This window comes from Thermobia domestica, chromosome 5 (assembly GCF_964235325.1).
Source record: "Thermobia domestica chromosome 5, izTheDome1.hap1.1, whole genome shotgun sequence".
Classification (NCBI taxonomy): Eukaryota; Metazoa; Arthropoda; class Insecta; order Zygentoma; family Lepismatidae; genus Thermobia; species Thermobia domestica.
In genome coordinates, this window is record NC_137458.1 from 322,501,728 (window position 1) to 322,645,906 (window position 144,179).

Consider the following 144,179-nt stretch of genomic DNA (forward strand, 5'->3'; position numbering starts at 1 on the left):
TCATTTAGCCTCAGCTTTATTTTGTCATCATTTTTCTTTAAAATGGTATAAACTCTTAGCGTAAAAGCTAATAATGAGATTTAACTTTTTAAAAAAATTACCTTGTATATACAAACTACAGTTCATATTAAAATGCAAGAATATACTTTTATTTCGGAACGCTATGTATATTTTTGTTACGTAGTCCAAAGATACCTCCAAGTAGAAATCTATGCAAAATAATAGAATATTCCTATTCCATAATAGGACTTTTAGTAGGTACGAAACAAAATATATTTTTTTAAAATTCAAAATCGTGTCCGGAAAGATGTCGTATGCGCATTACACACACACACACACACACAAAAAAAAAAAAACAATTACAAAGCAAGAGTTAAAAATCACGTGCAAGTCTGTTGAGAGAAAAAGGATATCACTGCTGAGTCAATGTTAAGGAACAGTGGCAGATCTAGGACGTAGAAACTGGGGGGGAGGCAGCCAGAACCCAGGCTGTGATTGGCATGTCATTACGTTACTGTAAACTTTCAAAAATATATAAATAATACATGGTTTGTCTGGTAGGACTGATATTTAAAATAAAGTTATTCACAATTTTGACACATCGACTTAACAGCTTTAAATATGGCTCTTCTGCATCAAAACAACCAGTGACTCTGCCAATCACTGAAGGCTTCCTGTAACGCAGAAACTGGAATGCTCCCTCCTTGCGGCCTCTTGAATTGACTTATACTGTCCTTTCACGATCCTTTTCAGTCGGAGAAAAAGAAAGAAGTATGCAGGAGCGACATCTGGGCTGTAGGGTGGCTGGAAAAGCTGGGTGTACCATGTTTGTTCAGGAAGTCCATGACAGCAAAGGAGGTTTGGCTCAGCGCATTGTCGCGATGAAGCTTCGATGATAGAGCGATTACTGGACAGATGCAGGCTACTCGTTTTCTGAGTCTTTTCAGTACTTCCATGTAGAATGCAGCACTCACAGTCTGACCAGACGGTACAAACTCTCTATAAACCACTTCTTTGCAGTAAAAGATGATTAACATCAATTTCATGTTCGACTTGCTCATGCGGGCTTTCTTCGGGATCACTCCCATAAGCAGTCTTGATCATATCAAGGGTCTCACTCTCAATTTTACCCAGTTCGACTTAAAAAACTCACCGCGTAATACTGCTCTAACAAACGAATTCAGTGTGTAGACGAAAAGCCATCTTAAAAGAGGTTTACCTTAAACTCGATATACACTCTCTAAAGATTCGGAGACGACTGGCAACTAGTGTGCTGATACCTAAAATTCCCAGCCACCCAACCAGTCCAGTAACATCCTCCTCCTTTGTCACGTTTTGGCGGGAAAAAATCAGTCCTACTACTTCCCAGACAAACCTTCTAGGTTAAATTATTTTTGTAATCCGAAAACTTAGGGGCCTAAGTCCCTGGCCCTGGGCTAGATCCGTCACTGTTAAAGAAGCATGTTTGTGCATGTAGACAAGTTTTTGTATTGTGTCCAGGCCCTGCAACAGAATCGAATCGACGAGGCAACCAACAACAAGGATGTTTGAGACACATGTCCTGGTACACACACGCTCGATCATATATGGTGTTTGTTTAATAGCTTCCATTGCATCCATTACACGTATGTAAGCAGATATGCTTTTGATTTAATGAAGGATCTCTTCAATTAGAGTCTTCATGTGGACTTACAGAAAAACTTCGACTGTACTTACATCAGGCAAGTTTGCAGGCCATACTGGTCCATTAGTCTGCTCCGAAATGTTGATAGAAAGATCACAGACAGCTCGTCTAAAGGAAGAAGTGCATGAACATGTTGAAACCACATTTGCTGGCGAAGTTTCACATTGACTTACAAGATGCTAACAGCAAGAATACATAGTGAGCAGCAGCGGCCAGTACGAATACAAGACATGCATATTAGATTATTCGATTACTTCAGTACTCAACCCATTGCAACACGGACTGCACAAGATACACCGATACACAGGATATACACTTGCTTATTTTTCACACTTTCTTAGTTTTTGTTTTCCAGAGCGATAGCAACAGCGGACCAAAAATATACTCCACTCTGCCTAGGCCGAACGAAAATTACAAACAACGTTTGACGTTAAAGAAGCAATAGAGGGTAAAAAAAGAACTACATACATGATTCAGGGAACAAATCAACCAAGAACACGTACACAGAAAGGCATATCCCAGTGGTTAGAAGTGTGACTTACGAGGGGGTGCTGATAAAGATTGAGCCTTACCAAGAAAAATTGAGCTAGGAAGCTGAAACTCCCACACTATTCCACATATTACATTAGTAGGTCAATGCATTTTAAGTCCTTATAACTAGAAGTCTTTTGTCTGCTGCTGTAACCACTCATCTGTAGCATCAGCTGCCGTTTGAACACTCAGAAGACGGTGACCTTTAAGATTATTATTATTATTATTATTATTATTATTATTATTATTATTATTATTATTATTATTATTATTATTATTATTATTATTATTATTATTATTATTATTATTATTTTTAGATTTTGGAACAGATGATAATCGTATGGAGCTAGGTCAGGCTAATAAGGGGGATGAGACAACACTTGAAAGTCTTGGGCGGCCAATGTGTCCTGCATTTCAGATGCCGTGCTTGAGGAAGCATTGTTCCTTCCTCAGAAGTTTGGGGATCAACTTTGCTCCAACCTTCCTCATATCCAGATCATTACGAATAATGGTACGAACTCTTTCACGTGATATGCCCAGACATGTAGCAAGCATTTTGACTGATACTCGATCATCTTCTAGTATCATGTTCTGGATGGCTTGCACATTTTCGGGAAGAGATACAGAAACAGAACTGCCACTGGGTTTCGCACTTTCAATATCAAAATAGCCAGTTCTAAAGTTTGCCACCCAGCGTTTGATAGTCGCATATGACGGCCCGCGGTCCACCAAAGTTTGTTCCATTTCATCGTAGATCTGCGTCGCACCTTTTCCTTGAAAGAATAGAAACTTCATGACGGTCCTATGCTCCTCTGGACTGAATCTTGTTGGAGGTGCAGCCATGTTCACTTCTGAAATGAGAAAGAGAAGGATGTTAATATTATAGAACATTCCATTTTGCAGCATAGTCTATACAGATACTGCCCTATATGCCCTGCTAATTTCAGCTTCCTAGCTCATTTTTTTCTTGGTAAGGCTCAATCTATCAGCACCCTCCCCCCCGTATATCCAAAGATAAAATTATTCATAAAATTATTCGTTAGGGTAATAAGTACGAAATGCTACAAAAAACATTCTGAAAACCAGAAGAATACAAGATGACAAACACAGCAGATGTCTATTATATCTAAGAACAATACAACATTTCACAAATGGATAAACAATGATGTCACAAACTTAATACAGAACTCTCTCATGTCCGTATGGCTTGCGTCGTACGAGTCTTCTGTGCCGGAGATTTTAGTTCGTTTTCCACCAGGTGTACAGTCATTTACCACGCTAAACTTTTGTCCGTGATTGTACTTCTAGTTTATTACTCTTCAAAATGACTTGCAAAGCAAGGTGAAAGGAAAATTTGAGTACTTCAAAACTCATTTATGATTAACTTAAGAATTCTTTATCTGTAAAAACTGCTTTTTAATTCTGACTTCGAATTGATCCCAATAACTCATAGCATAATCTCAGTACATGTGGTTCGGATTCCACGCTAAGTTGTAGATTCACGTCTCATATAGAATCACTGCTGGCACAGGACAATAAACCTCAACTCGATTAACCAAAGAACTGAATACAAGGAAAAACACAACCGGGTAATAAAAGATAGTACAACAAGGAACGGAAATGAAACAACCAGAAAAATTACTAAATTACAAATATCAAACAGAAAGTATACTAGAACAAACTTTACTGAAACAGAACAAAAACCAACAAAGAAGTACATCCTAACAGACCGCACATTAGCAAACAACACGAAGAGAAAGACGCAATCGACATGACAATACCAATTAGACCTACAATAAACCTGGAGAAAGCATGTGGAGAAAACACACCCAAAAAGGGAAGAAAATGATAGGAAAAGAAATTTATTATGATTAATATACAAATACATATATCTCGTTTGATTTACTTGTGCGTGTGGCCAAGTTACGAACTAATTTCCTTGTTTACAAGTGACGTCAGTTGCATGGCAGGGTTGCCAGACGTACTGGTTTTACTTGAAATTTCTTTCATAAGTAGTTTTTCAGGAAAAGGAAAAGAATACCCTGAACCTAACCAAATCGAATTTAATGCAATCAATTATGTACTTAATTTAAGTAGCTGTTCGCTGAATACGTAAAACCATTTAACATGGGATGAAACACAAAAGCATATAGAACGCTACAAACTTAAATTTCCTATATCAAAATAGAACTTCAAGCATACAATAGTAAAATAAGAACATCAAAAAGCTTTAATTTAATACGTCTACAGCAATGGCGAAGGCAGAAAAACATCATGAGCCTAGTAAACTGCCATTCAAAGAAATTTAGACAAGCATGTATGGAACGGTCCCACGGGAGTAACTAACGGCCGCAAAGATCTTGCCGTGCGGAAGGGCCGACAGGCTCCGGGGAAGCCATAAAAGTAAGAGAAAGATAGAAAGAGGGGGCCCAAGAATTAGGAAAACCTTTTTCTAGGGGGCCCAAATATAAGTACCGTATTAATGATTGCCCCCCAGAAAGTTACGGCGCTGAACGATACCTATGTCGGACGATTGGAAGGAACGTCCTGAATATCTATACGATTTACTTATCCTCCATGACAACGCTACAGCTTATATGCCAGCATGTATGGAGAACCTTCTTGCGTAAGGAAGATGAGAAGAACTTGAGCATCTACCAAATTTGCAGACTTATCAATTTGCTATTCCTACCTCTTACCGAAACTGACGGAGCCATTGCGTGGGACATGCTTTTGAAAATGTGAAGACATTGTTACAGCAGTGAGGCTTGATATAAGAAGATTCGTTCATAGCGAGACTACGGGTAATCGGTGATTTCCACAATGTTGGTCATCTATGGCTTTGAAAAACTATTTAGATGTTTTGTTGGTACGTGTTTCTGGTCATTACATGTAATTGTATTTGTACTTCAAATACTTTGTAATGTTGTAATTCAAGATAAAACACGTATGGTGCTCATTTTTACTCGTGCTATATCCTAAGTGGGGATATATATGTTCATCCAACTTCCTACATCAGGGACGTACGCAGTGGGTGGGTCTTGGGGGTCCGGACCCCCACAAATCCGGACTTTTTGTAAATGTAGTCTAATTTTAGGAGCAATTTTACAATTTTTAATATAATTTAGCCTGAAATTGTGTTTGGACCCCCTTAAAAAGTTTTGTACCCCTCCCGAAATAAATTCCTGCGTACGTCCCTGTCCTACATGTAATTTTTACGTGTGTACTATATCATACTTCAAAATGTCTTACTACGTTTTCATTTTCGTGAAAAAAAAAAAAAGAATTGACATCACTTTTGTTGTGACTCTCGTAGATGGAAATGAGTGTTTTACAAGAAAAATAGCCAAGTGTAATGATGTTTACCAGGGGTGACCAACATGATCAGGTGGGACTTACGAAATCCAATCTTATTGTGTGGTTGAGATTGTTAGTTGCTGGATCGATAGTTATTCGGTGGGGTTTCTGCCTCGTACATAAATCCGAACAGTAGTTACCGTCTGATCACGGGCGTACGCACAGGGGGAGTCCACTGGATCCGGACAACCCGCAAAAAACTTCCTAACTCAGTATACATTTGTACACGTTATGAATAAAACTGTCTTTTTTTAACAGGGAAATAATTGATGTAGCACCAATATTTGATCTTACACTTCATTTGTGCTCTTTCTCTTATAAAAACAATCTAGTTCTATCAATTGTTTCTGAAAATATAGGTAGAAATATTTTACAATTATTTAAGTCTCTTCATCCCGGCGAAATTAAAATACCGCTAATTTTACAGTAATTATGTGATATCTTCAAATAGATAAAAGATAATTGAAAGGTGGAACAAGACCGCCCTACACAATATTATTTTGCGTGAGGTACCGTTATCACAAGTCACCTAGTGGCTTTCCGTTTTCAGCTGTTTAGAAACGCGAAAATAAATGCCGATTTTCAAAATAGCTCGAAATCGAAAGCAGATAAGTGAGTCGTGATAACGGTTTCTCATGTAAAATAATATTGTCTAGGGCGCTCTTGTTCCACATTTCGATTATCTTTTATCTATTTGAAGATATCACATAATTACTGTAAAATTAGCGGTATTTTAATTTCGCCGGGATGAAGACTCTTAACGGGTACAGAATAATACCCGTTCAATACTACATAGACGTAGTGGTTTGTAGTATTGGAGGCCTTTTTCCCCCAAACCTTGGATCCTTCCCAAAAAAAAAAATTCTGACTGAGCGTATCAGAATCCTCATATACCTCAATCCTGGAAAAGAACATAAAAACAACGAGTAATTGTCCAGACCATACTTTGTAAACCAGTAGATCCCGCCCATTCTTCATGGCGTCGAAGTTGGAATGAGACCTTAAAAAAACTAAGTAGTTGTTCGGATTAAACTTCTTAAAAAGTAGAGGTCATCTTACGTGGCCACGGCCCTGAAAAGGGACATTAAAATCAAATTAATCTACATAAAGTTAAGCAGATCTTTTAAAACGGATAGGGGAGAAGTGGATACTTCTATCCAACATCCTTCGTAAGAAGGCCAATTGGATTGGACACATCTTGCGAAGAAATTGACTGCTTCACACCGCCATAGAAGGAAAGATGAAAGAAAAGCGAGGTATAGAAAGAAGATCGATTATTTGAAAGATAGGAGAAAATATTAGGAGTTAAAAGAGAAAGCTGAAGATCGAGATACGTGGAAGAAACATTTCCAGGCGAAAATCTAAAACTGAAAACAAAAATCCTCATTAGTCCCAGAACCTGCCAAAAGGCAGAATACTTATAAATAATAATAATAATAATAATAATAATAATAATAATAATAATAATAATAATAATAATAATAATAATAATAATAATAATAATAATAATAATAATAAAGTAATCAATCAATGTTCATGTGCATGAAAACATCTCCCAGCATAAAACACACGTTTAAATAAATTGCAATTTTCTAGATGGCAGTGTGTATTCTAATGGGCTTTTAATGAACCAAAATTTGCCGCCTAATTTTGATATTATTGTAGATATGCCGATCTATTTATGTTTAAACGTCTTAATTAAGTGTAATATAAATGATTTTAAATGTTGGAAACATTAAGTTACCAAACTTCATTCTCAGCCTCGAAATTACTTACATGGTTACATATACCATTAATAATAATAACTTGAAAATTACTCTTAGGCAATTAAACATGTCATGTCCGCTTTATACCACTTTCCAGCTCCATTTTTTAAAATTTAGTTCCTGGCCTTAACTCAGAATCTGGATGAAAACAGAAGAAAGACAGTAACTTTTGAAGAACTTCTCCACTACCATTTCATTGTCCAGGTTGGCCTTTGTGGCTATGTACGCCCGCATAACAAAGAGAAAGTGCGGGTTGCGTAGAGTTAAGGCGTTCTTAGAAATAACTTTTCAAGAAACATAAATACTGTTTCACCTCCTCTGAGTCTAAAATCAACAAAACGGCTTCGTACCCGGTTAGATCTGGATAAGATCTGTCTATTACAAAATTTTATAGGGGTAGGGTTTCTTTTAATGCGAAAAGCTGATAACACACACAAACATTATTTTATTATGATTATTACTAAAGTAGTGGTACAATAAATCATTTCAAAATTGGATCATTCTTATTAAAACAATGGATCGCGAAATCTCAATAGTTTAAATTTTCCAACAATAACGCAAATTTGAGGGGAGAGGTTTGTGTCAGGGAAATTTGTAATCCGAGAGGTTTTATACTCAAACTGGCCAACACGCTCATGTATCACAGTTACCTTGACCAACGTATTTCCAGCTTTAATTTTGCAATTACCAATTTGCCAACAATGCCGACTTTTAGGATACATGGAACCTACCAAGCGCGCTGCTACGGAATTAACTCCGAATCCATTAAATACTTTGCTTTTCCTAAAACTGCATTTAGAGGAGCCATTTGAGAAGGACCAGGAGGCAATCGTCCCCGTGATCTTGGGGAGTTTGGGGGAAGATCAACACATGCTATTTAAAAAATAATATACTAAAACATAATATGAAGTTCTTATAGTGGTGGACATTCTTGTCCTCCCCCCCCCCCCCAGGGCAGGATTAACCAATCTGGAGGCCTGGGGCTAGAAAAAATATGTGACCCCTGCTGACTTCGCCTAGTACATTTCTGTGAAAGTACCGTAGGAAAGTTAAGTGAACATGTTTCATATATTTTGTCATATTTTATTTTGTGATGATGATTGTATCTTCACGATTCTTTTTAAATAGCCAGTTGAGATTTTGATCAGATTGAAGGCCCGGAGCTATAGCCCCCTAAGCCTCCTCTTAATCCAGCACTGGTCGCCCCCCTCCTAGGAAGATTTGAAATGAGGCTACTGATGTTGCTACTACATAAATACTATAGAATTAATTGTTCTTCGGAGAGGATATTAACTTTTAATGATAAGATTGGTTCAAATACTTCCATACCATTCATTCCACAAAGCATCATTTACGTTACTTAGAAAAGGGGAGAAAGAAAAAGGAACCCACCCACCACGTGCTTTCTGGTTCTCCTCTGCCTCTTCCAATTTGTCTTCTCTTTTATTTCTTTTTAATTCTTGCCAGATCATTTCTTTCCGCTTATCTACCTGGCTAATTCTTTATCTTCTTCCTGTATCGCTTTTCATCCACGCTGTCAGTCGCCTAACCTTGTCATTAGCTGTCCTTTTAGCTCCCCGGTGCACCGGCCACTGCATTTCACCTGCTGCAGGGTAGGAAATTTTTATGTTTTTAAAAATTACATACTTTAGTGTTTGTTTTCTTCCCCCTTTTTTGTCTAGCAAATAGGTAATATTATACAACAAATACTCATAACATAGACAAGTCCATGGATAAGGGACTATCCATGGGATGTCCAATCTTTTCGAACAGATGGTGCCTGGACATTTTCAAGATTTGTGAGTGAGTCAGTGTGGCTCATGGGTCAACAGAACGTGACTCACTGCGACCCACCATGACGCACTCTGTCCCACTCCGTGTCTGGTCCCATTTCTTGCCATAAACTGTCGTCTGGACATCCATGTGATGTCCAGGGATCGTATGTTATACGTACAGAAGGAGGAAGGGGGTATCGAATTTTTGACAAATTGAGTATCTCGCGAGTAGGGGTCACGGTGGGTCGTGGGTGGACAGTCCGTGGGTTGTAGGCAAGGTTTTCATTGACCCACGCAATCTCTGAACGGGATTTCCTGTTGCATGTTTCTAGGCTATTTGGGAAATCCAAGAACGAGTTTTTGATATGGAGAGCTCAGAGCACAATGGAATCAAGTCAATCAAAGTTGTGTGGAAAAGAGCCATAAAGTTTGAAGGGTCACTTGTGCACGGAAAAGTTAACATTGTTTACTACATTAGGAGAGGGTACGTTGTGATATAACAACATTTAAACCGTATTTATAATTGAAGTATAATATGTAATGACTTTCGTGTCTCTATGCGTTGATAAATGCTCTTCATTGTGTTTCTACAACCATTTTTATCAATTTATAGTTTCTATACCATCAATCATTTAACACTAAAATAGTGTTTTAAGAGTTGGCTGAATTAGTGCTAACGACACTTGTCAAATTTCTTGTCTCATCTCAAGTTTAAAGAGGTGCCTGCCTCTCTTCTCCTGTTTAACATTATTCCTGTGGATATTTTCATGATGCCGCTATCTTTCAAATTTCTACTGCCTGAACATTGTACCCAGAATAGGTATCAAAGTTTTGGATATCCAAGGTAGTTTTGTGATCATGTTGAGCTGTTCGGGATAGAATCTATTGTTAACATCTCAATACAACTTCTCCTCATCTTTAATCGAATGACTAAAGCTCGTGCTTTTGGCGAATGAGGTCCCGAGTTCGATTCCTCTAGTGGGAGACATTCAACGCACAACAGAGGCTCAGATCCCACTTTAAACAGTATATTTTTGCTCTATTATAGCCTCAGTACTGGTAAAGAACATAAATATAAAAAAAACTCACTTCATATTACATTAAATTAAATCACATCAAATCAAATTAATAGAACTTAAGTCAAATGAAATCAATTAAATTAAATCACATTAAATTCAATGAATTCACATTAAATCAAATTAAATTGAATTAAGTCAAATCATATAAATTCAATAAAACCACATTAAATCAAATTAAATAAACCTAAGAAAGAAACCGATTCAAGTGTGACACGAAATTTTGGATGAGTTTATACGCAATCGAAGTCTTTCTGTGAACAATGAATTCCGTTAGAGGGAAAAACGCTGGATCTTACCTGTTTCGGAGATATAGAGGGGTAAGAGGAAAGCTGGTGCTCTGATATTTTGTGGACTTTCGGCTATATTACGAGTGAATATGTTTGAAAATTGTATTTAAACGTTAAGAAAGATGCACCAGAGCGAATGATAGTGGTGTTGAATGTTGAGATGAGTGGCATAGCTTTTACTCAGGGTTGGAAAAAGAAGGGGCTATGAGGAATAACGGACGCCATTGACACGAAGAACAAAATTGTATGGTATTACTTGCTAATATATCATGTCTTTAGTTCGCAGAAAATTAAAAAAAAAAAAAAAAAAAAAAGGTGATACGAAAATGTATTATATTGCCATAGAAGAGAGACGCTCGTGAACAAAAATACAAGATCGTATTCTGTGCAAAAGCGCTATAGAAGAACAAATCAAATCATATGAAACATAAACGCATATTGTTGCAAACGTAAGTACGATAGTGTGTAGTTGCGTGACATATTAAAACACAAAGTATGACTTAATAAATAAAAATAGTATATTCTACTTAAAAAACGAAAACCTGTACGCCTGATAAACTGTATATCACATAAAGTTGATGCATGTAAACAACCAGGCCGGTAGCCAGCCCAAAAGTTTAGTGGGGCCCGGCTGAAGTTAGAGGGAGCCGATTCAACAATATTATAGTTCATCACCATATTATAGTTCATTTGCAAGCCTACCATGAAAATTTTAGGGGGGCAAGCAACAATTTAGGGGGGCCCGGCTCTCTCTAGACCCCACTGGATACAGGCCTGTAAACAACACAGACGTCACGAAGTAAAGTAGTTCCTCATACTATCGTACGTAAGAACATACATTGTGAAATGATGCGAAGTTGTAAACGCTAAATCAATAGAAGCACTCTCTGTTCAAGAGACTGCTGACACACAATGCTTTACGCCAATAAGAACATAAGAGACGTTCACCAACACAGTCTCCCTCTGGCAGTTACGGACTTCAGTAAAGCACACTTCAGTGACGTTAAGAAAATCACTGATTGTGCTAATATTGTAGCCTGACTTTTGTCATGCGTACAGAATCATAATGCGGAAAACAGGAACTTGCAATTGATTATGCACTAAAGAATGTAAATTAATTATGAAATAGCGATCCGACACTATTCCTATATCATCAAGGGCGATCCGATCGTACAATTTTCGCACACAAGAAACTTATACATAGACACTTTACAAGCCTATTTCAGGCAAAAATAGAACTCCGTTATATTCGACTTCCCCTACAAAATGCTCTTCCCCTAGAATTTTTATGGGCTCTTCGCTTTTGTAACCCTCATGTCTAAGGTAACGTGTAACTAAAGTTTCGTGAATGAAGGAAATTTGAAAAGTCACTTTTACTTGTGCTATCGCTTATTATTCAAAAATTCGTAAAATATCGGAGCACCAGCCTTTTATTAATCCTCCTACATATCACCGGAACGGTTGAGATCTAGTTTTTTCCCCTCTAGTGGGTTTAATTGTATAAAAAAACACTTTGTTTGCACATAAACTCGTCCACAATTTTTTGTCACACTTAAATCGGTTTCCTCGTAAGACAAAACAAATAGCAAATTAAATTAAATCCCACTAAATTCAATGAATTCACATTAAATTAAATTAAATCACATTAAATTCAATGAATTCGCATTAAATTAAATTAAATGGAATTAGACTAAATCAAATGAAGTAATTTAAATTAAACCACGCTAAATGCGATTAAATTACATTAAATCAAATAAAATGAAATTAAGTCAAATCAAATAAATTAAATTCAACAAAATAACATTAAATCAAATTAAATGAAATTAAGTCAAATCAAATAAATTTAATTAAATCATACTAAATTCAATAAAATCAGATTAAATGGAAATAAGTCAAATCAAATAGATTAAATTAAATCAAATTCAATTAAATTAAGTAAAATTAAATCAATTAAATTAAATCATGTTAAATTCAACAGAATTACATTGAATCAAAACAAATGAAATTAAGTCAAATCAAATAAATTTAATTTCAATAAAATCAGATTAAATGGATAAAGTCAAATCAAATAAATTAAATTAAATCACATTAAATTCAATAAAATCACATCAAATCAAATTAAATTAAATCACACTAAATTCAATAAAATCACGTTAAATCAAATTAAATGAATCATAAAATCTCATAACACTTGAAATTACAATAAATTAAATTAAGCAAACGAATATTGATTTCACAGAAAGAGAAATGGTTCATGTCACTATAACTTTAAAGCATGTATTACCAATTCTTTTTTTTTTTTTTTTTTTTTTTTGAATAATAATATTTATTGACATTTCGTAGCCCATTTTGGCTCAACCAGAGGAGAAACTTTGGTACTGTCTTGTCCGAAATGTGATAAATAAAAGTTTTCAATGGCGTGCTTTTGCCTCTGCTGCGATGAGTTTTTGGATTTCTTAAATCGAGTTTATATTTTGTTGACACAATGATATTTATACAATTATTTCCAATCCTGTTTTTTCAGTCGCAGACAATTCTGAACGTCTTGTCGGCCAACAGGTGTCTCTGCCTTCCCTCTCCCATAGTGAAGTCTCCTCTAAAGAAAAGCACTTTCCACCGTTTAATATGCGGAACAGTTGCACTTTCTTTCCCCCTTTTCCTTTTTTTATCATGTTGACTTCCCTGTGGCTTCATGCAGCAGTTATACACTTTCCGATGCTATCACACTCAGAGGATAGATATCTGCGAACAGATCATGACGGACAACAAGAGTTGCTAACTATCTTGTACGGACTTCAGCTGAAGAAAAGCCCTTATTTCATGGACGATATTTCAAATTTTATGATATCTCCTTATGATCAAATTGTGAACTATTTATATGTAAGATATTTTTTAAAAATCTCAATTACATTATTTGGAGCGGTACAACTTACAGTAAAAATGCAGCAAATCATAGAAAAGTATTTTATTGTAAAATACAATGATTCCCTGACAAATCTACTGTCGGGTACGGTTTATATGCAAATAATAATAATAATAATAATAATAATAATAATAATAATAATAATAATAATAATAATAATAATAATAATAATAATAATAATAATAATAACAGATATGTTGCCACTCTTTGCAGTTCACTTACTGCAACTGAAGAAATCTTGTTTTTCAGCTAACGTCTTCGTCTTTATGTAAGAATGTTCTGATTCAATTAAATTCTCCATCACCCTTTCCTCTTTTTCTTTCCACCGTGTCATCTTGCGCACCCCTAATAACACAGTTTACTCTCAGACAATGTCCCAACTACTTACTCTTCTTCTTTCAAATTATATCGATTTTTTTTCTTTTCTTCCCTTCTATTTTTAACACGTCATACGTTTCCCGTCTGACCCAGCTAATTTTTCTTCGTTCTTCTCCACACCCATATTTTGAAAAATTGCAGTGTTTTTTATTGTAACGTTTACTTAATATCCAGGTTTCTGCTTCTTACAGTACAATATTCTGCGTCTTTTATGAGTCTTTTTTCCTAACTGAATTGTTTTCCTCCTAAATGCTTCTTTCATCACTCCTATCTTTGCTTTTTCTTCATGCTCGCACTTCATGTCAGCACTAATAATTCTACCCTCTCTTCAGGTATTGAAAACTAGTCAGCTCCTATATCTTCTACCCTCTTACTTTCATATCTGACACCGACCGCTACGTTCCAATCAAAATAATCTTAATCCTTTTAAAGTTCACAGCCCTTTTACAGTTTTCTAACATCTTATTAATTTTCTTTTCAGATACTATAACAATTTTTATTTCATCTGATATAGTGGTGTATTTAAGGGGGGGGTTCCGGGCTTAAGCCTCCCTCCGCCGAAATCTTACTAAGTATAGTAATGTATATGAAATATCTTGCAGAATTTTCACATTTTCAGGCAAAGCCCACCCCCGAAAGTTAGCAAAGCCACCCCGAAACAAAATCGTAAATACGCCACTGATCTGATATATTAATAAATTCCAGATTATTTTTTTCTACCTTCATATTAAGAGTTATTTCTGATGGTACTTCTTAGCTGATATTTAACAATGATATTATGCCTAGCAGTATATTTTGAAAATGATAATAAAAACAATAACATTCTCATTTTCGTTTCGTTAATTGATTACAGCTAAACCTTTCCCAAATAATAATAAAACATTGGTCAGTAGTCAACATAATATCAATTCAAAAATATGTGTGTCAATTTCTAAATTTTTAAGAGCTCGCTAATGGCGAAGTGGTTAGCATACGCGAATTTGGCTCGGAGACCCAGATTCGATTTCCGACCGGAGATCATGTGGTTCGGATTCCATGTTAAGCTGTAGGTTCACGTCTCATATAGCTTCGCTGCTAAAAGGAACGCTAAACTAAAAATCAAATCAAATCAAATCAAATCAAATTAAACCAAATGAAATCAAATGAAATGAAATGAAATGAAATCAAATCAAATCAAATCAAATCAAATTAAATTAAATTAAATTAAATCCTAATTTTTGATGTAGTAGTGAATATTTTTCTATAATTATCCTCCTGTTTTTAAATGAAATTTAAAAATGAAATGAAAGCAAATGAAATCAAATCAAATCAAATTTAAAAATTAAATTAAATTAAATTAAATTAAATTTAAAAAATTAAATTAAATTAAATTACATTAAATTAAATTAAATTAAATTAAATTAAATTAAATTAAATTAAATTAAATTAAATTAAATTAAATTAACTCCTAATTTTTGATATAGTAGAAAATATTCTTCTGTAATTGTCCTCCTGTTTTATTTCTGTATAGGAGTTCTATGTCATAAGGGATTATAATGGGAAATTTTTTTTTTTTTGAGATAATAAGGTGTTAATATGGATATCTTTGGTATTTAATGTTTGAACTTGCACCCAATAAGGAGACACACTGTACGTTAATTCGTGTCCGAAAATAACACGAAAGTAAGCGCTTGTTCCACTGTAACATGAATCTGGATGTTTAAAATAAAAGGGAGAACAAATTTGAATGATCCCTGTGTATGTGTACATTTGCAGTCATGTTATATATACATTTTTTGAAACTAAATAAAGAGACGTGAGGTCATGACAGGAAACACAGCACAAAATAAACGGAACAATATTGTAAGAATAAAGACGCAAAGTAATCCAAACTGGATGCGTCTGAATTGTATGGAATTATTGATTAGGGAAAGAAAAGGTCAAAAAATGAGTGTAAAAAAATAGTTTAGAAACCATTAGTCTAGCGTGTTATTTGGTTATATGTATAATTCTATCATTAGCCTCTGCATCTGATAATTTCTAAAGTAAAAAAGAAAAATGCATTTTAACTGTGAATCTATGTTAGGCATCTAATGTTCTTACCGAAAATGATATACTTATGAATTCTGGTTTCAACAAGCGGATAAGAAGGCAGGTAGAATTTTCTAAAGCTCAAATAATCAAGCTCTCATTCTATCTTGCAGCTTCTACATCACAGAATCTAATATCAAAACCGTAAGTGACAGATTTCCACAACTTCCGATTTCAATAGGATTAACTTGAAATTAACTGTACCTATCCTTCTGATACTAAATTCATACCAAACAAAACCGTTTTTCGCTATCTGTTACCGTTTAGCTCCATATCCATCAATATTGACACCAGAAGTCGTATTAAATTGCTATTTCCGGTCTTAATAAAGGCATTCGAGTAAAAATTGGACCCATTCTTGCGAAAGTAAATTCATATTTAAAAAAAAACGTTTCCTAGTTGCTTACTACCGTTTTTGATCTATTAGGATTAATATCAAAACCGGAAGTTGTGGTAAATTTCACCCACTTCCGGTTTTCGTAGAGTGATGAAGCCAGAGAAGGGATTAATTCTTGAGATACTGAAGCCATCTCTTAACATTTTTGCTCTATTGCTATTAACATTGAAACCGGAAATTGTATTTTTTTTACTTCCGGTTGTTATAGAGGTGTAGGAATGGAAATGGAATCTATTTCCTAGTACGTTGAATTTATATTACGAAATAATTTCTCGCTATTTCATACACTTCTAGGTCTGTGTTGTCTGTCCACAGGCAGATAGACAGACAGACAGACGAACAATGAGACAGTTGTGTGTAAAATTTCTTTCACTTACGCACTGCAGAGTTTGAAAGTTTAAAAAAGAAAAAAATAACCAGTCATATTAGCATATCTGCAGAGCCAGATTTAGGTTTAATGACGCCCTAAGCTATTCAAGATAATGATGCCCTTTGTCAATGACAAATAGTCGCTGGAGCTCATTTGTGGCTAAGCGGTTAGTAGGGATGCACACGAGTCGAGTCGAGACAGAAGTTTCCTGACAAAATTCGAGTCGAGACACGGCTCTTCCAATAGAAAAATATACATTTTTCGAGTCGAGACATCACTTTTACAGCACATTTTTGAGACAAGACAGTCACAAATCTTGTCTCGTGCGTATCCCTAGCGGTTAGCGTACGCGCCTTTGGTGTGCGAGACCCGGGGGAGCTCATGTGGTTCGGATTTCACGTTAATCAGAGAGCCCGTCTCATATAGCCTCGCTACTGAAAGCAGAGTTGGCAAAAACCATGATTTTTATTGAAAAAACAAAAAACACCCGGTTTTTTATGGTTTAAACCAGGTTCTTTTCAGTTTAAATAATTTGTTGTATATATTTATATCACATATGGACAGAAATAAGTTTGTTTCGCCTTGGTGTTATTATGCAATAGCCGGGTTATACTGGAAGGGATCACATAAGCTTAAAACGGAATCCAAGCCGATTCTCGGCTTACATCCGAGAGAAATTGTCCTCCATTTGAACTCGAAATCGGGACTAATTGGCCACAAATGCGATATGTCTGCTGACTCACTCACGAAGTACTCCTGATTAAAAAAAAAAAAAAAAAAAAATACGTTGTACTGATCTGTACATACCTGTTCATAGTCATTTCAGAAGGACAAAATGATAAACAGTTGCACAAGTGAAACCATTATACAGAATTACATATGGACAATTTCAAAATACTATAGAGTAGAGCAGAACTAATTTAGTCCAAGTTTGTTCACTACGACTTTTATTAGTCCAGGTTAAAGAAATGTAACGACTTGATTTGCATATCAGTAAGAAAAGTGAATAAAGATACGAATTATTTGAATCCACTTTGGCTCCGACACATTTATACATAAGTAGATACCAAAGATACTTCTGATTTCAATAAATGCCTCTCTTGGGGTTTGTATGACCCCCCGCGAAAAAAATTACGGCATTTCAATGTATTTTATAAATAGTAAACATTATTAAAACGAAACAATATTTATAATTTTTCTGTGATTGCAATTGCATAACAATTACAACAAACTATAAAAAGATAAAGAAACATAAACTTATAAAAAAAAAGTTGCTTTTGTAGTACAATCTCTTTGAGAAATGAATCGGGAATCTAAGTCTGAATATAATGCGAATAATATACGGGTAACCCACAAATTTGTGTTCATCAAGACTTTACGAACACTTTTCACTTTTACGAACATTTTTCGTTTTTTGGGTTAAACCAGTTTTTTTTTTTTTCAGTTGGTTTAAATCAGCCAACCCTGACTGAAAGAGACATTAAACTCAAAATCAACATCTCATTTTTTTTTCTTCGTGTGTATGTGAGTTGAATATAGCTATGATCCACGTTGCAATGGAACCAATAAATACAGAACATAGCAAGGATGTTATAAAATAGAGGATCTGCCCATACAACAAAATCCTGAAGCCATACGTCACAGTTCCGCCACATCTACTCTGCCCGCCTCTCGCCACTAAGATCGCAATGTTTCGAGCCAACAAACTTGGCGGAAACGAGAGTAGGCAATCAGACGTACCAGCTCAGACGATACTCAGTTGTTTTTCGGCTTCACTGAGTTCATAGGATGAAGATGCGTATGGGCAGATCCTCTATTTCATAACATCCTTGGATCATAGACGCCCTCTATATACATAAATGAGCAAATTGTGATATTTTAGGAAGCACGCTAGAAGGTTGAGTTGAGTTGATTTTGAGATTATCGTGCCTTTCAGCAGCGAGGCTATATGAGACGTGGACCTACTGATTAACGTGGAATCCGAACCACATGAGCTCCCACCGGGAATCGAACCCGGGGTTCCCACGCCAAAGGTGCGTACGCTAACCGATTAGCCACGAGCACGCTAGAAGGATAGTCCCCATCACTTACATCATAGAAGCCTACACAACACGAAACTCTGTAGCTGTATGTAGATTTTGTTTCATTTGTTTTTTATTTTGTATTTTAAAAATGCATTTCCAGTTTATTTTTCTTCATATTTTCTTGGGACTCCGTAGGAAATTAGGGCCCTAAGCTATAGCTTCTTTAGCTTATACGTAAATTCAACACTGCGTATCTGCAATGGGAATTAGATTCTAAGTTTCATAATTCTTTTAAGTTCTTATTCCACAGATGTCTCATTTAAGTGTCACAGGACCTACTATCCGATCGCTTGTTAAAAAGAAATATCAAAGGACACAAGAGACAACGTAGATTCCAGGACAGTTTTTTAAATCAAAATACAAGAAAGAGTTTTGATAAAGTGGGGTGTCATTCTTTTAGAGTTGTGATGAACAGTGAATGGTAGACAGCTAGAAGACCACTTCTAGTAATATTATTGGATGCACAAACTTCGAGCAACAATACGAACAAAAAGAAACCAAAAATACACGCAACCTTTTCAAGAGTGCCTCAAGGATCCGTCCTCGGTCCCCTTCAAGTACTCTTAATGTCTGCTTGTCGCGACCGTGAACAGAACGCTGTAACAATCTTCTAGCAATTCTGTCTTGTTTGGTTGTGTCCCGTAAGAACAAGTCTGTGTATTACTAACACTCATAACACAAACGGACATTCAAACAGGACATGAAGAAAGCTATCTGTTCAGAAAATGACCACAAAAGTTCCCGTGTAAAGCCTATTCATCTTGGTTTTATTTTTTTCCTTTCTTTTTTTTTTTCAAAATGAGAGGACGCACAAACATAATTCTTTTTTTAATGCTTAATCCCGATTATAAACACACCTTTGTACTATCTCACTTCTTTTTTTCTTTTTAACTATTTTTCTCTATTCACGTTTCTTTTCTATATCGTCCCCTCTCTTTCCAGCATCTTCCATTCTTCGCCATTCACTTATTGAGCATCAGCCCCTGTCAACCACAGTGTGATTAATGATCTTGCCAACAATAACCAACAATAGGACAATGGTGCAACAAAGAATTGCCATGCTGTAGCCAAATCGCTGCTTTTCTTCCGTCTATTGGTTGGTTGCAGACCGGGAAATTGGTCGCTTGATGCTCACTATGGGGGCCACGAGAGGGGGGGGGGGAGAGGGAGAATTTTACTGCTTTTCTGGCCTCCGTACTACACTGTACACATAACACAGAGGCAGATATTAGCTTTGCTCTATAAGCGCGAGCTATTATATGAAGCACACCCCGTGCTTTTTTTGAGGGTGGTAAAAGGGGGTAAATCACCACCCTTCCTCAGATTCACCCTCTTTTATCCCCTTCCATTTTTGCTGTCAGTGCAACTTGTTCTGAGTGTGTCCCGGTTTCTGAACCGTATCAGTAACTCGACCGACGTACCCCTCATCGCTCCATCAATTGAAAGCCGACAGCTTTAGCCACTGATAGGACCGTATAGAAAAACACGTCTGTCCAAAACGACCCCTATCTACCTATCTTCGCCCTTCGTCGTACTTTATATAATATGCCATACTAGAAATCCTCTGCATACATACACAACTATCTCCCCCTCAAAACCTCCTCCCCCACATCTCTCTGGTATTGTTTGCGGAAGCTACACATCCACGCATGCGCTGGTTTGTTTAAGGACGGTCAAATAAATGTGTCGAAGGGTAACCGTTTTCCAGCATCCCTCTTCCCGACGTTCATTTTCATTGTAGCGGAGGCACCTTGATCATGCACGCTGTACTGCAATCCACTCTCAATGATCAAACTCAATGAATAGAAGTGTGTCCATCACGTGTTCTGCTTATAGATTCTCCACCCCTTCACAGTAGCTTAAAAAAAAGAATATGAAGAGAATTAAAAAAAAAAAAAAAAGAATCTCTGTCGCTTTTATTATTAATTCAGACGATAGTCATCTAATGCACTGCTCTTTCCATAGCCGTTGTGGGATTATCTTCCATTCCAAACTTCTATTTGATTTTATGGCACTCTTTTAATTTCTTTCTTTTGACTTGCTTCATTTTTTAATTAAGCTTCTGTTTAATTGTGCCTCTTCATAGACTTTTAATAGCATATCGTATGCATAGATCACTGGCGTCTAGAAGTTCCCCTTCACCGTGGATGTTACTAAGTAATTTGGTAATAAACCATGTAAATATATATAGTTCATTGAGAACCTAAAATTCTTGGTGCTTGGATAACAGTGTTTTAGAGTGGTAACAGAGAGAGAAAAAAAAATGGAAAATTTAGGAATTAAATTAATTAATAGTCCCCAACGCAGTGGTTCTCAACCTTTTTTGACTGATGGCACATTCTACTGAAAGCCCATGACATTGCGACACATTTGTTTGATTTTTTATTAATAATATTATAAACTGTAATTAATTTATTATTAATAAGATAAGTGTAGGACTATAAGTTTCTTTTTTATATAAAGTAGTCCCTCTAGCATTGTTGCAGCCGCTACACTGTTTTCAGAATTCATTTTAACTTGTTATTAAATACTTCATGATTCTTAAATACTACAATTTCGTGACACACTTTATAGGACACGTGACAGACCGGTGTGTCGCGACACACTGGCTGAGAACCACTGAAGAGTGCATATTGAGAATATCTAGGTAAGAAAATTATAAATATATATTCTCAAAAAATACTTAAGAAGAAATGTAAACTTGTGAGAAATAGTATTACCCACGAAACGAAAATTAAGGTTTCCTTGTCTCTTCTTGAATTTTTTCTCAGCTCGTTTTATAAATTTATGTACACTCATGTCCAAAATTATTGTCGCATGTCTATAAATATGTTGTTGTAGGAATATAATTTTATAACGAATTCGCTCGGTATTTCTTATAATGTTAGTATATGTATAATCAGCAAAGACATGTATGTGGTCAATTTTATGTCAAAAGAGCAGTAAATAAGAACAATAAAACGAAATTAAAACTTTCTTGTCCATTTAGCAACATTTTATTTTACTCATTCTAATTTTCGTATTTATAATTCTTTTCCTATGAAATTTACCACAAATATACACATAGTATCAGTATTAAAAGTACCCTGCAATATCATTATCAAATTATATTCTTACAAGAAGACAGTTATAGAAATGCGACAATAATTTTGGACATGAGTGTACACTATACATGCCCTGATTTCTTCCTTAATTTCTTCTAAAAGTTGTCAGGATGAACCTGTTAAAAATGTTCTAAAAGCATTGCCAGAACGAACTTAAAATAATTATTTTTTCTTATGAACTTCTACAGGCCTTATATTAATTGTTCTATGTACTTTATTATTATACTCATTAAACAATTCTTGTAATATATATATATCCACTTATAATTTCCTTGAGGACTTAATTTTTTCCACATCTTTTGTTTAAGAGTTCTGTTAAAACGTTCTACTATATGTATGATGATTTACGAAAACACATACTTAAAATGGAGGGCTCAAAATTGAAAAATTCGCAAAATATTATCTCTCTATATCTTACGGTTCCCGAGATATGACTCATTAAATCTCCCTAAACTCGAACTTTTTTGGCCAATATCTGGGGTAGGGATGGTACCGAGACCGAGACTAGTCTCGGTCTCGTCTCGGTATCGTCTCGAATTATCGAGACGAGACCGAGACCGAGACGGCCTTTTATATACCGAGACGAGACCGAGACCGAGACGGTCTTTTATCTACCGAGACGAGACCGAGACCGAGACGGACCTCTATAAATCGAGACGAGACCGAGACGAGACTTAGGTCAGTCTCGAAAGTCTCGGTCTCGTCTCGAATATTGATATAGACAACTATTAAGATTGACCTTTACTCAAAATTTCTTTCGTTGCTGTATTAGGTAATATGGTAACGGTTGACTAATTTTTAGTGGCGTATTTAGGGGATGGCTATCGGACTAAAGCCCCTCTCGAAATAGATTTGTGATCATTTTTTCGCATTGCACGTACAACTCAAATATTTCTTACTCGTTCTCAAGCCTCTCCCGAAACAAAATCCACTGCTGATGTGTATAGTCATCTCTGTTTCTCTCTCCCTCTCTCAACACACACACACACACACATTATATATATATATATATATATATATATATATATATATATATATATATATATATATATATATATATATATATAATACTAGCGGATCCAGGATACGATCGAGGGAGGGGCTAAACCATAGTTTGACATTTTATCCAGTGTAAAGAAAGAAGTAGGATTGAAGCCCATTTTATACAGTGTACAGCTGAGCGTCAAGGGGAAGTATAACCCCTTTAACACTCCCCTTGGATCCTCGCCTGTATATCATATCTAATATAAGTAAAAGGAAGAGTTTGTTTGTCTGTATGTCTGCGTGTCTGTCTTTCTGATTGCCTGTGTGCGGCCTGGGGACCAGACGAGAGTCCAAGAGTTACGCAATTTGGGTGACAAGTATCATGTCCCAGGCCTCAGACCAAGAAGCGTTTTTTTTTTTTTTTTTTTTTAATCAGGAGGGTAGAAAGTGACCGATATTAATGTCGAATACATAGTTTTTGCAGGCGCTGAGATCAATGATGATACTTCCATTAGCGACGACTTTCAAATTCAGCTACCAGCGCATGCGGGAAGGGGTTCACCTGCTGGGGAGGGGGTACCCAGACATGTAAAAATAATACAAAATGACCGATATTAGTGTCAAATACACACAGTAGTTTTCGCGGTTGCTGAGATAGTGATACTCCCACAGGCCTTGACTTGCAAATACTGGTCCCATGCGAAAAATGGTTATTTCATCTAGTTATATATATTAAAAATGCTGAATTTTTTTAACATGTTGTGTGAAATATGGAAGGGGAAATTCTTCCAGATACTCTGCAATACCACTAGATAAACAAGCAATGTTGCCAACGCAACATAAAGTTGTAATTTCTCAAATTGCACTACGTTTGATATTACATATTTCTGTTCAGTTAATTTAGTTTAGTGCGTGAGTTTTTTCGGGGTTCTCCCGTTTCCTCCCACTTTCTTCATTCCACCATTTCATTCATCTCTCGTCATCACAGTCTCCTTTAGCCTAACCGGAATAATCGTGGGACGTAAAACTCAAAAATTTTATTTCATTTTTTAATTGAGTTTAACGCCTCTTTCAGCAGCGAGGTTGTATGAGACTGAACCTATTGATTAATGTTGAATCTAAACCACATGAGCTCCCGCCGGGAATCTAACCCTGGTCTCTCACGCTATAGGCTAACTGCTTAGCCACGAAAGAGCTCTACATATTTCTAATTTAGATATTAAATTAAACCACAAAAGCACATATCTTATTCAGTGTAACAAAGGACAATACATATCACTAACATCAACATTTTGGAGATCTCTAATAACTCAAATGGCAAGAACATTATAACATTAATGTTCAGTAGTTTTAATTACAACAAGTCGCAGTTACATTATTTTAAGCAGTGTTGCGAACTTAAATAAATTGCTAAATATTATTATAAATATAGTGCAAATAACGTAGCTAAAGTGCAAAATATTTTAAAATTACTCGTAATTTGTTTTATGGTGCAAAAATGTTTTCAAAACACGATGTTTTTCATAGTCTTTGGGCTACTTATAATGTTAATGTCAAAGTTTTCGTTCCAGCAATACATGTAAAAGCAAATTGTAACTGAAACTAAGCGTAACTGACAACTTTTCAGTAGCACTAGTTGTTCTCCCTAAGCCTTAGGCCTGGTGTATTTTTTAGATTAAAACACTGCTTTATTAAAATTTTAATTACACCCTAACTGCATTTCATTTGTTATAGTTTGACCACCGACCACCTCAAACTCGATGCATATCATACAGTTATATGCAATTATTCAAAGACTTACAGTTAGTAATACACATTGTGTTGATTTTTGGTTTGTTTTGTTTTAGTTTAACATCTCACGATTATGCTAGAGCGGCTAAAGGAGACGTGGAGTTATTGATCATAGTGGAATCCGAAAAACTTCGGTCGTTGAACATTAACGCCACCGGGAATCGAACTCGGGACCATGCGAACCAAAATCAAGCGTACTAGCCATTACAGCAAATGGGGATTCTTACATTGTGTTGATTTAAATAATTGAGTCAGTGTTGCCAGATCCGAAGATCAAAAAGTAGCGTGTCTGTGCTCCCAAAAGTAGAGGATATGAACTATTTGTAGCCCAAATATATAGAAATGAATTATTTGGCAACTAGGGGGGGATTTAGGATTTAAATTTCTGGGCTTTCGGCATCTAAGGCCATTTAGCCCGTCACGATTTGAGGGATGACGTCCCTCGGCGAGCACACAATCCGGGGAAAGGGAAGGAAGAAAGGATTAGGGAGGGAAGGAGGCGGCCTGGGACCTATAAGTTAGGTACCACCCCGGCATTTGCCTCGTGTGAATAAGGAAAACCCAGGAAAACCTCATTCAGGGTGGCTGGCCTGAAAAAGCGTGTTACACTTTTTCGACCGAGTGACCCCACCGGGAATCGAACCCGGGACCGCTCTATTTGACAACTAATGACTGGTACTAATGAAATAATGTTTAAAATAGATCGGAAAATGTTATGGACATATTGCAATACGAAATTATGATCGATAGACGAAAACAATTTTAGATTGTATACCACGTGACAAAAACAGCCTAGGAAATGTCCGCATACAAGAAATTGTGACAAAATCAGGAACCACTGGGGAGTAACATGGAAAAAAATTACCCAAGATAGATAGTTGTAGAGAAAACTTGGGAAGACTTCATCCAGCAGGGGATAGAATTCTTGACCACCCAACTGTCCCTGCATGAGTGTTATTGAAGGTTTTCTAGGATTTTCAGAGACCAGTTTATTGCTTGCAGACAAAAAATTCAAGTTCAGCTTGAAGCTGCTCTGTTTGATGGTTCACCATGTCTAGACTCATGATATATACACTTGTGGGGAAAAAATTCCTGTCTACTGTAATATATAGCAGAACCTAGAATAATTCCTGTCCGTTATGAAGAGGTTATTGGAATGTTTGGGGGAGAAAAGGACTGTCCGCGTCCGTATCTAAGAGTGTCCGTAAAGGGGAAGGTTTTATTCCGTAAGAGAACATATATTTTTCCTGGGACAAGAAAATCTGTCCGTATTATAGAGGTGTCCGTTAAGGGAGGTTTCACTGTATATATATATAGGGCCTATATATATATATATATATATATATACTGTATAAATTTACTAGGTAAGGTGGGATAAAATTGGATCCAAAAGTAAACGAAAATCATACAGCGAAAAAATATATTTTTGACTATTTAATACTTCATGTTGCTGCAAAACTACGAAAATGAATACAAAAGAAAACTAGAAAGTTAAAATCACTTGTTTTGGCGAGAGAGAGAAAATAGATACAGCTAGCTCGAATTACCTATATACTTATATAATAAGTATGTTCATGTTTCGCAAGTAATTTTCAATCAATATAAAATTTCAACGTAATGAACGCACAATTGGTTTTCTCGAATAAAGATCACATGCACCGCTAAGAGCTCAGGAATAAGCTTAATCTATGTTACGGCAGTGGATATACGTATGCGTATGTAATGCATTACAACTTTAGGAACTTGTATAAGAAACAGAATGTACTTAAATTTAGACGCGAACTATGCGAAACATCTGACTTTGAATCTAACTTGTTTCGTGATGCAACCGTAGGCTACACATAGCAAAGATGAGTGCCGTAGCTCCCATCACAAAGTTCAGGAATTTCGTGTTATAAGGTGTCAATTAAACACGTAGATGTGATACGGTAATAAAGCATTTGATCAATTTTAAACAAAATATATTGTAGTAATAATTTACCCTATTTGTTCAGATAATGAACGTTATATTATGCTTTTAAAATGACAGTCAAAACAGAATGTATTGGATAATAAATGAGAAATTGTAAAATTTCAATTTCGGTACGATTAAATACATTCATGGTGCTATGTGTTGCGTTATAAGTTAGAATGTATTGAACAATTCTTATTCTAAGGAAGGAAATAAACTACTGTATAGTACTGAAATAGAGTTTAATTGTATAGGCCATATGAGAAAGTCTTTTGCTGAAAGTGAAATATGGGTTACTATTAGAATTTTATCCCAGATATGATATACCCACTGATGATTGAAACTGGAACACACGCATGGAAGGCATCAGCGCTAGCAAATTAGCTCTGAAGAAGTACACCATACTATAATTCTAAGTCAAGAATAAGGCCAAAAATAAGAAGCAGAAACGACAGACTTTACAATAATAATACTTTTACAATTTTAATTTCACCTATTTATTTCGAGACTTTCGAGACGAGACCGAGACGAGACCAAGATTTGGCCCTCGAGACCGAGACCGAGATCGAGACAAGCATTTGTTGACCGAGACGAGACCGAGACCGAGACGGCGATTTTTGACTCGAGACGAGACCGAGACCGAGACAGCTATTTTTAAACCGAGACGAGACCGAGACTGTACAAAGTCTCGTCTCGTCTCGTCTCGATACCATCCCTAATCTGGGGAACGGTGGCCAGTTGGACAGTGTCCACTGGTTACTATTTAGTATCAAAAATGTTCACCATCCTCTTAGGTATTGATCAATACTAATATAATAGTGTATTTCTATTACTTAAAGTTCCCGAGATATGGTTCCTTAAATCTCCCGAAATCTGAACTTTTTGGGGCAATATTTCGGGAACGGTAAGAGTGACGTGAAAATATCCATCACTTCTTTGAGGTAGTTTTTGATGCTCTATCGAATGGAATGCTCAAAATTGAGAAATTCGCAAATAACACACACAGACATGGAGAATTCAGTGACTAACTTTTTAAGTTCAGTGAAAAGTATTAAGTATATCAGAAACCCTTTAAGTTAGAAAACCCACACTACTTATATATTCTGCAGATTGCATATTATTCAGTCAGTATACTAGCAGAACAGCCACTTCTGATAGTAGTAGCAATACAATACTTAATATACCGAACTCCGAGAGCAAACATTGGGAAAAGGAAATTTTTAGGTGGAATTTTCTCTTGCTTTCCCACCATAGTACCGTATTTTTGCTTTTCGTTTTCCGTTTTTTAAAAAATAATATTTAAATAACAAACGATATGCAATCATCTTAACAATTTTGAACATTATTCATTCTACGAAAATGAAATAAAATTAAATATTTCAACTTAACGTCCCACGTTTGCCCTTTAAGGCTAAGGGAGACGTATCATTAAGACAAGCGAATGATGATGGAAATATTGGTGGAATGAGAAAGTGGGGGAAAACAGGAGTACCCCGAGAAAACCCACTGACACGATGTTGTCCATCACAAACCTACTTGATCGGTGGTCGAACCATGGACCCCACGCAATAGAGATAAACGCTCTATCACTGAGCCACCATATCAACTTATTCATTCTATGATACGCTTTATACTTTTAAAATTAAGTAGGATGACACCAAACAAATAACAAAATCATTGGAGCGAGCTTCTAGGATTCAATTCTAACGGAACATGTGTCTCTTCTCTTTGGCTATTCCACGATAATTTTCGTGAAAACGAAAGTACTTGATTTAACCCTTTAACGTTTTGTGGTCGATTAAGTAACCACTCATTATAAAATCTATTTACATTAATAATTCAACCATACTACATAGCGGTGTTTTTTGATATGTCCTTTGGTTAAGAAAATAACCACTACACGTCTATACTGTTTTGCCAACCAATGGTACTGCCTGTTTGCAAAGTAACTGTTCTAGTGGTTACAAATGTAACCAGAATGCGTTTGAGAGTATGAGGATGTAAAGATTAACAGCCTCACACCCTCAAACGCATTCTGGTTACATTTGTAATCCCCAGAACGGTTACTTCGAAAGCAGGCAGTACCATCTGTTGGCAAAACAATGTAGACGTGTAGTGGTTATTTTCTTAACCAAAGAACATATCGAAAAACACCGCTATGCAGTATGGTTGAATTATTAATGTAAATAGATTTTATAATGAGCTTTAAAGGCAGTGGTTACTTAATCGACCACAAAACGTTAAAGCATAATGCAGAAAGTAACCGTGTACATTATGTAATCCATACCTTTCTGCGCACTAGACCCACAAATTTTGAATAAAAATGTTTTGAGCGTTAAGGGTTTAAAAAAAACTTTGCGGGTACTTGTCCTCCAGATTTCGGAAATAGGTATTGTATTTAAGGTTAAAATTCATCATGAAGAAGGGATTTTTAAAAAACTCCATGTTGAAAATTTCCACACATAGAGCAACTGAGATCATTAGGGATTAGGGTAGGATATCTACTTTTGTTTTGTGATCATCCCCAATATTTCGTACGAAAACACCACATAACATCATAGCATGCAAACTTTCTACTAGAGCAGTGAAAATACTGCACTAAGAAAAAACCGATTGTAGAGGTAGCAGAAACTTAGAGACGTCTTCATATTTATTTAAAGTGAATATACTTTATGTGCAGTTTTAGTCTTGCAAGGGCTTGTGTTAAGCTTCAAAGCAATGGCATAAGTATTTGCTTGCTTGCCGAAACTTCCTTTATACACGATAATAAACAACTATCTATATCACGTTTTGCCCCAACTGAAAGAACTTGGTCAGAATATTGCAAGTGACTGAATAGTATGCAACCATCACTACGGTCACGTACAGTTAGGTTGTATAACAACAAGGGGCAATCCGTCTATGATGATGATAATAATACCCTGCAGGAATACATGAAGGACCATATCTTGGGATCAATTGGAAGAATCATCTCCATCAAGAGAGTCGATTCCTAACTTTACACTCTCTACATCCTGACTAAAATCGATGGTGATCGATCAAATTGTTTTTGAGATTTTTGTGTCTCCTGGACGGTCACATAACAAGCAATAAGTAAATAAGTAAATGAGTTTTTAAAACCAAAATTTCTTTTCAAAAAACCTTTTACTCTTTTCTTCTGTGCAGAACACCATAGCGATTTCTCAGTTACCTGAGCTGATATTTGTCTCCTCTTTGAGAGTTTCATTTCTCCATAATTGTGGACGGCGGAGTTGTAGAAGTGCTAAGGCATTCGGCTGGTATTCGCAAGACCTGTCTGTTGCAGGTTGAGATTCAGGGCATCAGCGTTCTATATTATCATTTATTCCTTAAGTATCCTTTAACCTGAAGGGAACACTGTAAAACTTACAACTAAATAATATTGTGTTTTATCTGGTACCAATATCATTAATGGGGGAGGTCGCAGACGCTCAGTGGTAGTGCGTTCACCTCTGGTGCATGGGGTCCTTAGTAGAGATGCAAAAAGGCCGGCTTTCTTGAATCGATGGTTTTTTCACATAAAAGGCCGGCTTTTTTGAAAAAAAAAACGAGAATTTTGGAAATTTTGGCTTTTTTCATTTTCATGATTTTTCTATCTAAATAGCTTTCTTATAGTATATTCTATAGTTAGATAAGAATTCCATGACCTAAATGCGATTTTTCGCCCTGAAATTCACCATCAAGATGGATGGAGCACGTGTTTTACGAATTAAAGCTAACATGAACAATGTAGTATTTGAGGGCACTTTTAGAGGCTACCTTTATTTTAACTTTTGAGTTATCGACATCTTTTTTCTTCTCTAGATCATTTTAGTTTGTTATCCGTGTTTCATTTCTAAGAGCTTAGTACTCTAGCTTCTAGTGCAAAAGTTAAATTTGCCCGTTTTTCTATTGATCCGTCAAAGCGTACGTTTTTCAATATATCCGTCAAACCGTACTTCCACATTTCTGTTATACTGTAGCTGTGAAGTGATATTTAGCAATAATTTTCCGGACACAACCTTGAATACCAATTTATACAAATAATCAGTAGCGGATTTAGAAAAGTACTTGAGGAGGTTTTTTTCTGATTGTTTCGTTTTCTAAAAAGTCCTAATTTTATTTGGGAGGTGCTTGAAGTTTATGAGCAGGGGTTCCCACAAAGGGGGGTTATGACGCAAACTGCGTCATTGAAATATTTGGGGGCGTTAAAAATCTATATAAATATGTTTGAGGGGGTGTAAAAATTAATCGAAAAGAAGATTTTTTCATGGAAGAACACCTACGGATAGACAATTGGGGGGTGCGTCATGGACATAAGGGGGGAGGGGCACCAGCACAGGCATAACTAATATTTCGTTTCGTTTATATATTTAGCAATAGTCTTCCGGATACAACCTTAAAGACCATTTTATACTGAGAATCAGTGGCGGATTTAGAAAAGTATTTTGGGAAGGGGTTTTCTTACTAATGTTTAGTTTCTCTAAACATTCGTAATTTTTATTTGACGGGAGCTTAAAGTTTATGAGTAAAGGCATAACTAATAGATATTTCGTTTGTTGCATACATTCCGTAACTTTGGGGAACAGGCTTCAGTCCGAAAGACCGCCCCCCTAACCTTCGTAAAACCGTCACTGCTGGTAATTAGTAATAATAACGATTTAAAAACAATAAGAAAGGAAGTCGGCCAACTCACAGTACACGCACAATTTCTACATTCACAGATTTAATGAAGAAAAGCTTTGTCAGAATGGTCGAATGCTGGTTGAATCCCGAACTTCCCGACAGAAGCACAAAAGTTAATCACTCAGTCAAGTTTGTTGTGCAGTTGTATTTAGCTTAACTTAAATATATTCCGTAGTATTTTTTTGGGGGGGAGGGGGAGTTCCGTAATGATATGTTGAATCCCTCTTGTTAAAAATTCAGAAAACTTGAGGATTGGGTAAACTGTGATGGTGGTTATATAAAATGTAGAATTTCGAGAATATACAGAACCAAAAGCTCTAGATGTGCAGCCTTTAAGTGTATCATATAAATCTAAGTATTTCTCTTATGTTTTATTTTAATTTTATTTTGTTTCAAAAAGAGGGTATGGAATATTTTGAAGTAAAAATACTACATACAATTTTGCTAGTTATTTGTGTATTTTTTTAAAAGAAGTGTTTACTTTTAGGGTTGGCTAGTTTACACCAACTTTTTTCTTTAATAACTTGTTTAAACCAAAAAAATAAAAAGAAAGAAAAGTGCGAATTGTGTGAACTTCATGGTGACGTTTCCAGATATCAAACCACCTGCAATAGTTTTATTTCCCTTTCACCTTTTAATCAAGGTGTCCCATGTTCAATTCTCGGTCGAACCACAACCCTTCTTTCATGCGTAAACCAAGTAGCGATTCGGATGTCAGTTTAAGCGAAAGTCTTGTCCTTGATAACCTCGGTATTTCGTAAGGATGTTAAGCCTAAACATACGAAACGAAACCAAATTGTATATTTCTGCATGCCTAAATGCCTGTTGTTTTATAAAGAAGCCAAGATTGCTTAAATATATTGATCGGAATTGGCAAAATTTATCGATCGCCTACGTAGCTTCCAACATTAGCTTGGATTGGACTTTCAATGATATCTACGTACTAAATTTGTAATTTAATACCTCAGTTTTAGCGTACTGATTATGATACGTTGACCTTTAAATTTTACATGCAAAGCAATAACAGAATTTTCCCGTTATTGTCTTACATTTCAAGTAATGACGGGATTTTCCCGATGGCTAGGGCGGGAGCTTCTCAATTTAAGAAATTTACTGACCGGACTTCTTTAAGCTTATGGGAGTTCTTCCGGCATAACTCCGCTGTTGCATAATAACACCAAGGCGAAACAAACTTATTTCTGTGAATATGTAATATAAATACATAAAGCAAAAAATCTAAATCAAAAAAACCTGGTTTAAACCAAAAAAAGCCTGGTTTAAACACCCCCCCCAAACGGGTTTTTGGCATTTTCAAAAACAACCATGGTTCTTGCCAACTCTGCTTACTTTTGTATATAGGAGGTTTAAAAATTCTTATTATATACATTGGTTAATCATGTGGAATTCATCATGTAAATATGTTGAAGAAAAATTGTTTGAAATATCTTTTCGAAATTCATTGTTTATTTTCGAGGTTTTATATTATTATCAGCATCAACCGCTAATTAAATGACTTTTTGTGTTATAGTGAAGCGAAACAAAGTCTGCTTTATCAATTTAAAGCAGAATTTTGAAAAAAAAGTCCAAAATTTCCCAAGCAAAAAAGCGAATCATAAAAAACCGAGTTTTTTTTTCAAAAAAGCCGTTTTTTTCCGAGCCCTTGCATCTCTAGTCCTTAGTTCGATCCCAGTTCTCGCCAAATGAGCTTTATGGTGGACGAACACCTTGTGCGTGTTTTTTCGGGGGTTTCCCATTTCCTCCCACTTTCTTCATTCCACCATTTCACTCATTTCTCATCATCATCGTCTCCTTTAGCCTAGCTGATATACCCATGGGATCGTAAAACTTAAAGAGATTTCACTTCATTTCATTTCATTAATGGAAAGTTCGATGTAGCGGAAAAATTCTTAAGTTCTTGTAGCTAATAACTTCTTCGTCTTTAAAACTTCTAACGTAATATTTCTAAAAGAATCATAATTCAAAAGAATGAATAGTCATTTTATGAGGGCGAGGTCTCATTATTCTTTGTAACTAATATCTTCTTCGTTGACTGGTTGAGCTCGAAGTGAAAGTGCGAGCTCCTTCGTGGCTAAGCGGTTAGCGTACGCGCCTTTGGCATGGGAGATCCCTTTTCGATTCCCGGCGGTAGCTCATGTGGTTCTTATTTCAAGTTAATTAATAGGTTCCGTCTCATATAGCCTCGCTGCTGAAAGGGACGTTAAACTCAAATTATCTCAGCTCGGAGTGAAAGTGGTTTTACGTCCTAGAGTACGCTCTTTAGGCTAAAAGAAACGGACAGAATAGTGAGTAATTGTGAAACAATTCTTGAAATGGAAATGTTGGAGGAAACGGAATAACTTTTAGAGAAAACTCCCGAACACGATGATATTCACCAAAAACTCACAATACTTTGGATCGAACTAGGAACTCTCGCAACAGAGGTGGGAGCTCTATCACTGAGCCACCATGCCCCTATGATTCAATTGAAATTTAAACCCCTTACAGCATCAAAATTTTATGAGACGTGGTATCCGAATCACATAAACTGTTACAATATAGCCGTGAAGAGGTCTGCCTGTTCACCTTGTTTACGTTTCTATTCTAACGGTATGTGACATTCTATTATTGTGGATGTGACATTCTATTATTGTCGTGCGATTGTTCCTTTAGATTTCAACAAAGAAACCCAACGCCTGATCCGTCTCCTATTGTAGAGCGTATGTGAAAAAAGAGAGAGAGAGAGACTTGGTAAGAAGCAAAGGTTAGGTGAACTCCTACCAGCTGTCACCCCAAGTTATGAACTCCATCTCCGCCTCTGAAAGGAAAGAAAAGTTAGAAATAGTAACAGATTAATATCTCGGCTGACTGTGATGGGGGGGGGGGGAAGTGGAACGACCCCTATCTCCCCTCAGATGACAAATGGTGATGTCCAATAGGGGTGAATAGAAAGCAGTATTGTGGTAAAATATGGATCTGAGCGTACAAAGTGCAATCTGATATCCTTGATAAATTATGAAATAATATATTTTTTCTTTTGTAACTCTTATTGCAGTTTTTCCTTACGTGTTCCAGTAAAAAGAAGTATATTGTCTTCCTTCTAACCAAGCGATGTAAACAAGGGGTTCACCTTGGTGGAATACCATACTTTCAAAGCTTTTTCTTAATTATTAAAATAGTATACAATACTCAGTGTAAATAGGTTACGTTTATTTTGATCCCTATATATACAGGGCTATTCAAAATGATCTTCCAGATTGCAAACTTAAGTAACTCATATTTATTAACATGCACATGCATGAAAGGAATATCAAATGAAAGAAAAACTCAAAAAGTTTTAGTATCTGGCCAAGCTGATGTATTATTTGCCCAGCTCGCCGCTAGGACGACAGTTAACACAAGATGGCAGGAAATAAAGACAGAAAAGTTTTTGTGTTAAACTTCCATAATAACCAGTCTCAAGGCTTCCAACAATGTCAACCAGTGTGAATAAAATTTCAGTCGCTTACAGATAATCCTCCACACAATAGACTGCGGTATCTCCAACTCTCTGCATGCTTTCACCATGAATTTCTGTGGACTCCTCGTGAATCTGGCCCGAATACACTCCACTGTTTTCGCACTTGCCGATGGGCGACCGGTCGATTTCTTCTTGCAGATGCATTCTCTTGCTTTAAAATCGAAGTACCATTTACCAGTGTTGGGTAAGTTACTTGTAAAAATGTAACGCGTTACAAGTTACTTTACTTTCCCTTAAAATGTAACGCGTTACTTGTCCTAGAAAAGTAACTGTTACCCTACTTCGAAAGTAACGCAAGTAACGCGTTACTTTTAGGTCCGAAACTTTGAATATGTAATGAATATATATTTCAATTTTCCCTACTACTACATGTTCTATGTAGATATTTTCGAGATCATGATCAATGCTGGAACTTGTAACGTTTTTGTATAGTAACGAAAGAAATTACCGTAAGTGTAAAATAAAAAAAAAAAATAATAAAAATGTGCAAAACGAAGAAAATCAATATTCAGTTCCAGAAAACTGATTTCCTGCAGGTTAATTCCTGTGTATATGTACAGTGTCCATTGGTGCGAAAATGTGACAAGGTTGATGCAGTGTTGCCATATAAAAAGCTATTTAATGGAAGTCCGTAAAATGGATGTTTTGTTTGACAGAAACGCGTCCCCTGGCAACACTGTTGTCGTAAAGCTACTGCAACAGGTGTGTTTTTGGTTAATTAATGATAAGCAATGAGAATTTGCACGTAATTGATAAAATGAATTTTTATTCAAAAATTAGCGATAAATTTGCGATATCCCAAATTTTTTGAATAAAAATTCATTTTATCAATTATGTGCAAATTCTCATCACTTTTGATTATTTCCTTTACATGTATGTATGTGTGTGCAACAGGAGAACTGCGAAGTGTGTACAAAACGTGTGACAAATGTGCACGACTTGCACCCTTGGAAGTTTCCGCAGATTTCTCAACATTTTATACACACTTTGCATATATACATGCAAAAGAAGTGATCAAAAGCCGTTGCAGTTTATGCATAGCAAAAGTGTAGATTTTTTTTTACAGTGTGTATGTTGTACTATTTGTAGTTGCTGTAGCATAATGTAAATAATAGGTTTGTTGGGAAACAAAAAATATTTTGAAAAGTAAAAAAAAAAAAAAAAAAAAACATTAACCATGATTCTTAATTATTGAATTATAAAGATAATCATATCCTGTAAAACAGTTTACAATTTTTTTTTACATCGAAGTTTTGATGTTTCTACATTTCTTTATTTAATCTCTTGAGAAAATGAAATCTTTTTTCTTACTTTGTTGCACTTGAAACATTTTTTTTTTTTCGAAGAAATGCAACTTCTAAATTCTCCATAAGTATAAACATAATAGCAGTACTTAAGAATGAAGTCGTCTTGAAGAACGCATTAATATACAGTAATATTAGTAAGAGCAGGCGTAAACAAGTTATTAACGTTTGGGTAATAGCTTGATCCCAAATGTTTGTGTGTGTGCTGTGTCGGTCAACCTTATAAATTTAACTATTAAAAAAAAAAAAAGCCCTAGATACTTCCTCAAATTTGTGGACAAACTCTTGGCTGATGATAAATATTTCCCACTGGGAAACTTCAGACACTTTACTCTTAAATTCTGCCCACCATCATCCTTAGCTTTAAGCAAAAGTGTGTTTTCAAATGTTCGAACTGTAAAATATTTTCGTGCTCCATCTTTATAAAAAAAAAACACTAATCAAAGTAAACTAAATTACTACTGCACTCGCAGTTCACCTACTGAATGTATTGATTTGGAGCTGTCAAAATCTATGACAAAATCTTCCAAATGCTTGGAATGAGTACACGTGATTTTCCTGAGACTGTACTCATCTTCAAAAAACAGCAAGTGTCACTAAGATCTTACCTGTTTCTGTGTTTGTTGATGACTGACTGTCGGTCACTGACATAGTTCATGCTCCGTTCCTCTATTCTGAAAAATTTACTTACAGAAAAGGAACATTTGCTTCCGAAAAAAATCATAAATATATTATAGTTACTCATCCAGTAAAGTAAAAAGTAACGTAAACTAGGTACGTTACTTAAAATTTTTAACGCGTTACTTTGGCGAAAATGTAATGCGTTACTATGAATCGTTACTTAAAAAGTAACGCGTTACTTTCGTTACGTTACTTCCCAAGACTATCATTTACGAATACTGTCCTCACTAGGAGATTCTTCTCCAATCTTAGTTCTAAAACTTCTTTGGACACTAATAACAGATTGGTCATAATTAGAATCAACGTATGAGCAAAGGGCCGTAATTAGCTAGTTCTAAAGTACTATATAGCGCAATAAAAAGATCAGTGGAAATGCCCATTAATGCTGAAGCAGGTAGCTCTTAACATAATTCAACTGGAAGTAAATTTATGGTAACTTAATTCATACTAAAATAAGCTAATATTAATGTAATTCATAATGAAATAAGCTAACATTAATGTAATTCATGCTGCAATAAGTTAACATTAAGCGAACATTAATGTAATCCATGCTGAAATAGGTTAACATTAATGTAATTCATGTTGAAATAAGTTAACATTGATGTAATTCATGCTTAAATAAGCTCACATTGATGTAATTCATACTGAAATAAGCTAACAGTAATGTAATTTAGATTGAAACAAGTTAAAATTGCTGTAATTCATGCTAAAATAAGCTAACTTAATGTAATTCATACGGAAATAAGCTAATATTATGTAATTCATGTTGAAGTAAGTTATCATTAATATAATTCATACAGAAATAAGCTAACATTAATGTAACTCATGCTGAAATAAGTAAACATTAATATAATTAATGCTGAAATAGACTACTGATAACATATTCCATCCTAAAATAGGTTAATGTTAACAATTTGTTAAGCTAATATTATCATAATTCATATGGCGGAAGATGGTAAATTGAACTTAATTAACACTCTAAAACGGTAAAGTTATTCAATTGAAATCTGAATACGTTAAAGATTTTTTTCATAACAAATTCAGCCCATATTTTGAAATATTAAATTACTATTAGCAGGAATGCTCCCTATGGGTAGACCTTCTCTGAAGTTTCAGGCTTTCACCTCCCTCCTCCTCGCTCAAAAGATCATCAGCCGCTCCGATTCAAAAACATACAAAACACAAAAGGACGTGGAAACTCATCTATCACACTCCGTACATCGGCACATTTCAACCATTTTGTAGCAACAGACGAGACCCCTGACGTGTATTGACAGTTGATAAATGGAGTCGATGACGCTATGCAACCTTTCAATAGCGTTCCCAATGCTATTGAAGGAAAGGAGCCGAGTGGACACTGGCCATTCTCACTAATGACTCTGCCAGACCGTAAAAAGAGGGAGGGGAGAAGAAGGAGATTTCGCGTAACAGACAGAAATAACGGCTGGATAGTTGAAGTGTTTTGGGTTAAATTTTGTGACCACTCTTAGCATCGGATTGTTCACTTAGCTTTGATTTGTTCCATGGGTGTCCCAACTGTTTCGCCAACATATTTCACGCTCAGCTGAAAACAAGGGAAAACAGGCCATTCTTTTGTAAGCGTTGAGGTCACCGTAGTGCCAAATGATCTACTACCATTTCGAGTGATTGAATTGGGCAGTTGGATTGCTATGTGTTCCCGTATTGGCCATTAAACACAGCAGCAGGTTGTCTTCTCCGTTCGTAACAACAGAAGACGCAATAAACTCAGCCTTTTATGTCGACCACATTTAGCTAAGAGGTCGTAAATTGGAACATCCTTAAAGGCTTTACACATACCATTTACACTACGAATATTGGCTAAACACTCTGTTCTTCACAAAAGAATTTGATAAATGTTGTCCACGAGCTAGGCTATAATGTTACACCCTGAAGTGTTGTATTGTTCTAAACTAACGTGTTCTGTTAATCTCATCAACAACTCCATGTGAAGGATATTCTTAAGAATATATAGTAAAAGTAATGTGGAATTAGTCTACCAACTGACACTAATACAAATTTAATCTAACAACTGCAGGAATATTGTGCGTATCGTGTTTTTTCTTTTATTATTACACATATTTACGATTCAGAAATAGGTTAACAAATTCAATTTTTTAAAAAAATAATTACAAAAAAGGGGGAAAATGAAATCTTTAAGTTTAACGTCCCCACTATTATGCCTGTTAGGCATGGGCGCCCATCAGGGGGGGCAAGGTGGGGTGCTCGCCCCCCTAGAGGAAATTGTACTTCAGAATATCGAAAACCCAATAGAATTTTTACATTAGTTACAGCAAAGTTTGAAACTATATTTAAAACGTCGCTTATACTTGCCTCTCCTGGAAACCACAACATGGGCGCCCTTGCTGTTAGGCTAAAGGAGACGGAAGATCAAGACAAGTGAGTGATGATGAACGAATTTGTAGAACGAGAATGTGGGAGGAAACGGGGGAACCCCGAGAAAACCCACGGACACCATGTTGTCCACCACAAGCTTACTTGCCCGGGGATCGAACCAGGGTACCGAAGATAAGCACTCTACCACTCAGCCACTGTGCCTCCTCCCCTCCCTGAAAGAAGGAAACACAGTGAATCGAACACAGAAGATCCTGGCGTGCAAGACTATAAAACACAAGCTCTGTTGCCTAGTCGAGTCTGTTGCTGGCCGTGCTTGGCCGCCAAATACAGAGATCTTTATTCCTCAGCCAAGGGGCTACTTGTGCTCTAAATTTCGTTCAAATTTAGCCAGTATTTACCGAGAAATAAAGTACCACATACTAAGTACATTACATATACGTATATGCTGGGACCAGAGTTGGCGTGGGTCAATGAAAATTTCACCCACCACCCACCGTGACCCACTCTGACCCACGACCCACCATGACCCACCACCCACCATGACCCACTATGACCCACCGTGACCCACTCTTACCCACTCTGACCCACCACCCACCATGAACCCATCTCATCGACTGTGACTTACTATAACACACCAAAATCCATCGTCATCAACTCTGAACACGATTCACGGCCTCTTCTGTACTGACTAAAGAGTTTACACTTGTAATAAAACAAGACTGTGAAATTGTCACTAATCGGAGTTTGAATTTCTAGTCTATCGATCAAGCAACACTCTGTTACAATAACGGTGGATCTTACCTTTACGATATAATATGGTAAAGTGTTTGTCAGGGAGGAAATTTAAACAGTTTGAGGTGGGGGGAAAATTAGTGTGTGCCTAAAATATACTTGTACTAAGAGAGTATTATTGGAAGTATTAATTTCTGAACGCATTCCAAAAGAAACTCCTATTCGCAGGAAAATACCCCTGTACAATATGGAAAAGGTTATGGTTTCTCAGTTCACAGTATTTTTCTCACAAAAGACTTGAAAAATCAGTTTTTCATAGTGTGTAAAGGTGCTCGGTTACTCTATGTGAGAGCATCTCCATAAAGTATGCTCATAATTGTAATTTATGTAATCACTAAAACACCACGTTAAATTTAAGTTACAAATATGCATAATTGCAATTATTATAAATATTTATTCAAAGTAATTTACCTAAAGCAAAGAAGAGACTTACTAAAAATTAGGTACAAAGTTGAATAACGCAAATAAGTCATTAGTAATACAAGTATACATTTTCCATAACTCGTAATTTTCCACCTTAAAACAAATCTGAAATTGGGTTTATTTCCTGTTGGTAACTTTTTCGTGGTAAATCATCCGCATATCATAGTATAATTATTTCCTTGTTGAATTATCGATACTTTTCAGTGGAAAAAGGGGTGAAATTTGAAAGTTCCAAATCAAGGTAAGTAGACCAACATAAAGGGAAAAAGAGTAAAATTTTCCATATAATTATGCGTACAATCCAAACTTAAAATTTCCATGTAACTAAGCTTACAATACAAATTTTATGCCTATTTTTCTCACAACTTTATGGGTTGGTTGCCCTGTGCTGTAAGCGCTCCATATAATAAACATAAGCTTCAGCAATTATTATAGCAGAAAGCAATGGATATATGAAGCCAAGCACTGTATTTTTTGTTTCTGATTTTTTTTCTTAAATAACATCGATCGTTTTCGATCCTTTTTACAAACCAACTCACTACAAATTCTCCATATATAGAGAGTTCCCACCACCACCACCACACAAAGGAGAATTTTAAAAAAAAATGCTAGGACACATTCTGTTTATTTTCAATAAAGAGTTAATACAGTGAATTTCAGCTGCGTAAGTTTAACGTCTTCCGAGATACTATTTTTTTTTTTCGCAAAAATTCGGATCCTCACCTCCTTAGGATATTATGCATTATAATGAAAGCAATATAACATCCCAGTTTGGATTAAGGCCTAACTAAATACCAAAGGTAATTTCATTTGACTTTGCAATTTGACCGTGATGATCAGGCACACACAGTTATATTCATTTTTTATATACTAACTTATATATTACAGTGATTCAAAAATGTATTTTTCCAGTAGTTAGCTCCTCTAAAGACTCACAGGTCTCGAAAGCCAAGTAGTAGTAAAAGCCCTATTGCTATTATTACAATTTAAAATATCAATATCCAAAAGTCCTTAAGTTCTTTTTTCACTTTGTTAGATATACTCACCTCAGGTGAGTAGACAGAAACAAGTGGAAAAGGAAGGGAAATGAAGGTCTTGAAAGTAAAACGAAGACAAATTTACTAGTCTTCAGAAGATACTGTCTACAATGCAGTGAGCCGAGTTCGTCGGTAAATCATATTGAATCGGTGGGTCGCAGTGGGTCATGGTGGGTGGTGGGTCGTAGTGGGTCACGGTGGGTGGTGGGTCACAGTGGGTCATGGTGGATAGTGGATGGCAGTGGGTCACGGTGGGTGGTGGCTCACAGTGGGTCATGGTGGGTGGTGGGTCACAGTGGGTGGTGGCTCACAGTGGGTCACATGCTGTTGACCCACGACCCACTGACCCACTCAGAAGACTTGACCCACTTGACCCACTGACCCACTCCATCTCTGGTCTTCGTTAGAAGAACACAATAATATATTCAATCTGCTATAGTTAAGATAATAATTTTTTACATGTACAGCGCATAAATAAGTGAAAATGAAATGAAATCTTTCAGTTTAACGTCCCACGATTATGCCCATTAGGCTAGGGATACGATGATTAAGACAACTGAATGATGATGCATGAATTGGTTGAATGAGAGAGTGGGAGGAAACTCGAGTACCTCGAGAAAACCCACGGACACAATGTTGTTCACCACAAACTTGGCCGGAGTTATTCTGAATAACTTCAGAATAATTTCAAAATAACGTGGTCGGGAATCGAAACCAGGATCCTACTCACCAGAGGTAAACGGTCTACCACTGAGTCCTTCATTAGGTGAATTAACATCGATGCTATATCACTAGCGGCTTGTGCTGCTAAGTATGATAGATGAACGACAAACCTATACATGTTTCATCCACTGCACATAACCCTCAAGATGTTTCATTTGTGTAACGATAGCTCGAGATGCATTATTCCTTGGCCCAACAGTGTAACTGTTTGCAATGAAATTGTGATACTGTAAACCACAACGTCGTCGACGATTTCAGAATAACTTAGGAGAGGATGTTCGGGTATTTGTGTATCGTTGAGAGATATCCGTAGAAAAATATCCAGATCCTAGAGGGCAGGGACAGGCCCGTGTCCAGGGGGGTCTAGGAGGCCGGGCCCCCCTAAATTTTTGCTGCCCCCCTAAAATTTTTACGGTTGGCTTGCAAATTATAACGGTTCGTTTAGCAATTATTGAGCCATTAAAACACACCAATTACCTTTTATACACTTTGTTTAATAATTATAATGGAGATGCGTACAGATTACTTACAACACACTTTTTCAAGATGTCTGTCTTCCTAACTGAATAATTCTATTTATTATATGTTGTCATGACGACGACCTGCAGATTAGATTACATAACATTTGAATATCTTTCTATATTAATATTATAACTATATTATTTCTTTTTCTTTCTCTTCTACTAATAACAGAATCATCCTAGTACGTATTTAAAGTACATCATGACCCAAAATTACAAGTAAATAATAATTTACAAGTGAAATAATAACTAAAATATACAACATACTGTTGTAAAATGAACTATAATATGGTGATGAAATACCGTATAATATGGTTGGATCGGGCTCCCCCCTAATTTCAGCCGGGCCCCCCCTCTACATTTTTGGGCTGGCTACCGGCCTGGGCAGGGATAGTGAACTTGTGTAGAGCAGGCCCCTTGGATTCCTAGTATCGACGGACTAACCTTTAACCCTTATCCGGGCAAGCTATTTTTGTAACGTAGACTGCAACCGGGGCCTTACCAACTCTATTAGCCTTACCAACTCGATATGTTCATAACTTTAACTTCGACTTAAGATAGAAGAATTCAGAATTTTATGACATCGAAATATTTATGATTATTAAGAAATTCGAAGAAAAATATGAAGCTACTGGGCCTGGGAGGCCCCGGTTGCCCGGATAAGGGTTAATCCAATGACATAGACAACTAAGTTTAAACTAGAAGAGGACCGCCCTACCACAACTTCTAGAAAACACTGATGCACGAAAGGACTAATGGTAGGCGACAATGAGCTATTATTGTGTGCTACAAGCAATATTATTGGAAAGCAAACCTACCGCCTTTTTATGTGTGACGGTGGTCCAATAAATCATCTACCGAAAAAAAAACATTATATTCTTTTTCAAATTCAAATCATTGTCATTTGCAGTTAACACACGAGAATGGCTACTTGAGATCCAACCATTTATTTATATTTCTCCCCTCTTCTCCCACAAGCAGTTCCCTCTCCAATTATTCTATATATATATTTGCATACAGGCACAGACACATACACACTTTCGGTCTATACAAATTGACCATTGTTATACACGAAGTGTTCATATCTTTTTTGACGTAAGAACACAGGAAGGGGTATTTTTCATTTTCTTACCATAGATGCCAGTCAAGTGTCAAGACAACACAGCAAGGGGGCTTTTACACGAATGAATTCTCGTTCTACGAATCATCCAAGAGTAGTTTTACAGAAACCTCCGTTTCAACTTTTTTTTTTTTTTGTAATGGTTATATGGTAGGATGGGGTTATATCAGAGAGTGGGGCAATGGTTAAAGAAAGAACTCACACTATTTCTTTTTGAACGAGTGGAACAGTTAATAAATCACGGTGGAGGCGAGAGGCACGCCCGGGGTCAATCGAGGTTATGTCAGACCTGTCAGCTCTAAGAAAACATTGCCCGTGTTAAGAAAACGGGAGGGAAGAAAAATATCATGGTATCATGTATTACGTTTTCACTTCTTCTTCTGCACTATCTCAAGAACTCTTACATCCATTGTGGTGGCGGAATCAGTATATATATATACTTGGTTGATGGATGTTGGTGTATACCCGAAGAAGTACATACGAAGACAATGGTAAGACAAACAATATTTCGCAGTGAAAAAGAAAAAAAAATCAATCATGGATATGGCCACTTCTATCGTGACTTGTCAATTAAAGAAACTTTACAGTTCAGGGTGTGACATCCTTAATTTTGCAAGCTTAAAAATTATTTTCTACGTGAGAAATTAAATTAGATGTAATATTCATGATATAAAAGTGATTTTGTTTCTGATCGCACTACGACCAAACGGCCGAACTGATCGACATGAATTTTGTGTATAATTAATACCTAGCTCGAACTAGTTTTTTTTTTTTTTTTTTTTTTTTTTTTTTACCATACTGCTTTGATTAAAATGCGTATAGGAAGGGTGCTAGCGGGAGCTCAAATTTTATGCAAAAAAACGAAATAATTCATCAATTCGACACTAATGCCGATCGTTTTTATATACCTCCTCCTACCTTCCCCTAATTTGCGGGGCTGAATTAGGATTTAAACAACATCGAAAGTGTCATTGTTCACTTCAACGTACAACGAGATTGTATATCTAATCTATAAATTACTTCCATTTTCTTGTAGTTATTTTGGGCAACGGCGCTTAAAAGTCCACAATTTGTTGAGAAGAAGAAGAAGAAGAAGAAGAAAATTTACAACGACTTATCAAAATGATAGTCGTAAACCTGGTTCGTTTGCTAAAATAAAAATCCGAAGTGGTAGTATTTCATCCTCATGTAAAAATTAGCTTCGATATTTAACTATCGTTAATCTCACCTTTTAATAAATATGACCACGTCTATAAATGGTGTTAAACTGATTTTATTATTTTGATATAACTTAAATATCCTTCTCTTTAAACTGTTAAGTACACAAAATCACTGACTAGGTAACCATAAAACATGTCCATATCAACAACTATCCCATAGTAATCACTTACATATATTAAAAACATTCTTCTTTTGTTAATAAGAAATGAACATTCTACTAAGTATAGTGCATATGTATGAGTACTTTCTGCCCTAGGTACAGGTAAATATTACTCAAGCCAAAGTATTTTGTTGTATAAAATGTCGCTCGACAAAGGGACTGAATATAAAAGTCATGAGTAGGCTTGGCTTTTATCTTCAAGAACCACTGGTCCGTTAGCATTAGTGTTCTTATATTACATATGTCCATCATATTTTGATCGCACCTTGTATATCTTATTCATTACACTTTACATATACATTAAACAAATCTTACATTTCATCAATATTTATCTTTAATTACATTAATTATATTTATTTCATTATTATTCACTATATTATCAATATATCTTCTTATTAAAAATATCGTCGCTCATTTAATTAGTCGTCGACGGGTGCGATTTCAAAAATCGTAAAGGACAAACATTAGTTTCAAATAGTCAGGGCGCATTATATAATAAATAAGTTAGATATTGCATTTAAAGGTATACATCGTAGCACTAAGATGTTATAATAAAGAAGAATCTCATTCAAGATATTCGTTGAATAATTGATTTTATAGAATGGATCTTATTCTTAACATAATCTTTGACAATTAAATTTTCAACACAAATCAATCTAATATAAATAATCTTTGCTCTTAATTAATTATAAATCGAATTATAATTCCTCATATTAACAAGAAAGAAAAAAAATCATTTGAAAATTAATTTTCCAGTCTACCTAAAACTCTATTTAAGCATTTCAAGTAATTTTAAGAATCGTTTTCATTATTGATATTAACACATAAACTTAAAATGAAAATTTACAAGAATCTACAACTAACATGAATTTAACCTAATTTCAGTAACGGTAATCAGGTTACATTCGAACTTGCATACGGTTCTAATAAAGTACACTGTACTGCGCTATCATGATTAGGTTCTACATTGTGTTGTACATGTCTTTCATCGTGATTCTGACTTTGGTATGAAGTCCCATCTCTTGATCTCCAATTACGTCTATCCACGTAGTTCGCTGCATTTCTGGAATTTCGCTCAGTACTTCGATTATTTTTATATCTACTGCTGTTGAGTGATCTGACATCATAATTACCATGATTAGTTAGGTTAAGCGGATTCCCTACATAACTTTGCCTATTTTGCTCACTTTGATTGCTAGAGTATACTCGGCTTAGGTTAGGTCCGGTATTATTCACACTCCGAATATTTAAATTCCGAACAGGCACCAAATGATCTGAATTATTCTTATTTTTACCTATTCCTGATTGTGAATTCATGGCATGATATTGAGTTTCGTAGCATTGGACAAGCATCAATAAATGGCTGAAACTCATACACTGTGTGGAAAATAAGATCTGTTGCAATTTAAATGGAAGCAAATTTCGAATCGATGCTATTATTCTCGATTCCGATTGTAATGGATTAACGACCTTTAAGTCGTTGTAGACATTTACAACAAACTCTACAAGAGATTTGTGCAATCGAGGATTGAAGTGTTGATTTCTAAGGGTGGCATCTCTATTTGCCAGCAAAAAGTCATTTTCATAATTTGCGATCAATGCCGCCTTGAATTCCTCATAGGTATTAATGTGATCACGTATTGCTTTAAACCATAAGGAACAAGGTGGGAGTAATACATGGGGTATTAATTTCATATATTGTGATCGATCGATAGACATTATATTGCATTCGTCTTGGAATTTCTCTAAGAAAGAAGTAGCATTCTCATTACACTTACCACTGAATTTGCTCATAGCTCGAATTTCACTCATCTTAACACTTAATTTTACCTTCTTTTTCTCATTCCTTGTTCTTGTTGAGTGATAGTTCCTATCCGTGACGTGCTGTGTCGTGACACCATCTAAGTTTCGCTCATCAGTACTCTTCGGATAACTTTCTTCTAGGATAATATCCTCATCAGATCCGGGCGAAGGCGAGATCATCTCTGGTGAGTGGGGCAACTCAAAGCGATCACTACCCAAGTTATTACGGAAAATGTTGTCTTTAGCCTGTAACGTTCTAATCTCTTCCTGAATAGTGGCTAACAACTGTGTATTTACACGTATGTTATTAGAATTGTTGCTAACCTGGATCTTTTGCTGTTTAATGGATGATTCAATTATTTCTAAATCTTTTTTTACAGCACAGATTTCTTGATTTTGGTGATTGTGCTTTTCCTGACAATCATCGGATATTCTTTTTAACTTTTCCTCGAACTGTGAAGATAGGTCGTTCACCACCTGGACAATTGTTTGTTTCGTTTCATCTGATTTCTGTTCTATCCGTTCTATCCGTCTACTTAATTCTTCATATTGCTTGTTAGCTTCGTCAAACTTCAGTTCTATCTTCTGTTCCATGGTCTTGTTAGATTCGTTGAACTTATGTTCCATGATCTGGTTAGCTTCGTCAAACTTCTGTTCCATTCGTCTACTTAATTCTTCATTTCGCTTGTTAGCTTCGTCAGACTTTTGATCTATGGTCTGCTTTAATTCTTCGTATCGCTTGTTAGCTTCGTCAGACTTCTGCTCTATGGTCTGCTTTATCTCGGTAGACATTTGCATCATTTGTCGCTGTAAAGCTAACAAGATATCTTCCGATGTCAATCCTGGTGTTACACTAGTCTCTTCTTGGTCACTAGTATTTGATTCCTGCTGCATTGCTTCGTTGTCCATTTTTCTTATGATTATCTTACCACTTCGCAATACGGTTAAGTTCGTATTCATTAAATGTAGTATAAAAGTAAATTCAATCTTACTCTTCTTCGGGAACTGAATTTACAAAGTCCCGGGTGAGGTAAACCAAATTTTTACAACGACTTATCAAAATGATAGTCGTAAACCTGGTTCGTTTGCTAAAATAAAAATCCGAAGTGGTAGTATTTCATCCTCATGTAAAAATTAGCTTCGATATTTAACTATCGTTAATCTCACCTTTTAATAAATATGACCACGTCTATAAATGGTGTTAAACTGATTTTATTATTTTGATATAACTTAAATATCCTTCTCTTTAAACTGTTAAGTACACAAAATCACTGACTAGGTAACCATAAAACATGTCCATATCAACAACTATCCCATAGGAATCACTTACATATATTAAAAACATTCTTCTTTTGTTAATAAGAAATGAACATTCTACTAAGTATAGTGCATATGTATGAGTACTTTCTGCCCTAGGTACAGGTAAATATTACTCAAGCCAAAGTATTTTGTTGTAAATTGTAGAATATATGTTGATTTTATATAGATAACGAGGTAATGTCAGTTGTTGAAAAGAAGATAGGTATTTGTCTGTTGTTGCTATGGCAACAGAATAATTCATTCATGAAATAAGAATACTAAAAGTCAGTTGTATCAAACATTTAGTGTGCTTGATTTTCATGATATTTAATAAATATTGCAATTATAGGTAACAATTAAGGTGCTTAATCGTGTTTACCAATTTAGTGATTCGAACTGTGGGCAATAAATGTAACAAGTTAAGAGTCTTCATAACGGCGAAATTAAAATACCGCTAATTTTACAGTAATTATGTGATATCTTCAAATAGATAAAAGATAATAGAAATGTGGAACAAGAGCGCCCTAGGCAATATTATTTTACATGAGAAACCGTTATCACGACTTACTTATCTACTTTTGATTTCGAGCCATTTTGAAAATCGGCATTTATTTTCGCGATTCTAAACAGCTGAAAACGGAAAGCCGCTAGGTGACTTGTGATAACGGTACCTCACGCAAAATAATATTGTCTAGGGCGCTCTTGTTTCATATTTCAATTATCTTTTATCTATTTGAAGATATCACATAATTACTGTAAAATTAGCGGTATTTTAATTTCGCCGGGATGAAGACTCTTAAAATATAAATATAACGTTACAAACGAGCCCGAAAACTACGGACTCGACAACAAAATCGGTCAATTTCGGTTATTTTTAAATATCTCCCACTCCCCCGCTCTAAGTTGCACTGCCAAAGTGAAATGATAAATAAGCAGGCCCGAACCTCATCTATGTTGAAAACTTAATTGAGATTGATCGGGTAGTTCAAAAGTTATTAAGTCACAAAGGTAATCACGTTCATTTTTAAGTATTTTTCTAAATCCCCCCTCCCTCCCCCTCCCCTAAATTGCATCGTCAAAATGAAATTACAAAAACCATCCCAGGCCTGAATCTCATCTATGTGGCAAATTCGATCGATATCGGTCTCGTGGCTCAAGAGTTATTAGATTTTATTTATTTTTTTATATATTCTCTCCTTCTCCCACTACCCTGCGTTGTATCGTTGAAGTGAAATGATAATAACACTCCCAGGCCTGAACGTCATCTATGTTGAAAATTTGATCGAGATCAGTCCTCTTGGTTCAAGCGGTGCGAAGTCTAGAGGCGGATCTAGGAGGTAAAAGCTGGGGAGGCCAATCAGAACTCAGAATATTATAGTTATATCATGCGTTTACTATAAACTTTCAAAAATATGTAAGTAATAGCTTCAAGTATTTTTGTCACTCAAAAAACTGGGGGCCTAGGTCCCCCGGCCCCTGGCCAGATCATCCTCTAGCAGAATCCCAAACATAGTCAGTTTAATTTTATGTATATACTAGCTAAAAAAATATCCATTCTTCGCATGGGGTCTGTATTTGGAAGTCAACGCCTGTAGGAATATCACGATTCATCTCAGCAACAGCAAAAACTATGGATTTGACACTAGTATCGGTAATTCTGGCTTACTTTTACATGTCTCAGTACTCCCCCCGCAGGTGACCCGCGGCCCGCAGCCGAATGGGGTGAATTTGGAAATTAATGCAATCGGAGTTTTACCATTGATCTCAGCGACCGCGAAAACTAAGAATTTGACACTACTATCGGTCATTTTCTATTACTTTTACGTATCCCGGTAAACGCCTCCCCCTGAGAGCAATCTAGTTCGAAAAAAAAAACACTTGGTGTTGATCTGGGGCCTGGACCTCGGGGTTTGGACCACGAGGGCCAAGGTACCCGTGACCAAAATTTGGTAACTCTCGGTCCACTCGTCTGGTCCCCAGGTCGCACCCTCTTTATTTTATTTGTATTAGATTAGATAAAAAAAATTGAAAGAAAAGTATTCAAATGGGAAATACATTATATATGTAGAAACCTTAATGAACTTTTATCGTTGAATGTGGATACGCAACCTACAGAAAAGGATTTTAGACCTCCTACGAAGGATATATGTTTCCAATCAACTTATAAAAGTGGGAAAAACTTTTGCTATTTCTCACTTTTGATTTGTTGCCTTCTGGCCTAGAACTAAGGACACACTACAAGAAAAAAAAAAGTTTGTCCTTTTGATGTTTTGTTTCTAGGATGTATCTATACAAAAACGATTTTATGGCAGTAGAGTCCTACTTTCGGAAAGAAAAAAAGAATTTAAATAAACAGAAAGTACAGAAACTAAAGTACCCATTGCGTGTTATTGGAACTTCCATAAAATGAAAGTTTATTTTTCTTTCTTCAAACAGAAGACAAATTCAAACTATTATATATCTCTGCCAGAAAGCACAGGAAATACCAGCTACAAGATGATGGAACTTTAGAGAATGAAAATATCATATAATATCCGTGAGAATTCGTGACTTTTTAAGAAGTTTGGTTACCAAAAAACCTGTATATACTTAGTATCTGCGCGTGCGTCCGTCCATCCGGCCGACAAAACCTTAGGAACTACTTTATGCATTACAATCAGTTTCAGCCAAAAGGTGGTGGGTTAGAACTAGGGATGGGCAAAACTGGAAACCGGTTTCTAAAACAACCGAAGCCCGAAAACTGACATTTCAGTTTTATCCAAAACCATTTCGGTTTTTCACTGAAACCGGTTTCGGTTTTCTCCAAAAATCGCTTCGGTTTTTTCACCGAACCGGTTTCGGTTTTCAGCGAAACTGGTTTCGGTGAAAACTTTTCGAAAACACATGAAACTCTTTCTGTAGAAACGGAATCGGTTTCCGGAGAACAACGAAACACTATTCTGGTCAGAAATAGAGTAAATTTTGAAAAAAAAATAATAAAAACCGAAACCGCTTTTGAAGGATACCGAAACCGGATTCGATGAAAAATTGAACCGGCTTTGGAGAAAACCGATAACCGGTTTCGGTAAAACTCGAACCGGTTTTGAAGAAAACCGAAATCGGTTTTGGAGAAAACCGAAACCGTTTTTAATTTTTGTAAACCGGTTTCGGTTTTCCTAAAAAACCGAAAACCGAAAAAAGGTTTTTGTGCCCACCACTAGTTAGAACTTGGAAACCTATCAGTTTAACGTCCCACTTACACCCTTTATGCTAAGGAAGAGAGGTGAATGATGATGAGATAATTGGTGATGTGAGAAAAAACGGAAGATTTCGAGAAAACCCAAGGACACGATATTGTCCAGCACAAGCTTACAGGGTCGGGGATCTAACCGGAGACTCCACACACCAGCACTCTACCACTGAGCTACCGTGCCCGCAAAAATAGATTTCGAGATTTCCACACATGTATTTCTCATCTCAAATATCTAAAAAAAAAAAAAAAAAAAAAAAAAGACTAAAACAAGAAACCCCATTAATAAAATTATTATATAGAAAAAGTCATAATTAGCTTAACGTAGATAGTACAATAATTTTTTGTGCAGGCGTTAAGTTTTTGATCCAAATTCCATGGTGTCAAGTACCGTGAATCATTGCTGTCACAGATTTTTCATCTTAGAATTTTAACTTTTTTTACGTGCGCATCAGTGTTTATCTTTATTACTATTATTACTATTATTATTATTATTATTATTATTATTATTATTATTATTATTATTATTATTATTATTATTATTATTATTATTATTATTAAAGAATAGATTGGACCAAATCAAACACCGTTCTTTTACCAGTGACTGAATTGTAGGGTTCTCACTTTGACGTTATCTCTTGAGCAATGTACCATGCCTCAAATATTAAAATGTTTGTTCGTTCTCTCACACTGAAAACTCTTTGGAAAGGACTTACAGAATATCTACTGAACAATTAAAAAAAAATATTACTCGGACTAAACACCTCACCCACTTAAACTTGAACACCATTCGTAAGAAAAATACGTAGCTTTACTTTTCCGTGACACGCATTTATATTCTGACAGACCTTGCAGTACACACACACACACACACAAAAAAAGCGCAATTTTTACCAATAAAGCCTCTAGTAATTTTGTTTGTATTCCATACGAGCGTCATTTCAGATTTTGTTTGGGGAAGTGGAGGATCAAATTCTGGATTATCAATCAATAAATAGTTTCACTTTTCTCACTAATATATTTCTATACAATTTATTAATATATATTGAAATGTTTTATAGATAGAGTCAAATAACGGTCCGGGCGTGTCTTTTCCCTTTCACCAATTTTATTATAAAATTCCTAAATATAATGTCTAATTTACAAAGAGTAATTAATAGTATCTTTTTCTCCTAATTGACCACATGAATGAGATTGGTGTTTTGCAGCAGGGTGCTCCTTCCGCTCTTGGCAGCATCCAGAACACTTGCAAGGTTATAGGTGAGATTTGTGGATAACCTCTTCAGCTCACAGCAGCCTCGTGAGGTTTCAGTTCTAGTCAGTTCTACTTAGGATACCTAGTCCAGTGCGACATAGGGCTTAGGAAAGGTGTACCACTATTCAAGTGCGACCTCGGAGCAGATAATGGTTAGTCAATCAGTGGTCAGATTGATACCAATTCCTCATCACCATCGAACCGAAGGCTCCCCTTCAGAGAGAAGGGAGGACTTTCTTTTCTTCTTTTTTTTCTTTTTTTCTTTCTTTTTTTTTAAGCACAATTGTTACTCTGTCCCAGTGAAAATTTTGTGGTTTGATTCGAAGATTTTGTTCGTCTGTCTTTTGGGCTTTGAGGTTTTCTCGTGAGAGTGCATTATGTGTGAGTGTCTTTTGTAGGGGGCGGGCGGGCAGGGAGGACGCACAGTCGTATATTCTTCATTGTGTGATTATTATTATTATTATTTTTTTTTTAATATTAGAGGAGTGATTTTGGAAGTATGGCAGCATAAGATGTTGCGTTGCTGTCTGATGCATGGAATATCTTCGTGGGTACGGGGTTAGGTTTGTTTTTTGTTGTTTATTTTTTGTGTGTTTGGCATAGTCTGTTGGGTGATCCTATGTTTTGTTTTCTTGGTGTACTTTTTGGATTTATGCTCGGTGTTCTTCTTTGGTGTGTGTATGTGTGCGAAGTATGTCTCCATTGGTGCTTGTGATGATGTTTATATTTTCTGATAGTATTTGTTCTGATGCTTTGCGGATGGGCAGTTTGTTTCCTATGTTCAGTGATGGTTGTTAGTAAGTACGAGATATAGTTTAGGATCTCTTGTCTTGCTTGCCGAATTGCTTTCTCCATGAGCGATGCTATTGGTTGGTTTGTATCTTCTATCTTCTTTGTGATTGATTGCTTGGTTCCAGGTTCTTCTTCTTCTTCTTCTGAGTTGTCCTGGATGGCGGTTTCTTCGCGGCCCTGAGCAGGGCCGGATGGAGATTGGAGCTGTGTTCTGGTTCTGTTTTTTATGATGTTTGGTAGGTTGTTGTGGGTGTAATTATGGGCTGATCTCGGTCGTTGAGCTCAGCTGCTGTGTTCGGTGCGATGCCCCAGTTTTCTGCAGGTTGCGCAGAAGTTGGGTCTAGGTGCCTTGATTGCAGTCTTCTTTGTGGTTGTTACCGCTTTTGAAACACACTCTTTGGTTTCTGCAGAATGGTGTCGGGTGATCATATTGGTAGCATCTCCAGCATGGAGGTGGTCTGGCTGAGGTGCGCGATGTTTCCGTTTTGTGGCTGATGCCGAAGAGCAACGTTCCATTAGATACGAGCTCATTGATTTTTTCAGGATTTTGGTAGAACACTTTGACCAGTGGTAGAGGGCCCTCTTTGTCCTGGATTCTTGTTGTGTTCGTGAAGTCAATATTTTTATTAGCGAGTTCTTCTTTGATTGCACTAATGCTGTGATGTACGTCTACTCCCTTAATGACGCATGTGAAAGTGGGAGAGTTTTTCCGCTGCTTCTTCATGTTCTTTTGTGTGTGTGCTTCGTGTTGCTGTCTGTTGTTATTTTGTGGTTGTGTGTGGTTTGGGCTCTTCTTCGTTTCTTTTTGTTTTTGGTTCTTTCCTGTTTGGGGTGGTGGACTAGGTGTCGTTGTATTTCTGCTGCTGTATTCTGCTTCGGGGGAGGTATGGGAGGGGGCGTCCCCTTCTTCTTCTGTTTGGGAGGCTTCTTCTTCTGTTTGGATGGAAATTGGAGAAATGCAGTCAGTTGATATCTGGAACCAAATCCTGTCAAACTGCTAGAGGCATTGATTAAATTCAGTGATGAATGTTGTCCTTTATCTCTGTTTCACTAATCAGGTGTTTTGCCAAAGAATTTCTGCGGCGATGAACCTTCAGAATGGTATTCAAAAGAAGATGCAACTAGACATCTCCAATGGAATAGTCTCACCTTCACTTGATGTAACCTCTATCAAATCTTCATGTTGAGTACCCTTTGTGTACATGTCCTCCATGGTTTTGTTAAACAGAAAATGATGACTCTTGCCTACGATGAACTAGGAAGCACCAGGCTAGGTGGAAAGGAATGCATTTCAGGAAGGAAGAGAAACTCGTCTGGCATTTATTGGTATTTTTTGTAATGAAAATAAGGAAATACATGTTTATTTGAGCTGTCTGAGAATATACAACATGGAAAAGAGTTTTGTCTCGATTAAATTGAAGATTTCTATAATTCTGTTAAAATTTACTTGTAGAATTAAAATAAACCGATTAAATTGTGATGATTAAATTTAACAAATTATGATAGAAGTACCCGTAATTATGGGTTACTTCACAATTTTCATGTTTCAATTACGATTTTCGGAATCTTGTTTTAAAGCACTAATTAACTGAATTACTATAATTCAATTCAATTAACTCTAATTGAATTACTAACTTAACCAATGATTGTAATCAGCAGTTAAAACTGTCAAGTAGTTTTGCCAACAATACTGTTTTCTCGTCTTGATACTCAGAGAATTTTCCCGTTTTATCTCTATTTTTGGAAAACTTTTTTTATCTCGTCTTGTTTTATAAATTTATGTACAAAATGTATTTTTTTATGCCCTGATTTTCTTCTCAATTGTGCCTAGAAGTTATGAGAACCCTCTCACGTCATCAGAGCTCCATCAAAAGTGTGGTATAACAGCATTTAAATCATATTAAGTGTTGGAGTGCATTGTGTAATGTGCTGTGTAACTTTAAACATTGATAAATGTCTCTTCGTTGTGTTCATACAATATCTTTATCAATATATATATATATATATATATATATGCTATGAATCATTTAGCACTATCTTCTAAAATTGGGAGGGGCCGCTGTAGCTCAGTGGTGGAGAGTTCACCTCTGGTGTAAGGGGTCCCGGGTTCAATCCCAGCTCCCGCCAAGTGAACTTTATGGTGGACAAACACTGTGTGCGTGGGTTCCCTAAGGCTACTCCAGTTTCCTCCCACTTTCTTCATTCCAAAATTTCATTCATTTGTCATCATCACCTCCTCCTTTAGCCTAGGCGGCATAACCGTGGGACGTAAAATTCAAATATTTCATTTCATTTTTTCTAAAATAGGAGGAAAATATATACTGTAAGAAGTTTTAATAAAATCGGATACATCGTATTTTCAATTTTTTAAAGCTAGAACTTGAGTCTCATTCATTGTGTTCTGCTATGGACCATGGTACCCATCCCCCTTGGTAAATTATAATCCTCCTAAATTCATTAGACATGTTAGCTCAATTGCTTCGGACTCCTAATATCCTCTCCCGAATTTGGAAGCAAATTTGATTATAGGATATTGTTATTTAGGGATGCACGCGAGACGAGACGAGACGAGAAATGGAAAAGTCTCGTCTCGTCTCGCAGCCTCAAATGTTGGTCTCGTCTCGCAAATGTGAAGTCTTGTCTCGCGTCTCGCATAGAATTTTGAGTCTCGTCTCGCGTCTCGCGCGAGTCTTTCTCGTGTGGTCTCGGAGTCTCGCGTACATTCTGGGTCAAAATTTTGCAATGTGTTATTCTATGGCTGTTAATGAATGATGATGTGATATTCTGTCCGTAGGCAGGTATTTGACCTAAAAGTCCCTTGGCAAGGTGAATCCATGGTAGTTTGCCATAGCTTTCCTGGGATGAATGTTCATAACATCCTAAGGAGACGGAACCTAGAGTTCAAGATGGTATCCGAACTTGTGTCCCCTCCGCTCCAAATTAAAAGAAAAGTTGTGCTGGAATTTGATTGCTGGACCACTAATTTTCGTCAAATTACTAGCATAATTTACAGCAAAAATAGCATAAATTGTTGCTGGATCCAACATTGTTTTCCAGCTTAGAGGTCTCCAGCAATATTTTCCAGTATGCCATGCGGGCACATTTTTGCCCCGAAAAAAAAAAGTTGCCAATGTAATTAGGATATAAAGAATATAACGTTTCCGTATATGTTTTTGTGAACTCATTGAACCAAACCTGGATCCTTTTACTATATCTATATGTAAATTTCTTCGTCTTTATTTAACCGGATTTGAACCTTGTTTTTGCCTGCTTCTAGTCCGAAGAATGCTCTAAGTTCACAATATCAAAAATTGACACGGATTGTTCCCTTAGAATAGGTTTGAACTTTCTTTTCAGAAACTTTAAACTCTCTAGCATTAAATTTGTGGAAGCAGCAGAGAAAATATAAAAATACGTTACTTGTGTCTAGTGGCGTAGGGAAAGGGGGGGCAAAGAGGCCGCCCCCACCAAAGACGTCTGACAATGTACTTTGGTACTTTGATGTTTGTAATTTTTAATATATATTTTATGTTTATATATTTTTTGTTGTAATTTCTCTATATGTACGTATAACAGGACTTGCGCCACCCCCCAAACACACATCCTGGCTACACTACTGAGGAGAACAGTGCTGCCATCTATTGTCGCCTATCTCCCTTTACACCAACCACCAAGGAATAACATTACTTGTGTCAACGGACTTGTGGATAACGCAATTTGTTAACAATTGCGAGAATCAAAATATCCAGCAAACTATACTTGATACGAAAAAAGCTTTCTGGATCAATTTCCAGTTGAACTAACTGCAGTGTTGCCAGAATATCAAAACCTGAAAAGTTTTGGTTAACCCGACAGCACTGGTGTCAAGCCACACAGACACAGACCATATGTGTTTTGATCCTGAGCTAAGTAAAATTCTGACCTTATAAGAACGCGATTTCGTGTGATTTCCTACTTCAACACCTCAGTTGTAGACCGCTTTTTGTCGCTTGCTGAGAGGGATTCTATCCGGAGGCATCTAACTAAAAATATCATGTTATTTCTGCGAGCCGGGCCGGGGATAAACTTTGACGAGAGGGGATTTCCCCGCCATCTCCCAACATTAATCGCTAGTAGTAATGTGAAAAAGACAGAAATATCACATTTCGCAGCAATAGGGAGTCTTGTTCGCTTTTCAGACCAAAAACGGAAGTTCATGTATTCGTGCACGCCCGCGTGTATGTGTTTGTGTCGCAAAATAAAGTCCTAAATCGATGCTGTAATAAATTTTCAATTTACACAGCTTTTCTTTTTTAATGATGTTTAGAAACTAAAGAAGGCTTTAATTGTGAAAATCAACCTTGAATAATAATAAATCTCATAAAATGTCTATTGCCCCAATCACTTTTTTTGTTCCTGGAGGCATTAACGCTCAACTTAGAAAACTCAATAAATGTAAAATCACTAAATATACAATTAAATGTGATTCATAAATGTTGCGAGACTGCGAGACTTAACCAAGTCTCGTCTAGCGTCTCGTCTCGCATGGTTTAGTCTCGTCTCGCGTCTCGCATAAAATTTTCACTTCTCGCGTCTCGCGTGCATCCCTATTGTTATTGTATAAATTATAGGGCTACTTTTAACATTATAGTTTGAACAAATTTTGTTCAAACTCTGTCCTCTTAAATGTCAATGGGGCATTTTGAAGTATACCCTCCTCCCGAACACGTCTGCTAATTAATTAATTACGTGAACATGAGCTTTATTTATTTATTTATTTATTTATTTTTTTTTTTTTGAAATTAGCGTTATATTAGTGTATGGAGGAAAGTAGCTTCTAAGCTATGTTTTCTTCTTCTTTGTAAAAATTAATACAATTAATTATGTTATAATTATTATAATTACAGTTATTTTCCAAGCGTATGCTGAAAATTATGTTCCGCCATTATTTTAATGTGATCTTATGTTATTTTCTAATATACAGGGTGATTATAAGTGATTCATCGGGTTTGAAAGACCTGTAAATCTATTACAAAATGCACAATATATGCAATAACGAATATAAAAATATACACAGAAACTACCCAAGTTTCATATGCACTTTTACAAATGAGTGCTATGCTTTCCTTTCGTCACATGACACACATCTATTTATATGTGAACGAACTCTCATGCCGTTGAGTTGGGCAATCTGCTGAATATGAATTAGCGCTTTTGCCATGGCCTCATTGAACTCCTAATCTAACACTAACTAACTAACTAACTCTATGGCCTATGGAACCCGGAGGTTCAGTGCCGCGTTCACAAAAGCTCTCCACTGACTTCTATCCTTAGCTAATTGCATCCAGTTTCTACTTTGTATTCCTATCTCTGCGAGATCCATCTTAATATTGTCCTCCCATCTGCGCCGAGGTCTTCCTAATGGTCGTTTTCCTATGGGTCTACCAGTCAAGACTTTGAAAGCGTTTCTACTTTCTTTCATTCTAGCTACATGACCTGCCCACCTAAGCCTCCTAGACTTGACGACCCTAACAATGTTGGGTAAACCGTATAAACTATGTAGTTCCTCGTTATGAAGCTTCCGCCATTCCCCATTCTCGTTCCTCTTGGGGCCGAATATTCTTCTCAGGATCCTGTTCTCAAATACTTTCAGTCTATGCTCTTCCCTCAGAGTAAGCGACCATGTTTCACACCCATACAGAACAACAGGCATGATTATCGTTTTATATATTTTAAGCTTCAAATTCCTCGACAGAATTCGCGACGACAAGAGATTTTGAACCGAATAGTAACACGAATTCCCTGCTTTTAGTCGACATTTAATTTCTTCGTGAATATGATTTTCGTCTGTTAATATTGATCCTAAATATTTGAAACTATCCACTTTATCAAAAGCATTATTTAATATTTTAACGCCTCCACAATTTGCCGTATTACGGTCCCGACGCACTTCCATGTATTTAGTTTTCTCTGCATTTACTTCCAAACCCATGTCCCTGCAAGCGTTTAATAAGATCTCTGCATTTATTTCTACTGTTCTCCTATCATCCCCTATTAAATTTACATCATCAGCATATGCCATAACCTGGTGAATGCCGTTCAACTCTAGGCCCTGGTTACTATCTTTGATTTTCCTTATGGCGTATTCCAGCACAAAGTTAAATAATAATGGCGACAACGCATCTCCTTGTTTCAGGCCATTTTCGACGTGGAAGCTCGTGGACAAAAATTTTCCTACCCGGACTTTACTTTGGGATTCACTTAAACATATCTTAATTAATCTAATTAGCTTTCTCGGTATTCCAAGTTCTGTAAGAACGTTGTATAATGTTTCTCTCCTAACCGAGTCGTAAGCCTTTCTAAAATCAATAAATAGTTGATGTACCGGGGTATTGTATTCCCACTTCTTTTCGAGTATTTGGCGAATGGTAAATATTTGGTCGATAGTTGATCGATTTCGTCTAAATCCGCACTGATAATCTCCAATAATTTCATCTGCGTATGGGGTCAATCTTGCTAACAGAATATTTGAAAGGATTTTATAGGATGTTGACAGAAGAGAAATGCCTCGATAATTATTACAGTCAGTTTTGTCGCCTTTCTTGTGAATTGGAACAATGATTGATTCTTTCCACTCTTGTGGCAATTCTTCCTTGTTCCAGATAAGGAGAATGAGTTTGTGTATCTTGTTCCACAATTTTTCGCCTCCAGCTAAAATTAACTCAGCCGGAATTTCATCTACACCCGGAGATTTGTGTTTCTTCAATTTCTTTATAGCGGCTTCCACTTCTATTCGATTGGGTTCTGGAATATACGGTTCTGCGGTGTGTATCTCCTTTTCTCCATGCACATTTGTTTTTGGCTGCGTGTTCAGCAAATCGTCAAAGAAATCTTTCCATCTATTTAAGAGGCTATCCGTATCGGTGAGAACTGTTCCGTCAGATTTCTTTAATATATAAGCACGAGGTTGATAGCCTTTCTTAAATTCGCTGATCCCCTTATACATGTCCCGAATATTTTTATTTTTACTATTATCTTCAAGTTCCTTAATTTTAGCTTTCAAAAAATCCCGTTTCTTTGTTCTAAAAGTTTTGGAAGTTTCCCGCCTGATATCTGCGAAATTTTGTGTAGTTGTTTCATTCGGATTTTGTAGCCACCGTAATTTTGCCTGTTTTCTCTTCTCTGCTAGTTTAATGCATTCTTGGTCGAACCATGGTTTGTTCCTACGTATTTCCGCGTGTCCCAATTTTTCTATTGCTGAACTTTTAATGCTATCTCTAATTTCAATCCAAGTATCCTCAACACTAGTGTACTCCGAGTCTTCTAAAACCGCGAATCTATTCGAAACTTCAATCTGGTATTCCTCTCTTACCTGGCTCTCTTCTAATTTCTTTAAATTAAATCTCTCCGTTTTTGGACATTGAATATTACCTTTATTCAACGATAATCTCTCCCGTATTATCGCTACTACCAGGTAGTGATCAGTGTCACAATCAGCCCCTCTAAACGACCGGACGTCAATTATGCTAGATTGTCTTCTTCTATCTACTAAAACGTGATCAATTTGGTTATGTGTTTTTCCGTCTGGTGATGTCCAAGTGTATTTATGAACGTCGCGATGTGGGAATTTTGTACTCTTCACGATTAGGTTTTTGGATGTTGCAAAGTTCACGAGTCTAACACCGTTGTCATTACTTTCCTTATGCAAACTTTCGTTCCCTATAATCGGTTTGAAAATATCCTCTCGTCCTACCTTCGCATTGAAATCCCCTAATAGAATCTTCATATGGTATCGCGGGAGTTGGTCAAATATCCGTTCCACTTCTTCGTAAAAACTATCTTTTATATCGTCACCCTTATCTTCAGTTGGAGCATGTATATTTAAAACAATAATGTCACACCACCGTCCCTTAAGAGTAATAAAAGAAAGTCTGTCAGTAACAAATTCAACCCGTTTAATTGCTGGTAATATTCGTTTGTGAACGAAAAACCCTGTTCCTAACTGGTGATTTTTATTTCCTTCCCCGTAAAAGAACGTAAAATTTCCGGAATTCTCAGATCCATTTCCTTCCCACCTAACTTCCTGAACTCCTACTAAGTCCATCCTGTATTTCTCTAACTCACTCGTTACAGATTTTAACGCGCCTGCCCTATAAAGACTTCTAATATTCCATGTTCCGAATCTCATGTCCATTTTCTTTTGCTGATGTCGTGCCAAGTTATCAGTCCTTGTCCGAGGCTTTTGTGAATGTTTCTGAACAAGTACCTTTTTTTACAGGATGAGGGTGTTAGCCTTACCCAAACCCCCAAGCTGGAGGACCACTCCTAGTCGTCTGTCCGCGACTGCTTATTCAGTATATTCGCAGCTAACCTCTATATCTAGAGGCCTTCTCCTCGATCCGCAACCTGAGGACGCGCCATGCCGTGGTGCCGTGGCGTCGTCAAATCTAACACTTAGTATTTTTTTTTTTTCGGGAGAATGTGAAAGACAGTGTATGTGTCTCAACTACCAACAACTTTTAGTGAGTTCCAGGGTTACATTACAGTTGATTTATAACCATTAGAAGGGATATGCTAGAATATGTGTGAGCAGTCGTTCTTTCAGAAAAAATGTTCCGGGGGGGAGGCACACGTAATATTCCGAGGGGCACTTCTGATATTATTTTATTTATTATTGTTATATTAGAGACGTATTATTTTGGTCTCGTCCGGGGGGCACTCTCAGAACTCCGGAGGGGCAGTGCTCCTCCCCCCCCCGACACACAAAAACATGTCCGGAAGAAACACTGCGTGTGAGGCAAACTTAAGCTACCACACAGACGAGTGACGTGTGACGAAAGATAGCCATATTGAACATTTGTGACAGCGTGTCTACAACTTGGGTAGTTTCTTTATATTTTCATATATTACTAGCAAAACCTGCGCTATTTACACAGTGCACAGTTCTAATATTAGCGTGAATCTCCTTCCCACTTCTCACTATATCTTTACAAGTCCCTTTACGAACACAAATAAAGGACAGGAAGACTCTCACAGAGAGCGAATTGCTATAAAGAAACATATAAATGTAGTATTTTAATATATCAAATGTTGGGATGAGTTTGTGGCAAGCTTAGATAAGTGATAGATGATACCAAATTCAAATATTATAATTCCATATCCGAGTACGCCTCATTGTGGGTCCACAAACCTTGGAAGTTGCCAGCTTGCAATAGGTTTTGTCATTCAGATTAAATCAAAGCGCCTGAAATGTCTATCAACCCGTTATACATAGCTCCTCTACTGGTTGCCTTTCACAAGGGTGTCAACCTAGTTGCAATATTAAACTAATAGGGCCAAAACGATGCCTGAAACGTGGAATTCACAAATAAAGACATTTTCTTTTTTTGAAAATTTGAATGAAAATTGGCAAATCTACACAAAATTTGGAATCGACCAGCGTAAACGGCACGTTTCTAGCACTTGTGGTTTTCGATATCTAATTGTCAAAAAGAATTAGTCGCAAAACATATAAACTCGAAAAGATTGGCGGCGTGGGAGGCCCGGGTTCGATTCCCGGCGGGAGATCATGTAGTTTGGATTCCACATTAATCAGTAGGTCCACGTCTCATATAGCCTTGCTGCTGAACGTTAAACTCAAAATCAACTCTACTCAACTCGAAAAGATTGGCCAGAAATTTATAAACTTTTTCTTGACCACAAACATATAGACCTAGCATTTTAATATATAGATTCATTATTAAATGAGGATTTTCAAACCCGATGAAATATTTATAGTCACCCTGTATATCATAAATCGATATGTTGAATATTATACACTGATGAAATCGTTTTACTAAGATTTTGTCCTAACAAGGTTTCGTCTTACGCGAAATTTCGTTTCGTGCGGTTCTGGCCAGGCGATATTTTGGTCCGCGATATTTTGTACCTAAACCATAACATTTATTTTGTAAGAAGTAGGTCAACCAGAAGCTACCATATTTTTACTTACTTTCTGGCAGTGGCGTATTTAGGAAGGGGGGCTTCCGGGCTTAAGCCCCTCCCCCGAAATCTTACTTACTATAGCAAATTATATGAAATATCTTGCAGAATTTTCACATTTTCAGGCAAAGCCCCCCCGAAAGTTAGCAAAGCCCCTCCCGAAAAAAAATCGTAAATACGCCACTGCTTTCTGGTTACTGTTCTTATTATTAATATTATTTAGAATGCAATAACGTTCATTTTTATTTCATTCTGAAATTATTTGCGTAACAAAAAATCCAGAAAATTTTTAACTAATCAAATTTTTGTGCATGTTAACGTGCAACACCTGCTTACAAAGAAGACTTCAATAACAATGGAGAAACAGAATCTAATTGTTACAGTTGTTACAACGCATCACCTCAATTATTATACTGTATTACAAAAAAGAAAAGAACTAGTTGAACGATCATAGCGTATAAGTACTAATAGCCTATAGGTGGAAAAATATTGTGTGTGAAACATTTTAAAGTCTTTGCACATTTTTTTTTAAAAAAAGAAAAAGAACTGAAATAAGCAATAGCACCTTTTACCCCCTAGGGAGACGAGTTATTAACTAAAATTGTTCTTCGTTACGTATAGTTAAGTTGCATTTAGTAAGGGTATTGTAGTGGTCATACTATGGACAAGTGCGTGAATAAAAAGTCAAACCATTTCTTTTAACAATAATAATAGTAATAATATATATGTGTATATAAAAATCTTCCTCCACGACACTGCTTTCGTTTCACCTGCCTTGTTGGCATTAGAAAATAGCGAGAACATAATAATAGTGATCATGATATGGTTTTGTACAAGTGTGTGTGTGTCAGAGATAATTTTCTGGATACGACAAAAACCTGTTCTGGACACACAACACACACGCCTTGTAAAGCACTTCTTACACTCTTCTGCATGCAACTACAGAAAATGTCCAACTACTTTCGTGTTTCAGTTTTTATTTTTTTACGGTCTTGTTCTCATATTCAGCGTTGCAAATCGTGATCATTTTTAAGGTAAAATAAACATTTGTAAAGCTCTTAGGGGATAAAGTTCACAGGGTGTCTCAAAAGTCCTCTTCATAGGGTAACTGTTATTACCGGAGTTACAACAAAATGTAAGGGGGGAGGACCGTCTCCAAATATGTTTTCAATCTAAAGTGAAGGAATGATTCTAAATCGGATGAGCCATTTGGGCTGTACATTCTTTATGTCCCCAAAGTTAAATGAAAATGCAACATTGGCATTTACCTAGATCCACAACATAATTGAATGAAATCACTCTGTTATGCTAACTTGTCGATGGACAGTCCCATTCAAACAGTAACTTTATTCACTTATGTTGTGGATCCAAGTAAATGGCAACGTTTCATTTCCATTTAACATTGTGCGCATAAAGAGTGTGCAGCCCAAATGGCTCGTCCGATTTTAAAAAATTCTTCACTTTAGACCAAAAATGTCATATTAGAAGACGGTTTCCCCTCTTACATTTTGTTGTAACTCTGATAATAACAGAGTTATCCTATGTCAGGGGGACTTTTGAGACACCCTGTATAATTCTAAGTTCTTATTTACCAGACATCCTACCCCGTTCAGAACACACGAAGTAAATTTATAGGGTGGTATTCAGAGAAATTTGTTAATCAAGCGTTAGTCACACGATTAGTTAGTGTCGTATTAGTTCTGTACTAAGGAGAAGGCGTACTTTCTGGTATTCAGAGACTGCTTAGAGTACAGTCAATACGTTGATTTCAACAAGATTAACTAATATAACCTTAATAAATCGGGTGAGAAAAATAGTAACGTGCGGAAACCTAGACGTGTGCATGCGTAGTCAATAAAAATGAAAATGTATGAAATACGTAATATTTTCTTTGTAGTTTGATATCACAACAACTTATAGATAGTTACGAAAACCAAGGATTATATTGTAATTATGAGGGAAGATATTTTATCGATAAGTTGTATTTATTCCTTAGAAAACTCTGACCCACTCTGACCCACTCTGACCCACTCTGACTCACCACCCACCATGACGAACTCTGACCCATGATCCACGCTCTCCTTTCCACTGACTACAGAGTTTACACTTTTAATAAAATAAGACTGTGAAATTATCACCAATCGGAGTTTGAATTTCTATCGCTCAAGCACCACTCTGTTATAATACCAATGCAGTGGATCTGACTTTTACGATATAAAATGGTAAAGTGTTTGTCATGGACCATATTAGAATGAATTTTCATTTAATTATCTAGGATGAAATTTCAGTCTCAAATCAAGATAAAGTAGGCTAACGTAAAGAAAGAAAAAAGTGTAAAATTCGACTGTCTCTCGAAAGCCAAGTAGTAAGTCCTATTGCTACTATTAAAATTACAATTATCTACATCCAAAAGTGGCTGATGTTCTTTTTCCACTTACAAGGAGAAGGCAGACTTTGGTAAGTGAACTTCAGGGCCATTTTTTGCGAGGAGGTAATGCACATTTAAAAAATTAATATTAGAAACTGGGAGAGCGCAATGGGCAAAAATAAGGGAGAAAAACCGTCTTCAAAAGTTTTCTACTCGCCACATATACTGTTTGACGATTCCCGTTCGATTCCCGTTCGAGTCAATCTTGTTTTGTTTTTTGCTTCAACTGATAAAGTAGCCATTTGTAACTATAAATAAAATATTAATTCACCATATGTTTATAATGAATAAAACAATAGAAATTTTAAAATCACTTGTAAAATCTTTCAATGTTCCATGTTAACTACCAAGAAAATTTAATCTATTTGGTCTAGGAATTAATTCGTGCGGTTGGTACGCACACATTGAAGCTGTAGTACAAACACAAAATACATAAATACCTTAAGAAAAATATTGTCCATCGCTAGCCACCACTTTCGCCCATCTGTCAGGCAATGTACGGATTCCGTGGCGAAAGAAGTCCTCATCCTTGGAAGCGATCCAGTCAGAGACCCATGTTTCGATATCTTCTGAAGAAGTAAACCGCTGTCCAATCAAATCGTTGTTCATGCAATCGAACAAGTAGTAGTCCGAAGGAGCAACGTCTGGTGAATACGGCGGGTGGGGTAAAACTTCCCATCCGACATTTTCTAAATAGGTTTTGACCGGTTTTGCGACACGTGGGCGAGCGTTATCATGTTGAACAATAAGTTTATCATGTCTGTTCTCCCATTCTGGTCGTGTTCTGGCCAGAGCTTGCTTCAAACGCATTAATTGTCGTCGATAACGTTCTCCATTCATAGTTTCACCCGGTTGCAGCAGCTCATAGTACACCACACCTTTCATATCCCACCATATGCACAGCATAACCTTTGCACAGTGAATATCTCGTTTTGGTTGTGATGGACCTGGTTCACCTGGTTTCACCCAGGCCTTTTTTCGTTTAGGGTTCTCGTAATGGATCCACTTCTCATCACCCGTAATAATTCGATGCAGAAACCCCTTTCTGCTCTGTCGTTGAAGCAGCAATTCGCAAATGGTTTTTCGTCTTTCAACGTCTCTGTCTTTCAATTCATGTGGAACCCAATGTGACATCTTTTGAATCATTCCCATGGCTTTCAAGCGTTTGGAGACTGTTGTTTGATCAACGCCTAATGCTGCTGCAAGTTGTTCCTGCGTTTGACACGAATCCTGCTCGAGCAATGCTGTCAATTCTTCGTCTTGAAATTTTTTTGGCTGTCCAGCTCGCTCTTGGTCTGTCAAGCCGAAATCACCACTTCTAAACCGTGCAAACCACTTCTGACACGTTCGCTCAGCTCAGCTAGAACTTCCACCAAAATACGATGACTTTCAGTCGCACTTTTCTGCATGTTAAAGTAATGCAGCAGGGCACCCCGCAAAAACACTTTATCAGGCACAAATTGCGCCATGTTCACTTAACTACAAACTGGTGTTGTTGACGCTTTAATCCACTGCCCTATACTACGAACGATACGCGATGACAGGGGTTTGCAACACATGTGTGGATACACGGAACTGTGGGACGCTCCGTTCGTTGCGCCATCTCTTGTCCACCCGCACGAATTAATTCCTAGACAAATATTCCGTAAATATACTGATATCTCGAGTTGTATTATGGTTACGACAGTCAACGGCGCCGATTTCTCTGTAAATTTGGGGCGATAAAAAATACATACAACAATACATATAACAATGAAAAATACATATGAAAATACATATTCATAAAAATACATGGGGCCCACATGAGCTTGGGAGTACGGGCACCCCGGCCCCCCATGATCGGCGCCCTTGACGACAGTCATTGTGTAATAAATGTTCTTAATACTTCGTGTCTACATCTGTTGACAGTGTGCTATTTACAAAGGAGTTGAGGGGAGAAATCCCCTTTCCTAATACTGGATGTTGCTATAACCAAAGCAGATTTCCCCCTTCATTCCCCTTGTAATTCTCACACTGTCAACAGATGTAGACACGAAACTTCAAGAACATTTTATACACAACGACTGCAGTAACAATAATATCTACGGAAGAGATTAAATTTTGTTCCTAGTTAACATCGAACATCAAAAGAATTTACAAGTGATTGAAAATTTCTATTGTTTTATTCATTATAAACATGTGGTGATTAATATTTTACTCATAGTTACAAATGCCTACTTTATTGGTTGAAAGGAAAAAACAAGAAAAAAGGTTTGACTCGAACAATAATCAACCCGGGATCCTTTGCATTTGAGTCGCTGATTCTTCTCACTCTGCCACGCCGTTACTTGATAAATTTGCGCGTCGTACGATATATGCGGCGAGTAGAAAACTTTAAGACGGTTCTTCTCCGTCATTTTTGCCAATTGCGATCTTCCAGTTTGTAATATTAACTATTTAAATGTGCACTACCATTTCGCAAAAAATGGCCCCGAAGTTCACTTACCAAAGTGTGCCTTCTCCTTGTTAGATATACTCATCGGGAGTAAATGGAAATTATGAAAATGGAGAAAAGTTCAGGCCTTGAAAGTAAAATGTAGGCAAATTCATCAGTGTTCAGAAGATACTGTCTACAGTACATTGAGCAGAGCACGGGTGTCGTTAGCGAGGGGTTCGGGGGCACACGTCTCCCCAGATTTTAGTCAAATATATTTAAGGAAACTATACTACTTTGTGTATATATTACTTTTGTCGGAAAGAGGATTTTGATTTTCATTCATGCGACCCCCCTCTAGATTTAAAAAGCTAACGACGCCATGAGCAAAGTGGGTCGGTTGTTCAGAGTAGGCCGTACTGGGTCACGGTGGGTGGTGGGCCACTTTCTGTTGACCCCCGAACTACTGACCCACTCCACCTGGTGACAATATAAAATAATTGCGAACAATATAGTGTTATGTTCAAGCATAACAGCATGGTATAAATAGAAATCGCTTTGGTAGCTCCTGCTAGTATCCCAGTTACGTTAGGTCCATTGTTCCTAAGCCCACTGTCTTCAGAATGGAGTAGTACGCTATCGAATATCAGAACTATGTGTCATGATCAATAAATTCGAAAAAGTTTTCCCAGGCATCGTTCTTTAGCAGGATAACGCAAGGCTACAGAGTGAAGTTGACGCCATGAGAAATATCCAATAATTGTGCTGAGATGTTCTGCCTCACCCGCTGTGCAATTTTGACTTGTCGCCCTCCCAAGGAAGAGAGCCCACAAGAACAAACGCTTTGTGTCGATCAAGGTTTCACAGATAACCCGAAAAGTTTTACAGAAAAGAAATTGACAGACTAGTGTGTCTAAGATATAGCAACTGTGGGAGAAACAACTGATGGAATCACAGCAAATCAAGTATATTTATTTATCAAACAACCCTTATATACGAGTATATCAACCAAAATATCCAGGTTCGATTTTCTGTGGAGCGACATTCATTTCTCGCTCTCTCCTTGCTTGAACGCAGCTCACGGATTCATCCATTCCTCCCTGAAATGATACCTGGGGAACCGGGTAATAATGACGGCTTAACATGCTAACTACATCATTTCCTGAGTATGCTTTACCTCGGCACCACACATTAGCTCCACCGAGACTTATAAAAGACAGATGTACATTGACTTGTATAAACGTGCAAATTCGGTCCGGTGACGCTTTTAGGTGGTTTCTCGGAGGAGCGAAATTCCCACTGGAGTTAAGAAATTGCGCCCGGGGCTATATCTCCTGTCGTGCTCAACGTGAATTTCTTTTTGCAGTACTATTTCCACCCCAGTATAATGAGATTCCGCTGGAGGAAATCTTAAATCATCTCCGATTCCGATTATAAGAAACGGATTCCTTTCGGCATATTCGGCATGCATCTTGGGACCCTCACTACAACTTTAAATAGCTTATAGACATAATTCACACATGAATTACAATATACGTAGTTAATTTATATACTATTCGATGACTTAGATAGAAACAAAAACTAGTAAACAAAACAACTTCGAAAATCGCCAGAAATTTAGGAACAAAAATATGAATTTTGTGTGAAATTTTGGAGTTACAAGTACGCTCAATAGATGGCACATGAATCTTCAGTGCGTGTTAAAGTGCCTTCCTATATTGTTAGCCACCTGTCAACGGGAGAGTTGTTAGAGCTTCAGGAGCCATGTCGTAAAACCTATTATATCATATACTTTTATTAAATATTTTTAGAACTTACAGAAATATTACAACAGCAGCATTAACTAAGTGATTGGCAAGTAGTGTGATTTCAGATTTTATCAGGAAAGGGGGATGGGGTGAAAGATTGTTCACTGACATAAAAATTTAACGTTCTTTATTAGTATATTAGTATACAAGTTATTAAAAAAAAAAAAAAAAAAAAAAGTGTTTCTCAAACTCAGGAGGTCAATTTCCCGTCGTCTTCCCCACATGTTGACCCTGAGTGATTGTATCAACATGACTTCTCATTACATATTCTAGTATTACTAATTGCATTATAATAATAATTTGATGATGGCGAAATGTAACCCTTTAGATGAATCTATCAAGGTTTCCATCAGATGTGCTCGTGAGGAAAGTGAAATTTGTATGAAATGTTCAAAATGTTGTGTATAAGGGAGCAGTGGCGGATCTAGCCCTGGGCCGGGGGTCTAAACCCCCCAGTTTTCGACTAAGAAAAATAATTGAAATTACATATATATATATCTTTGAAAGTTGATAGTAAACTCATAGTTTGGCTCTGGCTGCCTTCCTCCCAGTTTTTATCTTCTAGGTCCGCCACTGTAAGAGTGAAAACATTAGGGTTATTTTTCTTCCCTTAATTTGAAGTGATAAAACTTTAATTCAGTCCCAAGCCACCTTTTAGTCTTCGTACTATTCTAGTAACCTTAGGTTTTCGTTGGGGAATAATTCTTTTCATTATTTTAAAGACTGTCTTCTTCGATATTTTCCCTTTGCTTTCCTTTTCCTTGCTTTCATTTCTTTTCTTTTTCTTTTCCTGTCCTTTCTTTTGCTTTCATTTCTTTTCTTTTCCTTTTCTTTCCTTTCCTTTTCCTTTCCTATTCCTTTTTCCTTTCCTTTTCTTTTCTTTACTTTCTTCTCTTTCCTTTCCTTTCCTTTCTTTTATTTTATTTTTCCTTTTCTTTTCTTTCCTTTCATATTTTTTTTAACTTTAATTTAATTTCTTTTTCTTTTCTTTCATTTTTTTCTTTCCTTTCTTTGCCTTTCTTTACTTTCCTTTCTTTCTTTATTATTATTTCTGAACCTTCTTTCATAGTTCCCTGACAAAGCACATACGCAGTAATGTATTTCGGAGATTTAAAGCTTTTCGGGAGAGGTTCAAATTAAATTTGATTATAAATTATTCTAAAGTTTGTAAAATCGTCCCTAAAAGTAGGGTAAATTTACAGAAAAGTCGGTATTTTGGAGGGGATCCACACTCCTAGTATCTACTTCCTGCGTACATCCCTGCCTGGCATTTAACATTCAAATTGGAGCCTTCTGACCCATTCACTTCAACCCGTCATATGTACCGGAAATAAGCTGTCATTCTACTTACGTCCAGAGAGACATTAACATGGACTCATTATAACCTTATTTCTCCGTTCATCCGCATAGTAACTTACCAGTATATTCACAGTTCTATTTGTTATCCACCCGCCAATATATTGAAAGTGTCCCGGAGGAAATCTTCTGAAATCACCGGTAGGGTATTGTAGCATTAGCAGATTTAGTTCTAGTCCTATCTTATCAATGGTGCCATTCAAATCTTTCAACAACCGAATCTATTGTTAGTATAGTAAGTTGACTTAATATTATCTATTTGTATATATTAATTATTACCTAGGTACTAATACATATGCGTTTTTGACAGGAAACAAAACACATGTTTCAGGAACGTACATCGCCAGAATTACATTTCCATTGATGACATATCAAACCAAACCACTTGGCATAACAGCCCCTTGTGGGCCTGAGACGCTCCAACGCCATCTGTTAGCGACTAGCCTAGTGACGAACATGTGATCAGTAGTCTGCGTTGATCAGGCATATCAGGTGCTTTCTACACCCAGTGACCGTCACGTCTTTTATTCATGTGACTCCCCAGTTTGCCTCACGACGCTGGGTGGACGCCGTGCACGTGAGACAAAAACTCTAACCAATAGAATACAGTGTCCTCTCATTGATGAGATGTTGTAAAAAATTAAAGTATTATATCTCAACTTCTGTATGCCTTAATTGTCTTTTAAAAGCTGAAAAGAAAATATATATACACAGGGTGTTTCAAAACAACGCCGACAACGTTTGGGAGATGATTCCTGACTCCAAGATAACACAAAGAGTATAGACCTGGGTGCACAAATGCTTCCTTTCGGAGTTATAGGCTACAGAAAACGTAAAAAAAAAAATCAACTTTAAAGACCAATAGCTCCAAAACTATTGGACCTACCCTAGTTAGGTCAAGGCTTCACTCAAGAACTATTATGTGCTCCATCCAAATATCCATGTTTCAAAATCCTGCGGTACTTCTGCAACAGTTTTTACAGAGGTAATTGGTGGTTACTTCAAATTATATGCCCTTAGCCAAACTCACTCTAGAAAAATTGTTACGTGAGTATAGCAGGATTCTGAAACATTTTTTTTTTTTTTTTTTTTTTTTTTTTGGGATAGGGCACATATTAGTTCGCAAGTGAAGTCTTGACCCGACTACGGTAGTTCCCATAGTTTTGGAGCTATGGACCTTTAAAGTTCAATTTTTCATGTTTTTGGCAGCCAATAACTTCGAAAGGAAACATTTGTGCACCCAGGTTGGTCTATACTTTTTGTTTTATCTTGGTGTTAGGAGTCATCTCCTAAACGTTGTCGGTGTTGTTTTGAAATACCCCTATATATATACTAGATTCTCAAAACTAGTGCCAGAATTTTTTTTTTTCGTAAGTGGAGATAATTTTAAAAACTGGTCTCAAGAACCTGAGAAATTTCAACAAACGGTTGGTTGAAAAGGCTAAAACACACCACTACAGGGGCACACCCACGGGGAAGTCCTCCTGGTTCAGACCCCCCAAAAGAATCTTCCTAACTGAACTTCCATTTATAAACTTTCTCAAAAAACTATACTTGTTTAACAGGTTAATGATTAATGAGGCATGAAAATGTGATCTTACACTTCATTTGTACTCTTTCTCTTATGAAAACAATCTAATCCTATCATCTTCTGAAAATATAGGTGGAAGTTTTTTTTTTTTTTTGTTTCAATTACTTATCGTATTTTCGAGTCCAAAATAACACCCGTTTAATACAACATAGACGTAGTGGCTAGTAGTATTGGAATCCCCAGTAGTATTGGAATCCAAATCTCTACCATATTTGAAAAACGTGCATTTGCACCGAGCAGAAAGTTTCGAGCGGAGAAATCTGCCATATATGCATATTATTTAAAATCAATATTTCTTGTTGGAAACAGACTTCATGATTATGGTAGTTAACTTTACTTAGCTGACTTTCTATTTGAATATCTCATTCATAAATCATGCTTAGGTAACATTAATTTAAGTTCAGATGGACAGTACTAAACTAAATGTTCATACAAATCCCAGCATGAATTGCTTGATTGTTATCCAATACAAGAACAGTAGTGAACACGTGTTGCATTTAGTTAGTTATCACAGTTTTGATATGAAAACTAGTCTTATCTTTGTCACAAACTAGTTTCTTATGATTGAAGGTGGAAACCATTTTTTTAAATTTTTTTAACACATCTAGAAGGAAAATCAAGTAATAAAGATAAAAGAGCTAGTTGCACTGGGATTGCAAACTGATATATTGAGATTGAAGCTCGATATTGAATTCTATAAAAAGGATTACCACCTTTCCTCTGTAGGTGTGTTTGCTTTATCTTTCACTTACTTAATAGAATATTACTTAAAGAAAAAAGACACGGCGTGATTGTATTTGTGGTAGTTAGGCCTTTCTGAGTGCGAGTTTCCTTTCCCTTTGTTGTTTATGATGGGGTAACATACTGAAAATCGTGCCCTTTAAGATGTGTTCTTTCTGGAGAAAGGGCACAGGCGGTAAATGATGCCATTGGATGCTGCAGCAAATTGCGTAGGGCCAGCCCTGGGAATTCTCACCCACCAACGCAAATTTCTGGGTGAGGGCCTGCCACTACATCTACTTTATTTAATCCATGAAAAAATTAGTACAAAAAGTATAGTAGCCAACAATTTTCCTTCTCAAATTGGCTACCCTGTTCAGTAAGTTGTATTCATTACTATTCTTGGTTTTTTCTCATTGAAGGCGCGTGCAGACCGAGTTCATACTACAAGCAAACGATCACGCATTTACCAGAGTTTAACCCACCGTTTTGAAAAAAAAAGAGAAAAAATATATTAAAAAGAGGAATAAATTCGATTCTTTTCCACTATAATTTCATTAGGGCCGGTTCCTACCGAATCCACTGGATGATGATGCACCTGTTTGAAACTGGGCGGAGAGAAAAGAGAAGGGTGAGCTAATGAAATAACACGTGTCTACGGAATAACAAATGAAGGCGCAATGGCCGTTTGTTATTTGGTGATGAGCCATCCTGTTGATTCTTGTTTAGCAGAAACAAACCATTATAGAACGATTAAGGTTACAAAATTAAGATAATTTGTTCCTAATTTCACGTGTACCGGAAACGCTTGTAATATTTTCCTTATGTTAGTCATTATGTGTATTATGCTAATGAGTTTACTAGAAAAGGGGGGCGGGATGTAAGGTGTACCTCATCCTAATAATTAATTTATTTAAAAAAACATGAAATGGCGTTTACCATTATTACTCTAATAAGCTTTAAAAAATTACAGAAAATTGAGAGTGTCTAATGATTACATTTATAAAACAGAGGAGACAAACCAAACCACTCAGCGTAACAGCCCATTTGTGAGCATAACTTTGTTCCAGCGCCATCTCCTAGCCACCAGTAGAACTACGTACAGTCTAGCGGAGAGCACGTAGTCAACGCGCTGTGACGTCATGTCCTTAATAGGCACACCAAGAGCTTTCTAGACCTATTGACTGTAACGTCTTGATTTCACGTGACTCCCCAGTTTGCCTCACGACGCTGGGTGGACGCCGAAAATCGGGACGCACCGACCGAGAATCAAACCCAGGACCACGCGGATATGACTCCAACGCTCTAACCACTAGTTTACGGTGACCTACAGAGGAACAAACGAAACTATAAATTCAAATTTTATAGAGGAGACCCGGGTTCGATTCCCGGCGGGAGCTCATGTGGTTGTATTAATCAGTAGGCCCCGTCTCATATAGCCTCGCTACTGAAAGGGACGTTAAACTTACAATCAACTCAACTCAAATTTTATAGATAGTGAAGGAACACAGTGTCACAATATCGTTGACCGGTACTTATACCGCATGCAAAAATTTGGAGGTCGGAATGCGACGTAACACTATGTATCCCTACTTTAGAACACAGAACTACCAAAACAATCATGCTCGGCAATATTCTTGGGTTTATTGCGTGTTCAAACTTTTCGCCAGGTGAATGTTCCTCCAGATTCACTACTCAGAGTGAATGTGCTCTCATCGGAGAAGAAATCACGAATCATCACTACTTCTCAGGTCAGGGTGAGTTATGTTTTTGGTACCTCCGGAAATGGCGTGGCCCACATTTGGGAGTTAAGATTACAATAATGACCATCGGGCAAACAGATCATTCCCATGCCATCGACGTGCCACTGTAAAGCGTGAGATTGGGGGACTTGAAGCCCTTTTAGGTTAGATGTGTTTGCAATTACATTCGCTATTTGATGTTATTGTATATTTCATAAGGTAAAGCCTTTCTGTTTCAAGTATACCCTCGGAAAACATGTGAAACATACTCCGGTCCCACCCCTACTGCCCTCTTGTGGAGGAAACCATCCCTTTGCTTTCGGGAAAGAAGTGAATAACCTCAGCTGTATCATTCAAATTTGTCATTCAGTCGTTTAATCTTGGTGAGTGAAGATCGTAGGCTACTTAGAATGGCTAATAAGACAGTGTACAGCCAAGCATTGAAGAATCTCTACCGCAGCAATTTATCTCTCCTCTTTCGGGAGAGGTATGGAAAAACACACATCGTCAGAAGGCCTGCAGGGACACACTTGAAATAGTAAGGGTCTAGCGGTCGTTCTCTGCTGTAGTTGGCCGCGGTCTACTATCACCTCTAAGGATGCGCACGAGACAAGATTTGTGGCTGTCTCGTCTCAAAAATGTGTTGTAAAAGTGATGTCTCGACTCGAAAAATGTATATTTCACTATTGGAAGAGCCGTGTTTCGACTCGAATTGTGTCAGGAAAATTCTGTCTCGACTCGTCTCATGCGCATCCCTAATCCTCCCTCCTTCGCACAGCATTGAATGTGCTTTGTAATGGTTCTTATGGATGTGAATTAATGCTGTAAACAATACCAAACTCCTGGACCACACTCGTCACAATTTGTCTTTCTTTCAGTATCCCGATAACTTTTCTCCGTGTGAAGTCGCTCAAATCTTGCCACATATTGTATTAAGTAACACCACCCCAATGCACCTTAATAGCTCTTTGACTGACAGATACTATCTCTTCCTTTTCATTAAGTTGCTTCATGTTTGGGGACCAGATCTATTTGATGCTACTGTCGCGCTGATATTACGTCATGCAACGTCTTGCTTCGTGCATACGTGTAGGAGACGTCTGGCAACATACTACCGGGCTTTCATTATTTCTATCAAGTACGCAATATTCTATGTTGTTTTATCTACATCGTCCTTAAGTTTTGTACACCAGCGTAGTTTGTAAATCTAAAATTAAACTAGTACTTAAAAAGAGCTCGGACAATATTGAGTAATTCAGTAACACATTTTCTTGTGCTAATTTATTTATATGTTTTAAACAATTTGTTTATATACTAACTCATATGTTTTAACCAATTTGTTTATTTGCTGTCATTTATATGTTTTAACCCATTTATTTATTTACTAACTCATTTATAGGCTTTAACCAATTTATTTATTTATTAACTCATTTAAATGTTTTAACCAATTTGTTTATTTACTAATTTGTTTATATGTTTTAAAACCAATTGTTTATTTGCTAAGTCATTTATATGAGGAAAAGTCAAAAAATAAAGGGACTTGCAATTTCTCGCACTAGGTAACACTGCTAGTATCCAGTGGTAACACTGCTAGCATCCACCACTGAATTAGTGTCGTCTGCAGCACTTCAATGAAACGTGTCACTCTTATTTCCGCGTTAGTCGTTGGAGTATAGCAGACCGTTAAATATGGCAGCTCACTGTCTATTTGCACCAAGGAGGAAATGAGGGCAATGATTCGCTTTTTGTTTAGTATGGTGACAGCTGTTTATAGCGAAGCAAGATCTACGAATGGATAGAGCGTTTCAAACAATGAGGAAATGAGGACAATGATTCGCTTTTTGTTTAGTGTGGTGACAGCTGTCTATCGCGAAGCAAGATCTACGAATGGATAGAGCGTTTCAAACAATGAGGAAATGAGGGCAATGATTCGCTTTTTGTTTAGTGTGGTGACAGCTGTCTATGGCGAAGCAAGATCTACGAATGGATAGAGCGTTTCAAACAATGAGGAAATGAGGGCAATTATTCGCTTTTTGTTTAGTATGGTGACAAGTGTTTATCGCGAAGCAATATTTACGAATGGGTAGAGCGTCTCAAACAATGAGGCAATGAGGGCAATGATTCGCTTTTTGTTTAGTATGGTGACAGCTGTTTATCGTGAAGCAAAATCTACAAATGGATAGAGCGTTTCAAACAATGAGGAAATGAGGGCAATGATTCGCTTTTTGTTTAGTGTGGTGACAGCTGTCTATCGCGAAGCTAGATCTACGAATGGATAGAGCGTTTCAAACAATGAGGAAATGAGGGCAATGATTCGCTTTTTGTTTAGTGTGGTGACAGCTGTCTATCGCGAAGCTAGATCTACGAATGGATAGAGCGTTTCAAACAATGAGGAAATGAGGGCAATTATTCGCTTTTTGTTTAGTATGGTGACAGCTGTTTATAGCGAAGCAAGATCTACGAATGGATAGAGCGTTTCAAACAATGAGGAAATGAGGACAATGATTCGCTTTTTGTTTAGTGTGGTGACAGCTGTCTATCGCGAAGCAAGATCTACGAATGGATAGAGCGTTTCAAACAATGAGGAAATGAGGGCAATGATTCGCTTTTTGTTTAGAATGGTGACAGCTGTCTATCGCGAAGCTAGATCTACGAATGGATAGAGCGTTTCAAACAATGAGGAAATGAGGGCAATGATTCGCTTTTTGTTTAGAATGGTGACAGCTGTCTATCGCGAAGCTAGATCTACGAATGGATAGAGCGTTTCAAACAATGAGGAAATGAGGGCAATGATTCGCTTTTTGTTTAGTGTGGTGACAGCTGTCTATCGCGAAGCTAGATCTACGAATGGATAGAGCGTTTCAAACAATGAGGAAATGAGAGCAATTATTCGCTTTTTGTTTAGTATGGTGACAGCTGTCTATCGCGAAGCAAGATCTACGAATGGATAGAGCGTTTCAAACAATGAGGAAATGAGGGCAATTATTAGCTTTTTGTTTAGTATGGTGACAGCTGTTTATCGCGAAGCAAGATCTACGAATGGATAGAGCGTTTCAAACAATGAGGAAATGAGGGCAATTATTAGCTTTTTGTTTAGTATGGTGACAAGTGTTTATCGCGAAGCAAGATCTACGAATGGATAAAGCGTTTCAAACTGGGAAGAACTTTATGTGACGAGGAAAAATCGGGCAAGCTATCGACGTCAACGACTGAGGACAATTTGAGTTGAGGGTATAGTGATGGAAAAACAGATGAATCACAGTGGACGAAATCGCCAATACTTCACATATGAGTCACGGTTTAGCGCATCGTACACGACAGGGAAGAAGGTTTGCAACCGATGCAGAAGTCATTGATGCGGTGCAAAATTGGTTATAGGTGCAACCGGAAACTTTTTTTTTTTTTTCGGACGGAAGCAAAAACCTTGTGAAACGTTGGGAAAAGTGTGTTGAAGTGCAGGGAGATTATGTAGAAAAATAATGTATGTTTCAGTTTTCTGTCATTAGAATAAATGTAAATTTTCTCAAACGTCCCTTTACCTTTTGACTTCTCCTCGTATGTTTTAACTAATTTACTTGCTGTCATTTATATGTTTTAACCAATTTGTTTATTTGCTAATATATTATTCTCTTCTGGTAATCTTGGGGGAAACGAATACAAAACTGACATTTTCGTTAGAAACCTGCTAAAAAGAAGCTAATAAAGAACTTAAGAATACAATTAGTCACTAGAAGATTAAAATAAATGAGAGTGTTATATGCTTTGACGTAATTTTATAAATTAATTCGTTTGTGCTTGGGATATCACATATAGACATCGATTCATGAAACCGAGACAGATTGTGAGTTAGCGTGTTTGCCGATGACCAGGGACAAGGCATGACATTAGTCTCTGCGATTGGCTAAAATTGTAACCCCTTTCTCCCTTCCCCTTTTGCAGTCACCTCTTAGAGATTATTCCGACAACAGATATTAATCTTAATCTTTCCTTGTCATGATCTAAGAACAAAAGCTTGCTTCCAGATTGGCCCCTCCTTTTTCTCGTCGATTGAACACATATGATTTCTTCTTTCCATATATACATACGAGTATATATTGTGTTTTTAGACTTAAGAATAAGGACATAGACCCTACTTTATTTAGCGTGATACAGGCTAACATCCGCAACATCACTTTTTCAAAAACTTTGTTTTCAGAAGTGAAAAAGTGTTGGATGCTATAATGTATCAACTCCTCCCCCACGTATTGTAGTTACTTTTTTCAAAAAATGTCTGAAAGAACCCAACAAATCATTTTGTAATATTTTGTCACGTGATGGTGTGATTAAAGATACCGCATATTGTGTTAAGATTTACCAACTATGATTGTATAATATACAAAATCGAATTATTACTAGTTATGTTACCTCAAACTTCACCTAAATTAACGAAATTAATTTCGATTTGTGTACGAAACAAGAGGATCAAATATTGTAATAATAATAATAATAATAATAATAATAATAATAATAATAATAATAATAATAATAATAATAATAATAATAATAATAATAATAATAATGCCAATTTTTGAAAACTCTTAAGGGAAAATTAATTAGACCTATTAAATTTCTAATTTCCTAACTGTATGTTAAAGTCTATGTTTAATGTTGTTATGTAACACGAGAGAATATGTAATCATAAACACTGAAATTGAAATAGTGTCTATTGTTATTGTCCCATTACGTACAAATGACAAGTGAAAGTATTACCTTTTCCCCATAAGTGTGTTTGAAAGTGGCTATCCAGATCAACTACACCTCCATGAGCATGTTCATAAATTGTTCCTCAAACCAACTAGACTTCTATGAGTATTCGTGTCATGGGTTATCCAGACCTACTGGACCTTCATGAACATGTTTACAAACGGATTTCCAGACCAACTATATCCCCATGAGTACATTCGTCAAGGATTATCCAGACCTCCTGGACGCTCACGAATATGTTGGCAAATGGTTAACTACACCAACTGATCCCCATGAGTATATTTGTGAAGGGTTACCAGACCTACTGGATTTTCATGAACATGTTTATAAACGATTATCCAGACCAACTATATCCCGGTGAGTACGTTTGTCAAGGGTTACCAGACCTACTGGACGTCCACGAATATGTTTGTAAGTGGTTTCCTACACCAACCAGATCCCCACGAGTACGTTTGTCAAGGGTTACCAGATCTCCTGGATGTCCACAAATATGTTTGTAAATGGTTACCTACACCAACCAAATCCCCATGAGTATGTTTGTCAAGGGTTATCCAGACCTACTGGACGTCCACGAATATGTTTATTAATGGTTACCTACACCAGCTAGATCCGCATGAGTATGTTTGTCAAGAGTTATCCAGACCTACTGGACTTTTATGAACATGTTTATAAACGGTTATCTAGACCAACCAGATCCCCATGAATACCTTTGTCAAGGGTTATCCAGGCCTACTGGCCTTTCATGAACATGTTTATAAACTATTATCCAGACCAACTAGATCCCCATGAATACGTTTGTCAAGGGTTACCAGATCTCCTGAATGTCCACAAATATGTTTGTAAATGGTTACCTACACCAACTAGATCCGCATGAGTATGTTTCTCAAGGGTTATTCAAACCTACTGGACCTTCATGAACGTTTATAAAGTTTTACCTAGACCAACCAGATCCTCATGAGTACGTTTGTCAAGGGTTATCCAGACCTATTGGACGTCCACGAATATGTTTGTTAATGGTTACCTACACCAGCTAGATCCCGATGAGTATGTTTGTCAAGGGTTATTCAGACCTACTGGACTTCCATGAACATGTTTATAAACCAACTAGATCCCTATGAGTACGTTTGTCGATGATTATCCAAACCTACTGAACGTCCACAAATATGTTAGTAAATGGTTACTTACACCAACTAGATCCCAATGAGTATATTTATCAAGGGTTTCCAGACATACTAGACCACTATGAGTATGTTTTAAAATGGTTATCCACACCAACTAGATCCTCATAAGTATGTTTGACAAAGGTTATCCAGAAATACTAGACTTCCATGAGCATGTTTGAAAATAGTTATCCACTTCGCACCTATGAGCTTCTGAAAATCCCAACGAGACATCGTGATATCTCGAAAGTACGTGTGTGGTATGGATTCATGTAAATTGAAGTGTTTGGTCCTTTTTTCTTCAGTGAGAAGATTAGACTGTACTGGGTATGCTAGAACCATATCTCTTGTAACAGCCCTATGACATGCATACAGGCCGGTAGCCAGCCCAAAAATGTAGGGGGGGCCGGCTGAAGGTAGGGGAGCCCGATCCAACCATATTATAGTTCATTTGCAAGCCTACCATGAAAATTTTAGGGGGCCAGCAAAAATTAAGGGGGTCTAGATCCCCCTAGACCTCCCTGGATACGGGCCTGCATGCAGCTAGTTATCTTTTTACAACACAACAAGTCACCCTCATTAGTCTCTCATGATGCTCGGGATATTCTGGACACACATTTCTTTAGAAGATAGATCGATCTCGAGGCCTCATCCAGCTCTTGATATCACTCCACTGGTCTTTACTTTTGGGCAAGGGCGTCGATCCTGCGGGATCGAGGGGGCCGTGTCCTCCAAAGCTCATGTGGGCTCCCAAAATTGTATTTGCGAATATACAATATTTGGCATAATTTGAGTGCAATTTGTCTTAAAATCTTCATATATATACCTTCAGCATCTGAATGCCCCCTCCCCCCAAATTTACAGAGAAATCGGCGCCCTTGCATTTGGGAATCTATTAACCGGACTTCTGTTGGAACAACCATCACATTTAACATACATGATACCGTGCAATTTGTCCTGGGTTCAAAAAGAAAACTTCGAGACATGTGGTTTCCAAATATTCCGTTCATGGTTTTGTTTGCTTGTTTAAGATCAGCATCACTTTTCAGTACTGAAGCTACATGGAACGTAGACCTACAATTTAAGGTGGAATCCAAACCACAATACTGGGTTCCATTTTGAATGTTTTCTCACCGACGATCGAACCCGGGACCACATGTATTAAATGCGCATGTTCTATTCACTAGATCAGTGGAAATTCTATTTGTAGTGCGCACCGTACTGGTCGGTCTATTGCAGAGATAAACTAAAAGAACCTCGTCGGCTGGCAGTGTTGCCAGATCTGAGGATTAAAAAGTAGGTACGTTGTGCTCCAAAAGAAGCGGAAGTAAATTATTTGCAGCCCAAGCATAAAAATAAATTATTTTGGAACTATACACTTTTAGTAGTCATATACATTGTATATATTGTAATAGCCCATTTGATACTGTATACAAACAATACTTTACACTCTTATTTGTAAACATCACCACTTACTACACACCACGTGGGATTACTACGAGAAGCAGACGACACACCATTGGCATCTCCTACGAAACATATGACGACAGAACAGCAGCAGCTCCACCGCCATCCTGGAGGTTCATAAATTCAGCGACAACCAATGGACCAGTACTAGTTCTCTAGTGTCCCTCCTACTGCTTGCTTCGGAGCATTAGGAGAATCTAATCCCAAAGTCTCTAGTCTGCTTCGGGACTCTTGGCTATTTCTTTCCTCCTGGCTTACCCTGCTTCGGGGCACTTCGACTTCTAACCCCCTCACTGCTTGCCACGGAGCATTAGGGTTTCCTACGACACTCTGCTTAGCCTGCTTCGGGGCTTTGTAGAGATTCTGGCCACATGGTCAAGGACTACCTAATTTCAACCTGATAATTTAGAGGAAAACAACGTTGTAGTATTTTCTGTAAATACTGTTATTTAGTGAATTTTTATCAAATAAGCCGACAGTGGGAGTCGATTCCGGACCTTGTTTTATTACCAGTTTTACCTACCATATAAAGTTTTACAATATGTGTTAGGGTGGTCCTTATTTTACATTATAATATATAGGTATATGCAAGCCCTTCTCAGTGTAATGGAAACTTCTGGAGAGAATATGTCAGATACTTGGGTTGGCAACGATCAGACGACAACCAGTTTTGGATTGTTGGCGATATTGTGTTAGGGCAAACTCATATTATGTCAAAAGCCAGGGCAGGATCCAGAATTTTCTGACGGGGGTGCACCAATAACTATGAGTATAGTTGAATTAAATTTAAACTTTTAAAACCCCTTTAGGCATTTGTGTTGTGTAAGGATGCGCACGAGACAAGATTTGTGGCTGTCTCGTCTCGAAAATGTGCTGTAAAAGTGATGTCTCGACTCGAAAAATGTATATTTCTCTATTGGAAGAGCGTGTCTCGACTCGAATTTTGTCAGGAAAATCCTGTCCCGACTCGTCTCGTGCGCATCCCTAGTGGTGTGTATGAGGAATTTGCCTGGAGATGCTAAGTGTCTGTTCTCGATAAATCCTTTTCCCTCAAACGTCAGAAATTTGACTTCAACTATTGGTTTTGCAAAACTGCTTTCTTTTGAACGAAATGGAAACATGACACGAAATTTTGGTAAAGTATTGCTATTTTCACTGCTAGCTTTTCACTTGAGATAATGCATATTCATAATGGAGAAGGGGGCACGTGCTCCGGTGCACCCCTAATTCCGGCCCTGTCAAGAGCATTACAACTGCAGTGTGCAATGAATTGGGCAGATGATGATAGTATAAAATGACAACTTCCCTGACTTCCAATAAGATATGAAATATACTTTACAGCTTTTGTAGTATGCCTTTCACTGTTATTTCTCACTGCTTCAATTCTTGGACTCCACTTATTATGTTAGTAATACAATCACATTTCCAATATTCATGTTTACACAGCTTCGTTCAAGTATCTGGCCTAGGTATTAAATGAGACACCACCATGGTCAGTGATATCGCAACAGCGCAAACTCAACAAAGGTCTAGTGTTGACAGATCTGCAGAATAATAAGTACTAAAACAGAAACTAAACTAGTGCCGAACATGTTACTTTTAGTAAAACTATTGTTCATTGTCAACCGAATACTCAACAAACAAAATTTTACTTTTGTACATTACTTTCATATTGTAATGTCCCACGTGATATGGTAACAAACATTTCCACACGCCAGTGTTTACAAACACCACCACGTGGTTTGGCAAGAAGATTTTACGCCAGATGGATCTACAATCACTTGCAGACAACGTCTTCTAGCCCCTCCTACGGAGCAGAAGACAACATCGGGTCAGTAGCGCCACCTCCACCCAAGAGTTAAAAGACTTAAGATTTTTATATAATACAACAAACAAAATTTTACAGTATTATATAAAAGTAATAATATGTGATTTCAAATATGAAAATAACAAAGTAGAGCATTCTTAAGACCTATAGCTTTTAGATAATTAATAGTAGTAAAAAAAAAAAAAAAAAAAAAGTGTCGAGACGCTCAATTTCAAATTTTGATAGCGAGGCACTTAGAAAATCGCCCAATCCGCTACTTGTAGTCCAAACTGGCAACACTGGACTGATATAGATTTAAGAAAGAGTTATGGTAACGGAGGAAATTATATCGATGACATATAGTGTAATTGTCACTGTACATTCAGTAATATATCTCTACTATCTTTGATTATTTTATGTACAGCCCTATAAACATATGGAATAAATAAACATAGTTGAAAACATGAGAGGGAGAAAGAACTGCCATCTACCAAAAGAAAGATTCGCACCGGAAATTTTTCCTTTTATTATTATCATTCGTATTGTACGAACACACAGAGAATGAAAGCCAAATTATATGCTAGCATGTATCATATAGATACTTAATGTATGGAGAATCATTCATGAAAATTGACAAACAGCACGTTACCAGTGAGCGTAAGCTATAATTTAATTTGTATTATGTTGTTTCCCAACTTTTCTTCTATTTTCTTTTCCTTTTTCTTGCTTTTTTCATGTAATAAATATTCAATGAATCAAAAGGAAAAGGTAGGCATCTTGTTTGACAACATTTAGAACCTCATTACTTGCCATTAGCTTAATTAAATTACGCAAATGTAATCTTTCCTGATTCAAATTAGATGTCGCTAGTGTTTACTATTATCATGAATTAAGCTAAAACGAGTTTTGCTGGGAATCTCTTTTGTAGCAAAATTTCTCACAATTAGAATTAATTATTGGTTTTGAAATTTCGGAAAGTATATTTTGCATCTTTATGAGTTTATATGTTTGGAGGATACATTTTCTATGCTTTCTTGTACGAGGAACTTGGTCAATTTTGTTAGTATTGCAGGAAAAAACTTAATGAAGTAGAAACGGCAATGTAGATAAGGATGGATTTACAGTATTTATAAAGTCAGGTATAAGCAGGAACAAACCATTTTTAACGAACGTGAAAAAATGTAGAAAAATGACCATACGAATCAGTGAAGTGAATAGTGTGCGTGAGTTTGTTTTTTAAAAAATAGAGAGCTTTTTGTAAATCTAAAAATTGATGCTGTCTGAGAACCACACCACATATTATGATCCAGGCCGGCTCGTCCAATCAGACCAGGATTTCTCAACCTGGAGGTCGCGATCTCTAGGGAATCGCGAAGACAAGCGGAAGAGATAAATATAATTAGAATCTAATCCCGGAAAATATTTTTAAATATTACCTTGAATTTTGGTCTGATAGGCATATTTTTATTTTTTATACATGTTAAGAATAAGAAAAAATAGGTCTACTAAACATTTTTAACAGGTGCAGAGTTGTTTTAAAAGCAATTTAAATGAAAGAGGCACGATATGAAACTAATGAGAACTGCATAATGAAATACCAGAAAAATACAAATGCAACAAAACCTGCATATTGAAATACAGTGGCGTATTTAGGGGGCGGCTTCCGGGCTTAAGCCCCCCCGAAATCTTAGTATAGTAAAGTAAATGAAATATCTTGCAGAATGTTCACATTTCCAGGCAAAGCCCCCCCCCGAAAGTTAGAAAAGCCCCTCCCGAAACAAAATCGTAAATACGCCACTGTTGAAATATAATTAAAATTGAAGGCTAATGAGATACCTGAGCATGGTGTGATTTTACTAGTGCGGCAACGTCTGGTTCAAAGTTCGTGACGCACATTATCAAGTCATTTAAAATACTTTTAAAAAACACTCGGCGTAACAGCCCGATTTGTGGGATTGTTTCGCTGCACGCCATCTGTTAGCGAATGGTGGAACTGTGTCCAGATTAGCGACGAACGCGTGACAGTGCGCCGCGTCACGCTATCGCTAACCAACATTGGGAGCTTTGTAGACCTAATGGCCGTCATGTCTTTTATTAACGTGACTCCAAAGTTTGCCTCACGACGCTGGGTGAACGCCGAAAATTGGAGAAGCACCGGCCAGGAATCGAATCCGGGGACCACATATGACCCAAAATTAAGGCAGTTATGAAGTTTTAAAATTTTCAAACGGCCTCTATTTTGAAACGGTATGACGGACCGAATTCGATATTTGTAATATCAATGAACTGAGAAAATTTGGTTTTAATCCATTCGCTTTTAGGAAAGTTACTGTATCCACTACATACAAGAAATGGATTTGGCTATTATAGAAATAGATGTATATCGTGAGATCTCCGCAATAGGTATATTAAAAATCCCACACAAGTTTATTACAAACCAGAAATTATAAGGAGATCGCTGACAAGCGGATGTGAGGATGTGGGGGTCGTGATAGGCATTAGGTTGAGTACCACTGAATTAGACGTACTAAGCACCCTCCTAGGGTCGCAAATTTTAGAGGTAGTGTGGAGGTGTTCTTTTTTTCTTCACAGTTCGTAACTTTGAAATAACGAATAATTGTTTTATTATTGAATTGAACCAGCTGTTGTGGTTCCGGAAGATAAAGCCAGGCTCTTTGCTGCCTCATCTCACGAAAGCGGGTGCATGGTTGACGGCGATACCTTCTCCGCGTTTAGGCCTTCATTTGTCAAATGAAAGCTTTCGAATTACTGTTGCCTTACGTTTAGGTTTGGCTGTTTGTGAGCCTCATCGCTGTCCAGCTTGTGGAGATGAGGTTAACCAACGTGGCCTGCACGGCCTTTCATGTATGAAAAGCGCTGGTAGATTCGCCCGACACTCCTCCGTTAATGATGTAATACAGTGAAACCTCTGAATAACGGACACCAATGGGACATGAACTTCTGTCCGTTACTGAGAGGTGTCCGTTACAGAGAGGTTACAGAAATTTAATTTCTCACAACGGTAATTGTATGCAGTAATATAGAGTAAGTACATTATGTATGAGCTTAAATACGTAAAATTCGATATGAAACTATTCTATTTAGTACGTATTTGAATTACTGGAAGGGTCAAGGAGAAATTCATTTCTGTTAAATAATATTAATTGGGGAATAGTTAAATGGGGAAGGCGCTTTTAATTTATTTCAAATTCTCAGAACCTTCTCAAAAGATGCATTAGGAACCAACTATCCGGCTAAACTCTTTTGTTTAGTGAAAAAGACATACTTTTTTTCCTCTACAAGGGTAATAAAACTCATTAGCAAGTGTCCTCTGAGAATCCTCAGTACGGTTCCGGAAGAAACATGTGTGTGTGTGTGTGTGTGTGTTTGTGTACTGGCGCGGTATCTTCGTTGGCGGAATGGATGAAAAGGCAAGTTATTTGGAGTGCATATGTTTATTGACACATCTCCAATCACAAAGAAGATCATCTTAGAGAAATGGGAAGCCAGGAGAACTCCAACCTAGACTTGTTCCAGTATAATAAGGAAAATAAAATTGTTGCTTTTCAAAAAAAAAAAAAAGTAAGAGAGGAAACATTGTTCATTGGAAATGTTATTGTAAAAGAAACAATTTTTGTTTTGTTATCTATGAAATTGTCGGGAAAGATGAAAGACCCAGAAGAAAGAGGACTAAATTTGTTAGGGCAGGGAGATCTTTCGCTTAGAATTCTTGGCCATACGACTGATCCTGCATGAGTGTTATTGCTTATTGAAGGTTTTCTAGGATTTCCACCAGAAAGCAGTTTATTACGGACAGAAAAGAAAAGAAGAAATTCAAGTTCAACTTGAAGCTGCTCTGTTTGGTAGTTCATCAAGTCTAGACCCATGATAGGTACACTTGTGGGGAAAAGACTTTTCTGTCTACTGTAAATATATCGCAGAAACGAGAATAATTACTGTCCGTTATGAAGAGGTTATTGAAACGTTTTGGGGAAAAAAGGACTGTCCGCGTCCGTATCTGAGAGTGTCCGTAAAAGGGAGGGTTTTGTTCTGTAAGAGAACATATATTTTTGCCGGTCCAAAACATCTGTCCGTATTATAGAGGTGTCCATATTGAGAGGTGTCCGTTAAGGGAGCTTTCACTGTACTACGAGCCCTTAACACAGCTGGAATTCCTTCAATACGGGAACCTTCTGGTTGCTGTCGTTCGGATGGAAAGCGACCGGATGGGATGACACTGGTTCCATGGATGAGAGGTAAATGTTTATTGTGGGACTTCACATGCGCTGATACATACGCTCATTCAAGTCTCCCTCTGTCAATAATAAACGCTGGAGCTGTTGCTAATCGCAGAGAAGCTGAAAAGCAAAGAAAATACAACAATCTTCTCGAAGTTTGTTTTCACTCCAATCGCTATTGAAACCAGTGGTGCTTGGGGTGCAAGAAGTCTTGAATTCATTTGAGAGGTAGAAAGATGCATTTTTTGGGTTTCCGATGAAGTTCGCAAAACATCTTATCTAATACAGCGCATATCCGTTTCTATCCAACGTGGTAACATCTCGTCGGTCCTTGGCACTTTACCTCCTGGAAAGCAACTGGATGAGGTGTCTATACTCTGAGAAGAATTGTGTTATATATATATATAGATATATATATTACTCCCTGGACAATAGTATATCTTTGACCTTATAATTATATATTTAAATTGTAATTTATATGAATGCAGTGTAATTATGTCATTTCGGTTAACAAACCATCAAATGAATATTTTATTTTTAATAAATTTAGTTAACCTTGGAAAAATATCTGGATATTCGAATATCAGAAGAAACAATGTTCGAATAAGTTTAACAATACTACTTGTAAGTATAATGAAAGCTTTGTTAGTGTTTTCTTCAGTATCAGTTTCATGTTGTTATATCCTGCAAATGGCTTTGTTGATACGGAACCTAGACGTGCTTGTTTACAAGCATTGACCATGTGCGTCCTATTACGACTTACTACTGTGGCAGGCGACAGGGACACCAGCGCACTGCTAGTCACATGACGACCAAGGATCACCAACACCACCGCCACACCAGGAGGATCTCACCGACAATCATCAGTCTACGGCTGGACCCTCCACCCTTGCTTGGAGCTTTGAGAGGAACGTAACCCAGCTCAGAGCTGTAGCTTGCTCGGAGCTCTAGGTGTCCTATCCTATTCACTTAGTTTGTTCGGAACTCTGTGGGATTTAGGGATGCGCACGAGACAAGATTTGTGGCTGTCTCGTCTCGAAAATGTGCTGTAAAAGTGATGTCTCGACTCGAAAAATGTATATTTTTCTATTGGAAAGGTCGTGTCTCGACTCGAATTTTGTCAGGAAAATCCTGTCTCGACTCGTCTCGTGCGCATCCCTAGTGGGATTCGTAACTGCAGCTACCCAGCTTGCACGTAGCTTTGTGGCCTTGCGTAGAACATTGGGAATCCTAAAGCCATTCCACTTACCTTGCTCGGATCTTTGTCAAGATCCTTCCCTAGTCTGCTTAAGCCTTGCAATATATTTTTTTTTACCTAAGTATTAGAAGATTTTACATTATAGTGATTTTGGTGACATGCTGATTGTAGAAAAGATATTTTTTGTAACAAAACTTGGCAGTGGGAGAAAACGAAAAGTAATTTGCTGCACGTATATTCTATCCACACCTGCATAAGCAGAACTTTGCTATATTAATAGATGGCATAGTTACTGTGATTTACAAAAAAGAAGTTTTCTTGATATTCTCGAAAATACACATGAGGGTTCACACTCCCCCACACCATTTTATTCAGATCTATGAAATATGTCGTCCTAATTTCTGCCAAGAGTGTTTTATGATGAACAAACACCGTATGCTTGAATTTTCTCGGGGTTCTCCCACTTGCGTCATTCCATCATTAACATCATCTTGGTGTACAATCGACACTGCAATTCCTCTTATCTTGGACCACCTCTATTGCCTACGCACGCGATACATTACACATCATATAACAACCTCACATGAAACGCTTACAGCCCTCTTAGATGAGACCCTTGCTCTCCCTCGTACTGGATATCCTCCAATCGACCATCTACTGGCAATATATGAACGGGCAAACAATTCAGATGACTACAACCCTGAGCGTCGAATATACCAAAACCATCCTCATATCTATAGATAATACATAGTCGCACTACATGCTTTCACAAAACATCACTGCTAAACCTCTCTACCTCACCTCACACTAAGCCATCCCATGCCACGTGGCACTTCCGATAATTGGACACAACAATACTAATACTGAGAAGCTTTCTGCTTGAATCTACACTCTGCTAGCAACCTGTATCCACCCACAATGATCTTCTTCACATAGTACAGACATCACTCTGGCCACAGAGAAGGCGTCACCTTCTATGGCCCGCCCATCGCATGACGGAAATGAAAGACAGAGGGAAAAAAAAGTATAATCGAGAGACGTAAAACTTTTTAAAAAATAAGTATCTCAAAAATTTCTTATCCTAGCTTTCGTTCTATCCAAGTCATCTATCACATCCTGGAAGTCAAAAAGAACAGGTCACCGCACAAATATGTTTGAAGTATACACAGTGATGCCAACCTGAAACGTTATAAAATCCTATCTCGAGATTCAGAAATTCCCATTTTGCTCTTGAATTTCCCACGCTATTCTAATAACAAAATTTTCTAAACTTAGAAAACATGAAGGGTAAATTAGTGTATAACAGTCATTTTCTTGCATGTATGAGTGAATTATTTAAAAAATTCCGATCGTCTACGTTAATCAGACAGTTTGTGAACAAGTATTTTCCTTAATTGGAAGAAACAATTGTAAATGCTGAAGAAAATAATTACATTTTGTTGTAAGTACAGTATTTCCATTAATCGTTTGTGCTATAATCTTCCGCTAAATGTAATAAAACAATCATTCTTCAGTCATTTCGTATGGAACGATTTGGAAGTTAGACGTTTCCCGTTTTATTTCCTTCCGTTAAGGTTGGTTTAAAGGGACAAGTTTTGTCGATATATGGCAGGACGATATTTGTATCTCTTCCATGTATTTTTTACCTTTCACGAAAATTCACAATTTCTCTGACAAATTTCAACCTACAGTCTTCATTTTTTTTAGAAAAGTAACTTCATCATCTATCGAAGGCAATAATCCGTGCCGATTTTTTATTTAGAATTTTCTTCATTGTTGAAATGTCTTGATTGTTGAAATGGACATCCAAACCTTTAGCAGTGAAATTGTTTCAACAATGAAGAAAATTCTAAATAAAAAAAATCGGCACGAATTGTTCCCTTTAATAGGTTATGAAGTTCGTTCTCTAAAAATTTGAAGTCTCTACGTTGAAATTTGTAAAAGAAATTGTAAATTTTCGTGAAAGGTAAAAATTACATCGGTGGGAGAGATACGAAGACTGTAGTGACATCTATCAGCAAAATTTGATCCTTTACACTAACCTTAATTTTGTTCCTTTCTTCATCTCTCTCTCTCTCTCTCTCTCTCTCTCTCTTTTGTTTTTAATACCAAAGTGTAATTAATGTTCTTTGGCATTTACTTTTAAGATTTACAAGTCCCTAACCACGGGCGTCGTTAGCGGGGGTGGGGAACGAGGGGACGCGTCCCCCCAGATTTTAGTCAAATATATTTAAAGAAACTATACAACTTTGTATATATATAATTTTTGTCGGAAAGATGACTTTGATTTTGATTCATCCAATCTCCCCTCAAATTTAAAAAGCTAACGACGTCAGTGCCCTAACTGAAATCACCTTGACACTTGTCTACTTCTTACCCATAGACATTTTTGTTGGCGTCAATGGAACATATAGGCCTATATGAAAAAATCCCATAAATCGTGCCAATTTTCACCAAAATTTCCTTTATCCCATTTCGAGAAATCATTGTTAAAAAATCCCACAATATGGGATTTTTTCCCACGAGTTGGCATCACTGAGTAAACAACCTATTATTGTGGTCAAAAATTCTACCCGACTTCACGCATACAGAGCTTATAAAACAGGTGAAATTAACCTATTGTGCATCTACGCAGTGACTTAATTTTTCTGCCGGATTGCGACTGGATATTTTATAATTACATGAGACTGCAGAACATTTTTATTCAACGAGAAAATATGAATAGCTATTCTCATGCACTATATTCGATCTCCTTTTTTAAAAACTGATCTATGCTAATTTATTAAGTCGGTGTAGGGGTGTTCCATAAACCGGTTAACCGGTTTCGGTTCGGTTTGTTGCTTAAACCGAATCAGTCGGTTTGGATTTCAAACCGTTTCGGTTCGGTTTGGGAACGGTTCGGTTCGGTTTGGGAACTGTTCGGTTCGGTTCTGGAACGGTTCGGTTCGGGTTGGGAACAGTTCTGTTCGGTTTGTAGAATGGTTCGGTTCGGTTCGGTTTAAGAACTGTTGGAGCCTGTTTGTGAACTATTTTGTTCAGTTTCAGTTCAATATTCGAAATCGATGGAAATGCAGTTTGCGTTATTAGGAATCGTCCAACCTGAGATTACAATAAGTGTGTAATGTTATGTTTTCGGTATAACTTTATTCAGATGTAAAATTATTTCGATATTACTGAAACAATTGAGGGTTTATACACGTGTGGGTACTTTTACTGATGCTTTGGAAATTGAAATAAAACTCTTAATATCAATTGGAAGACAACTTTACAGCATATGCAGATTTAGGATAGATACCCTGGAAAGGGGGACAATTACTTGAAGGGTGGATGTTATTCCAGGGGAAGCTTCGTTTAGAGTAAAGATTAAACTCATCCTGAATTGACTGGGTGGCCAATGGTTTACGACCTGTATGGTGAAATCAAATACAGAGCAGTGCACATACCTGATTTTTCTCGTGCCTGTTTTGATACGTTGTCTCCGGCCAGACGTTGCTTTGTATAAAATGGGTAAAATAAAATATCTTCGGCAACTTTCACTGTTATTAAATTAATATTATTAATTCTTGCAACGAAAAAGTAGAGGTGAACATGTATTAGTTGTATTATAGGAAACGGTTCGGTTCGGTTCGGAAACGGTTCGGTTTGGGAGCAGTTCGGTACGGTTTAGAGACGGTTCGGTTCGGTTTCAAACCGGTTTAAGTAACAAACCGAAACCGCGGTTTACGTTTCCAGGAACAGTCCACCCCTGAGTCGGTGGATGTAAGAAACGAAAAAATTTGTTTCATGTTTTGGTCATATTTTATCTTATAATGATTATATCAAAAATTTCATTTTCATTTTTTGCATGATTTTTTTAAAGACACCCAGTTGAGATTTTAAACAGGATAGAGGCCTCAGTTCAACTGGAGGCCCGGGTCTACAGCACCTCAGGCCCGTATCCACGGGGGTCTAGGAGGCCGGCCCCCCTAAATTTTTAATGCCCCTCTAACATTTTCACGGTAGGCTTGAAAGTGAACTATAATATGGTGGGGATCGGGTCCTCCTAACTTATACGGGCTCCCTTACATTAATCGGCTGGCTACCGGCCTGAAGCACCCCTAACCCCTCTTTAATCCGACATTGGGTACATATATATATATATATATATATATATATATATATATATATATATATATATAAACACTACTCTTTATATTGTAGAATTTTAAAAGTAGTTATTTTTTAAACTTTTAAGGTTAACGAGTTTTTTATTTTTTTTTCACGAACTTTGCACTCCTGGGTACGTATTCAGAAGTGCCCGTTTAATAAAGCGAGCCTACTTCTACCAGAAACAAGGGTAGATTCTCGATTTCATATCTTAGCCTCGTGCAGTTAAGATGGCATCAGTCATAATAAAAGAAGAAATTTGAAGATTAAATTGTGAGAGGAACTGGGGAACTGCGATTAGAATCAACAAGATACACTAAACCATTCAAGCATTAAATTATAGTGTGAAAACTTCATCAGCCCTCCAAAAGGGCTTTCTTTTTTTTATATATTGTCTATTTTTTTCCTTACCCCTTATAATATAACCACAAGGGTTGATCACTTCCCTATAGAAACTACTACTTCTGTTTTCAGTTCCCCTCTCTGAACAACACCTTATCGAACAACCCTTTAACAATGCAGCTCCCTTGGAAGTCCTATTGGCGACCACTGGACAGGAAAATATCCCTTCATTGTAGTGGTAAATCAACCGCATTCTGCTTTGATTTTATCCCCTTTGCTAACCCTCCTTCCTTACGCCTCCTTGACCATCAACGGAAGCAGGAATTCCTTCTTATTTAGCGACCTTCTCTAAATCCATACCTGCTTCGTTCCACAACAGTCTTCATCATTTCTCGAGCAAAGGTTTTAGTGTTCTTAATTATTTGCGTAAAGTTTACAAGTTTAATAATATCGTGCAGTGTGTGTAACGTCCTTTAAATCAAGTGCAAATTCATAACAGTCAAAGTGTGTGTGAAGCGGGGGGGGGAGGAAGGGAGGAGGAGGAAACAGGACTTTAATTTTTTTAAAAAAAATCTTCGCCCTGAATCTTTCAACGTAGAGGTTTCACATATTAGAATTTCCCTAATTACGAGGGTGATTCAGAAACAAATGCCTCCAAATCCACTACTTGACCAATAGCACTGCAAACATTGTGAACTATTTATCGTTAATGCACCAATGTTTAAGCTATAGTATGTCACTTGTTTCACCTTCCTATCTCTTCTAGTTCCAGAGTAATGGGGCAATCCATAGTATGAAGTGGTGATGACCGGTTGAAACAGTGGGCTGTCATTGAATTTCAGAGTGCGGAAGGTTTGTACCCAGGAACATTCATCGCCGGCGTGGATACACTATTACGACCCGGAAACGAAGTGTCAGTCGATAGAATACCGCCACACGTCCTCTCCTCCGCCAAAATATTCAAAATTATCCCATCTGATGGCAGCGTTGTTTACATTCTGCCTCATCCTGTCTATAATCCGGATCTTGCGCCCTGCGACTTTTGGCTCTTCCCCAAACTTAGGGATTACCTTAAAAGCCAACACTACAGTTGTAACGCGGAGGTGGACGCAGTAGTTCGGCAATGGTGTTGCCAGTAGCCACCACATTTCTTCGTCGACGGCATGAAAAACCTTGTTTCGCGTTGGCGCAAGTATGTTGCCCGTAATTGGGATTATGTTGAAAAATGATGGCACCATTTGTAGTTGACATTGCAAGCTTTCTACTGATACCTGTATCGGTGCTATCTGTCAAATACAAATATAAGTATCACATTGGAGGTATTACCTTCTGAAACACCCTCGTATTAAACTATTTAAGATTAGGGACACCACTAATCAGATATAAATAATGGCATGGACAACTGTATGTATTTTTATGTAGTACAGTTGTGATTCCTTTATGGAACAAAGGAAACCCTTTCTTTGTACCTTTTTGAGTATAATTTGCATTATTTTAAAACCTACATTTTCTACAAGAAAAATGTCTATTCACAGTCTTACTGCATGCAAGTACAAGTCTTTTGCTGTGCAAGGGAGGGTGCAACTCTGTTCAACATGCAATTACCAATAATGTTGAGAAGGACGTTGTCTTCCAAACAATTTTCCTTATAAGAAAAGATAGTTTTCCATGTTTGTGATTCTTATGCGTTTATGCGCTGATAAATCTTGTAGTTATCTTTCAGTGCAATGTTTTTACATACACAGAAGCACACAAACGACAAAGAAAATTATCGATTAGTGAAAAGAGAAAGAGAGACAGCATAATCGTGTTTCTTACAATTATATTAGTAGCTTCTCATATTTTTCATCGTATAAATGGCAAATTTCTTCACGTCCAACTCTGTTCGGGTCACGGATCATAATCTTCGTGGTCTGTTCCATTACTGGTTGAAGTTAACGTCTTTTCTAAGCACTGCGGCTATATGAGACGTTGACCTATAATTTAAGATGGAGTTCGAACCACGCTTCCACGTTAATTGAACCCGAGATCCCATGCACCAAAGATGAGCGCGCTTGCTAGAGCTGGCAGCATAGATGTTGTTGTGTATATTAAACAACAATTGGAGACGTGCCCGAATCGTACTTAACCAAATTTGACATGATGATCTAGAGCGTACGCTGAGTATCGCAAGGGGTCGTATGTCCCAATCGGAGGAATAATCGCCGAAAAACGGGATCCATAGACTTAACCTTGGAAAAGCATTTGGCTTGTAAACAATGGAAAATAGAATTCTCAGCATTAAAAGTAGGATGAAGCAATTTTCGTTTCGTACTGCGAACACAATTTTTAAAGAGTCATTCAGAGCCATGTCATGTTCATTCACAGAAACAACACTAAAAAATTCTATGAACCTATATAAATGAAAATGAAACTGATGATCTTTGTGATTTAATAATTCTTCAACTACCCGACCGATCTTGATTACCCGAAATTTTCAACATAGATGATGTTCGGGCCTGAGATGGTTTTTGTTATTTCATTTTGATGGTGCTACTTAAAGAGGAGGGAAGGGGAGATTCGAAGATATATACAAAAATGATCGAAACTGACCGATATCAGTGTCGAATCCATAGTTTTCCGGGTCACTGAGCTGAACAGTGACAATTCCGATGTCGTTTAAATTCAAATTCAGAACCACAAGTTTGTGGAGGGAGACGGGATATATATATAAGGATGGATAGATAGATATAGATATAAATGATCGAAAATGACCAATATCAGAGAGCTCTTCAGTTAATAGTAAAAAGTGACTGACTGATGGAAAAATTACTAATTTTATTTATTTTAACCCAGCGAAGTGGGTAATTGATGCAAGTATCGCTTCGTTCCAAATTTGCAGTTATTAGATATATAATTACTAGTAACACGAGGCGCATCCAGAAAGTAAGTTTCCCGCGCGTCCTATAGCTAGGAAACCGTATGTTGCGCAAAGCGACTGCATGTACGTGAGAGAGTAAGGTCCTAACATGGCGCATGCGCCAGCTGAACTTCCTTTTTTCTCTCAGTAGCGTCGTAGCAGCGATTGAACATTGGCGTTCCTGTTCGAGCTTCCGCCGCGTGTGAAGTGCGAGCAGTGATAAAGATTTTGAATGCACAGGGCGTAGCACCGATTGAAATCCATCGTCAGCTGTATCGTTCCAAAAATGTCAAAGCTGACCCTATGCGCCTTGCTTTGTGCTCTAGGGTCAGTTGCTTCAACACAAAACTTCTTGATCAACAGGCACTCCGTGACAGTGGTGTGCAATAAGGAGCGGAAAATCTGCAGGAACTGCTTGCTCATGCCGTTAGGCCCATGGACCTGGTACAGCTAACGATGGATTTTGATTGGTGCTATGCCCTGTGCATTCAAAAACTTTATCACTGCTCGCACTTCACACGCGGCGGGAGCTGGAATAGGAACGTTCATCTTCAACCACTGCCACGACGCTACTGAGAGAATTAGGGAAGTTTCGCTGGCGCATATGCCATGCTAGGACCTTACTCTCTCACTTACACGCAGTCGCTTCGCGCAACATACCGTTTCCTAGCTATGGGACGAGTGTGAAACTTACTTTCTGGATGCACCTCGTACATTGTGTACTGTATTAATAAACAAAATGGATTCTTCCTTCACAAAACATAATGTGGTTATTAGTTCTGAGATAATCCCCTCCCCGACAAACTCCATGATTTCAGCTTTATGAAGACATAATTTAATGACACATACACACACCCAAACAAACAAACAAACAAGAAAGGTATGCGTGAGTAATCGAACTGCACACAACTTAATCTTATTATCAAATTTATTATCGCAGAAAATAATCGAGAAATTAAACGAAGTAAAAAAAAAAAAAGCTTTGTACGGAATTTTACACAACAACGTCTTCTCACACAAAAGTATTTCTTTTGTTATTGTTGGCGTGATACACGTCATGATGACGTGCGATCCATTGTAGATAACATGCATTGTTACTACGACAGTTGTTACACCATAGAGTTCAAGCAAGAATAGACTGGAATAAAAGAAACAAAAAAAAAAAAAATCGGTTCCGTATTCGAAGCCACGCTACACCAACATTGAGGGTGAACTAGATAGCCAGCCTGCACAAAAGTTTTCTGTCGCCAAACCTGGAGACGTGATTGCCTTTTCGTGCACATTTTCTTTTCATCTCTATTTCTCTTTGTTTCTGTTTCTTTTTTTTTTTTCAACTTTCTAAATCTGCTGAGGAAAGCATGAATATTGTTCACGGGGCTGAACGAACGATGAATGGGATATTCGAATATTGACAGCTTAGGATTGGTTAATAATATCTATGATGTAATATGCCAGTATCTAAAATCAAGAGAGCCATTTTAGATTTTGATTCGATACGGAAGGAAGAGCCTCAGAAACAAGTGTAATTCCGTGCTTTCCATTGATATATTGTTATCCTATTGGTTAAAATGTGTATAGTATATATAAATGTATAAAATGTATAAAGGGCAATTGCCTCCCCCCCGTCATGGAGCTTTAAATGAGATACCTGGAATAGATGCACTGAGTGGTCAGACAACGGGCTGACCTAGCTCAACCTCAACCCTTTAGTACAATAAGTAATATTAAGAAGAATTCTAGGAATGATTTTAGAAAATGGATCAAAAGATTTCGATCTTGACCAATACTTAGTTTTTGGATCAGAATTTTTGAACGCTCCCTAAACTGAGTTTTCGTATTTTCCACGGAATAAGCACATCATACTGAGTTAAGTGATAGCTTGGGTTTGGCTACACTATATGTAGTTCTCCAGATATAGTATAAAGCCTACAAGAAAATTTTTGATTGAAATATATTGAATTTTTTGACCCAAAAATTAATCCTGGTTCCACACAATATGTTTCATTTGTGATCGACAATATTACGATTTCTTTCACAAGAACAAGCATTGTACGTCACGTTAAATATATATATATATATATATATATATATATATATATATATATATATATATATATATATATATATAATATCAAAATCCAGTGGTCGAGTTGGAAATAAATTACCACCAGTGGACTTCTTTTGAGTTTTTAAATTAGGAACTTTTCAATAAATACAAAATAAAAGTTTGTTTAATTACAATCTTATCGTGTACAGAAGTCAACATATTCATTTTATAATTTAAATAATTAATACTTTTCTGACCAAAGCATATACTTATTTATTAAAATTACAACAGGTCGTAACTGTTTCATTAACTTAACATTATCTTCATCAGACGTTAACTATCAGAAATATCTTCATTCATAACATTAAATTAATATTGTTGTATTTTTTTTTTAATTATAACAAACTCTATATGAAAACAAAATTATCAGGAAATGTAGCCTACATGTTGCGCAAACGACAAACAATAAAAATGGCACATTTATTAAATAAATTTATGAAACCATTAACAAAAAATAACTAAGTCAACAAGAAACATATTTCGATAGTCGAACCAAAGGAAGGGGTAGAAAACCACCTATCAACGGCATCACATCCAGTGCCACTGCCTGCCTTTCCACGCCATCCAATGACACCACACCCTACTTGCATAGCACGTCGTCCAGTTGTACAAATGTTCAGTATTGTCCTCTGTGTTAGAGAAGAAATATCTCATCTAGTTCTTTTCCATGTGGTAAGGTGCCAAGAACCGACGACACGTTGCCACGTTGGATGGCAATAGATATGCGCTGAATTAGGAAAGATGTTGAACGAATATCTCCAGTAACGATAGAAATTCGTCTGCCTACTTCTGTAATAAAATCAAGGCTTGCAGAGCCCCAAGCACCACTAGTCTCGATGGCAATTGGAGCAAAAATAAATTTATCAAGGAGGCTGTTATATTTAGTTTGCTTTTCTACTTCTCTACGACTAGCAACTAAATTATATCAAAATCCAGTGAGCAAATTGGAAATAAATTGCCACCAGTAGACTTCTTTTGAGTTTTTAAAATTAGGAACTTTTCAATATATTATATCAAAATCCAGTGAGCGAATTGGAAATAAATTACCACCAGTGAGCTCGTATACTGTACATGGAACTGTCTTATGTATAGTTTTTCAGTTGTTGAACAACAAAAATCCAGGACTGTAACAACAGGGAGAAAATGGGGACCTGCAGTTCCAAACAATTTCCTGTTTCTCCAAATGGAGTTCGACTCTTAAGTGCTTATTTAAGTTTACTAAATGAAATGACGAATTTTATAGTACAAATAGAAATGTTCATTCTTCACATGGAAGGAAAAGATTTAATGAACATAAAATGTAAATTTAAATATTATAAAAATTACCCCTTTTTTCTCTTTTAGAAGCGGAAATTTCGAAAACGATACAACACATACTCTCTTATTTATGAGTTTTTATATCGAATTTCATTCCTTTCAACTTAATCTCGAGTACTCCCATCCGGCATTTTGTGAATAACAAATCAAATGTTTCAAAATCAAAAATAGTCCCAGTTAGGAGCCGATTTTTTTAAAAGGCTGAAACACATTTTCAATTAATTGCCATTAGAAGTTTATGTACCTCACGTCCTACCTCCATCTTAAACGGATACTCACATTGAAATTTTCTCTATGTATAAAAGATCCGAAATTTTAATATTATAGTAACTGTTCTCTTTAACCATTAGAAGCAGAATTGTCGAAGCAAGTATCCTCTTATTTTTAAATAGAGTTTAGATACGAAATTCGTCACCTTTTCAGTGAATCTTCACATTTGGAAGCTTCATAATAAAAGGCCGAAATTTAAGATAATAATTGCCCCCTTTACAATTTACAAGCGGAATTTTCGAAAATTTTTTGAAACGTTTATCTAGTTATTTTTAATGAGAAGCTCTTATGCTAAGTTTTATCCCCTAATGTGATATTCTTTATTCTTGCAGAAAACACTGAAACCTCCCTTTAACCTCTCTTAGGGTAAGTATTTCAGGAGATCATTTCTTTTTCCCCTTGTTTGCATGGCAAGCATTATGTGGCGTCACCGTTTGAAATGTAGGTCACATGCTTAGCCGAAGTATTTCATGAGCTCTTGTGATAAGAATTCTAGTATTTTCTTTCAGTACATAGGTGAGATATATTTCGGGAGAGACAGGGAAGAAATAAGTCACATTCTTTTCGCTTTTCTTTAGTTATACAACATGAAAATACTGATTAAGGAGTAAGAAATTACTAAATTAAAAAACTAAAGTAAACTTCCTGGCGTTCCAGCCATGGAAGGTTATGGCCAGCCAAATGGTTCACGTTCAATTGGATAGTAAGTGACCATCACATTGCTTCTAGGAACCATTACTTCAGGTTTTCTAGATCGAAGTTCGCTACTTCTTAATTGAGGTAGCTTCTCAATTAAGTTTCCCACGGTGGCTCAGTATTACAGCGCTTACCTCTGGTGCATGGGGTCCTTGGTTCGATCCCCAGAAAAATAAGTTTGAAGTGGGCCGTGGGCTTTCTCGGGGTACTGCCCCCTTTCTCCCACATACTCATTCCACCAATTATTCCATTATAATTTATTTGCCTTGATCATCCGTCTCCCTTAGCCTAAAGGGCTTAATTGTGGGACGTTAAACTAAAAGATTTCATTTTATTTCAGTTCAATTTTTCTCCATTTCTATCATTTTTTACATACATAAAGGGGAAGGGTAACAAAATGATTTCCCAAAACAATATTTCTTTTATGAATAGTTTATTGGCATATTTCCTACAACCTGTGATTCTAATTTCATACAGTATATAAACCCATGTTTCAACTGCAAATAATGATATATACTAAGTATAATAACTATGTGCTTTGTGGATGGTCAGTTATTAATATTTTCGCATTCTGAAACAAGACTTTCAGTTCGCTTTTAGTATGTAAAACTCTGGCCTATCTGAAAAACTCCCCTTCCTCCCCCCGCCGAATAAAAACTTGCTGGATACATCTTTGAAGAAGCCCTTCAATAAATTATAGTATATCACAATTCGGCGGTCGAATTGGAAATGAATTACTACTGGTGTGCTTTATGCAAAGGCAAGTGCTAGGTATACTTTTTGAGAAATTTTTAAAGAAATAAACTTTCAATAAATAATGACAATCCAGTGGTCGAATTAAACATAAATTACTGCTGGTGTGCTTTATGCATAGGCCTGTCTTAGGTATACTTTTGAAGAAATTTTTAAAGAAATAAACTTTCAATAAATTATCACAATTCAGTGGTCGAATTGAACATAAATTACTGCTGGTGTTCTTTATGCATAGGCCTGTTTTAGGTATACTTTTGGAGAAATTGTTAAAGAAATAAACTTTCAATAAATTATCACAATCCGGTGGTCGATTTGAACATACATTACTACTGGTGTGCTCCTATGCATAGACCTGTCAAAGGTACGTTTATTAACAAGTTATTAAACAAGAAACTTTCTCAATAAATTATATTACAAGCCAGTGGTCGAATTGGAAAGAAATTACCACGAGTATAATCGTATGCATAAATATGTTTTAAATATACTTTTTTGTGAGTTGTTAAGCAAGAAATCTTTCAATAAAGTCTATCAAATCAAGTGGTCGAATTGGACATAAATTATCAGCTATGTGCTCCTATGCATTGACCTACCTTAAGCAAATTTTTTGGAATGATCTTTAACAAGGTTTCGCTTTTCATCGTCCCTCTTTTTACTAAAATTAACGTCCCATTTTGGTCTTTTTCATATATGCAAATTGTAGCAGAAGTGCGGTTTGCGACCTTGGACATTTGCATTTGCGGTACTGTTCAAGAAAACCATTCATGAAGCTGAGAGGGAACACTTGCAGGAGGTCTCTGCAAACACCAGGCCTTTATCATGTATGTACTCTGTATATAACATAATAAAACAGAATATTATATCAAATTATCTCAAGGAAGTAATAATTGTTATTTGAGTATCTATATTTATCCTCAACTCTCGTTCATCTTTTTGATCGTTTCAGTGAATAGCTTCTGCTAGGGAATGGCAATCTTACACAAAACACTAAATTGTCTTATCGTTAATTTCGAATTTCGTTCGAGTTGCTATAGTGCGTCCAACAAGAGAACGTCTCCGACAGCTCGCAGTGACATTGCCACTACTCGCTTGTCAAGGTTTTTTTTTTCGGTGCAACTGTAGTGGCAATTTAATTAATGGTATAAGACAGAGCGATCGTGGTTGGTAACACTGGTATCAAAGTAGGGGCTGCAATATCCCACCGCATGTGGTAAGAAACGTCAGAGACTATCTCTTGTTGGCCGTGCTATAGCACCTAGTTTCAAATAAAATGCAACTTAAATTTGATATTAAAAAAAAAAAAAAAATACAAAAGAAAGAAAGAGTGGCGGTGATTGGACGTTAAAACTGGGGGTCGGGGGGAACAAGACATGATCTGAATATTTGTATATCAATGTTAGCTTTTTTTATTGTTTCTAACACTTTGTTTGACGAAAGTTTGTATTACCAATAAGATCCAATCTTTTTTATTTAAAATACCGTATATCATATTTCATATTTTATTAAGGAAATTGACAAAAGCAACGCAAGTAGGTACTAGCCCTTTGTATATCTACTCTTAAACAACGAAAGTGTAAGAAGACATTTGATTCTTTGCTCCGCATGAACACCTTAAAATTCTGTCTGGAAAATTGTGTGATCAGATTATGTAATAACAAATTTGCAAAACAAATAAATAGAAAGGATAATATTAATCATAGTAATGAATAATAAGGCTTGTTTTGTAGAAGTTATAGTGAAATTGGAGATTAATGAACAATTTATATTTTTAATTCCATACATGCCACTAAATGTATGTTATTACTCTTACTGTTAGAAAATGAAAGACAGTAAACACTACAAGAATATGCTATGACATTTAAAAAAAATATTTACTTTCGCAACTCCCCGAAACATGTTCGTTGCCATTAGGTGCAGTTTTCACTTTCTTGGAACACCTCAAAACACAATAATTAGAATCACTTAACACTCCACTTATACAAAATAATCCTAAAACCTAGAATTATGTTGAATTCACTAAATTTAATTGTATATACATTCGTAAACCCGTAAACACACCGCTTCACTCGTATATTACACTGCAAAACAATGGAAAAAAATAATGGTTGTTTCTTATTACTCTCTTTTTAATCAATATTCCTTACAATTAGAAAGAAGAAAATATATTTTAGGAACTCTAAATTTTTGTGCAATTAAAGAATAACTTGTGAAATACTTTATTTTATTTATTTATTTATTTTATTTATTTTATTTATTTATTTTTATTTATTTATTTATTTATTTATTTTTTTTGCGAACTGTTATCTCAATTAGTATCAAAGCGGCTGACTAACATATCGAGTCCTTGTAAGATGAAATGAAAGTACGCTCGAAAGTACTCTATTTTCCGTAGCAATTAAAACACAATTCCAGCAGCTTTCTTAACTCCACGGCAAGAAAACCAATACGTACTCACGCAACGGCAAATATTATATGACATCATTTTTTTTTCTATGAACCAGTAATACATGCAGTAACTTTACATTTCCAAATGAAACTATATACATTAATGGGTCACTTCAAAAAAGTCGGGGAAGGAGGGCAACTGCCCAAATTTTTACCCCTAATCGCCGCTCATGGTAACAACGAACAAACTACTTAAGAAGCAAAGCGTTTCTGATTTACACACTTGGTAGTACACGTCCGCCAGTTTTACATAGGGTCCATGTTCCTGTCCTGTAATGTACAATCACTCCATTAGAAATATTTGATTTGACAGTTTCTTACCCCTTATTCAATAGGTACCCACTTTGTACTAAATTATGTGATTATGTATTAAGCAATTTTAATTGTAGCAACTTTAAAATTATGTATTATATGTAGACACTGTAATTGGGCAGTAATACCTGTTGTGTCGATAAATAAATAAATAAATAAAAATATACCTTTTGAAGCTTTCTTGTGGCTAAATAGTTAGCATATGCGCCTCCTGTGTGGGAGACATGAGTTCAATTCCCGGCGGGAGATCAAGTGGTTCCAATCACATGTTAAAACTGTAGGTGCAATTCTTACATAGCCTCGCTGCTGAAAATACCTAAATACTGAAAACTTATTCTCGATACTTGTTCTAGTTTCTCCTGTAGTTTACCTAGAACTAATACAGACCACTTCGTTCCAATCGTCATTGTTTTTGTCTTTCTAATTTCCACCCATATTCTATTCTTCTTCGCAGTTTTTTTTCTGTATTCAGAATCATGTTAGTTTTCTGTTTAGATCAGCAACAAGAATCATTTTGTCTCTGAACCGTCCTTCAACCGTGTACCGAAATACTGTCTCTTGTTAGACTCTTAGTCACTATCATGTCTCTTTGCAGGTCGATAGCCTATTAAATAAGGTTGTGATATACTAACTTTTTTGAATCCCATGTCCAATTACACCTTCCGTTGCCATTTCTTATTACAATCATCTGGTTGATTGGTAAGGATTTATTGTCGTTCTTCAGTACACTGGCAATATGAGATAGGGACCTATAGTTTAAAGCGGAATGCAAACCACGTGATCCTTTCAAATTGCAACGTTCTTCTACCGCAAATAGAACCCCTGGTATCGTGCACTACAGGTGCGAACACTAGCCACTTTCTTTATTAATCTCTAGAACAGAGACATTTATCTCTATGGGCAAACTTTCATCTCTCTACTGAATCCAACATGACAGGAACACGCAGGGCAGGCTATACCATAGACCAGGGCGCAAAATTTCAAAGTCAGACTCACTCGCCAATCCAAAAATGATGGTCGCCAAATCATCCAGTGTGTCAGTCTTAAGTGGATTCCTGTAGGCAATCTTAACTCTGTTGAGACTGCTGAAGCCTCTCTCACATGAAGCAGTACTCACAGGTAAAACTGCACAAAATGTGGCCATTTTAATTGAGGGTGAGAAAGAAGGGGCGAATTACAACTTGTGAAGACTTTGCTCTCCATGTCCGTTGTGAAGACTTCAAATTCCGTGTTTTTTCTCACTCAGTGACTATTTTTGTGCCAAACATTAACTGCGCAGCCCTATGAGTTTAGGCAGAAATCATTCCTACGGAACACTGGTCACTAGCTCTAAATTTTTAGTCGCCAATGGTGACCTGGCGACCGGAAATTTTGCGCCCTGCTACGTGTATTTGCACGGGGCGGTAGGTTTGGAGGGGCGGCAAAATCTGTCATAACTATAGCTATTATTTAAAATAAATATTTCTTGTTGGAAACAAACTTCATGATGATGGTAGTTAAATTTTACTAGACAGGCCTTCTGTTTGAATACTACATTCATAAATCATTAGTTTAAGATCACTTGGATAGTGCTAAAGCACATGGTCAAACGTCCCAGCATGAATTGCCTGATCGTTGCCAAATACAAGAAATCAATTATCGAACAGTAGCGAACACCTGTTCCATTTAGTTAGTTAAAACAGTTTTCATATGAAAACTAGTCTTGTCTTTGTCACAAACAAGTTCCTTATCATTGAAGGTGGAAACAAGTTTTTTATATATACATTTTAAAAAAAATTAACAGGTATAGAAGGAAAATCAAGAAATGAAGATAAAAGAGCTAGTTGCACTGGAATTGCAAACTGATATATTGAGATTGAAGCTCGATATTGAATTCTATAAAAGGATATGCTATCTTTCCTCTGCAGGTTCACTAACATAATAGATTATTATTTCAAAGGAAAAACAGACACAACGAGATTAGATTGTAATTGTATTGTTTAGGTCTTTCTTAGTGCGACTGCCCTTTCCTTCCCTTTCGTTGTTCACGATGGGGTAGCATAGGGCTACTTAAAATCGTAGTTTGTAAGATTTGTTGTTTCTGGAGAAAAGGGACGGCAAATGATGAAATTTCACGGACGGCAAATTGCCTAGGGGACACGAACACAGAATCTTCCAGGTCAGTTAAAATGTCCGTGGTCTCTAGTGGGAATACAATGGTTTGTGCCTCGTGATCCGAAACCGAACGCTTAAAGGCGCTCGGCTGTTGCCACTCATAGCTACTAGAATAGCGCGTACGACTATTTCAATTATTCTTTTTAGTTTAACTTCCCACGATTATGTACTGAGACTAAGGGAACAAGGGCTCATTTTGGGGAGGGCAGGTGGGCCATTCCCCCAGACTGAGAAACAAATGCATTTTAAGAAATTGTATATTAATATACCAATAAAAAATCGTGAAACTCTTATGTCGGTGGATGGACAATCTTGCCCCTCCCCGTCCCCGTTGGCAAAATCTGAAACATCGCTACTAAGACAGTGATGATAAGATGGATGATAATGAAACGGTGAAAATGGAAGGCTAGGAAACGGCAGAACCCCGAGAAAAGCCGCGTACACTGTGTTTGTCCACCACAAAGTCAACCTGGCCGGAATTAACTATTTGTTGGGTCTTATATAAATGTATTACGAATTTTTGACCTTTCCTCTGTAACCCAAGGAAAATGACAAACTACGTATTGTTAACTTACGTATTTTATGGTATATATTTCGGCAAGCAATTGATGAGCTGCCCTCTTCAATTAATTTTGTTATTTTTATTAGGGTTTACGATCAAATATTGGAGGAGACTTGGGGTGGAGATTAATAATAATATTCATTAAGTTCGCTAACATATTACAAGCTAACGAGTACACAGACCTCGATGCTACGTATTTGAGAGGTTAAAAAAGAAACACGAATAGTAGTAATTTCAAAGTTTATAGAAAGAAAAAGAATATTGTCAAAGAAGAGTAAAACACACAAAAAAGTATTAAAAAAGGGAAGAAAATACAGTACTTGAGCTGTCAGGCTTGTTAGTTGGCGTGAGGTATTGGCATGAAGGAACCAATGAGAAAACAGGACGGTCTCGCTGGGAACCAATCCCGTGTCCACAGACGCCGTCATGCGTGACGGGTACCTCCTCCTTCGACATGCACCTTTCTTCTGAGTTGGCTCGAGGAGGCCGAAGGGTTATAGGGAGCATGCGACCAGTAGAGGGGGAGCTCACACACGTCTCTTGTTCCTTTCTTCGTTCTCGGTTTCCCAGGCCCTCGCTCGTCTTCTGCCAGAATCGCTTCAACGTGTTTTGGGCTTCTATTGCTTTGCGCCTTTTTCAGAGTTAACATTAATAAACCACCTCTAAGACTTAAGGAAACTAAAGGTTCATTATCGGAGGTACAGAATTACATCCAGGGCCAGCCCTAGACAATTTGCCGCCAAGTGCAATTTTATTATTTGGCGCCTCCCATTTCTACAGAAATAACGAAACTTAAAACTCACGATTTTAAATATGCTACCCCATTATGAACAACGAAGGGGAGTGAAAATGCACTCGCACTCAGAAAAACCTAAACTACAAAACTAAATTAAAAACAGCAAACAATAGTTCTGTCTGGTTTTCTTTTCCTTAAATAATAATCTATAGTGTTAATGAACGATAAAGCAAACACACCTGCAGAGAAAAGATGGTAATCCTTTTTACATAATTCAATATTGAGCATCTCAATATATCAGTTTGCAATTCCAGTGCAACTAGCACTTTTATCCTGATTCTTGATTTTCCTCCTAGTCTGTTAAAAAAAAAAATTTAAAAATGTTTCCACTTTCAATGACAAGGAACTTGCTTATGACAAAGACAAGACTAGTTTTCATATCAAAACTATGATAACTGTCTAAATGGAACAGGTGTTCGCTACTGTTCGAGAATTGAGTTCTTGTATTTGGCAACAATCAAGCAATTCATGCTCGGATTTGTTTGAGTATTTGCTTTATCACTGTCAATGTGGTCTTAAATTAATCTGATCTAAAAATAATTTATGAATAGAATATTCAAGTGGAAGGTAGCTTACTAAATTTAACTACGATCATCATGAATTTTCTTTCCAACAATATAAAAGACCATATAGTTATAACAGATTATGCCGCCCTGTGTGCAAATGCAGTGTTAGACCTATACATAAGTTTCTTATGATAGATAGCCCTAATTGCATCCTAAACTAAACTCTTTGCAATAAATCTCCCTCGTGCACCCATAAACTTTTGTTGGGAGGGCTCCGAGCTTTGGAGGGGGGACAGAATACTACAAGCCACTACACTTATTTAGTATTATTCTGGACCCAAAAATAAGTAATTGTCAAATACTTCCATTTTTATGTTCGGGGGGGGGGGTGATAAAACAGGATTGTTTTTAAAAGAGAAAAAACACAGATGAAGTGTAAGATCAAGTTTTCCTTCTTCATCAATCATTTCACTGTTTAATAACCCTTATTATCCCGAATTATTTTTCAATTTTTTTTTTTCGTAAATTGTGTTTATATACTTTTCTAACAAAAAAAAACTTAAAAGAATAACGTTTTCCATTTGTTACCTTGTTCATTTACTAGTTAAGGAATTAGATTTTACTAGTAGATGAACTGGCCAAGTGAGCAGATATTTACTTTGGTTTTCTGAACGTTGTTTTTCCGTTGCCATACGGCATCACGGGGAATAAAATGGGTAACAAGTATAGTTCTATCGAATAAGTGTACGAATATATGTTGAGTCAGGAAGCTTCTTTTTTGGGAGAAGGTAAGTCCGGAAAATAAGAATTTGCACCTCTTAAAACTATTCCAAATATAAAGAATAATTTAAAAATAACAACAATTAGTTGTGTTATCTGCAGTAAGTTTATTTAATATTGCCTTTGGATATTAAATTTCCTGCCACCTAAGATAAATGAACGAGCAGACCATGATATGTGGTCATATAATTCATAGTTATTCCTGGCTTTCTAACCAGGAGTTGCCGCATTTTAATTCAAATAGCTTCTTAATTTAATTACGATGATGGATAAACAATGTAAATGCTATATACTATTCGGAAAAAGAAGCTAGAACCACGGACACAAACAAACATATCTTTTCTGTTAGTCTTAATATCAACAGCATTATGTAATAAGATGTAGATAATGGAGTAGAAGCATATTCAAGGAATTCAGGGTCTTGAAGTCCTTCTCGGACACATGGGTCTCTAAAGTATGAATGCATATAAATGTTTGTACTGATTATTAATAATCTAACATTAATTTTTGATAATTATTCCTACATTTTGGTAAGATCTAAGGACATGAATACGACATTTTAACTGGGTGAGAGTACTCTAGGTTTAGCAATGTTGGTTTGCAATCAGGAGACCTGGGAATTGAATCCGTTGACTACTCATTCTGATTGGCTCTTTTCAGGATCTTCCTTTAGTTCCACCAGGCGAATGTTAGGATGGCACATTGTATTGAGTATCCTTTCACTACCCTTCCTCTTGTTGATTGTTACTGATTGAAATGTAAATTTATAGGCTTCACAGATTGTATCTATGGAGGCCGAGGAGGCTCAGTGGTGAGGCGTTCACACCTGGTGCCTGGGATCCCTGGTTCAATTCCAGCTCTTACCAAATGGGCTTTGTGGTTGACAAACAACCTATGTATGGGTTCTTTCGAGGTCCTCCAGTTTCCTTCCACTTTCTTGTTCCACCATTTCTTTCACTAGCAACCTTGCCTTCTTTCTTAACTTCTTAGCATAAATTGAACGTCATACTAAAACAAGTCTGTTTTATGGGTGTTTTAGAAAAGAGTATATAAATAAACCGCTCGAAAATGCCATCAATTTTTCAACAGTGGGTATAAATGAGTAGGATTAATGAAAATGAAATGAAATCTTTAAGTTTTAGGTCCCACAGTTGTGCCAGTTAGGCTAAAGGAAACTTTGATGATGAGCAATGAAAGAAATGGTACAACGCAACAAAGAAAGTGGGAGAACCTTGAGAAAACCCATGCATACGGTGTTTGTCTATCACAAAGTTCACTTGTACGAGCTGTGATCGAACCAAAGACCCATACACAAGAGGTGACCGCTCTACCACTGAACCACCGCGGCCCCGAGTAAGCTTAATATTATGAACCGAGGCTAGTGGGTTATAACTGCCAGGAGCTGGGGGAAAAGACTCCAATCCTTTATATGGTCAACCATGCAGTTCACAGCTTCCCATCCGTGTCCATAAGAACGATATAATTTTTCCTTAAAGACAATACGAAGTTGAAATACGTTAGTCTCGTTATCGAACGGTAGGCGCCATGGGTGTTCTCCTGGGCCAATAAACGCCGCTCGCGCCCAGCACACGACTTCAACGTATATATGTCTATCCTTACATCCGTTCACCTGTTAGCTCCACTTGGTGAAAGAAATAAAAACCAACTTATTACGCCCTTTCTTTCACGCATAATTTATATCTTTTTTACAGAAGACAACGCAGGTGTTAGCAAGACTTGATTTGCCTGTTGTAAGTACCGGTTGTTGGTCTTTTTTCTTTTCCTTTCTTTTTATATGGATGTTCCCTATTGGTAAGGTTTTATATGTTTCAGTGCAGCTGTCCCCAACCTTTTCGTGTACGCTTTCCGCTTTTCATTTGTTTTGTCATTGATTATGTTGCATCAAATTGTCTTTAGAAACAAGAAAGATGTCTTTCTATTGTACGTATATGAGAGACAGGAAAAAAAAAAAAACTTTCGTTAATGACAATTAAATGGGAATGACTTATCACAATTTAAAGGAATTAATTAGTCATGAATATTTATTAATTTCTAAAAGTGAATTAGTAATTATCTAGTGTTATTATCCAACGGTACTTAGGTTCACCGAGAATTCTGTAGTTTAGCATCCTAGAATTATGCATCCTAGATTAAGAGAGACGACGATGATGATGATGATGATGATGAGCTGAATGAAAATGGTAGAATGAAAATGTGGAAAGATGAGATCCTGTGAAAACTCTCACGTACACGGAGAATATCAATCCCAAAGTCCTCTTGAAGCGAGCTGGGATCGAACTAGGGACACCCAACAAGTCTTATATCCGATTCATTATGATTTTTTATACGACTAGCAATCAAAAAGTTATCGGAATGTACTAGTTTTGGCATTTGTGGTGCAATTACAATGAATTTTATAGGGTATAGTCCTTAGGTTGCCTAGGCGTTGGAGACCCGGGTTCGATTCCCGGCGGGAGCTCATCTGGTTCTGATTCCACGTTAATCAGTAGGTCCACGTCTCATATAGCCTCGCTGCTGAAGGGGACGTTAAACTCAACTCAACAACAACTCCTTAGGTTGCCTAATTATGAATACGACAAGTGTGAACAGATCATAATAGTCATTTCACGAGTACGTGGTGATCAGTTGGAACATTGTCACAGTTCGAGCGACGCGTCTGTATCAAGTTTTTAATAGAAATTGGGGGAAATCTGCTTCAAATACCTACTTTAATAGCCTTCAAGTCAGTTTACGGTGATAATGCTTTAGGGAAAAAACATCGATACCCGTTTCGTCACCGTAGACGAGATCAAAACCAACGTGATGGCTGAACTTCGGAAGATGCCGACAGAAGCCTTTCGTTCGCGTTTCTAGCAATCGCAGGACGGTGGAGCAAGTACATGTATTCCGAAGACAGGGGCGGATCCAGGGGGGATCCAGGCGATCGCACCCCCAGAAAAGTAAACTTTTTATTATATATATATATATATATATATATATATATATATATATATATATATATATATATATATATATATATATATATATATATATATATATATATAACCCATCCCAAAGTTTGGGTCCCTTAAAAGTAGCAGTATGACAACCCACCGCCCCCCCAGAAGTCGGTCCTGGATCCGCCCCTGTCCGAAGTTGCCTACTTTGGAGGCGATTAAGTACTTATTTTGTGGTAATAAGGAGGTACGATGAAATTCCGGGAACTTTTTCGTTGTTCCTCGTATATAGTTCACGTTTAATCAAACTTCTTCCATAATACCTTTATCTATACCTGCTACTTCTCAGCAACGAAGCTAAATGAGACAAGGACCACATGACCTAAAACAGCGAATGGAACACTACATCGTATCGTCTTGATTTCCCAGTGGGGACACTCCGTTGAAAAAGTGTAAAAGCTGCTTTATCGGGCGAGCCATCCTGAATGAGGTTTTCCTGGGTTTTCCTTATTCGCACCTGACAAATGCCGGGATGGTACCTAACATACAAGTCCTACGCCGCCTCCTTCCTTCCCCAATATTTTCTTCCTTTCTTTTCCTCGGATAGTGTGATCGGACAAGGGATGTCATTGGGCTAACATAGCCATATATAGAAAGCCCAGAAATCTAATTCCTCATCCTAATGCGTATCGTCTTGAACTTTAAGCATATCTCGTCTCGCCTCGAGGAGTCCTGTCTCGTCCTGTCTTGAAATTCCAGGCAGAAGATAAAAATAATGCGAGCTACACAAAACATTTAAAATGTCAGTAATTTGGAACAATCTACTCAATATGCAGCAAATCTCATGCGTTATTACTGAGATAACTGACAATCGGATAAGATCATAGGCATAAATCTGTCTTCAACATTGAGGTGGACGGGTAAGACCGTTCTCATCATTTTTTTTAAAGCGATGTTCAAAATATTTATGGAGTTGAAAAACAATGCTATGGAGGATCAGGGGTGCAACGTTGTCTTCAACATTGGGAGACGGGTCGATCTGAGACTTATTCTGGGCGGTATCATCACATTTCTCCCCCAAAAACACATTTCAAATCGGATTATAAGGGATACAGTTCCCACAGTTTCAAGATTTGGGGGACATGTTCCCATCATCTCCCCTGGATTTGCGCCAGCAGATAAGGTAAGGACGATGGTGAGAAACGACGATAATCGACGAGACTGTTTGACATTGACGTCAACAATTTTCCCTTTGAAAATAATACATTTATTGGTAATAGAGATATTTATTCCAAGAAGGATTGCGCTTTCTGAGTGAATACTTTTCTCGAATAATAAAAATTATTATTATTTTTTTTTTATCAGTTTCTTCGAAACATTCGAGACTAGACAATACATCTGACAAGCCACCTCGTCTCGAATTCTACCACACACATCTCGTCTCGTGCGCATCTCTCAACTGAAGTCTGATTTTCCGTGCCGAAAGTAAATATATCAACTATAATTACTACAAAGCATATCTTTGTACCTACAATTATAATTCTTCTGGCCTTCTTACGGTGAACAACAATGTAGCCAACAATCATGAGAAAAAAGGAATCTTTGAGTTTAACGCCCCACGATTATGCCTGTTAAGCTAAGGGGAACGACGATTAAAAGCAAATGAATGATGATGAAATAAGTGGTGGAATGAAGTGTGGGAGGAAACGGAAGTACCCCTAGAAAACCCACGTACCCACGGACACCACAAACTTACTTGACTAGGGATCGAACCAAGGACCCTACTTACCCGAGGTAAGCGCTCTACCACTCTGCACTGTGCCCTTATGTACAGTCCGCAGCAGCAAAAAAACATCAACTTGAGCACGTAAGTTTATTCTGAAACTACGCCTAACAGCCAAGGGAATCAACATAACGTCTAAGTGGCACGAATCACTCCAGGAGAAACCCCTGCACACTTATTTTGGAGCAACAGACTTCGTTGTTTCACAAGAAACTTACATGCTCATGTTGCAGGTTTTTTTTTTTTTTTTTTTTTTTTTTTTTTTTGCTGCAGACTGTACAATCATTAGAATTAGGCTGAAAGTTTCATTGGAAAATGAAAAAAAAGTTTTATGAAATCGAAATGGAAACAAGTCACAGCTCACATTAACTCGATCTTCACTTGTCACAATCCCATTTAAGAGCTAAACCATACGATGATTCTTAAATAATCTTTTACTTAAAAAGGATATGATGTTTTAGAAAAGTTGTATTAAAGTGCACAAACAAAAGAAGGTTGAGAACTGCTGTTTTGCTAAATCAAGAATTAATTTCCCTCAAGGCACTTCTACCTCAGCAACTACCACAAATATCTTCTCTCACTCTTCCTGTGTGAAATTGTATTAATTTAATACTGAATATTTAGATCGTGAAAAAAATATTTCAAAATAAGTTCTTAGTGCTGCTTGGTCAATTCGAAAACAAATTAAACAGTAAAAAGAAGAGGGTCTGTACATGCTTCGACCATTATGTATGACGAATACAGTAAAAAAAAAATAATAAATTTTAGAATTCATTTACTAAATAATTTTATACAAACAAAAATATTTTTATTAAAAAGCTACTGAACGAAAGAAAGAAAAAGAAACTATCGACTCACCCATCAGATTAGATTGTCCTGGCACGGTCACTATTTAATGGAGGTTAAAAAAAAAGTCCTTGATGCGTTTAATTTTGATTCGTTGAACATTCCGTTACAAGACTGCTACACGGAGATGGGACTTGAAATAATCAATTAAAATGCGATTCCACCGACAATAAATTTGGTTTAGCTCGTTGTCAACACGACAGCCGGGTGCATCCTGTGGGCCTCTCAATCACTGTGTACTTGTCAACGCGTAGGATTGGACAAGTTTAAAACACAGTATGTCACTTTAATGTGACAGAAGAAATGAAAAATGCATACTTAAAAATAATATTTATTCTAATTTTAAAAATGTAGTACATAAAATCAATTATCTAATCCAGATTTTTTTTTTTATTTAGTGCAATGTTTTTCTACATTTACAAACTAAATCTTCCTTAAACCCGTCACTGTTTGTCATTGTTACTAACACGATAACTTATAAGATACATAAGGTTCATCGCTTCAGAAACAAAACGAATTTATTGAATGCTAACCTGTTTCCAGCAATTCAACAAAATAGCGATGCTATCTAGTTTGTTAATAGACTAATAAATTTCACCTTCAAAATCTGACAAGGCACAAATTCAGTTCTAATATTCACTCTAACTGTTTATGTATCTTTCGCGATATTACTGTAAAAAGTGGTTGGATAGTAGTAGGCAGTAGGAATAATTTTGAATTTGAGGGATGATTAACAATCAAATCAAGCAAGAAACAATCAGGCGAACAATCATCATCATCATCACATGTATTCTGCCATTGATGGCAGGTCACTCACTGCAGGTGAGAAGTTTTCGTGCTCCACAGTCTTCCGTCAACCTCTTCGTCTTTACATACGATTTCTCTGTTTAGATATAATTCATTAATTGTAATTTCCTTCGTCCCCTTCCACTCTTTCCTGCTACCATGTTCTCTGTCACGTCCCTCATGATACATTTCCTTCTTAGCCAATGTTCTAATCAATCTTTCTTCCTCTTCTTAATAATATCTAAACTTGTTCTTTTGTCCTCCACCATTTCTACGACCCTCTCATTGGTTTCCCGTTCGTCCCAGCTAATTCTCTTCATTCTTCTCCACACTAACCTTTTGAAAGCTTTCAATCTCTTATCATCATTTTTGTGTAATGTGCATATTTCTGCGTAATGTACAGTACAATGCTCAACTAGAAGCTCTTTGCTCAAGGTTCCGCCAAATAGTATTTTCTTCTTCCTAAAGTCTTCTTTTGCCATTTCTATCCTTGCTTTTATTTCAAGCACTATCAAATAATCAATTAAATAAGCAATTACTCAACTAAACAAATAATAATATTATTCAATTAAACATTATCAAACAACCAATAAAATAAAGAATCACTTAATTACGCAAACGATCAATCAGCTAATAAAACAATTTCATTAAAAAAATTAATAAAATAAACGATCACTTAATGAAAATCAAGCAATCAAGCAATAAAAACAATATTAAAATCAAGAAAATACTAGATTATCACTGATTTACGTATTAACAAACAATCTGTCAATCAAATAATCAAAGAAATAATAATTCAATCACACGAACTATCAAATGAAATAGTGATTACTGTATCCTATGAGACGAGACGAGACAAAACAAAATTTTCGAGTAGAGATATGTAACGAGACTAGTGTTGCCAGATCTGAAGATTTAAAAAATAGCGAAATTGTGTCCAATAGTAGCGAATTTAAACTACTTGTAGCCCAAACATAAAAATGAGCTCTTATTTTGTAGCTATACATTCACCGTCACTCGACGAAGAAGAATGGTACAACTGAACTTTGTCCGCACACAGGGGATACGAAGCTTTTGGACATTGTATTACGTCGTTAACATAAAGACAAAAAAACAACAGGTATAAAATCTTTCCTTTAAAAGCCCTGCAAGGGAAGTTCAGTTGACCAAATACTAAGTTGGCAACCACTACATACTGGTTTCGGCCACTTAAATAATTTTGGATCTGCTTAGCAGCTGAAGTAGAGGAACTAAATTTTTGTACAAGTATCAGGACCAAAATGTCGTGATTTACGAACTGGAATGCTTTGCTATAATTCAGTAAGGTGTGGTTATCCTCGTCTTGTCTGAAGCAGAGCGTATATCATCAGTAACACTGGTAAGGGCTGTAGAATTCTGCAAAGTTCACGAAATCCAGATTGGAAAGTGTCTCAAAGATTGTAGCTTCGAAGGTGCTCACTGGAATGTATCGAAAAAAAAACTTTTTTTCTCCGAAATCTTAAGGTGGTTAGTGTTGAAAAGAGGCCATTTCTGACCAAAAGGACGTCTGATTTTTTTTTTTTTTTTAATATTTTGGGGGTTGTTTAGGTGGCGCTGATTAATCTTGAAATTTTGACAGTGATTTGAATATGCAACACGCAGTACAATTTCACAAAAATGTCATTATTTGGCTATTTTATCTATTTTTTCTGCCTTATAGTCATTTGTTGTTTGGTTTTAATGACAAATATGATGCAATCAAAATTTGAAAAATGACGTATTGCCCGACGTATCATAGTCGCTGACACTCTCATATTTGGTGCGATAAGTCCTGGATTCGATTCTTTGTACATTCGGTCGAAAAAAGTATGAAAGCCTGTTTTGGATAGCCATCATCAGTGAAATTTTCCTGTTTTCTCCTCATTGCCACTAGGCAAATGCCGGGATGGTACCTTACATAATGGTCCCAGATTGCTTCTCTTCTTTTCCATTCATTTCTTCCTCCGTGTGTGTGGGTTTTCTCGGGGTTCTCCCGTTTCCTCCCACTTTCTTCATTCCACCATTTCATTCATTACTCATCATCACCGTCTCCTTTAGCCTCACCGGCATAATCGTGGGACTTAAAACTCAAAGATTTCCTTTCATTTTTTCCTTTCTTCCTCTTTAATTCCCTGGGCAGTGTGATTGTCGAAGGACGTCATCCCTCAATACGTGACGACAGGCCTGTATCCAGGGGGGTCTAGGGGGCGCCACCCTAAATTTTTGCTGCCTCCCCCTAAAATTTTCACGGTTGGCTTGCAAATAAACTATAATATGGTGATGAAATATAATATGGTTGGATCGTCCCCCCCCCCGAACTTCAGCCGGGCCCCACCTACATTTTGGGGCTGGCTACCGGCCTGCGTGACGGGCTAACATAGCCATAGTTCCCGAAAACCCAGAAATCTAAATCCTAATTCCTGAAAAATGACGTGTTTATTTATTACGAAGATGGTCTGTAATAACTCTTTATTTCAAACGCTGTGCTACACGGCCACGCTGTGATGTTTTATCTTTGGACATTAATTTATTAAGGCGATTACTCAAGTGATCATCAACAAAACTTTCGTTCAACAAGTGTTTCGTTCCTCTCTCTCTCTCTTCTTCCATCATCAGCACCTGAGGGAAAAGTTCGGACAACAAACGAAGGGTGGGAGGGTGGTTCAGATCCTCGAAGGTAGAACTTTGGTTCCTCAGGAAAGAAGATTGGCGTGGAGGGATGGCGTGGTAAAGGTTTCTGAAGACAACTTAGCAACTCATAGACCACCTAAGGGAATGTACTATAAGCTTCAGCGTTTAGCAAATAATTTATAACACTTAGTTCGTTACTTGATGAATATTCATTATTTCATCTTCTCTCTTTCTCTCTTTCTCTCTCTGTCGCTTCCTCGTCGTTCCTTGATCTTTATCTTTACTTCTTTGCTTGTTACCTTTCTTGATGCAATTCATAGATATAAGCCACGTTAATTTCAACGGAAAGTGTGCCACTTTTTAAAAATACGTTTTAAAAACATATTAATTTGCAGGAACTCTGATCAATGTTTAGATTTTGTATTACTAAAATTTAAAGATTATTTTCTAGCACTAGCCGTATTATTGTAACGATCCTTGATAATCTTCACTTCCTTTTCTAATTACTTTTTGTTATTTTCTGTAAGTAACTTCTGTATGCTTCTCGCTGTTACTTTGTTTTCTTTGGTCAATATAGTTGGATACACGATTTCCGAAAAATGAAACAAAATCTTTGAGTTTAACGACCCACGATTATCCCTTTTAGACTGAGGGTGACGAATAATTAACGCAAGTGAATAATGATGGAAGAATTGGTGGAATGAGAATGCGGGAGAAAGCAGGAGTAACCTGAGAAAACCCATGGACACGTCTATCACAAACTTACTTGTCCGGGAACCCCACGCGTCAGAGGTAAGCATTTTACCACCAAGCCAATGTGCTCCCCTCGTTCTACTATTGCCATCACACTTTCAATTTGGATAGGAAGAAAAAGGTCGATATGAAATTTATTCTTGAATGCAAAATCATTGAAACAAATTTCTCAGTTTTTATTACAGAGTTTGTACCGTGGAGGCCAATACTGAGCTCAGAAGTGATGGGAGTTCCTTAAAGAATAGTCTTTCTAATCCGAACGAAAGAAAAGAGAAATCGTCCAAAGTGATAATTTTTAACACAACTCGTTATTCATTACTTAAGAGTCTTCATCCCGGCGAAATTAAAATACCGCTAATTTTTTACAGTAATTATGCGATATCTTCAAATAGATAAAAGATAATTGAAATATGGAACAAGAGCGCCCTAGACAATATTATTTTGCATGAGGTACCGTTACCACAAGTCACCTAGTAGCTTTCCGTTTTCAGCCGTTTAGAAACGCGAAAATAAATGCCGATTTTCAAAATGCCTCGAAATCGAAAGCAGATAAGTGAGTCGTGATAACGGTTTCTCATGTAAAATAATATTGTCTAGGGCGCTCTTGTTCCATATTTCAATTATCTTTTATCTATTTGAAAATATCACATAATTACTGTAAAATTAGCGGTATTTTAATTTCGCCGGGATGAAGACTCTTAAGTTGAAAAATGCAAGGAAATAGAAATGAACTGACGCAGTCGTCACAAAAAATAGTAACACTGTTATAAAATAATGCATTTGCATACCCTTGGAGGACTGTGTCTTCTTTAAGACTACGGATTTTCCTAAGAGCACACATTAACTGTGGCTACCGTTCGAGTCCAAGTTTGGAGCGCCAATTTTTTTATGGCCGTGTGAGCTGGATAGGATTTCCCATGTGTATGCAAAGAATAGTTTAGAACTGACATTGCTGTTCTATAAGACTTCTCATACCTATGCAGAGTATAGCTTAGAACGGACATTTCCAATTTATAAGATTTCACATAGGGGTCTACCTATGCAGGACATATATATACTGATCATCAGTTGAATTAGAGACATCTACCTAATACCGTGTAGCACTACCTTTCTCTCTGATAACGGCGCCTACTAGCCGCAGCATGGACTCTATGAGGTTCCTGAAGTGTTGTTTAGCAATCTCTATCCACATCTGTTGCAAAGTCTCCCATAAAGCCCATAGCCCGAAGTTGTCGTTCCATAGCGTCCGAGATGTGTTCGATGGGATTGAAGTCCGTGACCGTGATGACCAGGGAAGTGTTGCAAGATCAGAGGAGTACTCTACAAACCAGTCTGCTGCCATCATAGAGCGGTGGGCTTGCGCATTGTCCTGCTGAAATATGAGGTCACCATCCGGATGTTGCAGCCGATAAAATGACAGGACATGGTCATCCAGAAGATCGCGGTAGCGTTCATCTGTGAGAGAGCTTGTCAAGCTTGTAAAGGGACCCATTTCAGTACACGTAAACATGCCACAGACGACAATAACACCACCACCGGACTGCACAGTTCCCTGCAGGCACGATGGATCCATTGTCTTGTGCGATTGGCAATACACCCGTACCCGTCCATAGGCATGTACGACTGTGAAATGTGACTCATCTGCCCAGGCAACCTTTTTCCACATTTCCACGGTCCAGTGGCGGTGTTCCTTTGCCCATGCTAGACGTTGTTTCCTGTGTTATGCGATTAGAAAGGGTACTCGCGTGGGGCGATGGCTTCTGTACCCCATGGTGAGTAGGTGCTTGTGTATTGTGTGGTTGCTAACACGGCGTTGTTGTCATGCATTGAACCTGTCTGCGATTTGACACACTATGGCTCATCTATCGGTTGTTACGATGCGGGTCGTCAATACGCCTCTGACAGCGCCAGTTTACGGTTTTACCAAAAGCCAGGTACTAAAGATACATCCTTGACACAATTGCTTTTGGAAATCCGAGTGCCGCAGCCACTTCTGATATCGAGCCTTCCAGTCGTCGGACCCCTACAGTTTGACCACAGTCAAATGTACTCAGGTCCTTCGTCTTGCCCATCATACACTGCACTGAGAGGGATACCGAGAGAGGAAGCACACAGCAGCAATACAAGAGCGATGCGTTTCATTTACATGCACTGGTGGAGCCTTTGCAGGCCTTTTCTGCAGATGTCCTGCTGTCTCTAATTCAACTGTTGATCAGTGTAGTTTAGAACCAACATTACCATTCTACAGGGTGTTTCCAAACAACACGGACAACGTTTGGGAGATGATTCCTGACACAAAGATAAGACAAAAAGTATAGACCAATCTGGGTGCACAAATGCTTCCTTTCAGAGTTAAAGGATGCCGAAAATTTGAAAAAATGAACTTTAAAGGTACACAGCTCCAATACTATGGGACCTACCGTAGTCGGGCCAAGACTTCACTTAGGAACTAGTATGTGCGCAATTCAAACATCCATGTTTCAGAATCCTGCAGTACTTAAGTAACAATTTTTATGGAGGTAGTTGGTGAGTACTTCAAATTATATGCCTGTTGCTATACTCCCTCTATAAAAATTGTTGCGTGAGTATCTTATTATTCTGAAACATGGACTTTTGGATAGGGCACATATTAGTTCCTAAGTGAAGTCTGGACCCGACTACGGTAGGTCGCATAGTATTGGAGCTATGTACCTTTAAAGTTCATTTTTTCAAATTTTCGGCATCCTTTAACTCTGAAAGGAAGCATTTGTGCACCCAGATTGGTCTATACTTTTTATCTTATATTGGTATCAGGAATCAGCTCCCGAACGTTGTCGGTGTTGTTTTAAAACACCCTGTATAAGAGTTTTCATACCTATGCACAGCTTAGTTTAGAACGAACATTGCCATCCTATATGAGTCTCCATACCTATGTAAAGTATAGTTTAAGACAGACATTGCCATCTATAAGACTTCCGATACTTATGCATAGCATAATTTACAAGTTTAAAAATATCAATCATAAAATTTTGTTTCGCGATTTATATGTGACGAAAGATAAAAGAGATAAATAATATTTATAAATTAAAATATGACTACACATTAAGGTCGACGAAATGTACATTCTTAAAGAGAGACGACCTGTTAAAGTACTGGCTGTCATTTATCACTTATTTCTTTTCTTACATTTTAATTGCGTGACGCAATAAAATGTTGCGTGTGAAAAGATAATACGACAGAAATCATTATCAGAATAAGTACATAAGAAAATGAATTCTCATATATAACTCAAAGTCAAACTCGTTACTTGTTTCTAAGCAGATTCTATGATACGTAGAACCACTTTTGCCGTTTGCAGTCCTAGTAAGTACATTTGATATAAAAAGAGGGAAAATAATTAGGTTAAAACTAATGGAAAAATAAGATATATCATTTTTAAAAAATTACGTAGTATTCGTAGCTGAAAGATTAAATCTATGAAAGTTGTCAGAATGGACGTGTTTATTGCTTTTGTTTATTTCTGTTGTTGATTAAAGTAAGTCTTCCAAATGAAATGATAGAAAATCCCTTTAGCGGTGTGTGTCAAGTTATGGTGCTTGGTGGTATAGCGTTCACCTCTGTATCTCACGTTAAAATGTTCAAACATGTATATGAGTGGATCGGGCGAACATAATGGTGGATCGGGCGGTTGTCACATTTTGTAACTTTCGAATAAACTGGAAAAGAAGGTTGAATATTCCCTTGCAATTCAATGCAATGGCACATATCAACAAAGATTCCTCTGGTTCTCTGGTTCGATTATAACCCATTACACGTAATAACTCTGTTGGACCGGAAATGACGCTTACCATTCTGATTGCCAGTCCTGATATATATATATATATATATATATATATATATATATATATATATATATATATAGTAAAATTCTGTTATTTAGGGTAGAGCAAAAAGATGATACACGGGAATTGGACATTCCCAATCATTTTTATTATAAAAGCATCTTCTTATATTAAGCAATAATAAATATGACCGATAAAATATAAGTTCCTCTAGATATCTTGATGTTTTGCTGATGAATTCGTAGAAGCCCAATGACCAAGCGTCTGACGGCGAAAGGAACCAAGTCTCTTGCGGTCAAGGTGTTGGTAGGTACCTCTCAGAGAGCAGGAGTCCTGAAGACGATAATAAAACCCAGAGACCAGGAATCCCAGGGAGTGCTGACGTGCTTACAAAGGCCAGGTGTCCTAGAGAGTGATGAGAATAAAGGAGCTATTAGAGACATGGCGTCCTAGAGAGCAAAAGGAACTCTCAGATATCAGGCTTTCTAGAGAGAGGTAAGGATAAAGAACTCTCAGAGATCAGGCATCCTAGGGAATGGTAAAGATAAAGGAACTCTCAGAGATCAGGCATCCTAGAGAGTGGTAAAGATAAAGGAACTCTCAGAGATCAGGAATCCTAGACAGTGGTAAAGATAAAGGAACTCTCAGAGATCAGGCATCCTAGAGAGTGGTAAAAATAAAGGAACTCTCAGAGATCAGGAATTCTAGAGAGTGGTAAAGATAAAGGAACTCTCAGAGATCAGGCATCTTACAGAGTGGTAAAGATAAAGGAACTCTCAGAGATCAGGAATCCTAGAGAGTGGTAAAGATAAAGGAACTCTCAGAGATCAGACATCCTAGAGAGAGGTAAAGATGAAGGAACTCTCAGAGATCAGGAATCCTAGACAGTGGTAAAGATAAAGGAACTCTCAGAGATCAGGCATCCTAGAGAGTGGTAAAAATAAAGGAACTCTCATAGATCAGGAATCCTAGAGAGTGGTAAAGATAAAGGAACTCTCAGAGATCAGGCATCTTACAGAGTGATAAAGATAAAGGAACTCTCAGAGATCAAGCGTCTTGGTAGAGAGTGATTAGGATATCAAAGACATGGCGTTCTAGAGGGTGGAGGTGATGATCCATCTGTGGAGATTGGTGCCTTCTGGGTTTTATGGCTTCTTTTATCCTGATCTGTCGGCTGACTTCGTTGATCTTCGTTATTTGGCGATTGTTAAAGATGATCGACTTGTTCTTTTCATGGTTGTCGTTTGAAGTGTGTTTTCAGTCAGCACGTGGTGGGAGCACATGTGGAAGCTTGCAATATATATCAACAATATTTTTTTTATAAAGTATACTAAAATGAAGTTTCTTTTTGCGGGTACAATAAAACTGCGACTAAAAAGCTTTTCTCAAGGTTGAAAGCTAAAGTTTTTAAGGAAATTAGAAACATAACTTAAACATTAAATTCTGCCCAGTGCCTATTACTTCATTTTATCACTCCTCTATATATATATTTCAGTTTTTGCTCTGTAACGATGAACATTAAAACCGGAAAATGGTTGACTTCTATCACTTCCAGTTTGACTAGTCCTAAACGGCACTGGATCTAAAAATCCCTTGTGGCGCTATCATCGCGTCCGTACCAAGAATACTGTCAATTTGTTAGTCAAAGTTTTAGATACTGTTTCATATTACAGAACCTTAGTTCTTATATGTAATTTGTATAAATACATATTCTATCGTTCTGAAATAAAAACGAATAATAAATACATGAAGCATATTGTCCTTTCTTGCTCTTTCCATGATAGATTTCTATGTTGACAAAATTTTAACTTCCTACCAAATGTTATTCCCAGATCTTTCATAATTTATTTATTTATTTATTGAAACAGAACACAACAGGTATTATACCAAATTACAGTGTTCATCTTTCATGAAATAATATATTTACAATTTCCCTTTTAAACCTTGTGAGTCAATCAGCGTAAATATCTATATTATTTGTCATTTTTAAGAGTCTGTTGTAGGTTGCACTAATCCTCCATGTTGGCGACTTATTTAGGATATTCGTCCTTGCTTTTGCACAATGAAAGAAGTTATAGTTTTCTGGACGTGTTTTTCTACCTGGAACGTTTATTTGAAAGCTCGAAAGCAATTCGTTGCAGTCTAGCTTATTATTAAGTACCTTGTATAAAAATATCATGTCAGATAACGTTCTTCTTTGTTTGAGGGTTAGAGTTTCAAAATTCCTATTTAATGAATTAGTGTTTTCAGTTCTTGGGAAAATGTTTGTTTCCTTATATACAAGATATCTAAGAAATTCGGACTGGATTTTTTCTATTTTTAGTGAGTTAATTTTTGTATCTGGGTTCCATACAAGCGTCGCGTATTCGAGTTTGGATCGAACGTAAGTTTGATACAATTTATGAAGTGTGGCAGGTTTACGAAACTCCCTACTAATTCTTAGAATAAATCCAAGATTTCTGTTCGCTTCATTTATTATGTTATCAATATGAGGTTCAAATGTAAATTTCGTATCATACATTACTCCTAAATCATTGATAGTACTTACAACGGGTAGTTGAGTCTCATTAATTAAATATTTAAATTGCACTGGTTTTTTACGTTTTGTAATACTCATGATTTTACATTTACTAATATTTACATTCAATAAATTACTTTGACACCATACACCACTGAATTTATGTCTTGTTGAAGTTGATTGCAGTCATTTATGGAATTTATACATCTAAAAAGTTTGAGATCATCGGCATACAACAATTTGTGGGAATACATTGTACATCTAGGAAGATCATTTATAAATATTACAAATAGTAGTGGACCCAAATTTGACCCTTGTGGAACACCAGATAGTTGCAAGTATTCGGTTTACTTGTATCCCTTATATACAACGAACTGCCTTCGGTCTCTCAAATACGACTCGAACAGCCCAATTAACTCTGCGGAGAAGTTAAATTGACGAAGTTTCTCTATTAGTACCTTGTGATTTACTCTATCAAATGCTTTCGCAAAATCGGTGTAGATAATATCTACTTGACCACCTTGATCTAGGGTTCTTGCTACAAAATTGTTAAGAATACTGAGATTTGTGACTGTCGATCTACCCTGGACGAAACCATGCTGTTATTCTGAAATTGATAGTTTTATATGATTTTCAATCCGTTTATAAAGAATAGATTCAAACACTTTAGCAAAAGTACTCAATATTGATACAGGCCTATAATTTTGAATATCTTTACCATTATTAGACTTAGGAATGGGACAGACTTTTGTTATTTTCCGTTTATTGAGGAATTTACAAGTAGAAATAATTAGGTTGAATAAAATATAGAGTGGAAGTAGAAAGTGTTCTTCACATCCCTTTATTATACAATCTGGAATACCATCAGGTCCTATCGTTCCTTTCCCCTTCAGTTTTCTTATTGCTTTTTTTAATTTCAGTCATCTCAATTTTTAGAATCCTTAATTTGTCCAGTGTCTCATATGAGCTGTTACTATTGCTACTGCTATCCATGATATCTTCGTTATTATAGACTGACTGAAAATATGTAGCAAATGAATTTGCAATCTCGTCATTACTAACTAATTCTTGGCTATTGTATGTCAGCGTGTTACAATTAAGGTGTTGGGTCTTAGTTTTAACAAAAGTCCAGAGCTGAGAAGGATCAGTTTGTGACGTGTTTTCTGTATTCGCAACAAAGTTACTATATTCTGTTCTAATTTCTTTTTTAAGTTCATTTCGTAACTTCTTAAATTCTAGGAAGTGATAAGCTATATTTCTGCTATTGTGCTTAATTGCCCGTGGTGATGGGCTTTTGTTTTTATTTTCCTAATTATATTCTTAGTAAACCAAAACGGGTACCTTCTATTTACCTCTTTTTTTTGAGAGGAATGCACTTATCAAAAATATTACATATTGTATTATAAAAATATTATAAAAACTGTATTGTAAAAATAATGTTTGTTTTTCTCTATTTCCACACCATTAACCTCGTATTAGTAACATAACATTATGTTTTAGTTATGTAGGTCAAACATTTTGCTTTCTTTGTCCTGATTTGAAGTAAATTATTTTTACACATATATTTATTGTATTCAAGTCTTTGTAGCAAATAGTTGTCATACTCGTAATTAACTACTCCTTACTCGTTATCATTATTAATAATAATTTTAGTATTACTAACCTGTTACTTTTGGAATTAAATACGTTTATAATAGAATTGTGGCAACTACTTACTACTGAAATGTTTTATCGAATATTTAAGTCTAGTTTGTAGCGGGGCTGGGCGGCTTACAGCCCATTGTATGTCACTGAAATTTTAGAGGATCTTTGCAAAGCAACTTAATTGAAATTAATGAGAAACTTAGATATATTTAAAATAAATTTATTTAATACAGGAACGTTACGTTTAATCAAGGCTGCAACCATGGTTGAAGAAGGGATGGATTAACCAATTATATAATTAATTCTTAGAATGAAATAGGTTATATTATGTAATTCGTGTATAAGTGCAGAACAGATAATGATAATAATCTTCATTTTACATTTTTTTCAAGGTGATTGTGCACATTTAAAGTGTTCATATTACACACTGGGAGAGCCCAAGTCATCAAGTGAGACATTAACACTTTACTTGTAGCTGCAAGTAGCTCTGGCTACTTTATTTGTTCAAGCAAAAAACGAAAAAGTTGACTACAGGGAATAGAACTCGGGACCTTTGACACATGAGTTACAGATGCTACTTATTCTGTCACGCCGTCACTTGATAAATTTGCGCAACGTACGACATATGCGGCGAGTCGAAAACTTTAAGACACTTTTTCTTTGCTATATTAGGCCATTGCGCTCTCCCAGTTTGTAATATGAACACTTTAAATGTGCGCTATCACCTTGAAAAAATGGCCCCGAAGTTCATTTACCAAAGTCTGCTTCCTCCTTGTTAGTAGTACAAATATAGCTGTTACGGTTGGAATTAGCTACGTGCGTAACATTATCTCCTACTAGTTGCTGCATCGTCGCAATTTCGTGTGATGGTGGTGAATTTCAGAACTAAGGCAAGTGAATGAAAAAAGCACAAGACCTAAAATTCATTTCACGGCACAAGTTTTAAACGGCATAAGACCTAAACGGCACAAGACCTAAAAATCATATCACGGCACAAGTCCTAAACGGCACAAGACCTAAAGGGCATAAGTCCTAAATGGCACAAGACCTAAAATTTAGGACTAGTGCCTATATTTTTAGGTCTTATGCCGTTTAGGACTTATGAAAGTTACCTCTTTTAAACAACGTTGGGCGATCAAATTTTGCACAAAAATCCACAAAAACGCTACAGAAACTCATGAACTACTGCCAAAAAAGGTCATCCACGTGCGAAAAAACATCTCCGGTACCTGGCTGGTGCAAGCAGACAATGTGCACAACCACAAGTTTTGGTGCCTTCGTGAGTTCCTGGCGAAGCATAATGTGGCAACGCGGCCACAGTCACCCTATAGCCCTAATCTCGCTCCTTCCGATTTCTTTTTGTTCCCCAACACCAAAAAAGTACTCAAAGGACGCCGTTTTGACAGCATTGAGACTATCCAAGCGAGTGTGAAGACAACTTTAAACAAGATTTTCGTCAACACCTTCAAGGGAACGTACCGATCATGGGAGAGTCGGTGTAGAAGTGTGTAGATGCTCATGGACAAGTACTTTGAAGAATATTAACGATTGTGCAGATCTTGTAAATAAATCTATATATACACCTAATAAAATCTAGTAAACAAAACTACTCTACGTAGCAGAAAAAGAGAAAGAAATAATAATAATAATAATAATAATAATAATAATAATATGCAGTAGACTCTTCCTTTAAGGTAATATATTATTCGCGAGATTCAATATCTCAAATATAGAGCTCCTTCGTGGCTAAGCGGTTAGCGTACGCGCCTTTGGCGTAGGAAACCCGGGTTCGATTCCCGGTGGAGCTCATGTGGTTCGGATTCCACGTTAATCAGTAGATCCACGTCTCATATAGCCTCGCTGCTGAACGGGACGTTAAACTCAACCAACTCAATACCTCAAATAAACAAAAGACCTAAATTTGTATGTAAATTGGTCTACACATAGCATGCGAAACACACGTAAGTACAGTACCACTCCTGTGCAACTAGCTCTTTTATCCTTGTTTCTTGATTTTCCTTCTACATCTGTTATTTTTTTTAAAATAAATATATTTCCACCTTCAATGATAAGGAACTTGTTTGTGAGAAAGACAAGAGTAACTTTCATACCAAAACTGTGATAACTAACTAAATGGAACAGGTGTTTGCTACTGTTCGAGAATTGAGTTCTCGTATTTGACAACGATCAAGCAATTTATGCCGGGATTTGTTTGAATATTTGCTTTAGGACTATCCATATGACCTTAAACTGACGCCACCTAAACACGATTTTTGAATGTACTATTCAAATAGAAGGTCAGCTTAAGTAAATTTAACTACCATTATCATAAGTTTGTCTCCAACAACAGTTATGACAGATTTTGCTGCTCCATGCAAATGCACGTGTTACATATGGTAGAGCCGGCCCTTCAAACAGTAGGTTCAAAAGTTCGATTTGCCCACGATTTCTAAAATTGTTTTCAATACAGTTTTCGAGAGGAATAAACTTTTGTTCGAATTAACGAGAGGTTACTGTATAGAGGGAACAGATTTTTTTAACCTTAATAAAAGATAACTAATAAAACAAAATATTTGTTTAAAATGCCTAGTTTATGAGCACTATTTATGTAAAAAAAATGGATTATTAAATATCCAGCACTTTATTAACAAATCTCTAATTGGTATATCGCAAGTAATAATGTAGTATATCACAGGGGTCCCTTCTGAAGTCATAAAAGCTAATGTTATGGTCTTGTAAACAACATGATTAACCTAATTCTTACATAACAATTCTCAAAAGTATATTTTATCACATATTTCTCTCATGCATTACATAATGTTATTACCTCTCTGGAACCGTATGTATGTACAGTATAGATATAGGTATAACTATACATACATACAGGTACACAATGATATTCGTGTGCCTGCATTTCTGCATAGAATTCTACAAGTTTCGTGATCCATTTACCATCTGCTGAATTCAAAGTTTGATTCCAATAGCACAATCCAATATTCATGAACATACATAATGAGGAACGGTAGGCTACAGGTTGTGCCGTCATTACTAATACAACCACTTGCAGTGGCGTCTCGTCCTCCTTCGATCGCTCCCCACCTCTCGCCTCTTTGCATATATTCCTGAGAGAACTATTACATCTCTCTCTCTCTCTCTCTCTCTCTCTCTCTCTCTCTCTATATATATATATATATATATATATATATATATATATATATATATATATATATATGGACGAAGAGTCTCTCTTGGTAGCTCGTGTAATAGTGAAATTACAATTGGGTATGGTTGGTAACAGACGGACTGGAATGTTACGCAACGCTACACAAATACATCTCAATTTAGAGTTTACCTAGCACAAGCTAAATATCATTTCACCAAATGAACAGACGTCATATTCACCTATATGTTTTCACTTTTTTTTAATAATAACAATAATAAATCAATTAATTACAAAAATGATAATGGCATGGTTGTTAGGGCATCTACTTGTCTAAAGGCCGATATGGGTTCGATTCCCGATGAAAGCATGAATGTTTTCCGTTTTACCACCATTCAAATGTGGCTCATCACAGGCTTACCCTAGTGTCTGTTCCGACGGATAATTAGGCAACAATTGCCTGTCAATTAGTCTAATTTTCATTTTGCCTAAAGATATTATCAAGAAGGAAATGCCCTTTATATATTAGATCAAACAGTTTTTTTATACTTACTGCTAGTATGTCATAAAATGAGAAGTGTATTTTCAAAACATACTAAATCCAAAATGTACGATTTTGAATTGAATACAGAAGAGTATACAATGAAACCTCTTACGTTAAATGTTTAATTAGTTTTTGTCAAAACACATTATTTTCTGTGGTAAATCCTGTTTGAAATATTACCAATGTAAAAAGCTAGTCTTAAAGCGTCCATACAACTTCTGCACATCAATACACTGATACTTATTAATTCCGTTATGTGCGAATTTCTATATTCCATTCTATGAGTACTTCAATTACCAAAGGAGATCCAACAAATCTATTTAAACACAACTTAATTTACCGTAGAGATTCTACCGACAAGGGAGAATATATATGAGAGTCCTTAGAAATATCTAAGGATTCTATCTACAATGATTCTATGAGAGTCTTACAAATAGGGATCCTACCGACAAGGGAGAACATACATGAGAGTCTTTAGAAATACGGATCCTACCGACAAGGGATAACATATATGAGAGTCCTTAGAAATAGGGATCCTACCGACAAGGGAGAACATACATGAGAGTCCTTAGAAATACGGATAATACCGACAAGGGATAACATATATGAGAGTCCTTAGAAATAGGGATCCTACCGACAAGGGAGAACATACATGAGAGTCCTTAGAAATACGGTCCTACCGGCAAGGAAGAACATATATGAGAGTCCTTAGAAATAGGGATCCTACCGACAAGGGAGAACATACATGAGAGTCCTTAGAAATAGGGATCCTACCGACAAGGGAGAACATATATGAGAGTCTTAGAAATAGGGATCCTACCGACAAGGAAGAACATATATGAGAGTCCTTAGAAATAGGGATCCTACCGTCAAGGAAGAACATATATGAGAGTCCTTAGAAATACGGATCCTACCGACAAGGAAGAACATATATGAGAGTCCTTAGAAATAGGGATCCTACCGTCAAGGAAGAACATATATGAGAGTCCTTAAAAATACGGATCCTACCGACAAGGAAGAACATATATGAGAGTCCTTAGAAATACGGATCCTACCGACAAGGGATAAAATATATGAGAGTCCTTAGAAATAGGGATCCTACCGACAAGGGAGAACATACATGAGAGTCCTTAGAAATACGGATCCTACCGACAAGGGAGAACATATATGAGAGTCCTTAGAAATAGGGATCCTACCGACAAGGGATAAAATATATGAGAGTTCTTAGAAATAGGGATCCTACCGACAAGGGAGAACATACATGAGAGTCCTTAGAAATACGGATCCTACCGACAAGGGATAAAATATATGAGAGTCCTTAGAAATAGGGATCCTACCGACAAGGGAGAACATACATGAGAGTCCTTAGAAATACGGATCCTACCGACAAGGGAGAACATATATGAGAGTCCTTAGAAATAGGGATCCTACCGACAAGGGAGAACATACATGAGAGTCCTTAGAAATAGAGATTCCATGGACTCCGGTACGTTCTTCATAAAACGAAGAAAAAAGAATCAGATCATGAATTTTGTATAAAAAAATAACAGAATGAGGTGAGAAAAATTGACACAAGTCGAGAAATAAGAGGTGGGTTTTCTCTGAGTTCTCTTTCCTTCCACTTTAACATTTCACCAATTCTTTCAAAGTTGTTCATTTACATTAACCAACCTATCCTTTAGCTTCAAGAACATAACCATGAGACATGAAATAAAAGGTTTAGGAATTAGCATTAGGATTTAGAGCGCTGGCCTTTCAGTATCTATGGCCATGTTAGAACGTGACGTATAAGAAATGACGTCCCTTATAAGGGTCTGGTTCTTATTTTAGATTAATCTTCTAAATAACACAACGCGCTTTATCACTTTCTTAACTGGTTTTTAATATTTGACCATGATAAGTATTTATAATTAACTTTTCTGCACATATAATAAAATATATATAAACCTTCATACACACTTCTTTACTCGTTAAGATGTCTATGTATAAGTACAATTATTTATATCGTTGCTATAGTAACAACAACTCATATTTTAGCTACCGATTACAAAATAATAATCTCGAAATCTCTACATGTCTTTCTTTTTCGTTATACATTATATTGCTCATATAATTCGCCTCTGATCCCTTTCTGTAAATAGGCACAGATTGCCAATGATACATACAACGTTATCGTTGTAGATGTCGCCTCGAACGGGACTTCCATAATAGTTTTACTATGAAGGAAAATCTTTTGAATAGCCCTCATATATATATTATCAACTTTAATACACATATATAATTAACTTTTCCATTTATATATAATATACTATAACATAACATAATTTTATATTTTTGTTAATATATCTCAGTATCAATAATGACGAATTACAATTATCATAAATAAGGCTATTCAAGAATTAATCCTAACTAATAGTTTCCTTCTAGGGTACAAATTCAACTATTCCTTCAAATGCAAACAACACTCTTTACAAACAAAGATCTTCATACTATTAAATATTTGTAACGGGATATGAAGGCCTGTCCACCAGCCTTCCCGAGATTTCATCTATTCTTTGGAAATGCTGCAGTCATCGCCCTTGGGAGTTCGTCGCCTGGCAGATGTCAACAACATCAGACCACGTCGCCCGATATCAGCTTCAGTCATTAAAATTGAAAACTGTTTGCTTACTACAAGGAAGCTCCTTGTATGTATCTTGTACAATAAACAGTGGTAGCGACCTTCAGAACCTTAACCTCTAACAGTCTTATCCGCGTTTGCTATTTTCCGTACTTCTGGTTTGATCAGCTGCTTTCTCAATAAGTTTGTTTCCACTGGACTCTCATAGTCATGCCTTATTGTCGTTCAATGGACGCTCCGAACATTTACCCAGGGTCTGTGACACAACTAGGAAGCATCTCTACAGAGTAAGTATGTGTCGTCAGGAAAAGGTTCTTTCCTTCCTGCTTTGGTACAAGAAATTCTCGACGACGTTTGCATCCCGGAACGGACTTTGGAGAAGTCACGCTGTGTCATCGATAGGAGTGCAGGTGCACTCGAATTGTGTCTATCTGTGGTAATGAACGGGGCCATGACTGCGTGGAAATTTCGATCTGTTCTTCCGCATGACGTCAGAGGGACAGTCGGAACAAATAGACTTGAGAAAGCTTGATCTTGGTCAGTTTTAGCCCGGTCATTTGGCTTGGTCATTGTTGCGGGTCGACTTGCTGAGAGGAGACCAGTCGATGGTAACTTAACCGCAGTACTACTTCACCAAAGGTCCACTTGGCTTACCGAAGAACTTCAGACCATCCTCAGAAGGGCCAGACACCGGCCTGCTCATCTTGTTAGTGTGGGTGAGACTGAATCTTAGTTGCTATTCCCTTGCTCTACCATCTATCCCTTCACGCACCTTAAGCTACCATTCTCTAATTTGAAACCGTTCTTTTATTTGTTATATATTTGCTCTACCATTACCCATTTGCTTTAGCCCTCTCGAGCTACGCAACCCCCCCCCCCCATTCTTCACGTTGTGTTACATATTGATAGGATCAGTCAACAAAGTTACAATATATAAAGGCATTGATGGTCATCATTTAATACATTAATAAGTTTTGAAAAATCAAGAGATTCGATATTCATTATTCTTATTCTTTCCATATAATAAGGTGCATCCATTTGATATATCTGTCATTACTTTCATAAGTTTACATTAAAATTATGCTCTTTTATTTTTAAAGATTCATAATATTCATATGAAATCCGAATGAAATAAAAACACTGAAACAATAGTAGCTTCTTACAAGAAAGCTCTTAAATAATTTCTTTATCAAGAAACACAGATCAACATTTTCTCAGTTAATGCTATGAAAGGAAATTGCAACACAACTATAAGGAATAAATTCAATAATATTTTCAGTTAACTGCCAATAATTAACTTGCTTTTCAACGTACATTTTAATAATAGATTGAATGAAGAACACATTAACCATAGACGTAAGCAAAGGTTATTTTAATACAAATCCATCGGACGCCTTTGTGACAGTTCAAGTTACCTGACCAATGCATCTTTGCTTCTTGTTTTGAGGATTTTCGTCATCTCCGGTATTTCTACGCAATCTTCGTTGAACGAGATTAGACCTTGCACTTACATGCTTCCTAGGCAAACGTAATCGTACTTCACTACTAATGTTAGTTTCGGTTATGTTCCTGGTATCACATTTAACGTCATGGATAACACTAAGTTTAGTTCTCCTTCGTTTCACTGAGGGTGAAATATCATGTCTTCTAATAGATCGGTATTTGCCCTTTGCGTGATATCCACGGTGATCTGTCCTACCACTTTTTCCTTTTCTTGTGTAGGTAGCCTTGGTTACATTATCGGCATACATGGATCTAACATCACCTTTTACATTGGGGTCATTACCAACACACTGTATCACATGCTGTGAAAGCATCATCGGATTGTTCACTGACATCATACCGGTCATTTCGTTGAATGCACAATTCAACGGATTTAATTCATTCGCCCACTCCATACAATCACTGCTGCAAACACACGTCTTCTTTCTACATCTTATGAATACTGGAATCAACTTGTTTCTTACTAACGGGTAACGCAAACAACTAATAGCGTTCCCAAGAAAAGGATAATCATAACTCTTCACATACTGATACGTACCAGAGTCTCCGCTACAAACAAAATCAGTAAAGCAGTCAAAAACATTCAAACTAAGAGGAAAATCGGGATAATCCGATCTAACCAATACAGCAGTATGCTTATATGAACCTTCGGCTAATCTTATCCCAAGTTCCTGCATTTGATCCTGCTTACCATCATTGCACTGCTGAAGTTGCTCTCGCTTCTTATCATCGCATTGCAGCAATTGATCTAACTTTTGGTCCCAGTTTTCCAGTTTCTGGATCAGCTTCGCATGATGTTCATCGATACGTTGGTTAATCTTTGCAAGATGTTCATTCACATGTTGCATTTGCTCCGATTGGTTTTTCATCTGTTGAGCCAAATCTTTTAGGATGTCTGCCAAATTGTCCCTCGGAGTCAGTTCAAGATTCACACTTTGTCCATCAACCAAATTATTACTTTCCGTGACCATATTTCGTTATATTACTTTTCCACTTCGCAAAATTGTGATATTAAGATCGCGTCGAAATGCCGTTTTTACTAGACCTTTGAATCGACACTTTATATAACTCCCGTGGTGAGGCACCAATTTTTATAAAGGCCTAGTTCTTATTTTAGGTTAATCTTCTAAATAACACAACGCGTTTTATCACTTTCTTAACTGCTTTTTAATATTTGACCATGATAAGTATTTATAATTAACTTTTCTGCACATATAATAAAATATATATATAGACCTTCATACACACTTCTTTACTCGTTAAGATGTCTACATATAAGTTCAATTATTTATATCGTTGCTATAGTAACAACAACTCATATTTTAGCTACCGATTACAAAATAATAATCTCGAAATCTCTACATGTCTTTCTTTTTCGTTATACATTATATTGCTCATACAATTCGCCTCTGATCCCTTTCTGTAAATAGGCACAGATTGCCAATGATACATACAACGTTATCGTTGTACCCTCGGCGATCACACTATCCGAGGAAAGGAAATTAAGGAAGCGGCTTGGGTGGGACCTGTACGTTAGGTAGCATCCCGGCATTTGCCTAGTGTGAATGAGGAAAATTTAGGAATACCGCAGTCGGGATGGCTGCTGGCCTGACAAAGTTTTTACATATTTTCGACCGAGTGACCTCACCGGGAAATAAACTATTTAATTTAAATTACGTAGCATGGTAGTGACTCTTGTATGGTGTGCTACCATGTTAAAGAATCAAGTTAAAATTTTCAACACCATCTATATTTACATCATCACCATAAATTTCCGTCAAAGTAAAATTCACCGAGTTAAAATTCAGTGTAGCCATATGTATTGAATTATTTATTAACCACCTTCTCATAGTAGCTTATATTACCTGACATGCCATGTTAATATTAGAAGTGCACAAAATTAAGATAACAAATAGTTTGGTGTAACAAAATGTCTTTTACCATTCATTGTTTAAGGTGTTCCTTTCCTCAATCACGTGCAATCTTGTTTCGCTACTAAAACCCACATATATTATGTAAATATCACACAGTAAAAAAAAAAAGTACACACACACACACACACATAAATACATACAGAAACAAGAGTGCATAATCTCATTAATAGAAACATAAGCGATAATCACAAAAGCTTACAATTAACTGAATATTTTTAAGTGTAATGGATTCGCGTGCTGGGAATTGTGTTTTCGTTATTTTTTTTTTTCTTGAAAAGAAAAAGCATTCTTGTTATTCTTTCACACCTAATAAATTATACATATCTGTTTGATTTAATTCGATACTTAAGTTTAAAAGGAAAGAGGTTCACATAGAAAATGAAAGAAACAGAAAACCAACACATAATTTGGAAATAAAAAAAAACGAAAAAACTACTCTGATCATTAACAATACCAGTAAAGATTTGTACGTTCTTAACAGCTTTGACAAATCAGAAACACTCAATTTAGTAATATCTACTAATTAGAAAATAAAAGACAAAGAAAAAGAAAGATTTTTTTCTTTAACCTTCTTTTACAGCAACAGAAAAAAAGCCATGAATAATTTATGGGTATCAGAACCAAAACATGAACACCAAAAACGTTTTTTTTTAATCTTTCTTATTCTCGCTCTCACACACAGTACATTTATTTCTTTTTGAATTTTTATGGCCTACCATCTTTTCGTTTTCTTTCTTTCTTTCCTTAAGACTTAACCTGAAGAGTTTTACAGACAATACCTTCAAATATATATATATATATATATATATATATATATATATATATATATATATATATATATATATATATATATATATAGTCAGTAACACTTTCATGGATTATTCATGAATTTAAGATTTTTCGTAATAGCACGTAATGTTTCATGACACATCACTACCGCACACTATAGCCTCAAAACAAAACAAAAAAGTCAAAATTATGCCCTATACCTACTACAGTTAGTATATATATATATATAAAGTTGGTACTCTGTGACAGGAAAACGGTTTTACTAGTCTCATTTTATTGCAATGATCAAGTATTGAAGTATTTTTTTCTTTTTGTCCACTGGCGTGCTTTAGTAAACCAATGGGTGGGTGAGAGGGGTGGGTATATAAACGCTATACCTCAGCTACATGACCTTTTATTGAGATATGGCACTTCTCGAGCTATTGATACGGAAGATAGAGAACACGAAACAATTATCGAACGGTATTTATATAGTATTTTCTAGTTTCTTCGTGTGTGTGTGTTTTTTTAACTATTTTATTTCTTATTTTTTTCTTCTGACGGTTAACCTTTTTTTCTTTTAAGAGAGGAAAAGAAAGTGTTTCCTATTATAAATTTTGCTCATATTTTCAATATTGGAAAAAGAAGTTACTTCCAGTCATCGATAAGTTTTTCTTCTTCTTCTAGGCCTTTTTCTCAGTTAGCTGGGGTCGGCTTTTTGGATCGCTGTCCTCCACCTGTTTCTATCTTGCGTCATATCCGCACTGTGACACCACACTGCAAAATATCGTTCTTAACACGATCTCCTCCACTTCTTCTTTGACTGGCCTCAGGCTCGATTCACACTCACTTCTATAGCATCTACTCGGTGAGCTACGTATTTCAAATGTCTTCTTCTTACATGCCAAAATCATCCCAGTCTACTTTCTTTCAGTTTTTCTACTACTGGTCTCACTTTTACTGTCCTCTGGATCACTTCATTCTTAAGTCTGTCCTTCCGCGTCCTTCCACACAGATCTATCGCAGCATCTTCATCTTCGTAACTTCTGTTCGTCTCTCTTCTTTGTCGTTCAACATTCCGCTCTGCAGGCACGTAGCCAAGGGGGGTCCGGACCCCACCCCCTTCGAGACCAGAAATGAAAAAATTAAGGAAGTATAAAACGAAATGAAATGAGAAAAAGAAGAATCGGCGTTAAAATTTTTTTAAAAAACTACAGAAAGCTTTTGGTTACTCTTTCTTATGAGGAGATTTGTATTACTTGCAATACATGGTGGCGAGGTGAGTGGGATATCCTAGAAGAGTCAAGGAATTTGAAATTTCCGGTAGTTACGCAATTCTTAGAATTTCTGCTACTAATCAGGGAGATTTCAAGCTTCTGAAAGCATAAATGCCGGTTGTGTAACAGCTTGGACATTTTTAATCATAATTTTTCGTCATCGCATCCTTGCAGTATCAAACATGTTATTTCAAAAACAATTTTCTACTAATCCTTTAGCCTGTCATTTTGAACAGACACTAGTCGAAGGAATAATAAAAACAAAAATTTATGTGGAAAGAAAGTTCTGTTAACATTTGATTCAACAGAGAAAGGAACGCAGATATTGTAAAATATGTTACAAGACATTATTGAGTTTGTACACTCATGCCCAAAATTATTGTCGCATGTCTATAAATATGTTGTTGTAATAGTATAATTTGATAACGAATTCGCCCGGTATTTTTTTTATAATGTTAGTATGTGTATAATCGGCAAAGACATGTAAGTGGCAAATTTTGTCAAAAGAGCAGTAAATAAGAACAATAGAACAAAAATAAAACTTTCTTGTCCATTTAACAACATTTCGTTTTACTCACTCTAATTTTCGTATTTATAATTCTTTTCCTATGAAATTTACCACAAATAGGGTCTATACATTTCCCGATTATACACATGGTATCAGTATTAAAAGTACCCTGTAAAATCATTATCTATTCTTACAAGAAGACAGTTATAGATATGCAATTTTGGACATGAGTGTACTTTTTATAATAGTGAATATGTATTTTTTATAATAGTTGAGGTCATAATGAAAGGAAAATTGTCATATTTGAATGAACAGAGGAAGAACGTAAATATTGTAAAATCATTTTGAATACGTTCTTTTATTATTTTACTCGAGATTTCTTTGTAGTTTGTTATTAAAATACTTACCAACATATCCTCATTTTATTGTCCTAACAAACTAATACATGTTGATAATAAAGTAGTTTAGATTGCTTGGGCCTTCAGTGTTTTATGTCACGTCCCCCCTCCACCCCCCGTTACGAAATCCTGGCTAAACGAACCAATATATGTTCCAGTAAAATAGTTTAGAATGATCGAGCCCCTGGTGTGATGATCACAGTATTTCATTTCACGGACCCCTCCCCCTTCACGAAATCCTGGCTACGTGCTTGCGCTCTGTATAATAAGGCAGGCCACACTACTGTTTGTATTTTTTTTTCCCCTTTAAGAGTCTTCATCCCGGTGAAATTAAAATTCAGCTAATTTTACGGTAATTATGTGATATCTTCAAATAGATAAAAGATAATCGAAATGTGGAACAAGAGAGCCCTAGACAATATTATTTTACATAAGAAACCGTTATCATGACTCACTTATCTGCTTTCGATTTCGAGGCATTTTGAAAATCGGCATTTATTTTCGCGTTTCTAAACAGTTGAAAACGGAAAGCCCCTAGGTGACTTGTGATAACGGTACCTCACGCAAAACAATATTGTCTAGGGCCCTCTTGTTCCATATTTCAATTATCTTTTATCTATTTGAAGATATCGCATAATTACTGTAAAATTAGCGCTATGGTAATTTCGCCGGGATGAAGACTCTTAAGGCATATTGGTATCCTATGGTCACACAACCGCTAATCTCTATTTCGTCCAACCGGTGGTAGTTCTGCTGTTTACATTTGCTTCTATTCCTGCATTTTCCTGCAGAATTGATATCAAGAACTTGAATTTCTTCATCATTACCATATCTTTTCGTCCAAACGTATTCTTGTGTTCTCGATTACATTTTTTTTTTAAAAAGATAATATAAATATTCTGTCTTATTTCTAGTAATTCTAAGCCCTTTACTCTTCCAATGTTCCTCTCCAGGCATCTCATATCTCTTGCAGAGCTACCTTGGTCTGACTCACTAGCACAATTTTATCTGCAAATAGCATAGTCCAAGGTGCTAACTCTTGGGTATCATCTCAATTGCACAAGTTTTTTCATCACAATTGAAAAAAAGGCATGGGCTAAGACTCGATCCCTGACGAAGTACCACTTTAACTATGAAGTCTTTCGTTATTTCCTTTCTTGCCATATTTCGATCAGGTAAGGGTCTCGACAAGAAAGTTGACTAAACTTATTTGACTACTTTGAATCGTAAATAGAAAAGCCTAAATTCTATTTCAGAGTCTCTCAATTACTGTTAGGTGAAGACAAAAAAGACAATATATACAAATCTTCTAGTTAATAGCAGAGATGGCCTGGGTCAATGTAAATTTGGGCCATGGCCCACCTTGACCCACGACCAACCAAGTACCGTGACTCACTCTGACCCACCACCCACCAAAACCCATCGTCATCAACTCTGAACTATGATCCCCTGTCTCTCCTCTCCACTGACTAAAGAGTTTACACTTGTTAAACTGTGAAATTATCACTAATCAAAATTTGAATTTCTGCGGTCAATCGCTCAAGCACAGCTCTGTTACAATACCGGTGGATAGGGATGCGCACGAGACAAGATTTGTGGCTGTCTCGTCTGGAAAATGTGCTGTAAAAGTGATGTCTCGACTCGAAAACAGTATATTGCTTTATTGGAAGAGCCGTGTCTCGACTCGAATTTTAGGGGCCGCGGTAGTTCAGTGGTAGAGCGTTCACCTCTGGTGCTTAGGGTCCCGGGTTCAAACCCTGCTCCCGCCAAGTGAACTTTGTGGTAGATAAACTCCGTGTGCGTGGGTTTTCTCGGGGTTCTCCCGTTTCCTCCCACTTTCTTCATTCCACCATTTCATTCATCTCTCATTATCACTGTCTCCTTTAGCCTAACCGGCATAACCGTGGGACATAAAACTCACAAATTTCATTTCATTTCATTTTCGACTCGAATTTTGTAAGGAAAATCCTGTCTCGATTCGTCTCGTGCGCATCCCTACCGGTGGATCTAACCTTTTCGATATAAAATGATTAAGCGTTTGTCATGTGCCATATTACGATGAAATTCAATTTAATTATCATATATAATTATTTCATTGTTGAATTACAGATATTTTTCAGTGGAAAATAGGATGCAATTTGGAAGTCTCAAATCTAGGTAAAGTAGGCCAACGTGAAGAAGAAGAAGAAAAATTAAAATTGGAATTTTCCCGAAAACCAAGTAGCAAGTCCTATTGCTATTATTAGAGTTACAAATATCAATATCCTAAAGTGTTTGAAGTTCTTTTTTCACTAACTCTACTAATCTCAGGTAAGTAAATATTAGGAACAAATGAAAAAGCAAGAAAAATGAAGGGTTTGGAAGTAAAATGTAGACAAATTCACCAGCGTTCAGAAGATTGTCAACAATGAGCATTGTGAGTCGGTAGTAAAGAGTGGGTCACGGTGGGTGGTAGGTAGCAGTGGGTCACATCCCGCTAACCCACGACTCACTGACCCACTCCCAAATCTTCGCCGACTTCACCCTGGACCCACTGACCCACTCACATATCTTGACCCACTTGACACACAACCCACTGACCCACTCCATCTCTGATTAATAGTGGATTTGTATACACATAGAGGACATAAATACACAATCTGTTCCAGACGAATAAATAATTATCAATTAGTTATTGACACCTTTTAGCACCTCAAAATTCAATTTTCTCGAAATTTGAAGCATAAGAATTTACCTTATTATTTATCAAATAAGTTATTTTTTCAGTCAATGTGATCTATGACTATAGATATATATGGTATGTCTGTTCTTTGTACAGTCAGTGACAAAAGTTATTTCCGTTTGGTAAAATTTATTTTGGAAATAATAGTAGTATAGCTGAAACTTACAGAAAATTACATTCTTTTTGGATCAAAAGATTCAAAATATTTCAATCAAAAATTTTCTTGTAGGCCTTATATGTGGAGAACTACATATAGCGTAGGCAAACGCCCAAACCCAAACTATTACTTAATTCAGTATGATGTGCTTATTTCGTAAAAAATACGAAAACTCGATTTAGGGGTCGTTCAAAAATTTTGTAGCCCCTCATCCAAAACTCAGTTATTGGTCAAGATCACAATCTTTCGATGCATTGTTTTGGATTATTCATAAAATTCTTAGATAAGAACTCAATCTTTTGATCCATGTTTTCGATTATTAATAAAATCCTTGTTAATTTACTGAAAACTGTACTCAAATTGTCCTTCTATTCGGAAGTTATTTACGAAATTAATTGCATCAAACTGAAAGAAATTTTGTCGCTGACTGTACAATATTGTGCTTAAACAAAAATTAAAAATCTTGAAATTATAGTCATAATTATGGTCTACATCTCATTAATCATGCTGTGCTGTGGGAACACTAGGTCAAAATGCTGTAAAAACTTTTACAGGCTAGCTTTCCTGAATGTGGTTTTACTTACTCACACCAGGCAAATGCCGGGATGATATCTATCATACAGGTTTCAGGCCGCTTCCTTTCTTCCCCAA